This window comes from Microcebus murinus, chromosome 2, assembly GCF_040939455.1.
Source record: "Microcebus murinus isolate Inina chromosome 2, M.murinus_Inina_mat1.0, whole genome shotgun sequence".
Classification (NCBI taxonomy): Eukaryota; Metazoa; Chordata; class Mammalia; order Primates; family Cheirogaleidae; genus Microcebus; species Microcebus murinus.
In genome coordinates this window covers 59057465-59201643 of record NC_134105.1, presented here as the reverse complement: position 1 = coordinate 59201643, position 144179 = coordinate 59057465, and the positions used below count along the sequence as shown (strand labels likewise).

The window sequence follows — 144179 nt, the reverse complement described above, 5'->3', positions numbered from 1 at the left end:
TCATGCCTATGTGGTCTGTTTGCCAGTGTGGCTCAATGAAGGCTGTGAAGAATAGAGAGGATATAAATGATTCTACAGTGAGTAGGAGAATGAAGACATAACAGGAATATAGTAAGAGCATATTAAGAATGCTGGGTAGAGTTGAGGCCTCAGTTTAGGTTGGTGATCTGAAACTTATAATGCTAGTAATCTAGGTGGATGCTGTTATTGCAATTACTTCTAATATCCCTACCCCCACTACGGTACTGTAATATAGATTGGCTTTTGAGTTGATAGCTGGGGGATTTTATGGTAAACAAGGAGTCTGTGCCACTGTGGACTGTCAAATGGTAAATTCCTAATTTAGGGTATGTTCTCTGGAATATGCTTCTTATTATTTGGTCATGAAGAACAACATGGCCCCAGAAATGACTTGTTTAGAACCACCAACCGAAAATAGCAGCTAGGGAGGCAGCAGGAGGTTAGGTCCGGAGGTCATTGTCATGGGTAGCCTTCTTAGTTTCTTTTTTAAAGTTCAAAGTCATTAAAGGAATTCTTCAGCAGGAGCTCATCACGCTTTGTTCTGCAAGGATAATTATCATCAACAGTGATGGGAATTCTGTATTTGTCTTAAGAAATGAGCACAGCACTAGCTCCAGAACACAAGAGTTACGTCCCTGCATTTAAATGTTCTCCTAGGTTTAGAAGGGAGAATGAATACAGCAGGCATTAGCCAAACACTTACATAAATTCTTTCATTGTTTCTATACTTATTTATGTTTTTCTAACATTTAGGAATGCATAAAAATGTAAGCTATTGCTTACCAAAAACAGAATGACAGTCATGTTAAGCTTAGGATTTTACTTGTTTACTTTACATTTTAGTTATTTATCTATTCTCTCAGTGATTGTTGAGATAAGTGTTAGCCCCATTTTACAGGTGAGAAAAATTGAGAATGGAAGGGATTAGTTTTTCTAACACTTATACTGAGAAGAAACTGAGAATAAGATGGAATCAGAAGTTTTTCAACACTCAACACAGGTTCTCAACACTGAGCTAAGAACTGTGGGAGCACTTACAGAGAGGATTCCTTTTGGAAGGGGGGTACATGTCTATTACCACAGAATAATAAATTTATGATAATATGTTTAGAAATAGGCACATCACTGCTTCTCAGGCTCCCAACTAGAAAAAGTAAGTACGTCTGTCATACCAATGGCAGTATGTTTACCATGTAGGCCAAGACCTGTAATTTTCAGTGCCTGGGGCTAGAGTGTCCATGGAGGCCCACATACCATATATCTAAATATTTATGACAAGCTCTCAAACTGTTGAGTAAAATATGTACTATATTCCTATCTTGATAAATGTATCTTGATAATGATCTGTCAGGCTGGAATTGAATTTAGAATTCTCAGGCTCCTGAGAGTTCCATGCCAAAATTTGGGAGATAGGGAAAGCCAACCCTGGCCCATGGCTTGCCTCTTCTCTCTTCCCACGCCTGGCTCTGTCCCACCCTGCAAAGAGCCTAGCATAGATGTGCGTGAGCACCTCACCTCAAGCTCCATCCAAACTCCTCCTACCCCATATTCAGCCACCCCTTATCTATGCATTTGGTTTAGGGGTGCATATATTGATAGTCTGGCTTATACTTGGATTGATAGACACTTACATGGACCTTGCAAGTTGGTTTGGGGCATTTGACAGGGAATTCCAGGGTCCCATCTGGAGCACGGTCTAGAAGCAGAGGCTCAGTGACACATCCTCTCGGTTCTATGGAAGCTCCCCCTGTGAGGAGGGGAATGAACATGGGAGGGCCAAGGCAGGGTCCTCTAAAGCATGGGGCAAAGTGCGGGGATCCTCAGTGGTCAACTTGACTCTTGACTTCAGAGAGAAATTATAATACCAGCAGAGAGGTCCAGAATTTTCTAGATTCCCTAGACTCTGAGATCTTCTTGCAAATGCCTCTTCCTCATATAGTTATTGCTATCTGAGTAAATGACATCACCACCTTAGAGTTGTGCAGGTCAAAACCCCTTGTAGTCATCTTTGACTTCTCTCCTTCGCTCATAGGTCACATCCGGTCCCTCAGAGCAAACCTGTTAGCACTATCTCCAAAAGGCGCCCAGAATTTGACTTCTCTTCAGCACCTCCAATGTCCCACCCTGGTCCACCACCATCCCTCTCCCAGATTAACTCGTCTCTGTTTCCTGCTCCATGCCTCCTCTACTCACAACCTAGCAGCCTGAAGCATCAGTTTAAATCTTAAAGCAGATCATGTCACTCCTTTGCTCAAAACTTTTTAATGGCTTCCCGTCTCACTGGAGCAAAAGCCAAAGATTACAATGCCCCACACAAGCGAACCCCCTGTGAAACTTCTTATGCCATTCCCTGCTACTCTGCCTTTTGTTCACTCTGTCCCAGCCACACTGTCCACATTACTGTTCCTCAAATATGCCCAGCATTATATACCCCCAGGCGCTTGTCCTTTCTGCCTACAGTGCTTTGATACAAATATAAGCAATAAGTGATGAAAAAGGGACTATCTCCTCCTTTCAGGAATCTTTTCTTGGGAATTTCAAATGCCTTTTGCTTATACCCATTAGCTAAAATGTGTAAATTTGGGATTTCATTTTGTTTTATTAGAAAAGTTAACTAATTTTCACCATTCCATTTGTTAAATTAGTTTTTTGTTTTTATTATATATTAAAATCTCACATTTATTATGATCTGTGTTGGGACTTTCTATTCTGTTTCAATGGTACATTGATTTATTTTTATAGTAGCTCTTCACTAGTTTCCATTCTTATAACCTTATAATATGTGTTAATGTCTGGTCATTTAATCCCCCGTAGTATTATTCTTGCCTTCTTTGCTTATATTGAGTTGATTCTTCTTTCAGAAATATTTATTCAAACTCCTTCCATCCCATCCTCCAAACAGTCCATTGAGATTTTGGTAAGAATTATGTTAAGTCTACAAATTATTTTAGAAAGAATTGACATTGTTACAATATTCATCCTTCTACTCACCCACGTAATATGTCCCTCTGATTATTCAGATATTCTTTTATGTACTTCACTTCTATTTGCTTTGTATTGTTTGGGAAGTATCACATTGTGTTCTGTTAATAAAATACATTCTAAAATTCTTATCTTTTTCTGTTTTGTAACATGCTCTATAACATGTAAATACTATTCATTAAAGGCTTGAAAATTATCTGTGCCCAGTGCATTGTCTTCAGAAATATTTATGTAATATTTTATGATTTTAAAATTAATATATTTATGATAAACAATTTAATAAATCTAGAAAAGCATAAAGCAGAATAGTAATTTACCTTTTTAGTGATTCAGTTCACTTTTGGTATATATTTTCCTGGGCACACACACACATACACATACAAACACAAGGGTACCTTGTACATTGTTTTATAATTTAAATTCTTCACTTAATGAAAACTAAAAAAGTCTCATTTAATTATATATTCATTGAATAGCAGTTGAATATATTTTTGTTTTATTAGCTATATGCACTTCTTTTTTGATATGCCTGTTAATTTATGTTCTTGTCATATTTTCATTGAATTTTCACTTACTCGTTTTGTAATAGTTTCTTACAAAACTAATAATGTCATGTAGTTCATCTATATTTGAAATGAGGCATGTAGCTCAACCATATTTGAAATATTTCTTCCAATTTGTTATTCATGGCAATTTTTATAAGAAGCAGTTTTACAGAAATCAAATTATTCAATATTTTTGTATATATTTAGAAAAATCATGTCCATCTTAGTCAAATATATTCACTGATATATCCCTTATAGAACCTTTTAAAATTTATTTTCTGCATATAAATCTTTAATTTGTGGAAATTTTACAAGGATTTGTTTCTAAATATTTACAAAATGATTCTACTTATTATTTAATCATCAGCACACTGATTTGAAATGTCACCTTTATATTATAATACATTCTCATATATACTTGGTTCTAGTCTTGTACTTTTATTCTGTTTTATTGGTCAGTCCATTCTGATATCAGTTTTATACTATTTCAAATATTCTAACTTTTCAATATCTGGTGGGGATAGCATCCTTCTTATTTTTTTCCTCTTGGTTCTTCATGCATGTTTATGCTCCTGGATAACCTTTAGAATCATCGTTACAAAGTTCAGAAAGTACCATTAAGCTTTTATTTGTGGTTTCATAAAATGTATTGACTTGGATTTCTTATCATAGAATGTGGCATAATTTTCAATTTGGTCAATGTTGTGTTACTGCTTATTTGTTAATAGCAATAAAAACTCAGAATATTTTTTTCATTGATGTTCTACATATTTCTTATTTAGCTGGATACTTTTTCTTTCCCATTGCTTTTATTGTATTTATTTACTCCTATTTTATTGATTGAATATCAAAGTTTCTAAACTCATGCTTTTATGGTTGAATCACAAATTTGTTGATAATAAAATTTCTAACTTATTCAAAATAGGTAAGCACATTTGTCCATTTGCTTTATTATGTTTGATGTATAGAGATATGAAGGCAAAGTCTGGGGCCAGAATGCTTTTTATTTATTTTTTATAGATAAATTTATAAAAAATATAAATAAAAAAATTATAAATAAAAAATATTTTTTTATAAATAAATCTTTAGGTTTTACAAAGATATGACCAAGAATAGATATCTTTTAATTCATTTTAGGACATCACCATCACAGACCTGGATTGTTTATCAACTTGGGGAAGTGGTCATTTATCATGTCATGGTAACTGATTCTAATTCAGTTGTTCATGTTTCTTCTTATGGGACACCATGCTACCATATGTCAGATCACTAATCTTTTCCATCAGTCTGTTCTTTTCCTGTGCATGTTTGGAACGCCCCAGTTTGTCCTTTACGTTACTGATCTGATTCTCTGCATTGTTCTTCATTGTGCATTTATTGTACCTATTGTTGATTTTGGTTTTCTGTTTGCAATTATAATTTTAATATTTATAATATTTCTTAATTTATTACAGCCCTTTTAAAATCTTGCCTGTATTTTAACCAGCTTCCTTTTCATTTCATTCTGTTGATTTATTTTTGTTTTGTTCTGTTTTATGAAATCTTTAATATCATGAACTGAAAGTTCAATAGAAAACAATGAGGAGCTTTTAAATATTATATTTTGTGTAGTAAATAGAATGCAAACTATGCTTTCCACTTTATTTTCATTTAATTAATTTTGGAGGAGGGAGAGAATATTAATGTATTAACATGGAACAAAAGAGTACAGAGTGAAAAGTAAAATCTCCCAGCTCTCACTGTAAATATAACCAATGATCCTAGTTTTTTTAAATATTCCCACAAATGCTATATACACATACACACATATATATATAAAATAAATATATATACATATAGTATATAGGCACTTTCATACACATATGGGATAAATATATATATACACACTAAAATATTTTTTAAAAATAAAATGATTAATTTGATATGCCGTTTTTTCACTTGACTATATATCATGAATATTCTCCTATATCATTGCATTAGAAGTTTTGTAATTATTTTAATGTCTGAGTGATATTTCATTGTGTCAATGTACCATAATTTACTTCTCCATTTAGATTGATTTCAAGTTTTTTTCTTTTCTAAATAGTACTGATATGAGTAACTTTGTACATAAATCATTTTGCATATATGTGATCGTATCTGTAGAATAAATTCCTAGATGTGAAATTGCTGGCTCAAAAGATTTGTGTGTGATTTAAAAACTTTTATTAGAGACTGGCTACTGCCTTTTGCAAATGTTATACTAATTTAAACCAGTAACATATGTTGGTGACTATTTCTTCTCATCCTTACTCATAAATACCATCATCGATCTTTTCTATCTTTAAGAATATGAGGCAGGAGAATCCTTTGAACCCAGGAGTTCAAGGTTGCAGTGAGCTATGATCATGCCACTGCACTCTACTGAGGGTGACAGAGTGAGACTCTGTCTAAAAAAAAAAGAAGAAGAATATGGCAGGGGAACAGTGTTATTTTGTCGATGTTTTATTTTGTATTTAAATTCCTCTTTCTATTGCCATTGTGAGTAAGTCTTAAGACTTGATGAAATCTCATACAATAAGAAAAGTAGGGTGTAAAAATATAACCTGTGTGATTGGAAAATCAGTGTGAACTCATGTCTTAAGAAAAAGACACATTTTATCACCCCATTACTACTAAAAATGTCTCAATAGCAGCAGCCATGCTTTTTTCTATCACCAACTCTCATGTGTATTGTAACACCTACAGTTTGATCTCTTATACTATCCACCACTAAAAGAAGCTAAGACTCCCTAGATACCAGTGGTTGGAAAAACACAGGATGGGGCTGGAATATTTTCTTCTTGTTAGAAAACAAGTATGTATCCAATCATGCTGGAAGCAGTGTTGAAAATATGAAGAAGTTAGTGTGGAGGGCTCCTACTGGCCAATTTGAACATCAAAAAGAGAGTGATAGTTATGATTAATGAAAACAAGTAGAATCTAGGATTACACAAGCATTCATAGCAATACCAAAAAGAACCAAGTTAATAAAATAGTATAAAAAGGTAAATAATAAGAGAAGGGTGACTGTAAAAGATATGTTTAAATTTCATTTTAATATTTATATTAATACTTAAGTTATTATACATAAGTCTTTGACTTTTCTCTTAAATGTGTGTTGCTTGGGAAGCATTCATTCCAAGAAGCATGATAGTATAATGGTTGCAAAGGAGCCACAGACTATCTGAATTTGATCCCAGGTTCATCACTTACTAACCTTTCTGCACCCGCTTCTTCAATTATAAAATGATAATAGTAGTGCCTACTTCATAGGGTTGTTGTGAATTTAAATGAGTTAATACATACCAAGCACTTAGAACTGTACCTAGTACATTATAATCATGCTACTTTAAAAAAAAAATCTATCCATCTATCATCTATCTAAATGTCTATCCTTAAAGCAAAGAAGGGAAACTGCCACCAATGTCTATGTCAGTTTTAATCAAGCATATTGATTATAAGCATCAAACAGTAGTTCAGACAGGATTTCTGCCACTGTCAATAGAAAATGTCCTACTACTATAATTATAGACACCATAAATGAAGTATCCACAATGCCTAGAAGAGTGCTTGACAGCCAGCATGAAGCTATAAGTTGATGCCAAAATAGAATAAACTGAAAAAACTGGAAGTTAAAATTAGTATTAAAATTTGAAATATATTCCCCCAAATCCCATTACAAATAGTTAGCTTTGTTTATCTTTAATGAGTGTGACAGACTGCAATATGCCTTCCCTAATATTCCTTCTTATTAATAGTAATTTTATTAGTTTATCAATTAAGTTTTATTTGAGACACCAATACATCTAGCTATAAGATTACATTTATCAGCTTCTCTTGTAGACAGATATATGGATGTGCTCAAATTCTGTTTAGTCAAATCTAAATAAAAGTGTGGTGTGGGCCTTCTTGAAAGCCTCTTTAAAAGGAGGGCCCATGAATTTTTTTTTTATCCTTTCTTCCTGCTTCCTGGAATACACATATGATGGCGGGAGTTTAGGCAACACTTTGGACCCGGAGGCAACACACTGAAAATGACAGGGCAGAAAGACAGGAAGGAAGACATTATGGAGCTGCTGTATCAGTCCTAGACTGCTTGCCTATGTAATCTTTTTTTATCATAAGAAAGATATATGCTTCTGTCTTGTTGAAGCCACTGTTAGTTGGGAATTTTCTATTACATACAGCCAAATCTAATCTCAAAGAACAAACTATTATTCAAAACCTACTGTGTACAAAGTGCTGGACTAGATACTATGTAGGGTACAAAGTTGCTTAAGATGTTGATCTTTATCCTTCAGGATCTTATAATGTAATAAATATAAGTATATACACAAATAATTACAATACAATGTAGCTTGTATTACTTGCACATATGATTCAAATATTTTGTTTACTTTAGATAATCCTGTATAACTGGTTTCCAGTAAGCACATGGGAAATGATTGAGTGATACAGCTAGTAAGAAGCATACAGAATATTCAGATACTAAGGAAGATAGGTTTTATTTTCTCTCTCCCTCTCTCTCTCTCTCTCTTTCTCTCTCTCTCTCACACACACACACACACAAACACACACAAGCATGCACACACACACACTAATTCTCTCCTGAACCATATTGATGTAAATTATAGATATTTTGACAGGAAGATAGTGTTCTGATAACATACATCTATAAAATTATATTTCACATTTGACTCTAGCCTAGATTGCATAAGGACTGCATGCATTTAAATCAATTTAGCTTAGTATTTGAAGGTTTGGTGTTTCTACTTCATGATTAGGTGGGAACATGGCTTGTATATTCAATATGAAATTACTTCCTACAACTCATCACAGATGATAACATGAAAGGATCAAAAAGCAATTGATAAAGGTATACAAATTACATTGAAAACATACTCAGAGTTTTAAGAGATGTAAATAATCAATAAAATTTCAGAATAAGCTTCCACTAATGAAAGATGGCTTATGGATTTATGCCAAAACAAAATGTGTAAGTGATATGGTATGTTGCCTACTTTGATTTAAAAGTCCCATTTGAGAATGTCTTTAAAGAAATACAAATGGAAATATTTTTCTGAATCCATTTCAGGACTAGAACTGATGAATATGAGCATACTAATATGTGCAAGAATGGGTCACTTGTTTTACCTTCATTATGAATTTATGCTTATATACCTGGTATAAATCATTTGAAAATTCACTACAGGATGGATAAAATCTGATGGACACTCAATTGTTTAGCAGATTTAGGAAATGGTATTTCTTAGAGAAATAGAAACTAGATTAGAAACTAGATTTCTAAACTTAGAAACTAGAAACTTAGAAACTAGATTTCATTTTCATGTCCTGTCAGTGAAATTTAGATTAAAAAAAATATTTCAAGCTCTATTACCTTTACCTAAGCCCAAAGTGTCGATTTTATTTGCATTGTTCATAGCACCTTTTAAAGCTTTGTTGCTTAACTTCAAAACACCACCCTCAACTTTTCTATGTGCCTAAAAGACAAAGTCATACAGTCCAGAAATATCTCTTTTTCATGTTGCATACATAAGAAAAATTCAATGGGTGTTAATAATTAAGAGTTTGTATTGTGGGCCTTATGGTAGAATCTCATTGCCAAAGAAATACTTCTTAGAAAGCCAGCCTGGTGATGAAGTGGAAAAAACATGGGCTTTGAAGTGAAAAACAAAAAAACAAAATCAAAAAACAAACAAGACCCTGGAAGTTGGTTTCTATTTAAGTCTATTCATTATAACTGTGTGATCTTAGGTGGATTTTTAAACTTTTCTGAGTCTTAGCTTTACTAAGTTGTGAGGAAATATGCAGTGGTTGGAATGGTAGACATTGAAATCCAATTGATTAGATTATAATCTCCATTAACTGTGCCATTTTGGGCAAATTACTTAAACTCTCTTCATGGTTCATGTGTGAAGTGGGTACAAAAACAGTACTTGTTTCATAGAGTTGTCTAATGCATGAAAAGTATTTAGAACAATGCCTGTCATATAGCAATTTCTAAATATATGATAGCTATTATTATATTTATATAATCACTACCTCTTTATGATTTCTATTACTGTTTATAGAGGATAAAATAGTATGCACTTTATGGAGGATTAAGTTCAATGACCATTCATATAAACCATTCAAAATGGCACAGAGTAGATACTCAATAAATGTTAACTATTATCTGTAAAATAATTTGCAAATATTTTGTGAAGTGTAATTGGGATAATACATTTAAAGGCCAGCATAGAGAGAAGAACAGAAAAGATGCTCAATAAATGTTAGTGCCAACATGGAAATATTTTCTTTTCCCACAGACTTAACCATGAAAACTTATGAAAGATAAACATTAGAAGTGTGTTCCCACTTGTTAGAAATATTCCTTGTACCTTTGATGTAATGATATTTTAAAGCCAAATCAGCCTTTGTGAGGGTTAACATTAGAGGAAACCATCCTGATGTCAATTCAGATAGCTAAGGAATTACCTACCAACTAAGTAATAAAATTGATCCCCCCTTCTCATGCTCATGATTCTTTCAAATTCTCCTTCATTCTTCCATATCTGTGAGGGGCTTAAGGAGACCTCTCACTCTATCTCCCTTCCTGTGAAAGGCTAGCTTTCTTCGGGACATTCATCTTCCATATGAAACTGCTGATGCCGTTTGCGTCAGAAAGAACCTGATTTACCCCTTTGAACCTTCAGCAACCAAAATCACATCACTCCCGGGTACACCAGTACTCTGGAGGTACAATCACTATCCACCCATGCAACAAATGCCTCACCTGGTTTCTGCAAGCATTTAACAGGGAAAACCACACTTGGGACTGAGAGCACCGGGTTATAAGCCCCAGGGGATGGTGGGGTGGGAGGTCGGGGGGCCCTGGAAGAGTTCCAGACAATCCTTTTATTTTTTTATTTTCTTTGTGAAAAGCATGTACCTCCCAGTACCACAGCATCAGTGCTGCTGCCAGAAGTACTTAGGCACTAGCCTCATTTTGCGGGCTGAGGGTTATACTCCTCCATTTACAGTGATTATCGACATTCTTTACACCAAGCTGCCCTCAGAGAAGGGGACTTGGCAGGGCTCAGCAGCAATGTCAGCAACTTCTCAGTTGTTGTCTTTCAGTTTCAGAAATGGAAGGTTTCAGAGCCCAAAACTAGGGATGGTTTGTTCAACATCTGCTTCCCTCTAGATGGGGTGAGAGGTGGACTGGGAGAGGTCTTGGTGTTTGTGGTGACTGTTTCCATTGTTTGTCTTGGGCTCCCAGGGGGGCAGCAGGCTCTAATGGAAACAGCATTGGCTTTGGAATTAGTCACATCTGTGTTCACATCTCAGCTGTGTCACTTACATGTGTGTACTTGGGCAAATTAAGTTTTTCTGGGACTCATTTCAGTCATCAATAAAATGGGTTTCATGAATTCAGAACTGGCAGTGTTGGTGTGAGGATCAAATTACGTAATTATGGAAAGGCATCCAACAGATGTGCTTTTTTCCTTCAATCGTTGCTCAGCCATCATAGACACTTAAGACTCTGTTGGCCACCCGGACCATGATTTCCTTGCTACCAGAAGTGTCAGAAAGCTTGTATCTGCCTAAGAGCTGTAAGTGAAATAGGCAACTGATCATTATCCCAAATATACTCATTTTTAGATGTCACACCAACCTTAGTGACAACATAGTAGAGAGATATTACATAGTTGTTTTCAACTCCAAATCCTATCCTCTTCAATCCCCATCCCCTGCCATCTTCCCACCACTAGTGAAAGTTGATCTCGGCTGCTGTTGCTGGTATCGTCTCCATTCTATCCACCTTTGGCTATCATGCTCTGTAGCAGCTGTTGCTGCTGTCAGAGCCTGTCAGAAATGGTCAGTGCTGATGGCCCAGGTGCTGTGCCTTTCAGCTTTGCCCACAGCCTTTAGCATCACTGCTTCTCTCTTTTTGCTGCTGTCTTTATCTCAAGGTCTCCTGGCATTCCTGCCACCAGGATCTTCTCAGTCAGAAAAGCCTCTCTCCTTGCAGTGATTACAGGTCTAGCCCTAGCTGTAAGCTTTTGGGTTCTGCTGAGGATCTCGAAACACACAGGTTTAAAGAGGCTGGGCTGATGCTGCATGAGAGACACTGTCCAGGATCATATCATGCACATACTCAGTGTCGTTGAACAAGTCAGTGACCAAGAATTGGGCACAAACATCTCAAATTCAGCTTCCTTCTACTGAAACATCTTTATCCTAGTGTCAGTTCAGAGATCAGCTGAGTCTCCAAATATCTTCTCTGACTCCCGGGTATATAACTACCCCATCATGGGCATGAGGAAGTAAATAGCAAAGTCCTCATCCATGCAGCAACTTATCTTGAGTAGGGAACATTGATACTCTACCCTTGTAGTTTGATTTTCAGTGTAATTAATTATATAGCTACTAATGCCCTGTGTTGAGGAACAACTGGAATGAAGGCAAAAATAGAGTAACAGTTATCTTGAGAGATGATGGCGAGTCTCCAGGCAGGTGAATGCAGCTCCAAATCATGGAGGCTTAGTGCACACTGGAAAAACTGAGGTTATATACATCTAAGTGATAGCAATTAGTAACAGAAACAGTAAGAGCACTAGGCATACACTTGTTGATCTCTTTATAGAAGAGGAGTAAAGACTTTTTGAAGGATTGAACTCTGAGTAATTATAGACAGAGGAACTTACAAAGTTCTTTATTCTCTTTATTGTATGTATTCACGTGGTTACCCAGGAGAGCCACACTAGCATAGGCCTACAGAGATGCAACATGTAGAACAGAAGAAAATAGGGGATTTCACACCGAGATACCATATCAGCCACTTGGGGTTTGGAAATGTGGCTATAAGATTTATCATCAAAACTAGGGCTCTTTTGAGAATTAAAAGGGGAAATATTACAATGAAACTTTCCCAGGCACAAAATTATAACATATGATCACCCTAGGCATAGACTCTTGCCAATTGCTATTGAGATCTATAGATAGAAACACTGAATGCATGCCTGTACATGATTTAAAATTTATTGTGATTATTTATACTTATGTTCACTTTTGGTGAACTATATATTACAAATTCCATAGGAAGAATTTAAGTCATTTGAAATAATTTTTTTGTTGTTGTTATATATTTATGTGTTAAAAGAACTCCTTTTGGAATTGTGAAAGAGAACTACTTGCTCCTCCTTGAAATTTGTAGTCTCTATATTTATACCCAAAGAAAAATTAGCATTAATTTTATAATTTAAAATGCTAGTTCACTCCCAAGTTTATTATACTCTGTGCTCTGAAAACTGTGGAATATATACTGGGGACTGAATTGCTCATTGGAGTAAATATTAATATTTGTAACTATATAATTGACTTATATTCACTACTGAGATTTAATTCTTTTAGTGCTTCTTTCAATTGTAATAGATTTGAAAATAAAGTTTAATTTATTTACCTATTTTACATAATTCATACTATTTTGTGGTTAAAAGAAAGTACATTTATCTTTTTATCTGAACTAGAGATAGAATAAGTTTTACAGGTCAGGAGACTTTAAGACTGTAGCTTTAAGACAATTCTTACCTCTCTAAAGTAAGTCATTTGCTGTATGTATGTATAAAGTCATTTAACTTAGAAATATTACATGTGGTCTTAGCCAAAGGCCTGAGAAGTGATATGCAGAAAAAGCTGAATAAAGAGACATTAATTCTGACAGCATATTACAAAATAAAATTTTGCTCTTGATTTTAAAAGCCACTGCTTCTTAAATTACTCAGATGTCAAGTAAGTGCGTAAAATGTTCCAATTTACTTTATTTATTTTCTCATTTCAGTGAAGGATAGTTTTTCTGCCCATCCCTTTTCAAAATCAATCATGTATTTGAAAGAAGTAAAGATAAAACTTTATACAGCTCTCTAGGTACTTGTAGCCAACAGTATATGGCCTGCTTACCTCTACCCCTTCTTTATAAATTGAGGAAAGTCACTCTCTATACGCATCTATTACTGGCATCCTGCCATTCCTAATATTAAATAGATTACTTTACTCAGGGGGCATGTCCTTTTCTCTCTCCTTTCCAATCAGTGTCTGATTGGCTTCCCAGTAACCTTATTCTAGAATGTGTATAGCTAAAATGAAGGCCTACAATTTCCCTTTTCTAGCCAAATTTTATTTTTTAAAAAAACCCAGTTTTAGAAAAAGCTTACTTTCTTTCCTAAACAGAAGGATTAATGAGTACTCTTCTGGCAAAATAATGATCTCTTCTTTTTTATTTGTAATGTATTTGTGATTCAAGAGTTCCTACTTTTAGCATTCTCTGCTTGTAGCAGATTTTCTTATGTCACCTATAAGATGTTAGTGGCTGGTTGGCTTCTCTTTCCTTTTTGAGTTTTCAGAAGACCTGGAGAGATTATTGTAGTGTAGCAGTGAATGGAACAGCCATTCTTTGGTCTACCTGAAATTAAGAGTAAGTATATAAAATATTCCTATTTCTTCAGCAGGAAACGAAGATGGAGGGTTCTGTTTTTCACTTATCACTAGTCAAAAAGAATTACAATTCTCAGGAGCAAATTGAAAAGTTAGGGGGAAAATATTTTCAAGAGTACAAGTTCTCCAGGTGCTGAAGGGATTGAACACATCAGATCTGAGGGATGTATCAACATCGACATTTGTGAAAATGTGCATGAAGAAATACACATTGATTTTAAATGGCATGCCACAAAAGCCTAAAAAGTAACGCATGATTTTCCATCATCTAACTTAGATGGAAAAACATGTGTTTTGCTCGCAATTTTGTCTAAGGGAAATGTGAACTCCCAGCCAAATCCATTCACATGCAGACCCTTTTTCTGAGATTGCTTTCAAATGTAAGCATAACATATGTTGTTCTGTAGGAAAATAAATAAATAAAGTGAACTTTTACAATGTAAATTCCTAATATACAGGATTATGAGAAAGAGTCACGTGTTTAAAATAATGCGCAGATTTCCCTCAAGGTAGACTCACAGGGGCAGGGGTGACGGGTAGGGACTTTAACCCTTGCATATTTTACATTACCCTATGGTGCCTGCACATGTGCCAGAACAATTTTCCTGGGTCAAGACATAGGCAGTCAGGCTCAATAACCACATTAGGAAGAATAATAGGCCAATGGCACATGTGTTGACAGATATTCCTTAGCCAGTGAAAGGAGATAGAGAAAATTAGATGATGAATCTTAAGGACTGAAGCATACACTGTAGTTTTTCTAAATCACCAATTATTGTGTTCTTCCCAAGGTCACCAAATATGTGTTGGCTGCCTTTGGTGACACAGGAAAGTCCTTAGAGTCTATATGAATGAGCTCTGGAATTACTCCCATGATGAACTGCTAACCAATTTGTCTCCACTGGCGCTTGAATACAAAATTAGAAATGAAGGTCTTCTGGACTGCATCGTGGCCTGTGGAAGAGAACTGAATGATTTATTCTCACTCATTTTCTCCACTTTCCATGCTAAAATATTTTCACATGGTCAATAAATTATGGAGGATGACATTAACAAGATGAACTGTGGATGAAACTATGTAAGCCTGAATATTTATAAGAATGTGGAATTGATATTTTACTTTTTCTCCAACTAGCTCTGGACTTGTGGGATCTGTTAAATGAGGGCATCTAACTTACTTAATTCAGATTAATTTAGTAAGGAGTCTTGAAAACTGATGAATTATGGGTCATTAATAATGTAAAAAGAGGGTGCTTCATACTTAGGACATTTCAGTGAAAGAAGGTGACATGTATGGAATGAGTAAGATGAGGCACCACTCCTTTTTCGGGAAGCCTTTGGCATTGAAACACTGAACTTGATGATGACCTGGGGCGACACATGAGTTCTGATGTGCCAGTGATGTCTATTTGTCATCCAGAGGATCAGGTTAGCATTTGGCAGAAGTTGCTTAGGACCAGAGGAGAAGGCTGCTGTTGCAAGCTGTCCCAGAGCTGGAGGCATGTTCTAAGAATAAAGGAAAGGATGTTTAATTCAGGCATAGTCAGACATTAGAGAGAAGCTAAAATGTTCTACTTGGAGAAGGTTATATGACTCACTGCTGAGGGAAAAAAAAACACATATTTTGAAAAGTCAAAATACTACAAAGAGATTGTTAAGAAGTCATTTAGGCAGAAAGCGAGCAACAGTACTAGCAACTAACATTGTGACTTTACAATGTACTATACTTTGTACTCTACTTATTGTACCTTATTTCAATCTCAAGACTACATTTTGAGATAGGCATGTCTTAGGTTCTTTCTGATTTTTGGTTATGGACTCTGTCTTACATTTATAGCAATAATAAAAATATGCCTGAAGTCTCTGTAGGACACACGGCTCCATCCTAAGTCTTTGAGCAGGTGCCAGGCAGTGAAAAAAAAAAAATCAGAAGAAAAAATTTTGTTAAACACTTCATACTATACTGGTTTATACCTGAGTTTTGCGTAATCAATAATCTGAAATCTTCATGTGTTTTTCAGTCTTCAAGAGGATAATCTATTTCCTGGAATCCATTAGGATCTTGGGCTCTAAATATTTGACATTTTGTTCTTTAGATATCAACTTCCTGCACTCAAAGGTACTGATGTGACAAGCACTTGGAACATGTAGGATGCTAGTGACCCCAGTGGACATTGAAATGAGAGATGATGAAGCTTATTTTTAGCAGAGTATTTAGAGGGACCCCATGCGCTAATTTTCACTTAGGGCTGCTCATGTAACAGTTGAAGATGTGCTAATAGGGTACACTGCCAAGGTCTACGATTATTGTTATTTAGCACTTTATTTTAAGAGCTTTAAGCATCATCCAGAAATATTTATTAAGTGCATGTATGTGCACGGCTGGGATGTCTGAGTGCTGGACAAGCTTTGTAGATCTAATAAGTGAATAATTTCAGCCTTCAGCATATGAAGAGGAATGAGGGCCACTATTCCCCATGTCCCATTGAACAGAAAAGATTTGCTTAGTTCTTTCCACAAAAGGTATCAGAGTTTTAAAAAGTTGGAATTCAGCCTTTGCTACTCAAGTTACCCTCTCATATGCCACATATTAAATATACTAAATGGAGAAATGAAAAGTAACCTGGGTAGTTTAAAGAGTGTAGCAAGGTGGCCTGGATCAGTGTAGTGCAACCCCCCTCCCCTGCTCTATAAAAGTTGTTTGATGGCTTTTGTTGGGTTACATGAATACCTTTTTACTTTTCATTTCTTTACCTTATTGTGTGTAAAGTAGGACTTGGCTATTTTATGCCGCTGCCTTATCTGGATAGATCCTATTTTGATTTTTTTTTATCATAATAGGATAGAAATTTTAGGATATCCGAAGACAGACTGGTCAAAGGCTTTTATTGATCTTAATTCTTTGTCAGTTTTAATGTTCTGCAATATGTAGATGCAATCCATGTTTCTCCCAGTCCTCTGTAGAAATATGGAAATCCTCAATCATCAGAATGATCTGGAACTGCAGAGCTGGTCAAGTTCATGGCTGTTGAGGATGGGAATAAATACTTTTTTGCATTTGTATGCTAGCCACACTTCTGCAGGAATTATCAAATGACTTCTCCAAGAAGGGATAGGATGGTCTCATCATTTTATTACTTTTCCTAAGGAAAAATATAGAAGTCTATAGAGAAATTTGATTATAACTTCTTTTTGCCTTATTTGGACAAAGGAGAAGTTTCTTCCTCCTCTATCTATAGTTAAGAACATGTTATGAAACTGAATGTTTGTGTCCTCCAAATTCATCTTAAAATCCTAACCTGCAATGTGTTGGTATGAGGAGGTGGGACTTTGGAAGGTGATTAATTCTGAGGGTGGAGCTGTCATGAATGGATTTGTGCCCTTATAAAAGGGACCCCAGAGTACTCTTTCCACCATATGAGGATACAAACAGAAGTTACGATCTGCAAACTGGAAGGTCTTCACCAGAACCCAACCATGCTGGCACCCTGACCTCAGACTTCAACCTCCAGAACTATGAGAAATAAATGTTCCTTGTTTGAGCTAGCCAGTCTATGGTGTTCTGTTATAGCAGCCTGAACTAAAATAAATCATATTAATAAAAAAAATCCCCAGAATAACTTAAGAAAACAGAATTCATAAGCAAAGGGTTTTGAGCAGGGAATTTGCAGATATTGCTTCTTTTCTTCTAGGCAAGTAAGTATCATAACTTTAGGAAAAGGGTGCTATGAAATCAGCATTCCATGGAATATGTATTGCCATGAAAAGGAAAACTCATTACATAAGGGTTCCAGGGGTTTAAGGTTTCAGGTCTTCCATATACTTAGTCTCATAGGTGTCTTGGATAAAGTTCAGATGTGTTTTAATGTCCAACTACAATCAATAAAAAAATTGACCTTATTTTGACATTTGATTTCTTTATCTAATTAAATATTTAATTCCCCTTGAGTAGGGATTCTTAAAACAATTCTGAAAAAATATGTATTTATCCAACAATTAGTCATATGAACAAAAAATAAGCACAAGCATGCATTATTATTTTGCCCCACTCAACTGCTAATACTTAATACTACATAGAATAAAAACAAAAAGCCATGAATTAAAATAATTACATTGGAAAATAGTTGTGAAGATTAAATGAGATGTTTATATAATGCCTTACACAGTGCTTAGCATATGTAGATGCTTAAAAACATTTAATAGAATATTTTTTAAAAGGTATTAATCATCTATTAATATGTAGCAAAGAACATAACCTTTATGAATCATTACTTTGTCCAGTGTATCCATGAAGTATATATTACCTATTTGTTAGCCACCAACATCGCCTGCTCCTGACATCCGGCTGTCAACATCATCCTGGCTTGGTGATCCAGGATCACTTGACACAGACGATCCTCCTTCCATATATCGTCAGACTGCCGATAGTAACCTTAATGCTATGTCACAATGCCTATGTCATTCACCTCACTTCATTTCACCATGTAGGCATTTTATCATCTCACATCATCACAAGAAGGATGAGTACAGTATAATAAGATATTTTGAGAGAGAGAAGAGAGACAGAGACCACATTCATGTAACTTTTAGTACAAAACATTGTTATGATTGTTCCATTTTTATTATCATTTTTGTTGTTAATCTCTTACTGTGACTAATTTATAAGTTAAACTTTATCATTTTTAGGTACGTATATATAGGAAAAAACAGTATATGTAGGGTTCGATACTATCCACGGTTTCAGGCATCCACGGAAGGCTCTTTGCATGTATTCCCCTATGGTCGAGGGGGAACTACTGCACACTTATTTTGTGTATCAGTTGGGAAAAATTAAATTACTTTTGAGTGCTTGTTTTATTTTCCATGAAATAGAGATAATAATAATTAATTCATAGGGTCATAGTGAGCATTAAATTTGATAAAACATGTATATAAAAATGTTTTTTAAAATGTTAAGTGGTATACAATTCTAATTGAGTTATTTTAAGTGTTACTTACATAAGGATAGAAAATTTAAGCAGCACAGAAGGGTACAAAATAGGAAGTAAAAATCTACCCGCCACCCTCCATAATCCCAAAGGAAACCTCTCTTAACTCTAAATAAATATGTACTCATTTAATATTGTCTGACACATATATGGAGATAGGAGAAGAATGCTTTAGTTGATGGAAAATATACAGTTAGAATAAAAAATGTTATTTTATAAAAATAGGTTCTCACTTTAAAATTTTTTAGTATTATATATTATTGACTTTAAGAAGGAAAAAGTAAAACAGAAGGAACTGTGGGATGTCACATAAAAATTTTGTCATCATGAGAAAGATCTGTCTCTTTGAAAAAAAATTCTCATCATTTGATAGGAAAAATCATTGTTATGAATCATTAATGTATTTTTAAATGTTTTAATTTTAGACTATTTTGATTTAGTCTGACCTATACCACTCATTTCTTCTCACTATCTGTTTCCTTGTCCTTCAATTTTTCCTAGTTATGTTATTATTTGCATGTTATCAATGTTTATAATATTTACATAAAGTTGGCTTGATTTTCACTACAGTTGTTAGATGTTTGTTCTATATTTAAATAGATTCTTTGATCATCACTAAATATTTTATCCCAGCTTTTCCATGTCTGAATTCTTTATTTTGATCTGTTTCTTGGTTAGCTAAATTTAATTCTCAAATAATTTTTGCAAAAGAGTCATAATTCAAATGTTTTGTATGCTTGGTTTCCTTAATTTTCCCATGCCTCATATGCATAGATAGCTTCCCTCAATTATTCCAAATTCCCATGATAAATTACAAATCTCTCAAATCATTCCCCTTGTATTTACATAGATCTCCCTTCTGAAGTTCCATCTACTTTTCCCAATCTGGTTTTATTAATAACACCCTCCAGGCTTAGTACTCTCCAAAGCTGTTTTCTGAAAGTTCCCTTCATTTCTCTCTTGAGCAAGCACCACAAATTCTTGATTTTATGTCTTTTTTCTTGCTTTACTCCATTTGCTATAGCACATCCAAATACCTTTTTAAGATAAGATATGTGAGAAGTAAATTGTAATTCCAAGTGTTATTCTAATCTAATACTTGATATAGATTAGTCAGGTACAGAATTCTTGGTTGAAATTAATTTTTCTTCTGCTGTTTTGTGGTTTCATTGTGTTGGTTCTTTTGGACCTGAGTTAGTTCTGAATATTGTCCAATATTTTCTAGTATCTGGTGTTGCTGATAAGAATTCTGATGCCAGTCTCATTCTATAACTTTTGTAGTTTTCTTTTGTTTCTCCCTAGAAGTTTTCAGGATCTTTTATTTATTCTTGGTATTCTGAAATTTCACAGAATAATAAATGTCTTTTTTAAAAGATGTGTTATCCTGAATTATAAATAAACCTTTTATATGGAAAAAGGTTTGCCTTAAATGTTGGTATATTCTTTTGTATTAGTGTTTTGATTATTCCTTTCTTTGTGTCTTCTCTTTTTTTTATTTCTATGGCTCTTATTGAGAAATTGGACCTCATGGATTGATGCACATGACTTATGATTTTTCTATTTTTTCCTTTTCATTTTCATTCTTTTGAAGAGATATTCTCAAATTTATATTTTTTTAAAAAAGTTTTGGCAGTCATATTTAAATATTTTTCTAAGAGCTCTATTTCCCTTAGTTCCTTTATAATACCCTGTTTTTATCTAGAAAATACAATGTTTTCATATACCATTCTGAAATACTTAGAATTATGTTTCTCTTTTTAAAAAATTGTTATTTTTCCTTAAATATTAGTTTTCTCTAGAATTTTTTTTTTCTGTATGTGTATCTCGGTTTCTTTTTCATATGGCAAGAAATTTCCTTAAATATGTGGGGAGTCTTGATTAATTTTTGTTGTTTTTATTTTGAGACAAGATCTCCCTCTGTTGCTTAGACCAGGGTGCAGTGGCAACATCATAGTTCTCTGTAATCTCAAATTCCTAGACTCAAGAGATCTGCTTGCCTCAGTCTCCTGAGTAGCTGGGACTACAGGTGCATGCCACCATGTCCAACTAATTTTTAAATTTTTTTTTTAGAGACATGGTCTTGCTATATTGCTCAGGCTGATCTTGAACTCTTGGCCTCAAGCAGTCCTCCTGCCTCAACCTCCCAAAGGCATGAGCTACTATAACTGCCTGAAAAATTTGTTTGTATTTAAGAAGGAGGCAATAAAATGCTCTAGATTCAAGGACAGGGCTCATTAACTTTTGTACTTAATGTTAGTGGGTTAAAGGACTTGTCGTCACACTGAAGGACCTTCGACTGTCAGAAAGCAGAGGTTTTTGCATTGGAGCCATTCAGCTTCAGCAGTGAAAAATCCCACAAATCCTGGCCCTCTTGGGTATGGTGGAATGGGAAGAGAGATTTTTGGCTTCTGGGAGTTTTGTGCCATGGGGTAGAGGAGATTGAAGACACCATACACAGAATTTAAATATACACCCTTGTCTTCAGCTCCAAGTCCTGAGTCTCCTTAGAGTTCTGGAGGGAACATGCATTTGCTTTCTGGCTATATCCCTTTCTATGTGTGCTCTAGGCTTTATCTATAGTGCTGAATCAGATATTTTCTGTTTTCTAAAACTTTCTTTGACAACTTGCAGCTGTTAATGACTTTTTCCTATTCATTTGTCCTTGGAGGATTATATTGTTATATTTAAAAAATGTTTTACTGTCATTTTACCGGGGCCTCAAAGAATGAGGATATTAACATGTGGTGCCTCTACTGTATTGATCCAGAAGTCTGGATCATATGGGATCCATATTGGGATTCATCAATATGGATTGGGATTCAATCAATATGGGATTCATATTGTGGGCCTACTCTAGTCAATTAATTGTGGATACCTAGGGCATTGTGTTGAGAAAGAAGCTAAGACAGTGTTTGGGCTACATGACGGAGCACAGAAAGAGACAGAAGTGATACCTATGCGATGTAGTCTCTGTCCCTCTAATGCATCATGATGTGTACAAAACTGGAACACAAAATAAAATTTCTGTTCAAAATATGTGTAAAAAGAAAACTTGGAGCTGGAATAGATTGATAAAATAACAACTAAAATGTTCCAGGTGGATACAGAATCTCTAATTTAAAAATTTACACGTTTTCATTCTAGAGAGACAAAAGCTGAGTGGGTTTTTTAGCCATTGAAAACTTTATAGGTACCCTTGCAGTTGAGTTCATTTTAAGTTAGAGAATCTAGAGCAGGTGTTTGTCCCCAGAATTTATACAAGCTAAAGAAAATAAACAGACCCAAGAAAGGTTTAGATACACTTAATGATTGCAGATCTATAGCAGTGAATAATGGAAATTGGATATATTTACTGATTTATTTACTTCTGAGATAAAAAGAACTTGCCATTATTGAAAAGATACATTGGCACCACTGTCAACTTGATAGGTATGGGCTTAATCAACATGACATTCATTATGTAATAACTACCCAGAGATAGTAAACTTATCAATGCATTTTATACCTACGTAGAAAGTCATGCAAGCTTTGCAGTGATCTTAAGAAATTGTGTACTATAATCAAATGAGCACTGAAGTAAGAGTCAGCAGACCTACTTTCTAGTTTTGGCTAAGCATATAACTCCCTTTAAAGCCCTGAGCTAGTCATTTAGGCTTTCTCAGCAGAACTTCATCTTTAATTACTAGTGAAACTGTTAGACTTCTAAGACTCTGGTAGCCCTTATAGGAGAAACCACATATATCACCATTCTTGCTCCCCATGCTGCACAACTCATGGCTAAAAAGCCCAGATCACTGGCCGGGCGCTGTGGCTCACGCCTGTAATCCTAGCTCTTGGGAGGCCGAGGCGGGCGGATTGCTCAAGGTCAGGAGTTCAAAACCAGCCTGAGCAAGAGCGAGACCCCGTCTCTACTACAAATAGAAAGAAATTAATTGGCCAACTGATATATATATATAAAATTAGCCGGGCATGGTGGCACATGCCTGTAGTCCCAGCTACCCGGGAGGCTGAGGCAGAAGGATCACTCGAGCCCAGGAGTTTGAGGTTGCTGTGAGCTAGGCTGACGCCACGGCACTCACTCTAGCCTGGGCAACAAAGCGAGACTCTGTCTCAAAAAAAAAAAAAAAAAAAAAGCCCAGATCACATAGCATGATTGAATGTACTAGTTACATTTTCAAAAGTGACAAAATGTCCCAATATACTTAGTATAGTCACTTCTTGATTTTCCATGTTAACAGAAAAAAAAAAATGGAAAATAATTCTTTTAAACAGATCAGCTTTAAAAAATGTGCTTGGCTTGAGATAGCATCATGTTTAACACATTGATTGCCATACTAGAAAAAAATTTTTTTCCATGGGGCCACAGTGTTTTATTATGAAAACAGAATGAAAATTTTGAAAACAAAACAATCTTTTCTCACTTAATGAAAAATTTAATGAAAAACAAAATTTATTGACTTCTATTCATTTAATCCACATTTTTAGAATCAATTTATCAATATTAATTGTAACGATAAGAACATCAAAGCATAATATTTCTGAAACCAACTGCAGAGTTTTGCCCAGGTTTTGCTTCATGAGCCCCCAGGCTCAAAACTAGCATGAGTTAAACACAACTCACGTGGCAGCAAATGTGTTAATAATATTTTTACAAGAATTATTATTCCAAGTTATGTTTTACTTTGGCTAATATAAAAGTTGAAGATATTTCTTGAGGACACAACAATTTCATATTTGGAGAAAGCAGCCTTAGAATTGACTTGTATGAAACATTTTGTATTAATATTTGCTATTAATATTAATATTTGCTCCCCAGAAAAAATGATCTACAGCTATGTAAAATTAATAATAATGATACCTACACTGTACAGCAATTATGTGGTGGTTTGAAGAATGTTTTTAAAGGATGTGTGCAATTCTTGGATACACCTCCATCTAGAGGTGGAGTCTAACCAGAACACACTTTAAGAATCACCTTTTATTATTTATTCCCAAAATTTTTCTGGGAGAGCAAACTTATATTCCTGTTTCACAGATAAGGAAACTGAAACTCAGAGAAATTAAATGGATAAATACACTAAACTAGTTCAAGTTCCTCTTTTTGCCAATGTGGAACATGAGGACCAGAGAGGTGAGATGACTCATGAAAGTCATATAGCCTGTCAGTGGAAGCACTGAGACATTTTCCAGTCCTCTTTCCAGTAATTAGATATTTATATATGTATATCTCCTGCTCCATAACAACCAGACTTGCTTTTCATTCAAAAAAATAGAAATGGCCAGGATCACTTTCACATTCAGGTGGAATTGTATTTGCATCAGCAGAAATAGTGGAAAGGGCATAGGCCTTTTCAAATCAATTTTCTAGTTTTGTTCTTACAGTGAAGTTATTTGACTTCTCTGATCCACATTTCCATCATCTGTAAAAAAAAAGATGAAAGTGCTTACCTTAGAGTATTGTTAGGAAAACAATATAATGAATAAAAGTTGTCTGGCATAATGTAAGTACTAAATAAATGTATCTTATAGAAAGTATCTTGTAAAGTCACTTTTCATTATCATATTATAATTTTTATTTTTTTTCCAGAGGGCCTGAAATGATAAAAGCCATAATATTCTAGTATAATAATAATATCCACTGTGGTTTATCTCATTTAATCCTCACAGCACATGAGGTAGGTAATATTTTTCACATTTTTAGATGAGGAAACAGGCATGGAAGAGTGGTTAAGTAATGTGCTAGTGTTAGTTGGGATTTGAATCTTGGCAGAACAGGAGGGGAGAGAAAATATCTTTTAGGACCGTGGTTAAAAAAAGAATCTGTTAACTATTTGACTTCCCCTTAAGGCCCTAAAGGGGAATAAAATGAAGTGTAGTATGCTTGATAACAGCCAAATCTTCCACCAAGCCAGACCGTTTCCCAATCTTTCTGGAAAGTAAATCAGATTCTGTATAAATTGTATGTAATGTTAATGTTGCTTAAGAGAAGGTTTTTCTGGGATGTCTGGGATTCATTGTATAAGGTCTTCAGTGTAATTTTCATGCTCCAGATAAGGGCTCCTAATGTGAAACGTGTAAGCTCTAATGAAGCTATGAAGTGTATTTGAAAACTAAAGCCTAAGACACCACCATTAGGAACTATTTCAGGCTTAGAGTGAACCTGAGATGTCTGTTTGGATTGCACTATAATTTTTAGATTTATGATTTAAAAGTTTTTGGTAACTTGCTTTATTGTAATGTTACAGATAGATATCTAGCACATGTGTATTATATTACTTGTTTAAATCTTGTAGCTTTCACATTGTAGAAAGCCCTGCCATTGATCAATAGTCACCTTATTCTTTCATAAATAATGTAATAGAGTTATTACACTATTAGAAATTTCTAGTTTGTGAAAATATCTTGTAAAATTACATATGTCACAAAGTAATTCTAATAGTTTTAATCATTTCTCTTAGCAGCTCATTAAGGATTGTTCACAAGGGAAGAGTTTGGGGAAATACCTCAGATGTTAAAGCTCAAAGGCATATTGTAACTGCAGTTCTTGATTTGCTCAGAACTCATCAGACTGTTACAACAGTCAACTTGTGCTGTATACTTTTTCTCTTGCCTTTAATAAACTTCTCCCGACCCTTCCTTATCATTCCCTGCAGCTCACATTATTAAATGAGGATGCATTGGTTAACTAATAAAGTGACATGTATGCTTTTGATTCAAGGGAGAGAGGCTGATGATTGAGCACGTCTATGAATTAAGACCAGACTTTCACCTTGCTAAAAACAGCTGAAGCTTTGCGCAGTGGCAGTATCGTAGCCAATGAGGTTTATCCGAGGCGCGATTATTGCTAATTGAAAACTTTTCCCAATACCCCGCCATGACGACTTGCAATATAGTCGGCATTGGCAATTTTTGACGGTCCCCACGGGGACTGGATAAAAAAAAAAAAATAAAAACAGCTGACGCTTACGTATTATCTGAGGCTGCTGGGAAGCTAAGTGTCTACTCTAAAATTTTTCCTGGTTTTGATAGCCAAGATGGAGATGAATTTTACAGTTTTGACAACAGAAACCCATAGAAATGCTAGATAAAATAAATAAATACACAACCAAGCAAACAAGAAAAAGAACATGCATTTGATAAAATTAAGAATGAACAATAGCCATAATGATAATTATGTGAGCTCATGAAACCATGGACCAAGTGGACATAGCACCAAATAGAGGCATAAAATCTACTCATGAAAAAAAGTAAACCACACAAAGAAATAATGCATCAAAATGTAGACAAATAGCACAACAAAAAGGAGAATTTGCTCCCCAAAACCTGAAAAGTTAGAACTACTCAAAATATTCCATAAAATAAATATATTTGAAGTGATTAAAGAGATAAAAAAGGATATAGGGATTTTTTTTAAATGACATGACAAGATACTGTAAGAAAAGAATAATGATTATTTGAAAAAGAATATTTCAGAAATAAAAAATAGTAATTGAAATTTAAAAGTCAATGAACATCATGTGAGGCAAGCACTATCATTAATCTCTCAATTTAACCATTTAACAGATAAAGAAATTGCCACTGAGAAGATTAAATAATTTTCCCAATGTCACATAGTTTATAAATGGTGGAGCTGGACTTGAACCCAGGACTCAGACACCAAAGTTTATGCTTTTGACTATTATGGTATACTGCTTAACAAAAATCTTCAAGAGTATTACCGCCAGGATTTGACCTATTATCCTGGAGCCTGGAAGTGAAGAACGTCAAGAGAAACTGGAGATAGATGGGCCCAAGACAGCAGAACAGAGAGAAAGAGCGTCACCTTGGGAGTGAAAAGCCCCTCTGTCATCAGCGTAGTGGGACAAAGATGCAATAATTTTCTCATGGACCAGATAACAGGAGTATGGGAAAGTGGTGTTACAGAGTTTACTTTGACTTCTACTCCCTCACCCCAAGACACTGCGTGTTTAGGAGGTGTGATCTCGAATGAGTCAGTTGGCTGATACATGCCCAGAGGCAGGGGAATCATAAGCCAGCTAGCAAGCTGGTAAAGCATCGGAAGCATAGTAAAGCATAGTAAAGCATCAGGGAAGCTGTGATTGGAGGAACCCAGCAAGGATATCATTGCCAAACTCACAAATGCATCCCATAAGAGGAAGAATCAGCTTTGGAATACTGCCCACACAGATTATATCCCCATCACTCAATTTAAGAGCTCTCCTGTTGTTTACCTGTCCTCCCTCACTCCTCAGCTCCAGGTCTAATAGAACCCAGAGAAATCCTAAGAACAGGCACAGGGGGATGAATTACACAGGTGGAGAAAAGAGAGAAGGCAAGTGTTCCCTTCAGACATTCTGGATTTTCAGACCCAGAGTAATACTAAGCGGGGCTGGGAGCAGGATAAGGGGTGGCAGTAGTGATACGAACAAGAAGCAGTGCTTATAACATTTTTATTCCTGTAAAGAGACTATGGATATTCATAAACGGACTGGAGCACTTTTATTAATCTGAGCATAATGGAAAGATTTTGAAATCTGCCAAGATTTCACTATAGCAGCGAGGAAGAAATAGCTCACAGAGTAAATCTGAAGAGACATGGTGAAAAAGAAATTTTTGTTGTTTTGTTTTTGTTTTTCCTATTTGTATCCTATTGAGTTCAGGCCATTCAATGTCCAGGTTTCATATACGACTTGTCCAAGGTCATGTGGTGGTTAATTGGCAGAATGGAAATTAAAATTCAGGAACTGTTTACACTATATGGTAATGACTGTCTTTAAAAAGGAGAATATTTGGTACTTATTTGCATAATTAGAAAGCTTAGTTTCATCTCTGAGTAGTTTTTGGCCTAAAGGATAAAAACACATGCAAAAATGCTGGAGCCAAAAGAATGATGCTCTCTCCAAAAAGGACAACCCAAGTCTTGGCTGACCTGGGTTTGGAATTCCCCTGGACATGAGGCCGAGACCTTGAGAAGCCAGGATTTCCCCGGGGAAAAAATACTCACGGAGAGAGAGATGGTTTCCAAAGTAAAACCTAGAGAGAGAGTCCCCAAAGGACACTGGATCTTAGGTTTTTGGCAGAGAGGTGGTGGTTTCGCTAGTAGAGTGGGAACAAACCACTCCCACCCCTCACTCCCCAGCGTGCTTCCCTTCGTTTGCATGTATGCTCGCTGGTAGAATGTGTTCTCCACAATGACAACACACAGCATAGTGCTCACCGCTAAATAAAGGATGATCGTATCTTCCTGCCGAACACAGTGGGCTTTTCAAACAGATTATGAGGAGCCTGCATTTTGTCGATAAACCTCTAGTAATACCCAGAGGAAAACCAGAACACAGACGGGATTTGAAACTGTAGCCTGGCTAGTGACAGGATCCAGGCCTGGAGCATGGCTGTGGGGGGGCTGGTCGGGAAGGGGGAGGGGAAACCAGGTGCAGCACAGGAAGGGGATTTCGTGCAGAATCTGCTTTCAACTCATCAGTTGGAAACGTCACTCTTACTGGAAACCATGTTAATGAATGGCAATCAAAACATATGGGTTGTACTGTTTTATAATACAGTATTTGTTTCCTGGAGCTGCCGGCTCAACTATTTGTATGAAATTTGTGTTTTAATGTAATATGGCCTCAATATATAGTGAGGGTTTGGACATCAGCCATGAATTGGATGTGAATTTCCTACAGGAAATTTGCCATCCAAGCACTTTGCTCACTCGAAAGCTCTGAAAACCAGCTTTTTTTTCAGCTCCCTCCACGCAAACTTTCTGGAGCTCACTGGAAAACTCAATATTGACAGGAGGCTTTGAAGTTGGGTTTATTGTTCCTGTTTCCTTTTAAAGAAAAGTTACTTCGGGCTCACTTTTACAAAAAAAACTTTCAAGAAATTTTTATTTGCTATAGATGCTAGTAAGGTAAGAAAGAGAAAGTAAAACTGACAATATTAGATAGCGATTTTCTTTGTTTGCAATTTCAAAATATTCTTCAGGAACACATTGTCATTTTCCATTAATGGTAGCCTTATTATTGGAAAATAATTTGTTAGATGTTTGATGTTTAACTAAAAAAAGAAATAAAAGTTTTAAGTATAAATTATATTATGTATTTATTTTATATTTTTACATGTGTATTAAAAATACTTTTATATTTAAAAGTATTATATATATAAAATATGTACATGGCTGGTGCAGTGGCTCACACCTGTAATCTAGCACTTTGGGTGGCTGAGGTGGGAGGATTGCTTGAGTCCAGGAGTTTGAAATTGCAGTGAGCTATGATTGTGCCACTGTACTCCAGCCTGGGCAAGAAAGCGAAGTCCTATCTCCTAAAATATGTGCGTATATATATAAAATATATCTTATGTGTATATTTAATAAAATATTAAATGTGAAATTTGTTACTTTTCCTTCTCTTCCTCTCTCAGTAATTCTCTGAGGGTTTCTAGTATCAGTGGATTGGCCACCCCTTGGATCTAGATAAATAGGATTAAGTTGCATGATGATCTAAGAAAATATTAGATGAGAACATAATTATTTTAATATATTGGAAGATATAAAAATGCATACTCTTATACAGTTAGAACACTATTGTTCATTTAAATGTTTATACAATATGTGTTTCATTATGTTGGTGTCTGATGTCTATTGAAAACAAATACACCACTATCAAATAGTTCAGGAAGAAATAACACCAGTACAACACAAACTCTTTCAGTAGGCCAAAAAGGAAAGAATATTTTTCAACTTATGTGAGGCCCACATTACTTGAATTCCAAAAGCAGGCAAAGACATTAAAAGAAAAATATAATAGTTCCCTTTTATCCGTGCTTTCACTTTCCACAGTTTCAGTTACCCATGTCCAACCTCAGTCAACTGCAGTCCGAAAATAGATGAGCAGAGTACAATAAGATATTTTGAGACAGAGAGGGAAAGAGAGAGGAAGAGATGTCATATATGTATATCTTTTATTACAGCATATTGTAATTTTTTTCTATTTTATTATTAGTGCTATTAAACTCTTCCTGTGTCTAATTTATAAATTAAACTTTAAAAATTTGAAATTTAGGTTTAGGGTAAAGGGAGATTAAACAGACCCAGGCTTCTGGATTTCTACCCTGAGAGACGAATGTACTCGAGCTGACTGGACAGGATGTCTTGTGAAAGGACAGGATGCACATGCCATTCCTTACCTGTTACCTATGTCAATGGCCATATCTTGGGACCTCATGTTACCCCATAGTGCTTGCACCTGCAACTGGGAAGTGAATGATATATAGTGAAGCCTTCACGGTTGATTTTGAAATGGCCTGCTAGATTTAGGACCAGTGATGGAGAATATGCAATTGATGGTGTATGAATAGTTACTTCTCTTAAGGTTGACATAAAGTGTGTCCAGAAGTGAGCTCTGAAAAAGGATCACTGTAAGAAGAAATTGATGATTCTTGGAAATGCTATGCAGTACTCACTTGATTCCTCTGAGTTCTCTGCTTCCACCATTTTCTTCCCTGATAGTGAAAATGTGGAGTACATTAAAGTATTCCAGAGATGTTTGTGCCCCCCAGTCCACTACCCAGGCACAGCAGTAGCACCTAGGCCATCAGGGTTTGCAACCCCATGTAAGCCGAGGGTAGAGGAGGAAATTGAGGACGAAGGTGTTAGGACAGTGCCACTGCTGCAGATATTGAAATGGAGGCTCAGAAAAGTTACTTGCTTAGACTACTACAGCCTACAAACAACTGGCAACTGAGGAAACAACAACACTAAGGTTATCTATAAGCAAGGCACCCACCCAGAACCTAGATCACCATCAAAGCACCCATAAGCAAAACCTAAGATTCTTACCCCAAATATGCTACAGCCAAACCCTTATGAGTGAGGGGAAAAAAGGGAAGCCCATTTAAACAAAAAATCCAAAACTAAGAAGCAAGAGCTGCTCCAGATGAGAAGGAATCAGCAAAAGAACTTTGGAAGTATGAAAAATTGAAGCAAAAGGACACCCTAAAAAGGGAACACCAGCTTACTAGCAAAGGGTATCAACCAAACTGAAAATATCGAAATGACAGATAAAGAATTCCAAATATGGATTGTAAGGAAGCTCAATTAAATCCAAGAGAAAATGTAAAAGGAGCTCAAAGAAACCAGAAAAACATGAATGAAAAATTCACTAAAGAGATCAACATATTAACACAAAACCAAATAGAACTTCTGAAAATGAAAAATTCATTTAAGGAATTATAAAACACAGAGGAAAGTTTAAAGAATATACTAGACCAGGCAGAAAAAGAATCTCAGACCTTGAAGACAACTCTGTTGAGTTAATTCAGTCAGTCAAAATAAAGTACACAGAATTAAGAGGAATGAACAAAGTCTACAGGAAATAGGCTGTCAATGTTGCTGTCACTTCTTCCCAAACTGGTCTATAGATCAATGCAACCCCAGTCAAAATTCTAGCATCTTTGTTGTAGAAATTGGCTATTAATTTTAAAATTCATACAAAAATACAAAGAATTTAGGATACACAAAGCAGTTAAAAAATAAAAACAAAGTTCTATCTGATTTCACAAACTTGCTACAGCAGTGATAAACAGAATTTTCTGTGACAATGGATAAGTCCTATATTTGTCTGGTACCCTATATAGTATTAATAGAAGAGAAAGTGAAGAACATACAATTATTTCTTCATTTTTCACCTGAGAAACTGGATTATGATGTACTTTTTTCCTGTAAAAAAGTTGGAGAAAAAGAACTGTTTGGGGTGAATAGTCAAGGGTTCTGTTCGGACAGCCTCATTTTGAGATGCTTACTAGACATCAAAGTAAAAATTTGAATATTTCAGGAAAAGATTATGGTAGCTTGGACAGGGATGGTGATGGTGATAGCAGTGATGAACTTGTGAGACATAAACTAACTGGAGGCATTTTTAGAAGTTTACTAACCCTGGCAATCTATTGGGTGGGGAGTGAGGAATATTGAGATGCGTAGATGATACCAGTTTCTGGCTCGCACAACTGGATGGATGATGATGTTTTTCCATGGAAATGGACAGGATTTGAAGGAAGATCATGCATTCCATACTGAATATTTAAAGTGTAAAATACCCATTAGACATCCAGGATGTGATGTCAATCTGGCAGTTGTACAGGTGGCTCTGGAAATGTAGATTTGGGTATCACTGGTATGTGCAAGGTAATGGAAACCATGGTCCAAAAAGAAAATAATTGTCTAGGTGGTGGATATAGAGTTATAAGAAAAAGAGGCCTAAGACTGGGCCTGGAGAGATTCCAGTGCTAAAAGACCAGGTAAAGTATGCTGAGCCTGAGAAAGAGAATACTGAGAGGCCCAATGAGGTAATTTATGTGGAAAGTATTTTACAATTTGTAGAGGTCCAGGCACATGATAGTTTTAATAATTAAATTAAGCCTGTGCTTCTCAAATGTGCATATGAGTGCCCCTGGATGGAAGCTGATTGAATCAAGGAGCTCTTAAAGCCCCAGGATAAATAGTGATACATTTTGCTTGCACATGAACTTTACTCAAGGGTAAGCATTTTAAATATTATTTTTATACGGAAACAAACAGAGATCTATTATGGAGTAAAATGGAAAAATCAAGTCAACTTACAGAGTATAATATAAGAAAGACTTAAAAGAAATTTCATACTTGAGATAGGATACATCTAGTTATACCACTAAAAATTCCTTCCACCGCCTACCTGTTTCCTTACGTCTTGTGTTCACAAATAGTGTGCAGTTGGGGATGTTTGAAAAACACTGCATGGTTAGAGTCTTTCTGGTGATGAAAAACTCTTTTCTCACTTTCAACTCAACATGGTGGCAAACAATGGTACTTTGGAAAAGATACTGGTCCTTTTCATTTATAATTTTAAAAAGTAACTTTATAAAAACATTCAAACAATAGGTGGAAAAGTGCAAGGAGTAAAGCAAAAAAAAAAAATTCTTACCACTCATAAATCACCAAAGTTAATATTATACAAATATCATTTCTGACAATTCTCTTTGCAAGTATACCAATGGTAGGATAGACATTTAAAGGCAATTGTTTTAAGATGATACTATGAACCGAATTGTGTTCCATATGGTGAATGTGTATATGAAAATAGGGTCCGTAGGGGGTAGTGAGGGTGGGGCCCTAAACAGATAGGAATGTGGCCTTATGAGAAGAGAAAGAGATCTCTGTCTCTGTCGTTGTACCATGTGAGGACACAGTGAGAAGGTGACCATCTGGAAGCCTGAAAGAGAGGCCTCGACAGACTCCAACCACATGTGCTGTCTGATTTTAAAGTTCCCAGCCTCCAGAATTATGAGAAAATAAATTTCTGTTGTTTAAATCACCTAGTATATGGTATTTGTTATGTATGGCACCCCAAGGTAAGACAGATGAGATGATACTAAGAAAACTTTTAATTCAAAGTATAAATTTAATTTTATTGGAATTTAAGAAAAAAAAAGAAAGCAAAATGAGACAAAAAGAAATTATTGAAGGTTCCTAGAGGAGAAACTGCCTGTTTCTTGATACATACAGTTAAATTGTTTGTATTAATACAAACTTACACTCTCTTCACAAGGAAATAAGAATTCACGTTTTCAATATATCCTTGCCTAAAATGAATATGTCATTTAAAAAAATTTTGCACTTTTCTTCCCAGTGAAATATTGTGTTTTGTCTTAATTTGCATTTCTTTGATTCCTGGAGAGGCAATCATTTTTTTTTCATTTTGGGATAATTTATATTTTCTCTTTCAAATATTATGTGTCACTATATTTTCTCTGTTTTGTCATATTGAAATCTTAGAGATATGTAAACTAAACGAATCAAGAAATTAGAAAATCACTCTGGAGCAACCATAATGATAATGATTGTTGCAGACAAGAATCATCAGTGGATGCTACAGTTGCCCTTTACAGAAGGGAACTGTTTTGCCCAAAGCTATCCTCTGCCAAGTGATAGTCCCCATCCAAAAGCCATTAGAGTTTATATGGGACTGGATCCTGAGGTGTTGAATTAATCAGATAAAATATTACATTGGAAAAAGAGAGTTTATCAGTATGAGAGAGTTTCTCTAGGACACAGGATTTAAAGCCCTGGCAAGGGCTCCAGGAGAAAACACTAATGTGCTTCTAGAATGGGGCTGTTGAAAGCTTGGGGAAAAGTGACAGCCCACAGTAAATGAAGTAAAAGTGCAGAATTGCCATGGAAGATGGTGGAAGAAGGGATTTAAAGACTCAAAGAGATGAGCATGCTAGAATGCCAATTAACTATGTTCAGCTGGGGGACACTTTGTTTGTCAAAGCAATAAGTTATATGCTAGTGAATAAGGCATGAGGATCATTAGAAGATCAATAGTAGCAGAGCTGTTTCTGAACTAGGCTCCCTAGTAGAAATGGGGATAAAAAAAGATTCTGAAATAATAAAGACAATGTGGGAGCATGTAACCATCAGAAGGAAAATGAGCGGAATTATATTAGGGAGTACCAAGTTCAGAGTGACAGGGTCTAACCTTCATAGATCTGTAAAGTGTAGTGTTCCTGTGGGTGAGATAGATAGGTAGTCAGTAAGGGTATGCTTAAATTATTTAACCAAAAGAAATTGAGCATGGGTGATTAGAAGCCTGAGGGCTCTTGCCCCAATTAAAAAGTCATGATTTGAGGCCAGATGCGGTGACTGATGCCTGTAATCCCAGAACTTTGGGAGGCCAAGGAGGGAGGATTGCTTGAGGCCAGGAGTTCAAGACCAGCCTGGGCAACATTGCAAGATCCCATCTATAAAAATAGTAAAAAAAATTAGCTGGGTGTGGTAGTGAACACCCATAGTCCTAGTTACTTGGGACGCTGAAGCAGGAGGATCACTTGAGCCCAGGAGTTCTAGGTTGCAGTGAGTTATAACTGCACCACCACACTCCAGCTGGGTGACAGAGCAAGATACTATCTCTAAGGAAAAAAAAGTTAAAAAATAAAAATACAAAGTCGTGATTTGGACCTGAACCAAGTAATTTCAGAGAGAGGAAGAATGATGGGAGCTGAAGGAGAGAAATTTATCTTCTGAATGGTGGGATTGCAGATAACATCAGGGCATAGGACATGCTGTCAGCCTTGAATAGGAAGTTCTCTTCCCTCTGCTATGAAGAAAAGGGTCTCAAGAATAGATCCAGAAAAAAAAATAGAGAGAGACATTCTTAGTTGTTGCCCAAGGTTGGAAACTAAGGAAATTCACCATAGTGATTCTCTGTAAAGTAATAGGCAAGGTCATCTGTACATAGTAGATATTGAGATTTAAGGAGAAAAGAAGGGATTTTTAAAATTGGTACAAGGGAGATATTGTAGGACAACAATTTAAATGATTTAAAGCAGGATCTCACTGTGTGATCTTACAGAACATCCACATCAGAATCACCGGTGGGTATTTGCTGAAAAGAAGAGTCCCACTCCAAACCTATGTAATCAGAAAGAAGAGAGAAGAAATATGCATTTTGGTGTCCTGTTCAGAAGACTTTTATGACCACATTTTTCTTAAAATCAATCAAATTGAAGAAATTCTGAGTTTTACTAAGTATTCAGATGAAGTTAGGTAACTTAAATTTGTATATGAAACATTTGATTAATCTGACTTTTATATTAAGACCAAGGAATTAAAAAACTGTCTTTAATGGTCAATAAAACTAACCATTTTGACCTTAATGGTCAAAAAACTGACTAATGGTCAATAATAAAAATATAATTGATATTGTGATAAAGGCCAGTTAATGACTTGTGAGAAGGGGACAAAACAACGGAAGGATAAGAAGATAAAGAAGTTTAAGATAGGGTGGAAGAAGGAGAAAAACATTAACAAAAGAGAAATTTTGGATAAAGAAAAAGAGAGATAAAAAGGGGAAAGAATTGAAATCAGAAAGGGAAAAGAGGTACACAGTTACACAGGAAGAAATATTAAGGATTAAAAAATATGAGAAAGGGCTAAGTAGATTTGTGGAGTTACTATTAGCATAGCCTGCTTTCTAATTTAGCCTTCAAAATAAAATATAACATTATTGCCACCTTCTTTGCAATTCTGATTAGCAAATTGGCTACTCTTTTTCCCAATTAGGAATTTCAGCCAGCAATGTGTTGGCTAACCACAGGAGTTCCCAAAAGGAAGATGTTTTTCTGCAATGCTTTTTGCCACAGGATGGCAAAATTACACCCAGATCTGATTCTCCTGCAGATTTCCTATTCTGACTAGCTCCTAGGGCTCAATGAGCAAGGAAGACCAGAAAAATCCGACATGGGAGCTATGGACAGTTATCATGGTTGGTAACCTAACATACGAATCACCAGGTCAGTACTTTTTCTATTGGAAATCACTTGTTACCTAGGTAACCAATCAACTTTCTCTAATCTGGATGCTAGATCCCTAAATACATCATCACTCCTTATTTATATTTCTCTACAGAATATATTGAAACTAAAACTCTTCATTTTCCCCAGCACAGCACTCCTATGTTATATCGTCTAATGGTGATGCCTGTTGCAGAGAATTTAGTGCCTGCTTGACCAATGGTATGGAAACTTTCTTAGAAATTCCTAAGTGAGAATTTGAAGTGCAGAAGTGAAAGCAATGAGAAGAATTTGTTCTTCCAGGCATTAAAATTCAGATTCAGTATAAATAAAACTGTGTTTACATGATGAACATTGATGGAGCTGGGTGAGATTCAAAGAGGCATCTGTTGGAGGGGAAAGTGGAATTTCTTTAGCCAGAGTCAGAGTAGACCTGTGGCCTCTACGTATTTTGCCGTCCTTACCACACTTCATCTTCATGACCAGACAGCCATCCCTCCTTCCTCTCTTCCCTCCATCAAGATTCAGAGTATTCTCTCATGAATCTTCTTCTTGTCATTTTTATTGTTACCTGATTGGATGAAGATAAAGATGCTTCCAGTGGAATGGGGGCAGCTAATGTAGTTCTTTTTTCCCCAGAGACGGCCTACTTAACAGCTCCCGAGCAATGCACTTTGTTCAGCGTCTGGTTTTAGAGGAAAGAAATTCTATACTGTTACTATAACTTCATAGAAGATAACAGTGTTAAATAGAGCTAGATTGATTTTTAAGTGAGTCCTAATTATATATTGTTACTGTTTCTGAGGACAATTTGAAATTGTACCAATATTCCCATATCACATTTTATGCAAAAATAAAGTTTAAAAAATAACATGCGATCTTAAAATATACTCTTGCTTTGGCTTAGTAATTCTGATTCTAAATACCTGTCTAAAGAAAACAGGGATACCACTAATGACCAATTTACCAATCATTCTCTTTCTTCCCAGGCACATAGCTCACATAGGTCAGTCTCCTTTGCAGTTAGGTAGAGTCAGGTGACTGAGTTTTGGCTAATGAAATGGGGGAAAGGTGATGTATATCACTTTAAGACCTGGGCTATAAAGAAACCTTCCATTCAACCTTCCAGGCTCTCTCCCTTTCTCTATCTATGTCACTCACTGAGCGTTGCAGAGGATAAAGTCCTAGAATAGAAGATGGCTGACCCACATAAAGGAAAGTGCTTAGGTCTGGGACTAACTCCATGAAGGAGAGTTCCCTTGACAACCCACATTAGGCTGCATGATTGAGAATTCAGTTTTATTATGCCACTGACATTTTTCATTATTTTTTTTTACAGCATTTAGCCTACTTTCACAAATATACAGGCTATCAAGACTTTAGAAGATTGAGAAGGGAGTGCATAAGGATTAGAAAGTAGAAACAAAATGGTTAATGTTTGCTGATATGATAGTCTGTATAAAATGCCCAAGAGAACACCAAGTATTAGAAACAATAGCAGAGTTTAGTTGTATTTCTGAAAACAAGATAAATATTCAAAATAAACATTCAAAATTGATTTATGCAAAATCTATACTCAAGCATCAGAATAAAAAATTATATTATAAAAAAGGTACTGTTTATAATACCAATAAAACCTATATGGTACTAAAGAATAAATCTATTAATAATAAAAGATGGGAAATATTTAAATGGAGAAAAATTAGAAAAGATGACCTGAACAAATATATAAAGAAATGTATCAAAAGGAGTTTGTTTATGGGATTATGGAGATGGGCAAGTCCCGGGATCTGCAGGGCAGTCGGCAGGCTGGAGACCCAGGAGAGCTGATGGTTTAGTGCTAGTCCAAAGTCTGGAAAGTTTGAGATCTAGGAAGAGCTAATGTTTCAGTTCAAGTCTGAAGGCAGGAAAAAAAGCCAATGTCCCACTTTGAAGGCAGTCAGCAAAGAAACAATTCTCTCTTACCTGAGAGAAGGTGTCAGTCTTTCTATTCTCTTCAGGCCTTCACATGATTGGATGATATCCACCCAAATTAGGAAGGGAAGGGTAATTTGCTTTATTCAGTCCACCAATTTAAATGCTAATCGTATCCAAAAACTCTCACAAAAACATCCAGAATAATATTTCACCAAATATCTGAGCACCGTATGGCCAAGTCAAGTTGACACACAAAATTAACCATTACAACAAGTTTATGGATAGGAAGTTAATATTACAAAAATAGTGATTCTTACCAAGTTGGTTGGAATTGAATACAATTCTAATCAAAGTTCCATTTTTCACAAGATTTGGAAATTCATTCTAAACTTCAATTAAAAGAGTACATAGCCAACAGTAACCAAAAAAATTTTAAAAAGAAAAACAGTAAGAGAGAGTTATTTTTTACATTTATCTGTGTTAGTTTTCTATGGATGCTGTAACAAATTACCACAAAGTTTGTGGATTAAAATAATACAGATATATTACTTTAGAGTTCTGTAGATTAGAATTCTAACACAGTTTTTACTGGGTTAAAAATTAAGGTGTCATAAAGGCTGTATTCATTCCTTGAGGCTCTAGGTGAGCTATTTCCTTTCAGCTTCTAGAGGGTGCCAGCATTCCTAGCTCAAGCCTCCTTCCTTCATCTTCAAGGCCAACAACCTTGCATGTTTGTTTGTTTTTTCCATTCTTCTGCAGTTGCATCTCCTTCTAACTCTGACTTCAGCTGGTAAAGGTTCTCTTCTTTTAAGGACTCACAGGTTAGCTTGGGTCCACCCAGGTAACCCAGGATAATCTCCCCATCTCAAGTTCCTTAATTTAATCACGTCTGCTTCAAAATTTCTTTTGCCTTGAAAAGTAACATAGTCACAGGCTCCAAGGATTAGAATGTGGACATCATTGAGGAGCCATTTTTCTGCTTACCAAAACCATTTATCAGACTTAAAATAATAGTGTAAATAAACAGTGTGGTATTAGTGTAAGACTGTAAAAATAGAGATCTAGAAAGAACAATCATGTGTATTAGGGAATTTGGCCTATGAGAAAGGAGACTTGCAAATAATAGGGTGAAGCATAAATTATTCAATACCTGACATGGTGATAAGATAAAAACAGGTCCCTTATTATGCAAAAAATAAATTTAAAAATAATATGAAAAGGGAAACTATAATCTCTTAAAAGAAAATGTTAGCAAATACCTCTATGACTGCAGTCCCCAACACCTGAGCCATGGATGAGTGCCAGTCCATGGCCTGTTAGGAACCAGGCTGCACAGCAGGAGGTGAGTGGCAGGCAAACCAGTGAAAATTCATCTGTATTTACAGCCACTTCCCATCGCTCACATTACCATATAAGCTCTGCCTCCTGTCAGATCAGCAGGGCATTAGATTCTCATAGGAGCACGAACCCTACTGTAAACTGCTCACGTGAGGGACCTACGTTGCGAGCTCGTTATGAGACTCTAATGCCTGATGATCTGGGGTGGAGCTGAGGCAGTGATGCTAGTGCAGCAGAGTGGCTGCAAATACAGATTATTATTAGCAGAGAGATTGGACTGCATGATAAATGTGGTGCGCTTGAATCATCCCCAAACCATCCCTCCCCCACCCCTGGTCAGTGGAAAAATTGTTTCCATGAAATCGATCCCTGGTGCCAAAAAGGTTGAGGACCACTGCTCTATGACATTATTTAAAGAAGCATTTCTTTAAAGCCTTCAAAAGGCAAAAATCATAAAGGAAAAGATCAATAAATGTGAGCATTTTAAAATGAAAGCAATTTCTTGAAAAAGATATCACAAAGTGAAAAGACTGACTTAGACAGTAATATTTTGCAACTATATCATAAAAACCAATAAAAAAGAAGACATACAAACAAAAAGAAAAATGAGCAAAGGATATGAACAAGAAATTCACAAGAGTGTAGTCAATAAAATATAAAATATGCTCATATTGTTCCTAGAGAAACTGAAATTAAAACCTCAATGAGATATAATTTCATAATCTCATTAAGTTGACAAAAATTAACTAGCGGGAATATATCAACTGTTAGTGACAACATAAGGAAAAAGCAATTCTTATTTATTGCTAATGGTATCTTAGAAGGGAATTTGGAAACACGTAATTAGGTTGAAGATGATCATTCCATAGGATCTAGCAATTCGACTCCTAGATTTTTCGTCCAGAAAATCTCTCTTCTATGAGCTAAAGGCTGTATGTACAAAAATGTTTGTTTCAGCATTGTTTGTAACAGCAAGAAACAAAAACAAACAAAAAATTCTGCCATCCTATTAAACGAGGTCGATCTAGCAGCAACTGAGGACTTGGACTGCAGCTTCAGGAGGGGAATGGGCCATGCACATTACAGCGATAAAGGAATGCTGTACTGCTGTCAAAACCACATCTATCAACATGCATAAATCTTAAAAACATGTTAATTAGAAAATTGCAAAAGGACAAAAGGATATAGTATGAAAATTGTTAAAAGAAAGGATAATGCATAGTGCTCAGGAACACATACTTACGTAGTAAAATACAAACATACGCACAAGAATGATACAAAACAACTTCAGGTAAGTTTTCACTTCTGAGGACAGCTGAGGGGGAAAGGATGGCAGGATGAAGCTATAGCTACATAACATTTTGCATCTATAAAAGAGGGAGATATCAAGGATATAATGAAAAATGTTAACATCTGCTTAATCTTGGTGGTGGAAAACAAAGGTTTGTTATATTCTGTACTTTTCTGAATTTTTTCTATTTCAAATGAAATGTTTTATAATTTTTTTAAAAGGAAAGAAAAGCAGAGGTGGACAAGAGACGAGAGAAAGGCCAAGCAGTGAAAGTAAGGATTTTCCTTGAACTGAAAATCATCCAGTACTTTTGTCAACAGGTATTTATTACAGATTTGCTGTGTGACTTATCTTTGTATTAAGAATCTTAACAAAATCCAATATTTGAAAGCTGTGCCAGTAATAATTATACTGGTGTTATTTTATAGTGGAATACTGTGCCTTATGACTTCAACCAGCTGAAGTCAAACCCAGTAGGGATGCTTTATTTTGTGTAATACAGGCACATCCAAGTCTTTAGTGATTGTTAGATTGTCCCTGTGTAATTGGATGGCTGCTGAATCTTTTAAGGACATACCTCTGCTCATTCACTCAGCTCCTTCCTCATCATTCAGTGAAAACTAAACCATCTGTTGTAATAAATATAAGGCTTCCTGCTCTCAATTCTGTCTTCTGATCCCCCTACTAAATGCTGGTTGTCACTTTTAATTTAGAAAAACATCATTATACTCCCCAATTCCTCCTTTAGAATTTTCCTGTGAGGATCTCAAAGCCCTTCATCCACTCAAGGGAGGCATTGCAGTTTGTCCAGGGCACTCAGCTGTGGTATTAGCCCCATTTTATAGACTGGATAAGCAGAGATTTCAAAAAGTTTCGACACTTTCTAACTAGCACTTTGAAAGTTAGTTAGAGGCAGTCACGAAGCAAAGTATGAGTTGCTACTCTGAGACCTAAAATGTCAACACCGGGCAGTGCTCCGTGGAAAAAGTTTTAGAAAAATGTTCGCAGCATTAACATCCAACCTGACAGACTCTGTGTCAGCTACAGCTGACAGGTTTTCAGCACTTTTCCACTTAGAGGATGTGGGTGGTCTCCAGGCTCAGAGGCTGGCAGAGCTGGCTAGTGAATTGGATGGGACCTAAGGAGGAGAGAGGTGCTTGGGGAAGAGAGGGCTGTGGGTGGTGGGCTGGAGCGAGGGGAGGCTTTTGCCAATGAAACTGGACAGGAGAGCGGAAAACCTGGACTGTGGGAAGGAAAGCACAAAACTGGCTATGAGTTAATTAAAAGAGCTGGGATTTAGAGTTGTAATATAAAAGGCAGAAAAATCCTTATTTGTAAATAGGAAATGGGAAGTTTCACCTTAGTAACCATAAAACAAAGAGTTTAAATGTGAGCTAATTGGTTCTCTTAACATACGTCTCATCCTTCCTTTCTTTTTTTCTCCTCTCCCTTTCTTTCCTCTTTTTTTTTCAGAATTCTCTCTAATATCCATCAAAGATGGTCCACGGGATATTGTTAAGAGACAGCTCAGCCGTTTGACCCTCTGGGATCCTGAACCATGAGATGCTCTTGTCAAGTGGTCCAGAAACCCCAAATAACATGATTCACCCCACTCAATTAAGAAATTTAACTTTTCATTTTCCACTCTGTTAAAAAGAAAATAAACCTCTTAGCAATCTGGGACATACCCAGGTCTTGAGCACCAATCCATTGTTTTTAAGAAAACAGTCTTTGTATCATGTTTAGGTGTTAGCCTAACAAAAATTAATTAGGATACATTAGAGAACAAGACAATTCATGCCTAAACTGTGCAAGCACAAACTTCTGATTTGTTGACAAAACGAATTTTTCATTCCAGATGACCAGAGGCCACTCTTGTTATTTGAAGACTATATCGATCTGGCTTGTACTCTAAATACGGCCACTCAAGAGAAACCTTATGAGGTTCTGGCTCGCCCTCTTTATTGACAGATTCAGATCTCAACTCTATCAGGCATATATCTTAAGTCTCTTTGTTAGGGACCAGCAATAAATTACTTGAGGTCAAGTTCTGTTTATATAGTAGACTGTTCCGAGAGAATTACCTTCTTGACTTAATAGCTTCCTTTTGGGTGACATTTCTCCCTGAAAGAAGACAAATTGTCTAAGGTCAGCTTGCAGATCAGCTCCGAGTGTAGGAGGAAATTGTAGCGGATCAGCCAAATTGCACCAGCTCTACCAACCAGCATCAGGCAGCACGCCGCCAGTCAGAGGCCCGTCCTGAGGGACTGTGGCCAGCGGTCCCTGCAAGAGTTCTCAAATCTTTCTCTTTGGGCCGCTCTTGACTTTTATTTCCTCAACGCTCCCCCGCCACCCCCCATCCCCCATCCCCCAAACTCCTCTATCAACTCTTAGTTCAGTGCTGAGTTGCTTTAAAAGTTTCTTTATTTCCTGCCATCTACTAAGGCTGATTTGAGAGTCTGAACGGAAAGAGAGGGTAAGGCTCTGAGTCCACTTGAGCTTGAATCTGTTCAGTTTTGCCCACTGGAGTGATGGGGTAAACCCTGTCATTTTTGCCAAGGGGAAAACTTTAGAAATTAGAAGTAGACTCAAAGTAATAGATTTGGGAGTACTGAAAACAGAATAATTTATTCTTAAAGGTAAATGTCTTCCAAATGAAGAAATTCAAAAAGACAACTTCTTCATTACATATTCACCTACAGCGGAACTGGTAGATTTGCCATTTTTAATCCTCCTTTAAAGGAAAAACAGAGAAAGAGAGAAAAATAGAAATACAAGTCTCTTTTTAATTAAGCATTTTATCCTTTGAAGTTATTCTGATTTTTTTCAAATTGATGATGTAATTTATGTAAATAATCATCTATCTATGAAAGGAGTGTGTCTGTCAAAAGCTGAAATAAAAAACATCCGTCATTTTGAAGTGATTAACATTCTCCAGATGTTTAAATCATCAGATTTCAGGAGTTTCTCTTTGTTGTGATAATGATATAGTATCCAGAACAAGAATGTTTACTTTTTTGTATGGGTCAAACGCAGATTTTTCACAATCCTATTAAGGCATGCAGTTCATTGTAATTGTATGTGCAGATGAAAGCATATTCAGTTATTATTATTCCCCTTAATTGTAAACTGCTGCTGGTAATTTTACTGTAAAGCTCAAACAAAAGGAGTGTACTTGAAAGGACCACCACTGCCCACTTATGTAATCAATTTATATATGTCAAGTTTGTACTGGGATGGTTATCCCCTTCTGTTACCAGACATGTGACATGCTACCACCCTGCAGCTCCAGGCCATGCACGCATGCCTCTGGCTCCCTTTGCAGGCGGCTTGGAAATACAGTACATGTCGGTGATAATGTTAAATGACAGTTCCAAACCATTTCCCTTAGGCCTGTTTGACCCTTAGGTTCAAGGTAAAACGGGAATGGTTCCGCTTACCTTCAAGGCCTGAGAATCCTCTCCACTGGCGGATTTAACTTGGACTCATGGTGAAGCTCCCTGGAGGTCCAGTGACCCTTGTTAGGGGACCTATTGAAACATTAATGACATGTAGGCACTTCATTCATAAAGTCGGGGCCAACTCCTGTCTAGCATTACCCTCCACACACCCCTGCCGGCTTCAGATCTGAAATGCTTGTAGGGATTTATTAAAACCATTTGACTAGGGCACAAACTGACTACACGCTTATTATGTGCTACCTCAATGCAGACGAGGCTGAGAGGGAGGTCTCAAATCCCCATGTGCCCAGAGCAGTATTGTAGAACTGTATTAATTAGGAACAAGAGATACAGAATAATTTCTCAAGAGCTGTTCATTAATAATAATGTCTCTGGCCTTTTCTGGTCTATTGATCCCCTGACATATACGTTCAGGAATTTAAGACGGTTTTATTCCATCAATGGCCACATGATTCCTCTCTCTTGAACATGCCAACAGAGGGAGGAAATGTCTTCCTTTAGTGTTCTTATGAGAAATCAAAGCACTACAATGGTTAGATAATGATGAGTCAGACATAGAATACCTTCTTTCTTACTAGACTGAAGCCTTGGTAATAGGCTAATAATTAATAGTTACCATCTGCTATTCCTTGTGCCCAAGTTTCAAATCATTCTTCATTTGTGTTTGAACACACACATTCCTTTTAATCATTCCATGGCCATTTAAGTACTTTGATAATCCTTGGGTCCCTAAAATGTTTCCAAATCATCCCCATCTGACATGGGCCCTTGAATTAGAACTTTATTAAAGAGGAAGTGTGTGTAATAAGTGACAAAAGCACCGGGCAGGGAATTGGGTAACTTGGGCTGTCTTCCTTGTTATGTCCAAGCATCAAAGCAGGCGCCTAAGCCAGTCCATTGGCTCAGTCCATTAGCATTCTTGTTCCTATCTTTTCTGAACAAATGTAATGGCCTCTTCTGTCAAAATAATTGAACCCCTCATTTAATGTAACGTAACCCTCATTTTTCCTCAGTTTAGAAGAATATTGAGTCTGGGATTATCGTGGGACCTGAACATCATTCTTTTTCTAAATTAGAGAAAAATATTTGCTTCTAGATTTTTATACAACATTTCAATTTTGTTTCTACTGGATATACAAAGAGTCCAGACTGTCTTGGGTAAAATAAAAAATGTGCAGAGAAATCTAGAGAGAGCAATATCGTTTCCTATTCATCATCATCATCATCATCATCACCATCACTATCACAGCTACTCTTTACTTAACATTGATAGAGCACATTTTAACTGTTCATATCAAATTAAAATGAGAATATTATTTAGAAATTAAAAATTGGAACAGATAGGGTAAATGACTTACCCGAGGTCTTATATTTGTTCACTCATTTATTGTGCATCTATTAATACCTTGCTGGGCACTGTACTTTATATTGATAATAGAGCAGGAATAAGACAAGCTCTCTTATCCTAGGAAAGGGGCAGAGCCAAGACTAGAAACTTACGGGCAAGAAAAACTGCTTCTTCCTTTACTTTCTAATTTTTTCCTCTCACACCTGAATCCACTGTTTTTAGCATAAAAAGAATTTTCTGTTGTAATCCATTTGATTTTGACAACCTCATGGAGCAAATGGTGGCCACACTTCTCTGGGAAGGATAGTTAATGGCTGTGGAGGAGAAGAAAGAGCATACAGTTTGTTTTTTCAAATTATTACCCCTTCGCATAATGATAATTGTCTTTACTGAGATCCAAAACTAATGTCTTTGCTGAAAAACCAAATCCTGTTATTGCCAGAACAGCATTTTTTTTTTGATAAGCCAAAATTCCTGGTCCAATTTTAGGCTTTTGGGGAATTTTGTGGTTATCTTAAAGATATCTAAAAAGGCTAATAGTAAATCTTTCTTCTTGAGCACTTCCTCATCAACAAGCTAACATCATGGACCAAGGATGCCAAAGAGCTTCAAAGTTCATACATATGTGAAGTTGGTCAAACAATGGGGAGAGCATCACCAGGACATTCTCAGGACTGACCAATCTTTCTAGATCTCTAGCAAGTAATTTAGCGAGAGACTGAGACAAACTTCCTTATTTTTATAAGGAAGTTTTTATAATATAGTACCATATTAAATAAATATCTTAATGAAGTCTGTAGGTGTTCAGTGTGAGTGACTATGGCCTGTTGGCAGAATCAAAATAATATTTTCAGTGATATGTTATGCAAAGAAATTTAACAAAATCCTCTTTCCCTTTTCCTCTCTCTCCCTCTCCCCCCTTTCTCTCCATCTCTCTCTTTCCCTTCCTTCTTCTCTCCTCCTTTCTCATTTTCCCTCCCACCATTTGTTTTCCTTAGTATATTGGTCATGAAGACTCACTGCTTCTCCCTTCTTATTCTATATTAGATCTAATTGTTTCCACAGGTATTATCATATCTAGACCCTAGCAAATATGTCTTAGCTCTTGACTTTAAGTTTGTTTTTTCATTCCCCTGAATCACTGACAGATTAATCTTCTTCATATTCCATTTTCATATTAGTAAATAATCACTACTTAGTATAAAATCCAAACTCCTTTGGATTTTTTTGATCATTTACAAAGATTTCTTTTTATCACCTCACCCTTTCATAACCCATTTCTGGGTAAGTATATTATGTAAGTATATTACATAACATTTTACTGTTAACAGTGTACCTTCACGTCTAATAATAGTCTATGAGAGACTAATAAAAATCTTATATAAAGCTCAGAGAGGTTAAACTACTTATCCAATGTCGTACTTGTATTGAAAGAGAGTGCTTAAGCTTAAACCTTGGCCATTTGCATCCAAATCCTAGATCCAGGGGTTGGCAAACTATGGCTTGAGGGCCTCATGTGACCTGCTGCCCATATTTTTAATAAAAGTTTTATTGGAACATAGCTGTGACCATTTGCTTTTCCACAATGGCGGAGTTGAATAGTTGCAGTAGACACTGGATAACCCACAAAGCAAAAATATATTTACTACTGGCCCTTTATAGAAAAAGATTGCTAACCCTTGGTCTAATGTATCAGAATCTGATCTTTAAAATAATAAAGTACCCCAAACTCACCCTTTAAAAATTATAAAAGTAATACATGTTTATTGTAAGAACTTGGCAAAATATCAAAAAGTTCCAATACCCACCCCATTTGTCCTTCCTTTTGCCTCATTAAACAGTTGGATCTTAGAGCCAGTAGGTAGGGCGGAGCCTGGGTGGGTGAGGAGTCACAGTAGCCCAGAGCAGGAGCTGTTCTTACCCATTCCTCTTGGAGTCCTAGAGGGATTAGGAGGGCATATTCACAGGAGGACTGTCCTGCATGGGGAGTCAGAGCCCGAGCAGGGTAAAGAAGGCATTCCTGTGGCTGGGAAGCCTGACATGTCTCACAGAGCTCCCGTGGGGTGAGGAGGGCTGCCCTGGGGAGTCAGACACTGAGTAGGAGAGGAGATTGCTATATACAAGGGCATTTTAGTCAAATAAGTAAATATGTCAAGAATAATGGGAGCTAGGTTTCTCATTGTCAGGGAAGGCATTTGCAAATATGAAAAGGGAGAAAACTAGAAAGAAGCTGTGACATTGGCTTGGAATTAAAGACACTGGTGTAAAATCATAGATTTCAATAACCATTGATAGATATACAAATAAATACAGAGGTAAATATGTATACAAGTATGAATATTCCCCAGCTGTGTATACTGTGAGGGCCTAAGAACTGTGGCAAGCCAGTAACAATTCATACATATAGCTCTAAAATCTTGGCTTTAAATACCATCCCGAAATAAAAGAAATCAGGACTCCTTGGAGAGATGACTCATTCCAGGACTGGGGCAAGGAAAGTAGAAGATGAGCCCAGAATATCTTGTTGTGACAAAGCAAAGAAGTACTTAACGAATGACGGGGGCTTGTCAAAGACACACAGAAACCGACTTGAATAAAGAAGTAACAAACTGAGCATCAAAATAATGTTATTAATAGATTATAACAAAACAAAATAAGAAACTATATGTCCATAGTGATATAAATTAGTAAATTAAAGTTTGATGAGAAATGGGATGTTTGCATAGTGTCAAAGTATCTCCCTATAGAAATGCTTCTTAACTGTTATATAAACAAGAAAGAGTAACTTTACATGAAGAAGCCTGGAAGAACAACTTTAATAAAGTGATCCAAGTAAACATCATCTATAATGCTGACAAATCAAACTCATGGGCAACATGATAGGATACAATGAGAAGAGTGCATCATTACTTCTCGTGATATTCCTGCCACGGGTGCATGGCCAGAATCTAATCATGAGGGAGTACAGACAGATATCAGTTGAGGTGTGTGTCTGTAAAATTACGTGCTTGTAAATTTAAAAAGTGTCGACATCATGAAAGTCAAAGAAAGCCTGAGGAGCTATAGGCACTATTCCAGAATAAAGGAGACTAAAAGGGACACGAGAACTAAATACAATATGTAATCCAGACCTGGATTTATTTTGTTATAATATGCATGGTGGGGGGACATTTAGTGCAAATTAAATGGGATTGAGGATTAGATAGTAGTAATGTATCAATATCATTTTCATGATTTTGATAGCCTTCTTGTGGTTAGGCACATAAATGTCCTCCTTTGTAGGAAATACACACTAGACCATTCAGAGGTATTAGGGGATAATGTGCTGGCAACTGACTTTCAAATGGTTCAGGAAATAAAAGTTCTTTATACTACACTTACAACTTTTCTGTAACTTTGAGACTGTTTCAAAATTTTTACAAAAGCCTTTTTTTTAAGTTAAAAGAGAACAAAAGTCGCTAGTGAATTTCCTGTCGTTTTTGTTTTTTGCAATTTTCTGTGACAATATCATTTTTTGATATATACATTCTCTTTATATATAATGATGTTAACTGTTTTTTCCTTTCATATGTGTGTGTGTGTATATATATATATATATATAGTAGATATCTTCTTTTCTGCTTATATTGATGTTTCTGTTTTCATTATTCTTAGGAAGCAAAAACCTCCTCAATTGTGATTCGTCTTTAAACTTTTCTGTATTGCCAAATGTATTTATTTTATTTAGAGTTAAGTTTAGGAAAGCCTTTACCACCTGAAGTTCAAATAAATATCCATCTATTTATGTCTATTATTTCTAAAAACGTGATTTAGTCAGGAATTATTTAAGTGTACATGTGAAGCAAGAACATAACTAACTTTTCCCCAAAAATAGCAACTGTAAAGATCCATTGTGAGTCACAGTGGGCAACAACATCACAAACAGTAAACTCTGCTTAGTTAAGGAGGAGCAATTGTCTACCTCCAGAAATAGAATTTGACTCTATAATCTGGGGGGCCCAATCTGATGCAAAGAAGCTTTCTACCTAGTGGCACTTGTGGTTTTTCTATTGTTTTTAGTTTTTATCTTGAAGAAATAAAAATCCATGCTTTTTTGCAGTACAGCAAAACCTATATTAATAAAATTGCAATAGTTTACATTTTCAAAAATAATACATCTATTCAATAAAATATCTGTAGTATTAAAGGGAAATGTCTCTTGGTTAACTGGAGTATATTGAAAAATCAGTGATTTGTTTTCTAACTTACATCTAAATGAGGTTTAGATGAATCCAAGTTTAGCCTGAGAGAACTTAAGACAAGAATAATTAAGATTAACCCTTTTGAGTGTAGCTGGCACCTTGTTTTCTTTCTCAAATTTAGTTTTTATTTTTATCAAAATATGTTCATAGATTAAAGAGTCAAACACTAACACTAATAATAACAAGTGTGGTAGCCTTCAGTGCTTTTTGCCAAACATTTCCTGCACTCTCTTCACTTTTGAGTGCGTGGTAGGATTGTATGTTTTTGGTTCCCTTAAATTTAGGTGGAGCTAATGAGTTGTGAGTGGAAATGGGTGTGGGGTGTGTCATTTCCAGGCTGGAACATTTAATTACTAACATGAGACTCTCCAGAACTATTTTTTTTCACTCTGGTACAGTAACTGGCAACATTCAAGATGGTAACTGCTCCATCAGGCTGGGTCTATGGGACTATAAGGAACAGACACTGCTGCTATTGGTAGTGGACTTTTAATGTGAGCAAGAAATAAATATTGGTGCTTTAAGTCACCAAGATTTTGGGAGTTTTGTTGCTGCAGCATAACCTAGTCTATCCTGATTAATATAATGATAGTAATGTACTGATTATTATTTTATATTATTTATCATGGATATTTTATGTTTATTTGTTATCATTTTATTATTTTATGTTAGCTTATATTACTTACTAGTTTATCATTATAATTATTTTAATAGCAAACATATTGTTCTTATTATGTGCCAGGTACTATTCTAGTGCTTTACATATATTAACTCATTTAATGTTAATAATTATCCACCGAAGTAGTACCATTATTATCCCTACTTTACACATGGCAAAACTGAGGAACACAGAGTCTAAGTAACTGGTTCAAGTAAGTGGTGGAACTGAATTTAGAACCCAGGCAGTTGTTTTCGGAGTCTAGCATTCTAACCACTGAGGCAGTGATATAAGACTTCATTAGTTGGCTCACGCCTGTAATCCTAGCTCTTGGGAGGCCGAGGCGGGCGGATTGCTCAAGGTCAGGAGTTCAAAACCAGCCTGAGCAAGAGCGAGACCCCGTCTCTACTATAAATAGAAAGAAATTAATTGGCCAACTGATATATATATAAAAAAAAAAAATTAGCCGGGCATGGTGGCGCATGCCTGTAGTCCCAGCTACCCGGGAGGCTGAGGCAGAAGGATCGCTTGAGCCCAGGAGTTTGAGGTTGCTGTGAGCTGGGCTGACGCCACGGCACTCACTCTAGCCTGGGCAACAAAGCGAGACTCTGTCTCAAAAAAAAAAAAAAAAAAAAAAAAAAAAGACTTCATTAGTTTTCCTTTGCTGCATCTCAAATTACCAAAGCTTGGTGGCTTAAACTAACAATCATTTGTTATCTCACAGTTTCTGTGGATCAAGTGTACAGGCCTTGCTTAGCTGGGTTCTCCAGAGCCTTAGCATCTCAGCAGACAGCAATAATAGGGTTGGGCTGGAAGCTTGAATGAGGAAGAATTCACTTCCAGGCTTTTTGAGGTTGTTGGCAAAATTTATTTCCTTGCAACTGTATGACTGAGGAATTTGGCTTTTTGTTGCCTGTTGGCTGGTGGCTACCCACAGTTCCGGGAGACCACCTGCAGTTCCTAGTCATGTCACCCTTTCCATAGGCAGTTTAAGGCTAATAGGAAAGTCTCTTTAGTACATGCTAGCAAGATGAAGCCATGAATATATATAATATACTTATAAATTAATATCTATATCTGTATATTTCATACTGTAATCATAGTAGTGTCAACTTGTTACCTTTACCAGATTACTTAAACTATTTCTGGTAGTGACATCCCATTACCTTTGCCATATTCTGTTGGTTAAAAGCAAGTCAACACCCACACTCGAGGGGAAGGGATTATACACGGTGTCAACCATTGGGAGTGGCCATCCTAGAGTCTGTCCATTATAGGTAGCAAAAGGGGAATGGAAATGGAAGGGCAAATGGAAAATATCCACCATATTTTCCAAATAATAAATGCATAGGATCCTATAAAAAGGGAAAAGACATTCAAAGAATGAAAAGGGCTCTTGGATATTAAAAATATGATTGAGACTTTTTTTCTGCAAGTATATTTTTATTTTCCAAAGCCCTTTTTTGCTTTGTTTAATGTCCCTTCTTTTTAAAGAATTCTTGTGTATGCATTATGGCTGCAATATCTCCTTTTGTTTCAGAGAATTTTGGTAATTGTTGTATTTTTCAATATTTTTCTTTCCTGCATAGATTTGCTTCTTTTAAGTGTCGTTTATCTTTTGTTTGTTTAGGTCTCAATGTTTCATATTAGGTGCTTGCCTCAAAGGCCTAGTGGTTAATAATAATTTGCTTGTATTAATATTTACAGATATGGAATTAAAAAGCTGAGTGGCAGCTCTGTGGCTGTTGGTAGGGTTTGTCCACTGGATTCTTCTCTGAAAGGTGAACTCATTGAGCCCTTTCACGTACCCTCTATTGTTAGCATTTTGAGGTGCATTCTCTTGCACTGGTCAGCTCCCATAGAAAAGACTCTTACAGTCATGTGTTTGGAGGCATATGACTGGCTGTCAGCATTTGGGGAACTGCAAGGTGGGAAAAGTCTAGAAACCTCAAGCTTAAGTGAATAAATACATACTTAGTTCCTCAATTATACCTGGTGCCCCCCCAGTTCAGGAAATAAACTTCTAGTCCTTCAGCTAAATTGAGTGGAGGGGGGAATCTGATGGACTAAGTGCCTCCAATGACATCCCCCAGTTTTTAGCCCCACCTTTATCTCTACTTTCATAGAAACCTAGTGCTACCAGTTCCCGAGACTCTTTGCATTCCTGGATGTAATCAGTGTTGCCTCTCAGCTTTTCCCACTGACAGTATAAAATGCTGTTTTCTCAAGTCTGCAAGGTCAATTGCCACTCATCCTCATGCTTTCCAGCTTCCAAAGTTGCTGCTGCCTCCTATCTCATTCTCTCTGTTTTTGTGATTTATGTCTATTTAAAAAATTAATGGGTTTCAGAGAAGAATTGAAGACAAATGTTCAATCCACCATTTTTAACTTGAAGTGATGGCTTGCAATTTCTATCATTGATTTCATGCAATATCACATTTCATGTTCTGCCATATTTCTGCCAATTTTGGTTTTTTTTCCTTCTCTAGGACATGACAAAATGTTACACTGAGGCATCACTCTCCTCCCCACCTCACCCTCCACCTGAACCCAGCTTCTAACACATTCTAAAGAGCCATACTTGTTGGTTTTGCACTTTTCCCCCAAGGGACATACTGTCCTCTCCTTGTCTAACAAAGGACTAGGGTATCTGTACCTGTGTATCAGGTACTCTATTACACTCAAGACAACTAGCCCCTGAAAGGAAGGTTTAGATATACATGCAAATATGGAGAAATGGCAAAAGCAAAAAATCTGCTTATTTAGGGTCAGAAGAAATCACTTTGAGTCCTGGGTCTACGGCTTACTTGTTACATGACTTGTCTGAGCCTAATGTTCTGATTCTTAAAAGAGATACTACTTATTTTCCAAGGTTGTGAAAGTGCAAAAGATAATTAACACTTGCAAAGTTTATATAATAGCACAGATAGTTTCCTAGTTTAAGGTAGTAGATTGAAACTCAGACAAATGTGTCCCTTAAGAAAAAAAAAAACATTTTTGAAACCAAATATGAAAGTAGCCAATAAACTTCAAAATCCAGCAACCATGAATAAGAACTGAAGAGTCTGAAAAGTCATGGATCCCAAACAAGCACCCTCCACCTCCTACCTTACCCAAAGACTAGTCTGATAAACCAACTGAAATGAGCCAAAGCCTGAGAATGTTTTCCATACAGGAATACCATAATCTGCCCCCACCTCCAACTAATTGGGGTGAACCTGAATGGGAGGCATTTAACAAGATCTCAGAAAGAAGCTAATGCCTAAATATGACAGAAGAGGGGAAGAGATAAGAGGGCAGTAGAGGGGAGGGGAGGAGAGGAAAACAGAGGGGAGGGCAGAGAGGTTAGGAGGTTCTTATGGTCTGAATGTTTGTGTTTCCCCCAAATTCACATTAAAATTTAATCACCAATGAGGTAAGGGCCTTGGGAGGTGATGAGTTTATGAAAGCAGAACCCTCATGAGATTAGTGCCCTTATAAAAGAGGCCCCAGAAAGCTGGGACCTCTTGCCCATTCTACCATGTGAGGACACAGAGAGAAATTGCCCTCTATGAACCAGACAGTGAACTCTCACCAGACACCAAATCTGTTTGCACCTGGATCTTGGACTTCCTAGTCTCCAGAACTGTGAGAAATAAGTTTCTATTTTTTATAATCTACCTATTTTGTTATAACAGCCTAAATGGACTAAGACAAAGGTTATTAGCCAGGTACAGTGGCATGTACCTTTAGTGCCAGCTACTCGGGGAGGCTGAGGTGGAGGATAGCTTGGGCCCAGGAGTTCCAGGGCAGCCTGGGCAAGATAACAAGACTCTGTCTCAATGAATAAATTGGTAAATACATACACAAGTGAAAAAGAAATGTTAAAAGATAAAAGAAAAGACAAGGGTTATTACAGAAAATCTAGACAAGAGATTTTAGTGGCTTAGACCAGGATGGTGGACGATAGCAGTGGTAGTTATGAAAGATGATTAGATTCTGGACATGATTTGAAGGTACAGCCTAAAAGATTAGATTTGGATATGAGAGAAATAATGGAGTCACAGAAGATCACAAGTTTTTGGCCTGGAGAATTGAAAGCATAGAATTACCATTAATTGAGATAGGGAAGATTCTAAGACAGTAGGTTTAGGAAGGAGTGTGGGAGAAATATGGAGCTAGTTTTGAACATGTTATGTCTGAAACATCTATTGGACATTCAAGTATAGGTCATTCAAGTCACATAAGCAATTGGATATGTAAATGAGAAGTTCTGAGAAATCTGGACTAGAGATATAAATTTGGGAAGTGTCAGAATGTGTGTGTACGTATGTGTGTGTGTATGTGAGAGATAGAGATAGAGATAGAGAGAGAGAGAGAGAGAGAGAGAGAGAGAGGGCTGTGTGAGTTTGTCATGAATTAGAAGGATGAGAGAAAAGAGAGATACTAAATACCTAAGGAAACACATAATTAAAACATCATTATGAAATCAAGTGATAAATTAGGATAATGAAAACCAAATTAGTCAATGCTGAAAATTAAATTGCTAACATAATGAAATTGTTTAAGATTATAAAAAAATACAGATAAAAAAGAGATTAAAACAATTAGGAGGTGCTAATAGATATGCAAGACAGAGAAAGAAAATCCAACATATGTATAATCAATTTCTTTACCAGTAGAGAGCGCAAGTAGAATCAAGTTAGCAATGTAGAAAGTATAAAAACGTTTGTTGAATAAACTAACATGAATGAAGTTTATTTATTTGGATGAATGGAGATTTTATATCTTACTTGCTAGTTTGGGTAGTATACATAATTAGCACTTCTAATGGAGAGTTTTCACTTATTTAAAGGACTACTTTTATGTCAATATTCTGGAGGGCAAAATTTGTCATAGGTAATTAATACAGTAGAATCTGGTTGTTGGTGTTTTTTTTTTTTTTCCTGGTTGTTTGAGAGTTCTCCATAGCCCAATTAAGAACTTAGTTACTAATGTCCATGTCATAAATACTTGAGACTAATAATGCCCTAGCATTTCTTTTTTTCACCAGTGATGTACTGTGCTTACCCAGATTCAGTTTTTTTGTTCCCAAACTGATCATGAGAGCTATACAATTGTAATAGTCATTTAACTTCATTGAATATTACATAAATCTATGAAATATGGAAGTGAAAAGGACATGATTTTTTTCTCAAAACCAAGTTGGGGAAATTTCTGATTAAGTTGCAGAAAGTTGGAAGATACCATTGCTCTCAACATAATTACCAAAACAAGCTAGATAAGATTTAAAATCATTGTAGAGCTGAGAATACAAAGAAACCTAAATTAACCATATTCCAGAAAATGTCATGTCCTTCATAGGGAGAAGAGACACATGGTTGCTGCTCTCATTCCTATTACGACAGCAGCAGGAGGAAGGATTCGACAGAAATAGGGATAAGGAGAGAAACATCTAATTTTTAAAGAACTTTTAATGGCTGAAATTGAGCAGATAGGACAGATTAGAATTCCAAGGAGCATCAGCCATAGACAGGTCTACATTTACCCACCAATTCTTTTGTAAGGTTCTCACTTAGGGCCCTATTTTCTTTGTAGACTGGGATCAAATTTTATTTCAGCGTTTCACATGGATATACCCAGTTGTTTCAATATCATTCACTGATTAGACCATTTCTTCCCTGTTGTTTCAGAATGACATTTTCATTTCTTATAAGCTCAACTTCTGTGTATACACAGATCTGTTGCTGCAGTTGCTGCTTTCTTCTATTGATCGATTCTTTATTCTTTATTATTCTTTTATTCAAAATGTCTGGATTAAGATAAAATATTATAAGGTGCAAACAGAAGCAGGAAAATATGCTCAAGAGAAGAAGCAATCAGTAAAAGCAGATTCAGAAATGTCCCACTTGTTGGACTTACCTTCCAAGGATTTTTAAAAAATAATGAAACAAATGCTAAAAGATGTAATGGAAATGGTGGAAAACATTCATGAAGACATGAGAATTTTAAGCAAAGACATGGAAACTATCAAATGGAATCAAACTGGGATAGAGGAGCAAATCTGAGTGCTGCATGGGTGCTTGGCTCTTAGATCTCCACCCAGACAATCTCCATGGAGAGAGGGCAATGAGTTGAAAGAGAAGAAGGAGAAGGAGGTGGAGGTCAGGAAATGGAAGGAGAAGGGAAACAGAAAGGGGAGGAAGAGAAGGAAGAAGAGAAAGACCAGATAAGAGGAGGAGGAAGAAGAGGAGGAAGAGGAAGAAAGCACTATTTCATTAAAAGCTCTAACACATTGGGGCAAGGACAAATCTGAAAATGCATCAAATAGAGTGCAATGCAAATACCTGAAGATGTGTGTCCCTTTACCATGCTTCTTTGGCCCATGGAGAGATTCAGTGCATAGGAGATAGCCAGCACCTGGCAGAGCAATGGTAGAGCGAGGAGGGAACATCAGGTTCCTGAAAGGAGGCAGTGGTAGTTTCTGAGAGCAACGTGATGTTTGGTATACACTATAGTACCTAACAAGCAGAAGTGAAGGTTACTAAGTGTGCTAGCACCCCAATGGGAATAGTAGTACAGTTAATATCTCAAGATAGCTCACTCAGTTTAGACATATCTTCTGGAGACTCCCAGGAACATGTACTGAGGACTGAAAAGGTCCCTGAGGTCTTGCCTAGAGGTTTTGCCTTGAGGGCAAAAACAAAGACACCTAACACCTGGGTTATTACTGTTAATATTATTCCAGCTATATAATAGGCTGATGAGGCTGGCTTAAACTCAGATTTTGATAACTGAGATTTATTTCCCTTCTTCCAGAACTTTCATGATAGAGAAGAGTGGCTTATTTCCTTCCTGTGTGTAAAGTTGCTCAGTTGATATAACACAGCGCTTAAGGAATCAAAGAATATTTACCTTGTGTTAGAAAGTCTTATTGATCTAAACTAAGGTAGTGTTCTATTATACTAATGGTTCCATTTGTTCCTGAGAGAAATCAATGGACTTTTTCCTCCTATTTGGCATTCTTTTCCTCCCAGAGTTCAGCTTATTATGTGCAGCTATGCCTTTTCTATCTTCATTTATAAGAACTACTAGGAACTGCTTTATTTACCTGACATTTATTTAGACATTTTTTTGTTTTCAACTTACTTGGTTTTATTTCTGATGAAACTTGACTATACTTAATAGGTTTGTCTATTTCAATTAATGACTTAGTACTGCATTTTAACTTCACAAGGTTGATTATAATCAACAGCTTTAAGGTCACCATACTTCAGCTTAGTTGCAGCATATTGATTCGAACAAATGATGCAATTCTGACCAAAAAAAGAGGATTAAGTGTGTCCTTGAGACTGCGTTATATTCTTAGCCAAACCTTGATTGAAAGTTACTTTTTAGAAAAAGTAATCCAGGTGACTCATAGTACCAGGTCAAGTGTAAAAATAATATAGGGCCAGGCATGGCAGTTCATGCCTGTAATCCTAGCACGTTGGGAGGCAGAGGCTGGAAGATCACTTGAGGCCAGGAGTTTGAGACCAGTCTGAGCAGCACAGCAAGACCCCATCTCTTGTGAAAAAAAAATAGCTGGGCATGGTGGTGCACACCTATAGTCCTAGCTACTTGGGAATCTGAGGCAGGAAGATCCCTTGAGCCTAAGAGTTCAAGGATTTGGTGAGCCAGTGAGCTACAATCATGTTACTGTATTTCAGCCTGGGCAACAGAGTGGCACTCTGTCTTAAAAAAAAAATATATATATATATATATACACACACACACACACACACACACATATGGAGAGAGACAGAGAGAGAGAGAGAATGAGAATGATTTCTTTCTACTCGTATACAATAGAATTTGATGGAGACTTTCAGGTCATACAACATTTGCCATTTTTAACATTATTTGCAACAGGATTTGTATCCATAAGATAAAATATAACAGTGGTAATTACTGAATTCTTACTTATATCCAGTTTTTGTAAAAACAAAAGGACAAACCAAAACACTCAAGCTTACTTAGTCAAATAAGTGTATTCCTTAATATTTTGTGCAATTATATGTGCTTTTGGGGTATTGGTGGCTAATACCATACCATTCATAGTGGTACAAAGGTGGAAAACAAGTGAGAGGCATCTAGGACAACACAACTGCATTATGGGTGTATCTTGTTTGTAATATACAACAAATGCCAGATGTAAACGTGAACTCACAAAGTAAACCCATTAAGAGCTAATAATTTAATTTTCAAAAGGATTCACTGCTGAGTGCTTTTAAATTGTAGGCTCTAAAAAGTAGTAAAATGCTTGCCACTTTTATTGCTAAAAGCAAAATACATGTACCGCTGGTACATTAAGACTGAGTCATGAATCTTACAAATACGTTCTAGGTCTTCTTTATAGGAAGGCTCCCCCACCCCCAACCTCCACCAAAGCATTTTAAAACAAATGTACTTATTACTAACATTTTGTCCATATTTCTACCAAATTTGTCTGATTAGCTTGACATTCAGCAATGGCTGTAAAGTTGCTGCTGCTACTAATGACTTTTGTGGGTATACCTGAGAAGGCATTTTATGAATAACGTACTGCAGTGGACCTGGGAGGGCAAAGCTCAGGGTCTCCTGCCTGAGAATAAGCTTTTTTGCATCCTGATTTTTCTTCAGTCAATGACTGTTACTCAGAGGTAGAAGCACTAAGAATAGCATTTTGTAGTTTCAGGTTTATTTACATATGCACTGTTTAAAACAATTTGTGATCTGGGCAAAGCTCATTTTTGAGATTCTGCTACCCTAACTAAGAAAAGATTCAAATGATGAACATAAAGTTAGAAATGAAGAGTTAAAAAATAAAACAAAACAACAACAAAAAACTTATTCTAATGAAAACTTCTAGATTATTTTAAAAGAAATGTAATAGCAAAATGATTTCTTCTTTTTCTCACACTGACCCAAGTATAATTATTGATTTTGTTTTTCGCCTTTTATTTCTCTCTCTTTCTCTCTCTGGCTCTTTCTTCAAACAATTATAAGTGAAACTGATGGAATATTGTGCTCCATTAAGAATTCAAAAGAGGGCCGGTGGCGGTGGCTCATGCCTGTAATCCTAGCACTCTGGGAGGCCAAGGCGGGTGGATTGCTCAAGGTCAGGAGTTCAAAACCAGCCTGAGCAAGAGCGAGACCTCGTCTCTACTATAAACAGAAAGAAATTAATTGGCCAACTAATATATATAGAAAAAATTAGCCGGGCATGGTGGCGCATGCCTGTAGTCCTAGCTACTTGGGAGGCTGAGGCAGCAGGATTGCTCGAGCCCAGGAGTTTGAGGTTGCTGTGAGCTAGGCTGATGCCATGGCACTCATTCTAGCCTGGGTAACAAAGTGAGACTCTGCCTCAAAAAAAAAAAAAAAAAAAAAAAAAAGAATTCAAAAGAGATTTGTTCAAAATTAAAAACTTTTATGCTTTGGAGATACCATCAAGAAAGTGAAAAATCAGCTCACAGACTGGGACAAAATATTTGCAAGTTATATATCCAGTAAGGGACTCACATCCAGAATATACAAAGAACTCTCACAACTCATGAATAAGAAAAACCCCAACTAAAATTGGGCAAATGATTTCAATAGAGAATTATTCAAAGAAATACACAGATGGCCAATGAGAACATGAAACAATTGTCTGATTATTAGTTATTGGAAAATACAAATCAAAACCACTAGATCAATTATTTACCCACTAAAATGGCTATAATAAAAAAGATGAACAATAACAAGTATTGGTAAGGATGTGGTGAAACTGGAACTCTTATTCATTGCTGGTGGGAATGTATAATGATGTAGCCATTTTTGTAAAATAGGTTAGCAATTTTTTAAAAAGTAATACATAGGTTCAATAATTCTACTGTTAGGTATCTAACCCCCAAAATGAAAACATTAAGTCCACTCACAGACTTGTACAGGACTGTTTCTAACAGTATCAATAGCAATATCCAAAAAGCAGAAAACAATGTCATGTCCAAATGTTTATCATTGGATGAATGGATAAAATGTGATGCATGGACAATGGAATCCTATTCATCAACAAAAGGAAAAAAAAAGACTGTACATGCTATAGTATGGATGAACTTTCATACCTCAAAAAAATCTCAGTGAAGAGTTTATTTCGTGGAAGTTATTTGGGTATTTTGATTTAGGGGAGCAGGAACAGATGAAGGGTGATAGAGCACAGGCTCTCCCATGTGCATTATTATTGGATGGCGACAGACAGGATCAAAAGAAAGTGCCCAGGATGATCAGCTAATTCCACCTCTGAAACTTCAGTTTCTTCGGGGATTCTTTAATAAGTTTCAAGGAGTAAGACATGCTGAACTTAACTCCTCACAAAAATATTTCTTCCTATTGAAAAGAACAGATCTTCTTAAATTACAGGAGGTATTAAGTAATTTTTAAACCTGATAAAGTAAGATTCCAATTTCAAGAACTTTTAATAGCTTCTTCTCATAGACTTTAAATTTGGTGAAAAACTCACAAAATGCCCTCCAAGACAAAGCAAACAAAAAAGCCCTTGTTTCTGGATTATTTCCCAGAGAACAAAGACTATGCTAGTGTTAAAGCTAAATGTGCCTCTGTCAGATGTCTCTGTCCCAGCTTTGTACCCCTACGCCTGTTTTTTTTTTTTTCTGAAAAGATAAAGAAATGAAAAATATGCTCTAACAAGGTTCAAGTCTCTTTCCTAACTTATTTATCGAGTGTTGAAGTCCAAGTTCCAACACGATTGTTATTTGGAGTAAAAAACTTATCTCTGAACTTCCAAAATAGGCACATTAAGCCACATGTACATTGGCTACCTGCTCCCATCCCCCCTCCCTCCCCCGACTTTTATTTTAAAGATACCTTTTGCATGATGGAGGCTAAAAGGTGGCAGCTGTGCCAAAGTAGTGGACCCTAAATCGCTGAGCAAAAATGAGAGAGGGGAGGCTCTGATTGCTCACAGTACAGGAGTGAATATGCGCTCTCAACCACAAATCAAGCAAGCTGAAAAAAAAAAAAAAAAAGACCCAATCAAGGCAGTAATGGCCTCCACTTCACAATCAGACAAGTGCTTCTTACTTGAAAAATCCTACCATTTATAGCTGATTGCTAACCCTGGCCTCATTTCTAATCTAAAGGGCGAGTAATAATTTGGAAAAGGAATTATAACAACTTCCCAACAATTTAGCAAATTGTTATTATTTCAGGGGGAGGGGAGGGTGGAAAGGAGTTGCTTTTGTAACACATTTCTCTTGTGGACTACCATTTTCATGGCATCAAATCCCATTGCTCCCATGGTAAAATAGCAACTAATATATATTGGAAATATTTTTTTAAAAAAATAATAAAAAATACAATAAAGAGAGAAAGGCGATACTGTGTGCCTTATCACGTTTCAATATGGTCAAAGTTATGGGCCTCCAAAGAATAAAAGGGGAAGAAAAGCTGTGAATTCTTTTGCACGCATTTACCTATAATATTCCCAAATAAGTGTGGGTGATTATCCTTGGCCTTGAGTATCACCCTTTGGAAAGAATGACCTTTCAGAGAATTTGACTTCATAAAAAACACAATACCTTTAAATGCTCCACTGGGTTTTCCTTTCAGTGTTGATGAATTTGTTCAGTAAAGTTTCTCTTACTAGAAATATTGCAATATGTAGGCATCTTTTACATTGTTATTTTTTATCTTCTACATTAGAATGTGCGTGTATATATATATATATATATATAGAGAGAGAGAGAGAGAGAGAGAGAGAACGCTAATCATTTCATTAACATTTTAATCCATAGAATGAATAACCTTTAACATAGGTACTGTGTTGGACATTAATGTAATTGTTTTCCACTGAGAAAGACACATACATGTGTATATAATATTCTCTTTACAAAGCAACTAAGCATGCATATCAAATATAATATTGTATGAAAAAGAAAATTGGCTGATTAGAGTAGGGGACAGAGAGATATATTGAATCACAGACCTAGGAAAGATAATAGAGGCCACCCTATTCAGGCTTAATTATTAATATTATACAAATGAGGAAACAGAAGCCAGGAGAGAGTATTAATTTCCTAAAGGTCACACAACTAACAAATGACAGAGATAAAATTAAAACTCGGGTGCCCTTACTTCCACTTCTATACCTTTTGCATTGTGTCCTGCTCCTTTAACATCATTTTTCCAAATGGCTTTAAATTATGCATTTTTAGGAATGTGCCACACCAGCCTCATGTAGTACAGTTATAAATGATTTTTGGTAATAGGATCTGCTTGACATCAACATGCAACTTTAAACCTAAAGTGTGAGCAATAATATTGTTTCTCCATGTTTCACGGCTTTCTATTATCTTTAAGATAAAACTTTTCTATAGTTTAGAACCCATTTGGCCTTAGGTTTGAGAATATTAAAATGTCATCTATTGAAAATATACCTCATTTGCTTTTATTTTCCAAATTAAGGCCAGTTACTTAAAACAGAATAGACAATTAGTAACAGAACCAAAACGCAAATTGTCCTTTCATTTCTTTTTTTCAGGTAGGGAATTAACAATAGAATTCTGTGGGCAGAAGATAGATAGGCCTCTGAAACCAAAGCTGTACCCGGGGCAGTTGTCATATCTGGAAATCAGGCCACAATGCTAAGTTAGAAAAAGGGAAAGTCTCTATCATTTGCATCAATGTAAGTTTAATGAACATTTTTATCATTTATTCATTTTTAGTACACAATATAACTCCTTTTGGTATTTTCCATATGTTAGGAAATGCTAGGTATAGGAAATGTATCTAGTTTTTGAATCAAAGGAAATATTTTGATTTTAGATTGAAAACATTAAACATAATACACTATGCTTTCTGAAGCACAACAGATTTTAAGCAGATCTAAAAAAATTGGATTAAAAAAACAAATATAACTATCTTTATTTATGCGTGTAACTAGAGTAAGAAGGCTAAATTTTTCAGATACCCAGAAATGATTTATAGCTAGCAATTACCTACTCCATTCAATATAAACAGGATCATAATTCATATTGCATGATCTAGAGTACATTCAAAAATACATAATGCTATTCTGAAAAACATGTTTCTCCTTATATCATCTCTCATGTTCAGCACCACAGCCTTAAAGTGAATTTTTTAAAAATAAGTAATTTATGTTATTATGTCTCAGAGAAGAAGAAGGAAGTACTTTTAGGAAGGAGCTTGAAATTTTAGAAACTTTTAAGAGTAGAAAATTGGAGATATTGTAATGGAGAGTATTCATTTTGTTATGGGAAGAACAAAGCTTTCTTTTAATGGATGCATACTTCACAGCAGTTTGAAAATTAGAGAAATATAAGAGTTTCAGCTTGAAGAAAGGGCCAAGCAAACCCCAAAGCTGACAAAATATTAAGTGGCAACTATAGGCAAAGCATGAGGTGAAGCATTATGCCCTCAGGAGTGAAGCCTGAACGTTGTAATAGAATTAACAAAAAATGAACTTCAGATAAGAAACTCAAAGCACACTTTTGTTTTACATTTTGAAAATTAGACAACGTAATGGAATATACTCACAGCTCAACTAGAAAAAAAAAAAAATTAGAAATCCGAGCCCAGGAAAATGATTTTCCAGGATAGCACTTTTCTAGGAAATGTCATATTCTTAAACTTCTCTTTTATTAAAACTAAACATCATACATTGTTGCCACAAACTAAAATGACCCCTAGCGTTTGGAAATAGATTCCTTGCAGTGAATCACAGGCACCAAATATCATTGATAAATACAGGAATGTCAGCACACTCATTTTATCACTTCCTGTAACACAATAGGCTGCATTAGTCAACACAAAAAGACACAATCAAAGTGTATGATAAAGGAAATCGCCTTTCTCGTGTTCATTAAATAAAAGAATATATAATCCTCAGATCCACTCAAGTGATTTTAGATTTTTGTCATCCAAAAAGGGCTTTTCTTTCATTACACAATACATGTTTATAGCAATGAGTTATAGCAGATGTGGTACGAGGAGAAAAAAGGCAGGATATTTTAATAAAAATTCTGGTAGCATCGTCAAGGACGATCAATGTGCGGAAGAATTTCAAGGCGAGTTTTTTGAGTGGTAAAATTACCTCTATATGGGAAATCGTAGTTTTTATGGACTAAATGGAAAAGTACTCAAGCTGTTTTAGCTGTGCAAATCATTAGATATATTACAAGGAAACTCTAAAACTTAAAAGTATTTAAAAGCACTTGTATCATTAAACCTACACAAATGAATTCTGCGGTAGCCACTTAATGTTTATGTCTTGAAGAACAAATTTTGGGGGAGAATATAATATTAAGGAATAGAGTTCTCACAGTGTATCAAAGAAGTGCCACATATACATTGTAAAGAAATCTCTTTACTAAGAAAAACACTACTGAAAGAGTGTTGCTTTATGATACAATAATAACTAAACAATTTTATGATCTTTTTAATATTTGTGGCAAATAAATAAAACTATTAAATACCAGTCACCGTAGTGTAGAGAAGCAATGGGGATTAAAACAAAAATTAACTAAAAACCTCCATTGATTATAATTAATGCATAATGAAACATTAAAGTACAAAGTACAGGCATATGTTTTAAGATTTTCATAAATTACCAATCATAAAGATTGATATTTATGTTGAAAATAAGAAGTTTTATTTGCACTGCATTATGTATAAATGAAAAATAGAAAAAAATGAAAGAACTAATAAAATATAGATTTATGATATAGGTTAAAAATGAAAACTACTAACATCGAAGCATAATGTAATTAATTTCAGAAAAAATACTACATACATATGCATATTTAAAATATACACAACTACTTTCAATATATGCTCTGAATTCTGCTCTGAGCCTAATTTGAAAGCTTTCTGGAAGAAAAAACATACCACGCTTCCTGTGTGCTTATTGCTACCAGAGTAATTATCTAAGAAGAATATGCCATGATGATAAACTTCATTACTCAATAACATTAGTAAACATTAAAATATTTAAAGAATACTGTGCTGCATTATGGCTTATTCTATTTAAATCTCACAATTACAGCAGTCTTTTCTACTTGTATTTCTCTATGGAATGAATTGCTAGAATTTGATAATCTGCTGCTAATGCAAGCTGATATTACAGTCATATGACCTAATTAAACATCAGGATTCATATTTTAAATATATAATTACCAGAGTGTCAGTTTTAAAAATGTAATTACTAGTTTGTACTTTAATAGCAAAAATTGGTGTTCGTGTCAACAGACTATAGAAAGTTTTCTGGAAAATGTTTTTCTTCTCTGATTGTAAAGAAACAATAAAAAATCTCAGTGTTGAAACCCATATTAATATTTATTTTCACGGAATAAATTCCCTTGTCTTTTATCATTGTGAAAATTTCCACAATTATACCATGTGTAATTTTTTACTGTTGCTTGGAATCCATTCATCTTTTCTTATAGAAGCATATTTTCATTTTTGGCATTTGAGAAATTCACATACAATGCTAGCGTGACATGTAACTGAAGCAACAAATTTCCATTATTTTAAAACAAAATAGACTAAAGATGTGGGGCTTTGGGGAAGAATTTTTCATTTCTGAATTGCACAAAATCATTCATAATTACCTCTTAGTGATTTCAATATCACAAATCCCTTCTGATTAGCCCTCTTAAAAAAGGAGACAAACCCTGCTTCAGAATTGTTTGGCCCTGTTGGAAGCCCTGTCTTAGAGAACGACAGATTATGTAATTAAATTGAATCGTGTATTTTCCATAGAAAGAAGGCATGATACTGGAAATGATGCAAGCTATATGCTCATTTCTATATTTAGACTGCTCAGTGTAGACAGGGCAGCAGGCCACTGACCCACCGACCAAGTTAAAGGATCATATGTAGCTTTTCAATTTAAAAAATATGGAAAGGCAGAAAAAAGTAGTGTTACAGAAATGGCTGTTGAAATGTAACCCTTTTAAAGAACAATTCTTCATCCATTGAGTGAAAGAATGTCCCCACAAATAGTATTTTCCTATTTAGGGACTGATTTACTTGCAGTGCAGTATAGAAAAGTCTGGGGAAACAGTTTAAGTTTAGGATCCAAAAAGGAGATCCAGGCAAGAAAGCAAAATCGTTAAGTTCACGGAGGAACACATTCCAAATACCTCCTTAAGTTTGTAAGTGAAAATACAAATGTGATATTTAAGAAAAATGCTCTTTTGTCTTTTAAATGAAAAGTGTAAACTAGAGATGACAAGGATAAACCAGATGTTACTGTGACTATATCTCACACACAATAGCAGTAGGAAGGAAACAAATCACTAAAGAGTTCCCAGCATTTGATTATCATTATTTTTGTTTTAAGGCCAACATTTCTTACCAGCCTTTACATCTAGATTTTCTTAATTTATTTCTACTTTTCTACCACCAAACCTTAATTGTAGCCTTAAGTGCTCGGCTATGCTGTATTTTGAACTCCTCAGCACTGCACTCTAAATTGAAAGTGTACTATTTACATTTCAGCTACATAATCACAAAGAAAATCAGTGTCACAAAGTCCCTCAAAATCAAGGAGTTGAAAATAATCCATCAATGATGGCACAAAACCTAAAATAAGTTGTCATCAGGAACCATCAATCTTAGAATGATTGTTTTAAAGTAACAGAAATGGATCATTTATGGACTTTGTGATTAAATGTAGATAGTTAAATTTTGTAGCTATTTGCTATCTAAGGATTGAACATTATAGCTAACATAAAGAATAGAAACAACTGCATGAGGAATAGGAACATTAAGAGTACAAAAGGAAACAATTTGACATGGAAATTTATAATCCGGATAAATTTAACTATACTTACCCAATCTTTTTCTAGGACACGTGTAAATTTAATACATATATACTGAGAAAGCAATTTCCTTATAGGCTTATACACAAATAAATATATAAATTCATCCTTTGAATTTGTATAAAATGATATTGGTTATGAATCCTTACATATGTCCTTGCTATGTGAAATATATTTAAAGATGTGAAGATGATCTTACAATTCTAACTAAATGCATATTTTAGACTCAGACTAAAAACTTGAAGTAAATTTTGCTCCCAATATTTCTTTCATTTTACTCTTCGGATATAATTTTAATGGTGTCCTTTAATAACAAAGGTGAAAACTTCTGGATAAATAGCTTTTGCTATTAAAATACTGCATGACTAAAATATCATTTGACATTAGATAATCTAATTTATTATAAGGGTAAGTGTAAGTTGTGTTTTCTGAATATTATTTCTTCTTAAAAATAAAACCGTCAAAAATATTCTAGAATTGGTCATATAAAGAAAATAAACCAAAGCCCCCACTCAGTCTTAAAAGATGCTCAAACTGCTCTGCTGTGTCCACTGTGTGTAGTACTCTGCCACCTGGTGGCGAATTGTGAAAAATCAGACAATGTGTTTGGGCATTACATTTCCTCTCCTCTTTACCCTCCCTTTTATAGAACTGATGACTTAAACTTCAATTTGATAATATGCCTGTTGCTGTGGAAAACACTGGGTAGTTTATGTGACTTACTCATTTGCTTTTGCCTCATTTCAAAGCATTGGTAAAAGTTAGCCTCAAAGATTAACAGGAGGTTTGAATAAGTTACTGGCAATTGTTAAGTAGAATGAAATTAGCCAAAATTTCTTAAATCTCTGCATAGTGCTTTTCTCCAGGGAGTTAAGAACAGTTTATTTAAGTCTTAACATGTTACAGAGCTATTTTCCGTAGGGATAGGTATTAAGTCATGAAAATTTGAGGAATAAAAGAATTCATTAAATGAATATAATGAGACAGCATTCAGTGTATTAATATAAACATTCCTGCTGCTACATTGCAGAGAAATGAACTTGGTTGACAGTTTTAGACGTCATTTCTGTCAACATATCTCGTGGATGATATAAACTATAAGATCCAGCCTTTGAATAATGATCATTTACTGATTATTATATACTGATGAACTATTCCATAATTACAGAAGGAGAAGGAGAAAAAGAAGAGAAAAAAAAGAAGTAGAGAAAAGAAAAGAAAGAAGAAAGAAAGAAAGATTGGTCTCATGAACACACCTAGTGTTCAGAACTTAGTTTCTAAATGCTAATTCCCACAAAAAGGAACTGGGGCTCTTTTTGGCTGATTCTGTGGCTGGGGACAGTGAATGTGTCCTCAGCCTAGAACATCTTTTTTGTGCAAGATAATAAGGAAATGCTCAAAAACTGATGGAGACATGTCAAACACAGGGGCCAACTTGAAGGGACTTCCACTGGCCAAATATGGAACAATATAAGTATTAAAATAAATAATGATAGCAATCGATTATAACCCATTGAATAAAAGGATCCATGAGTTCATATGATTTGTGTGTGTGTACGTGTATGGGGTGAAGGTGAACTTTTCCTTTGAAGCTGGATACCCACTAAAAAAAAATGTAGAAGGAATAATGGAGATAGTGAATCACCATTTTGCAATCATAATAATAATTTATTCAGACAAGAATGATCAACATATGCTAAAACTAGTGGGTAAAAATTTGATGAGGAATAGTTTATTTATATATGTTCGAAGTGTAACATTCCACAAATTTCTTGTTAATTCCAAAAGGAAAACTTACTGTTAGGGTGGAGAAACCTAGCAGACACCACAGTGACTAAGTGATCAAAGTTAACATTACCAACAATGGTACGATCTGAAGTTATGTGGCTCTTGAAGTGGTACACTGACAAGAACACATCATTTATGTACTGTTCTTTCCCAAAATGTATAACCTGAATCTAAATTATAAATGAATATGAGAAAAATATAAATTGATGGCCATTAAAAAAATCTTCCTGTATTCTTTAAGACTGTCAATGTTATTAAAGACAAAGGGTTTTTAACTAATTATTAATGAATAAACAAGACTAAAGAAAATGAAACTAAAGGCAATTCAATTTATCCCATAAATAATATCATTGGGACAATTGATGATATTTGAATAAGGTTTTTAGTTTATATAATGATGTTGTATGACTTAAATCTCTCAATTTTTATAATTGTGCTGAGATTATATGAGACTGTCCTTGTTCCAATCAAATATAATTGAAATACTTAAGAGTAAAAAGACATATTTTCAACTTATTCTTAAAAGTTTATATATTTATATGAGATTATACATATATACTGTATATGATAAATAGATATATATTTACATAAGAGAGAGAGATGTGTGGTCAGTCTGAGTAAAGTATACAGGGTTTTTTTTGTACTATTATAACTTTTTTTTAGATTTGAAATTATTTCAAAATAAAAAAGGTTTTCAAAAGGCTTGGTGTAAAGAAAAAGACAGGACCTATCACTTTTAGTCACAAGGCATATTTTAGAATGCTAGGGTCTGAAAATTTGGATTTTTTTTTTTCAGATATAAAGCATAATATTATGCACATAGTGACCTCATTTTGACCTTCATTTTTTTTACTTCAGTGCTTTAATTTTATCAATCGTATTACTAAGATTCTTCCAATAAATGTACAGTAATAGAATTTAGTTAGAAATTTTGTCATTTGTCTATAAAACAATAAATAATACTCCTGAACTCTCACACATATAATTGATTTATAAATAAAAATGGTTTTGGAAGTACTTGTTGAAAACCAACAATGTATTATAAGATAGTGGAGATAGAAAAATGATGGAAATACAGCTTTCTCCCTCAGTTATTTAGAGTTTACTAGGGTGTTGGTGATGAATGTATGTGGATGTATATAATTAATAAATATCAAGTTACTCTGTGGTTTGCGTGGATATAGAAGTCTAAATAAAATGCTATGGATATATAGTGATAGAAAAGTGCTGTGAGAAAACAGGAATGGAGGATGTTAATTTTAAAATAGATTATTAGGGAAGTTTCTCAAAAGGGGCAACATTTGAGCTGGGTCTTGATTGATGAATTTAAAGAGTATCAAAGATTGTAGGTAAGTGCCAATACAAACAAAGTCTGTAATGATGTTACTGGAAGGAAATCTCCATGAAGGTAGAAACTTTGTCCTGTTCTATGTGGTTGACACATAGAAGGGCTCAATAAATATTGTCAAATAAATGCAATTGTTTAATGCATGTATAAATGTCAGGTAAACAATTTGATCATTGAGAAAGAGTTCACTCTCCTTTTGCATGGCTTGTATTTGGTGGTGGTAGGGACTTTCTTTTTAATTATCCTTGGATTAAGTAAAAAAGGTAGGTCATTTCTATGACACAGATGTGTGAAAAGTTTGTGTTAACAAAATTTACAGAAATATCTGGAAAAGGGTACATAGAAAGCATTCTTGGAACCTTTAAATAATCTGCCTCTGATTTGAAAATGAATGAAACAAAATTTATAGAAATAATAAAATACAGTCTTTGAAATATAAAACTCAAAGGGCTACCTAGACAATAGATTAGACACAGCTTAAGAGGGAGTTAACTGAAAGATAACCTGAGTAAATGACATAGAATGAAGGAAATAAAAATAAAGAGAAAGAAATAAAGGACATTGAAACTGGAAAGTAAGAGGTCAAATTGTCCTTGTTTGCATATGATAATGATCTTATATCTGGAGAGACCTAAAGACTCCACAAAAATTATTAGAACTGATAAACAAGTTCTGGAGAGCTGCAGGATACAAAATCAACATATTAATACAAAAATCAGTAGGATTTCTATATGCCAACAGTAAACAATCTGAAAAAGAAAACAAGAAAGTTATCTATTTACAATAATTGGAAATAAAATATCTAAGAATAAACTTAACCAAAGAGGTTAAAGATCTCAATAATGAAAACTATGAGACATTGTTGAAAGAAATTGAAGAGGACAAAAAAAATGGAAAGATATTCCATGTCCATGGATTAGAAGAATCAGTATTGTTAAAATGTCCATACTACTCAAAGACATCTAAGATTCAATGCAGTCCTCATCAAAATACCAAGAACATTCTTCACAGAAACATAAAAACTAATCCTAAAATTTGTATGTAACCACAAAAGACCCAGAATAACCGAAGTCATCCTTAGCAAAAAGAACAAAATGGGAAGAATCACATTACCTGACTTCAAATTATATTACAGAGCTGTAGTAACCAAAACAACATGGTACTAAAATAAAAAGAGACAAATAGAACAATGGAACAGAATAGAGAACCCAGAAGTAAATCCACACATCTGTAGTGACCTTATATTTAACAAAGTTGCCAAGAATATACAGTGGGGGAAGGACAGTCTCTTCAATAAATGGTGCTGGGAAAACTGGATATCCATATGCAGAAGAATGAAACTACACCCTTATCTCTTGTCATTTACAAAAATCAAATCAAATGGATTCCATACTTAAACCTAAGACCTGAAACTATGAAATTACTAAAAGAAAACATTGGGGAAAGGCTTTAGGACATTGGTCTAAGCAAGGACTACTTGAGTAATACCTCTAAAGCACAAGCAACCAAAGCACAATTGGACAAATAAGACCACATTTAGCTAAAAAGCTTCTGTACAGCAAAGGAAACAATCAACAAAAGGAAGGAGCAACCCACAGAATGGGATAAAATATTTTCGAACTACCGCCATCAGGCAAAGTATTAATAACTACAAATATAAGGAGCTCCAACAACTCAATAGGAAAAAAAATCAAATAATCCAATTAAAAATGGGCAAAAGACCTGAATAGACATTTCTCAAACGAAGACATACAAATGGCCAACGGGTATTTGAAACAATTGTTATCATTGGTCATCAGAGAAATGCAAATCAAAACTACAATGAGATATCATCTCACCACAGTTAAAAAGGCTTTTATCAAAAAGACAGGAAATAACAAATGCTGGCAAGGATGTACAGAAAGGAGAACCCTCATACACTGTTGGCAGGAATGTAAATTAGTGCAACCACTATGGAGACCGGTATGAGGTTCTTCAGAAAATTAAAAATAGAACAGCCATGTGATCCAGAAATCCCACTGCTGAGTATATACCCAAAGGAGGAGAATTCAGTATATCAAGAAGATATCTGCACTCCCATCTTTATTTCAGCACTTTTCACAATAGCCAAGATTTGGAATCAACCTCAGTGTTAACCAATGGATAAACTGTGGTGCATATACACAATAGAATACTATATAGCCACAAAAAGAATGAAATCCTGTCATTTGCAACAACATAGATGGAAATGGAGAACATTATGTTAAATGAAATAAGCCAAGCACAGAAAGGCAAATCTTGCATGTTCTAACTTGTATGTCCGAGCTAAACATTAAAACAATCGATCTCATGGAAACAGAGAGTAGAATGATTATTACCAGAGGCTGGGAAGGGAACCAGGGAGGGAAGGATAAAGTAGGAATGGTTAATGGTGCAAAACTATAGTTAGATAGATAGAATGAACAATATTTGATAACACAATGAAGTGACTATAATGAACAATAAGTTAGGGTATACTTTAAAATAACTAAAAGAGTAGAATCGGAATATTCCTAACATAAAGAAATGATAAATGCTTGAGATGATGGATACCCCAATTACCCTTATTTGATTAGTTCACATTGTATGCCTGTATCAAAACATCACATGTACCCTATAAAGATATACAACTATTATGTACCCATAATATTAATAATAATAATAACGATAAATGAAGAGAAGATGGGAAAGGGGAATGAAAATGTTAACCAATATGGAGAATAAATCCATTAAGAGATCCAATGTCTGAGTAGTAGACTAATAGTAGTTTCAGAAGGAAAGAACAGAAATGAGGAGCGATAAGGAGAGGCATAAACTATGGACTTTAAAAATATTATATCAATATCAGACCATCAATTGTAACAAAAGTACCGCACTAATGTAAGATAATAGGGGGGTAGATGAAGGGAGTATATGGGAACCATCTGAACTTTTTCCTTTCAATTTTTCTGTAAACCTAAAACTGCTCTAAAAAATCTATTAAAATAAATGAACAAATAAAATATGCAATGAGTTATAATTATACTTCAAATTGAACCATATTCAAGACAAAAACAAAAAGGGCTGAGAAATATATGCTTAGCAAGAATAGAATGCATAAAAATCCAGGACATTTGGCTGGGTGCTCATACCTGTAATGTCAGCACTTTGGGAGGCTTAGGTGGGAGGATCACTTGAGGCCCAGAGTTTGAGGCCAGCCTTGGCAACACAGCAAGACACTGTCACTAAAATAAGTAAGTCAGTAAATAAAATAAATAAATAAATAAATAAATAAATAAATAAATAAATAAATAAATAAAATTAGCCTATAGTCTTAGCTACTCTGGAGGCTGGGGCAAGAGGATCACTTGAGCCCAGGAGTTGGAGGCTACAGTGAGCTATGATTGAGCCACTACACTCTAGCCTGGGCAAGGGAGGGAGACCTTGTCTCAATCAATCAATAAATCAATCCAGGACATTAAAATATTATTGGGTTTTAAAACATTAGCATTTATAGATATTAAAATCCTATGGTATTAAGTAAACCTGCATGTTGAAAGCAGCATGAAAGAGCACAGAAATGAGAAGCTTGAGGGATTATAGTCCGTTTTTATAGACCCAAATCCTAACCAAAAAATACCTATTATTACACACCCTATATGGGAGTGTTAGATTTACTTCCCCACCACCAATCAAAGCCAGTTCAAGGCCCCATCCATAAGGATGAAAGTAATGCTATTTTTCAGGGTTCTTCAACACTTAAACCAGGAAATTATAAAAGTTCTTTCAAAATGGGGAAAGCACTTGTTTTCATAACATGGTGCTCATCACTGCCTTTGGTCACATTTGAAATCAGGCGACTCTGAAAAGAGGCTCCACTTTAAGTTTAGCCACTGAAATCTTTGACTTGGCTTCCAAAACATTCACGAGGAGCGCTCAGTCCTTGCAGGGCTCCAGACAGCCATCCATGGTCCTGCCACCGGAGGGCTCCACGTGTGAGCAGGTGCAAAACCTGTCACCTCACAGAACCTGCAGCACTCTGCCTCTTTCCTTATGGGGGTGGTGGGAGAGTTAACAAACAGGCGAGCCAGAAGGCACCCATTCCCCTTCCGCGCAGGGCTCGCTTCACGGGAGTGAGACCTGCGCAGTTGCACCCTGCCCCTGCACTTGATTTGATGCGCCGCTGCTGCAATCTTGTAATTCTTGAACATTTTTTAAGGGGCCCCACGTTTTCTTTTCGCACTGTCCTTATTAGTCTGTTCTGTTTTAATCTCTTATTTATTATGTAATACACTAACATAATAATATAGTTTGACTCTCCACAAAGTTTTACCCATGGGTTGCCTACGGTGCTGTTCTCAGGGACCAAGCAAAGAAGTGTAAACGATTGAAGCAGGTGCGTCAGGGAGCCAGCAGGGGGTGCTGCGTCTGCGGTGAATGGAGGAAAACAAGCCTCGTCCAAAAGGAGCAACCAGTACTTGTCTGGGTGAGTGTTCTCATGAGGACTGTGGGCCAATTGTAGCTAGATCTTTCCATTTTAAAACAACCACCAAAACCCACTAGAGATGTACTTTTTATTTTCAAATATGAAATCATCATGCTTTAAAATGTTGACTTAAGTAGGGAAAATATCCTGTGTTGACTTCCAGGCTTTAGGGTTGCAAAACCTTCAGCAACCTGAAGCAAGAGCAGCATAGCACAAAATCTGGGAGGTGGACAGCATTAAAAGAAAGGATCTCTAGCTATCTGGATGAGGCTGCAAAGGTGTCCTCAACAATACACCAACAATTTGATATTATCAATTTAAAAAATAAATTAGACTTCTGATTCTGGGAAGATGGAATAGACATACTTTTCCCTATTCCTTCCACTAAGTGCAATTGAAAACTTTGGACAGTACATATAAAACAAACATGACTCTGAAAGGGAGAGAAAGTGGACCAGCTAGGCATCTTGGGTTAAAAGTGGAATGGATGAGATGGCTACAGTGAGGAGAGAAATGCAAAATGAGGGCCAAAGAAAGAAATTTGGGGATGCCTCCAGAGTTATTACTCTTTGATTTACAATGAGAACAACATAGGAGCTTTTTAAAAAATAATCCAATCCTTAGTATCCCTCCATGGAGATTCATGGGTGCTTTCTATATTTTTTCAAGGCTCTACAGATAATTCTATGGTGCAATATATGTTGAAAACAGCTAAATCACTGGAGGGAAAAAGAACTAAGAAGGATTTGCCATAAACAGGGAAGTGATTCAGAAGATAGCATTCAGGAAGCTAAGGAAGCGGCAGATTCATGGATGTGAGAGTGGCCAACAGCACCAAATTCTGTAGGACAGTAAAGAGATTGAGGACTCAAAGGAAGTTCTTTCTTGAATAATGAAACAAAGACTGCATTTGAAGGCTTCTTAAATGTTGTGGGAATACTAAAATAAATTAGGTCTGTATATATCAGTATCTTATTTTATAGGCCAATAAGGGAGCAGTTCAGGGCAATGATAGTAAAAAGGAGTAAAGAAAGAACCTTACACTAACTTTAGAACTGCCTAGACACCATCCCTGATGACTTTATTAAGAGGACAATAGATGTCTATGAAGTCAACCTATTTTAAAAATGATAGTACAAAATGCTGTCAGAAGGCAAATATCTAGGGTGCAAATCTAAATAAATTTATATAAAGTTAAGACTTAGATAAATTATAAAAATATTAGGAAATGCCCAAATTAAAAAACTCAAAGTTTACTACCTTATATAATTTTTCTTATTTCACATTCTGATATCTTTAATCTTACAATTTATTAGTTCTATGACAAACTGGTAATTTCCCTTTAAGTGTATAATTTTTATGATTTGCTACATTCTAAAAATATAGTATGAAATCTTCCTCATTTTATAACGAAAATAAATATTAACATATATGCATAATGGTCTATTAGTAAATGCTTTCATATTTTTATCATTTTTTCATATTGTTATTTATATTTTTGATACAGTCAACATTCCTATGGTATAAATAAGGCAGGTATTAGAATTACTATTATATAGGAGAGGTAATGAAAGCCCTTGCAAATTAAGTGATTTGCTCAAGGACCTCCAACTTCTGTGTAGCAGAACGGAAACTCAAGGCTTCTGATCTTTGCAATTTTCCATAGCACATTTGTTCTGTATATTAGGATGCCTGTGTCTTACTTATCATTTCTTTTTTAAGAGACAGATTTCACTATGTTGCCCAGGCTGAATTCAAACTCCTATGCTCGAGCAATCCTCCTACCTCAGCTTCCCAAGGAGCTGGGACTACAGGCAAACACCATCATGCCCTTAGTTACCATTTCTGATGGGGGCTTAGTAAAAAATTATGCCCATGTGTTTCACAGAGGGTGTGCCAGTGGCAAGCTCTGCTTTGTGAGAAATAATGGGGAGAGAAGGTTCAAGTGTTTTGTCCTGAACAAAAAGGGTATCAGTTGTTTTATTCACAAAGTGAAAAGAGAGGAAAAAACTTGTCACTGGACTCCATGGCAACAGAAGCAAACTCTGATGATCCTTCCTATAAAGGCTAGAGGTTTCAAAGTTAAAAATAAAAAAAATATCAGTAGATTTTTTTACTCAAATGTCCCTGATGTTAAGGGTCTCTTGACAGGGTATTATTATACTTAGTTTTCCTGTTTTACAGAAGAACTTAAAACAAAAAAAAAAAGAGGCTTAAAAAAACAACAATTTTACTTTTGCGATAAATCTCTATGTAACTTAAAAAGGCAGCATTTAATGAACAAACATTATACAAAGCTATTTTTAAAAGCCATCTATGTTTATAAGATGGGTTTCTCTAAAATATAGAGAAATTAAATCTTGCTTTTTGGAATAGCTAATACATTCAACAAAGTAAAATACTCTTATAAAGAGCAGCTTTATAAAATCTATTAGAAACATTATTCTACCAAGACACTACAGAATCAAATCTTAGTAATCTTCAGGAAAGATGGCAACATTGATTCCTGGATTGTCATCATCATCATTTTCAAGTTCTTCATTATATTTTTCTGTAATAGATTTTCCATGTGCCTTTTCTGGGTTTCTTTTTTTCTTATGAGTATATAAAGGGTTATTTTTCTCTTTGATCTTGGGATGTGAATTACTAATAGCTTCTCTTTCCAAAGCATGCTGTAGACAGTTGTAAAACCTGTAAAGAAATAATAACCACTGTTATATCTGTGTTCCAAAACTGAATGACTGAAATACACCAGAATTTATAAATTATGTAAATTTGACAATGTCTCATATTGCCCTTATAAATACAAAATATATCAAAGAAATAGTATGCCTCTTACCTTTCTCATTATTTAGTTAGGAAAAGAAATGTGTTTTCAGTTCAAGAACAGTCCTGAAAATTGAATTGGAATCACCTCTTGACAATATCTAACCTACCTCAATTTCCATCCCAAATGTAGGGGTTAAATATAAGATGGTTAAAAAGAATGGAAATTATTATTCTTTATAAAAATACCATAAAATGTATTAGAGGCTCATTTTAGAGAATTGGGAAAATATATTAAGTTACAAATACAGATCACCTCCAAATAATAACTACTCTCAATATTTTTACTTCTTTCCAGTTTACTAATGTAGTCTGAATTAACATATTTATACATGCACAAATATACCTATTTTTACCCAGAATATTACATACAAAGTTTTACATTTTTCACATTTATTTAATATTTATTAAGAACATTTTCTATATCATCAAATGAACTACAAAATAATTATTTTTGATGGTAGTATAACACTATGTCATCTAGATTGGCCTTTATTTATTTTCAAATTTTCCCTAATAAAAACAACACGATAAACATTTTTAAAAATGATGTGATTTTTCATTTCTTTAGGATAAACACCTAGAAATGTAATCATATAGTTAAAGTGTATAAACATTTTAAAGCTCTTGATAAACACTGCCTGTTTTCCAGAATGGATGTTTAAAAAAATATGCTTCTAATTGAAGCACTTGAGAGAGACCATTCACCCACGCATTACGTATTACCATCAAAACACATGTACTTTGATGGGTAAAATGGCATCCCATTATTTTAATTTTTACTTCTTTGTTTGCAAGGGAAATTGAATGTTTTTCATTTGTTTATTAGCTATTTAAAATTTTCTAAAATGTAAATTGTTCTTTTCCCTTATTCATTTTTCTATTGGAGTTTTCATTTTAGCTAATTCCAATTAATTCCACTGAGTCTTGATTTCTTTATTTATAAAACTGCAGATTATTATTTGGTACCTAGTGGGATTGTCACAGTGTTACATATATGTAAGTACCTAGCACAGTGCCTGGCACAGAGTTAGTTCTCAGTAACAACCATTTTTAGAAATATAGACTTCATGACACCAAGGACCTTATATATTTGCCTCATTATATTCTCAACATGTAGTACAGTGCTTGCAAACTCAGTAAAAGTATGTTGAATAAATAGTAATAACTACTGAATAAAAAAAGTAACTATGGATGTATTTTCTGAGTTCCTAAATTAGAATGATATGGAAATTGAGAACTCCCTTGCCATTGTAGAGATCTCATCTTGTTTTTACATCTTATTATCTTGCGAGACTATGACAGGAAGTTTTTTACATCTATAGAATAGATTGCTATTTGAACCAATTTTCATCTTTCTTAATTGAATCAACAGGCTAACTTTCACTTGGAAAGGCTCTAAAACTCTAAAACCCCAAATATTCCACAGAACTCTAATGTACACACAACATGATTACTGCATATCCTGGCCATATTTCAAGAACTTATATACTTACCACTATATATCTTGATATCTGGTACTGTGCTTAGCATAAAATAGACGCTTAATAAATATTTCTTCAATGAATAAATCAATCAATCTCAAAGAGAGAGGCACAGTAAAAGGAAAAAGACTGACAAACATTGTCATATAACTTTTTGGGCCTTGTTCCATGGTAACCACCTTTTCATTTAATGCACCCTTTACATCCTTACTTGACTGGACTCCTGCTTCCTCACAGACACCATCTCCCCTCATTCCTTTCAAGTGGAGACTACTTATTCTTTCCATATCCTGTGACCACTGAGATGAGAGATGAGGTCAGAAATCAAATAGCTCATCAACACTTTGCCAGACTAAATTCCTTTGTTTGTCCTCATGTCATCTACCAATATTCTGTTTGGTACTTTACACTGATGAAAACTTCTACACTTCACTTGCTTGATTTTTCTTTCTAGTCACCTTAGGTAACTTTAGTGGCTGGTTTTCTTCCTATCTTCCCCAGAGCCTATTTAGAATGCCCTAGATTTATGTCTCCTAACATAAATCTGAGCATGCCACAAGATAGTATGGATCACCCTTATCTGATTGTAAGCTGCCTATGATACACAATCTCATCTTAAACCATTCTTTACCCACCCTGCACTTTAGGCTTAGGTAACCAAGTCTTTTTTCTGAATTATACTTTATTCCTAGAATATGAAAGATAAGATTAAATTGCTCTTTTATGATCACTGAGAATTAACAGCTTGTGAAAAATGTCTTGTCAATCACATAAAAAAGTAATTAAAGAGGAACAAATGCCCTACTTTACTGTTAAAAACCCTAAGAATTCAAAGCTACATTCTTAAGGTACTAAAAAACAACTGGTAAAATGAAACAAAGATCCTTTCTTGATGAAAGTCAAGAATAAAAACATCAAATACAAGTTTTCCCTTCCCTTTTTAGGGAATTTTAAAAGTCCTTTGAGAAACTGTCATAGTAAATGAGAAATTTGTTTTCCGATTATGTTCTCTCTCATACTATGACCCTTACACAGCATTCTAATGCCTGATTCTCTAAGTGTATTTTCTCAGCTCTCATAGGCAACAAAAAGAGCTCTGAGTATTAAAACAATGTATGCTCAGGCTACTGTTTTATCTCGACCTTGAAAAAAATAAAATTGTCTTCAGTTTTTCTACCTCTGTAGTCAAGATTATCATGCCATAGAACAACTTGTACTTAGTTCTGTTCATGAGATAGAACTTTTCAGGCCATCCCTGAGAAAATGAATTCTTGTTTTTAAAGGTTAGAGAATCACTTGCAATAAAAAGTTGGAATTTCTTTGACTTCTGAAGCAGGAGCATAGAATTGAAGGCATTGAGGTACAATTTCATACCCTTTCAGGAGTCCATCATTCACAAATATCAAAGAAAGCTATTCTGACATATTACATATTTGTATTTTAACTGATTAAGCTGTAGCATTTTAATTAAAAACATGTATGTGACAGGGCCGGTGCCAGGCACTGGAAACACAGGTAAGAGTTGTACTCTATGATCTGTGCCTTCTAGGAGCTCATGGTTTAATAGGAGCTGCAGAACTGTAAAGCCAAGCCACATTTAATATGCCAAGAAAAAGACAAGATAAATTAGGAGCACAGTGGGAGCACATTGCTCCAACTGAGATCATGACTTGCTCTTTGGAAAAAGATTCAATGCCTGGGCTGAACTGCAAGGAAGAATGAGAGCTGGCTATGTGATGAGGGAGGAATTAGGAGGGGAAAAAATGAAGGAGAGAGGATATCCAATTAGATACTATCAGAAAATAAAATACATGCTTTTACGTTATATTATTTACTTCTTTGATCTTAAATATATAGGGAAACGTCAGTGATTTATTTAGCTGCTTTAGTCCCATTTTTAGAAATGATAAGATTAGCAACTGTGGGGAGTCTAAGGCATCTGTTATTCTTTAGTCTTCCCTTTCCAATGTGTGGCCATGTCCAGTGCATATTCGGTACTGTCACTCCTGCTCATCTTGTTACTCAGGGTCCTGTTATTTCTTTCCTAGCTTGTGTAGCAAGGGCCTCCTCCTGCTCATCCCATCTCTGAGCCATTTTACACATCTTCCAGAATAATCACCCTAATGCTTTGAAGGCTTAAAAGTAGCACTATTTATTTAAAATGCCAGTCAACTAAATTTAGCAAACATTTATGAACCATTACTATCACGCCAGACACTCAGAATATAAGGATGAATAAAAAACTGTCTCTGCCTTTGGGAACTCCAATATAATATGTTAACTTTCAAGCTCCTTTATCTTTAATGATTAATTCAATAAATAATTATTGGGCTTCTACTATGTGTTATATGGATAACAGATATTTCTAGTGCATATGTATATGTGAGTTAGGTTGGGAGAAAAAATAGAATAGTAGTTACCAGGGACTGGACGTATAGAGAATGGGGAGTTATTGTTTAATGGGTACACAGTTTTAGTTTGGGATGACGAAAAGTTTTAGAGATGGATAGTGGTGATAGTTGCATAATAGTGTGAACGTACTTTAATGCCACTTGTTAAAATGGTAAATTTCATGTTATGTGTATTTTACCACCATAAAAAAAGTGAAGAAAAAAAAAAAAGAAAATCAACCAGTGGAAGTAGTTCCAATTACTTTTTCTTTCAAATTTGCTTCATTATTATCAACAATACATAAATATGTTCAGCCCTTTTATTCTACATTTTGTTTAAAATTTTATTGTTGGTGAAAAAAAGAGTATGGCTAATTTTACTCTACTCACAGCCAAATGGTGGTTTCATCTAACTTATGTCCTGGCCTCTTATTAAAAGATACAAAGATAGCCTCCTTTTATAGTTAGTAAATAGGTCTCCAAACTTCATATTTTTCAAATGGAAATCATTATGCATGGAATTATTTAATGGTGTCTGGTGTTAGTCCCTGTCTCTTCCAGTCTCCAGATCAGCTGGCCGTGTCTTGTACAGACCTCCAAACAATAGTTACCCAACTGTCCCTGTTAAATCAGCCTCTTCTCACTAAGCGGGCTTGAAAATTGTTTTTCATAAACAAAACCTTTTTTCTATTAAAAACATTTTGCCTTTGATTTTTAAGTTTCCAGAATACATCTTGTTGTTGAAATGTTACTCATTAGGATTTTTTGAGTTTTAAAAATTCTCTTACTACAGATACTTGAATTGTGAAACTCTGGTCCCATGACAAACCAATTTTAGTACTCAATGCCTGATTGCATAACTCATCATCCCCAGTGTTTATTTTTTCTCTTTTCAATCTCAGAAGAGTAACTCTTTCTTTGCATTTGGTTGAAGGTACAGCTGTTCCCAAAGGAGCTCCCTGATTTGTTCACACTTTCTGAATTCACAAGCAATCTTCTAATCAGTATCTTAAGACATTTTTTACTCTTCTTTAATTTTTCCCTGATTTTATATGATGAGCATGGCTCTTGATGGCAGCATGCACATTATAATCTCAAAACATATTTTTGAGTCAATGGATTTAAAGCATAATTTGATTGTATAGTTGGTGAACGTGGCTCAATTACCTTCACCAGGTGTACAGCTAGTTGATCTTGAGTTATATTTATAAGCTTGTTAAAATTCAAGTAAGGAAACTGAGAAAACTGATTGGCTACCTCCTATGTTTTAGCAAACAGTCTCACTGGATTTCTATCTAACAAACATAGTAAACTTTTAGAATGGTATCAATAAGTACCTACATATAGTTCAAACTTTGAAGTCTGATGGAGTGGCTAGGTGCTCATTAGTTGCTTACTTGAAATTATTACTTTATTTATAATACTTGCTCAAAGCATTTTGTGCCCAGGTTTTTGTGGTCAGTTTTTCTCTACTACATTTGACTAGAAAATTATGCTCTAATACCTTAAGACATCCATTGTATGTAATGAATTAACTCTGTAATGTATCTAAATGGTACACATTATATACTATCATTGGGAGAATTAAGAAAATAGCCACTCAAATAACTTTGGGAATTCTATGGTTCAAAAGAAGAATTCTGTGGTTCAAATGTTAGTTGAGAAAGCCTGGATAGTATTGATATGATTATAGGTTTACTCTCCATGAATCAAAGAAGGAGGAGAGGGCTATCCTATCCTGAGAGTCTATGATATGACAGGGTCAGGGCCAGTCATTTTTCAGGGCCAGTCATATATTCTATCTAATGAATATATGAATCTAATCATTATTCTTTAAGATAGGTATTTCCCTCAAGTTAGAGATAAGAAAAATAAAGCTAAGAGAGGTGAGCAACTTGGTTGAACCAGGTTGAGTAACTAGGTAGAAATAGGATTTAGACCCAGTTCTGCCTTTGGAGCCTAGTTCTACCTCTTTCCACCATGCTATACTGCTACCATGGGCAGTTCCGGCCTTGGCTGTTTCAAAAACGGTTTTAAGTATTAAAGAATTTTTAAACAGGCAAGTTAAGAAATAGGATTCCTTTTCACCTTTATGATCATGATTCAGAGTATAATGTGAAGAATGGCTTAGCAGAGAGACATACTAGAAGCCTCCTACTAGGAGATTAGCTAATGAGGCTAGGGTAATGGAAAGTAACAGTTAAGGATGGAAAGAGAATGATTGAAAAGATACTTAGGCAGTGGTTGATACTTGGCTGTGAGGTGGCCAAGGGGGTAGAGAGAAGGAAAAAAGGAAATTATAAATGACACCAAATTAGCCATTACTCCTTGAATAACTCAGAACTGTATATTTTGTTGATGGTAGGTCAGTGGTGTTATCTTCATAAACTCTGTTCTTGGGTAAAAGTTGAAAAAGAAAGTAATATAAGAGTTTCATTTGCCAGGAAGTGAAGTCTAAGGACAAGAGAACTATAAAGATGTGAACTGATAGTCACACCTTCCTACTTTGAACATTATGGCAATTCTAGATCTAATCATGACAAGAGTTGGCATTGAACTAGCCTAGCCAAAGGTGTAAAGCATTTATCAGACAAAGGAGACTCTAGGTAATCTCTGGTAGGTCAGACCTAGGGGCGGTATGTACTCTTCCCTGGCTGCCTTCCACTGATCAGTTATGGTTCCTGTGGCTCCTGGGATCCTTCCTGAACAATTATGTTTCTCTCCTTTATGCCTGTTTCTGGTGGTCACATGTCCCATTGCCCCCCTATTCCTCCCCCTATGCTCCATTTATGCCCATCCCAGGCTGGCCTACTCTCATGTATTACTTTGATCATCTTTTTATTATCCATGATAAGGAACAAGTTGATAAGCAGTTGGCATTATGAACTGAAGATAGTATGTATTAATATTTTCAAGGATGATCTAGGCATGTAAGAATAAACTAGAAATATCCAATTAATATACCTTCCAATTCTTTTCTTGTTTTCCTCCATTTTTTGATTTGCCACATTTAACAGGAAGTCAATATATTCCTCTGTCACCATCAGTTTTCCCTTATGGCTTAATGGAACTTCTAAGCCATGAGTACTTCGGACAGCCTACAAGGAAAAAACAATTTAGACATGAAGGCTTATATAATAGAGACACTGAAAATAACTGAAGAAAAGTGCCAGGCAGGGCTGTGTTTGAACACAGTTTAGTTCCATTACAGCATTTAAAGTTTATGTTTTGATATAATTTAACTGGACACAATTGAATCAAAAGAGATTAAATAGATTTTCCCATCACATATAGTCATTTCTAAAGAAAGGCATTCTATACACTGTTTTTCAGAGAAGCAGATAATATCAAAGAATCCAATAACTTTTAACAATTTCAATCTTGCTATAGCTTAGAAAGCTTTAATACACAATTTAAAGAAAATAAATAAATGAAACCTCAACAGAAACCTCAAGGGAAAATCAAAAGAAACTGGATGCCAAAGAGTCCCTTCATGTTGCTTGAGCCAAGTATGGTCATAAGAGTAAACCATGCCCCCCCCCCCCCAGTCACACACAGTGGCTGCTTCTCAATGCTTCAGGGTTGACAAACTTAGCAACCCTGTTGATGAAATAGTCAACATGTTCCAAGTAGATCCAACCAAACTGGACAGAGGTTAAGAACAATAAAAACTCTACAAAAACTACTATGAGGAATAAAAATTCATTCAATAAACCTTTACTGAGCATCTGTAATGTTTTAGGCCCCCTGTAAGGTGTAAAGATACAGAATAAATGTAACGTGGTCCCTGACTTTAAGAGCTCACACTTCAGAATGAGAAATACACAGGTGAACAAAAAATTACAACACGATATAGGTGTTAGAAGAAACACACATATACAAAATACTAAGAAAATGTGTCAGAAGAACAACTAACTGAGTCTGAAGAGTTTCAATTGGGAAAGGAAGCATTTGAGTTGAGATTTTAAAAGACAAGTGTGAGTTCACCAAACATAAAAACAGGGAGGGGAGCATTCTGGCCAGAGGAATAACTTATCTACAGGCATGGAGACATGAAAGAGCATGATACATTTGGGAAACAACTAATAGTTCTATTTGGCTGGTCTATGAGTATGCAAGTGGGAGATGAACATATATGAGTAGATACAGAATAATATGGGATAAAGCCTTGAATATAAGAATATTTGTAGACTCTGATTTTTTAAAGGGGGATTCTGACAGTATTGGTTGGAGGGACTCAAAAAGAAGACCTCCAGCAGGAACCCAGTCAGAAGACAATTGTAAAGACTGAGCTGAGGGAGGATGACAGCTGAAGTTGGGGCAGTGGCAGAGGGTCTGGGGTAGAGGCAGGTATGAGAAGTGAAAGGCAGAAAGACGGGACCTGTAAGAAAGTGAATATGGAAGACAAAGGAGAGGAAGGTGAAAGAATGGCTCTCTTCCCACTTGGGCTACCAGATAGAGTATGGAGTAAGACGGGAGTACAAACCAGCATGACGGGCTTTGACTTTCTATTTGACATGCTTTACAGGTGTCTTCTTTCATAATCCACCTCAATTTGGGAAATAGGCTATTTGTTAAAAATAGAAAATAGGAGAGTTCAGGGAGCTAGAATAGAGGGTAATCTGAAATAGTTCAAAAACATACAATACATGTTATGCCAAACAGTACAAATACTACAAGAGATCCGAATAGGACATCAATAACTAGGAGTTAGTTTGTCCAGAACTTAGAAAGAATGTGGGACTTATGAAGGGCCTAAAAGATCATTTAGTCCTGGGGTTATCGAATTTTTTCTGTAAAAGGACAGATAAATATTTTTGACTTTGCTGGCCATACAGTATCTGTCACAACTACTCAATTTTGCCATTGTCTCACAAAGGCAACCATAGACAATAATTAATCGAATAAGTGTAGGGGATCTGGTCTAGTGTGGGCTGGACTTGGCTCTAGGACAGTAGTTTGCTGGACCCCTGATATGGCTGAGAAAATTCAGACCCTAAGGGATTTAAGGAGCTTGCCCAAGTTTATACAGCACAGCTGTGATCCAGCCAGCATCATCACAGAGGACTTTAGACTCCCTTTTTGTGACTCTTTCCACTACATCATGGTGCTTATTAAATTGGGCCTTGACTAATTAGGGTGAGGAGGGCACAGAGTCGAGAATCAGGTTAAAAGTAAGTAGGAAAGAGAATTATAAAATAAGACGGCAAAGGTAAATCCAAACTCTGGACTTTGCCTTGCAGGAAAGATTAAGTCACTGAAGGTTTTTGAGTAAGGGGATGGCAGGAAGCCTTGAGTAGGGAGACACTAAAGCAGGAGTCTAATTTGAAGTCTAATTAGGTTATTCAATAACTCTAGATCACTTCACACTCAAAGAACTGTTTTTTGCCAAAAGGTATCTTACCAACATAGTCTTTCCTCTCTTTCCCACCGTTATGCCAGAGTTCCTGAAACCGGAATCTACTGCCACCGAATGCTGTAAGAAAATACAACTTACATATTGATACTCTGCTAATCAGATCATCTGTTTAGCTCCACAAACTGCAGAAACATACATAAAGACAAACCTATTAAGGTTTTTGGCTCGCCAACATGGATTACGTTAAAAGGAGCTTTGATCAAATTCCTACTAGAAATACTGAAATATTAACTAAGGAAGTGTCACTGAGAAAGAGTAAAACTAGAATTCAATAATGAACAGAAATATTTGGCAAGTCATTATTTCCATAAAGCAGAATATAACAAAAAAAGTCATTCTGGTAACTATGCTATATGAAAGTAAACAAAACAAACAAAATCTCTTCTTTAAATGAGTGAAATGTTTTTTCTAAATAAGAACAAAGATTATTTCAGTGTCTTTTCTATCTCTAAAAAAAAAAACTCTCTTGAAATAATATGAGAAAAGCATATAAAGCACAAACATTCTGATCTTATTGGAGTGACTTTGTTATTTGTTTTATCAGCCTCTAAATGTCAGAGAGCTCTGGGGACCAGATGTGGGTCCCTTTTTTTCTCTAGCTCAGTAGTTCTTAAGCAGGAATAATTTTGAGCCTCAGGAGCCATTTGGCAATGTCTGCGGACATTTTTGATTGTCAGGTTTCACAAGTGGGGGGTAGAGTAGGGGGTACCTCTAGCAAATAATGGGGAGAGGCCAGGGATGCTGCCTAAACATCCTTCAGTGCGCAGGACAGCCCCTGCACAAAGAATTATTTGGCCCAAAATGTCAACAGTGCTGAGGTTAAGAAACCTTGCTCTAAGTACATGCTCTTCTTTTGAGATTCTATCCAGTTCCCTGGTTTAAATACCACATATATGTTGATGAATTCCATTTCCAGTTCAGACCTCTACCCTGAAATTGACTCTATATAAACTGATTCTTTTACAAATCTATTTCTCTCAGATCCAGTGCTTCTAATTTCAGTAAATGATACCACCACCCATCCAACTGCCCAAACTTGATGCTTTCTATTCCTTCATCCCTACACCCAGTTCCTATTGATTTTACTTCCAAAATATACCTCAAATTCAACTAGCTCTTGCCATATCCACTACCCACTCTAGTTCAAATCTCTATCACTTCTCTCCTTGACTTCTGGAGGAGTCTCCCAATTAGTCAGCTTTCACTCTTGCCCCTTCCAAATCATTCTTATAGATCAGCCAGGGAAAGACTCCAAAATCTTAACCATGACTTACAATGTTCTATTTGACCTGGCCCCTGCCTTCTTCAATAACCTCAACTGGCTTCTCTTCTGTTTTTTGAATACTCCAAACCTTTCCTGCATCAATTTTTCTTTTACTATTCTTCTGCCTGGATTGCTCTTTCCAAGTCTGGTTTCTTGTCATTCATCTTGTTTCCATTGAATGCTATCTCCTCAAAAGGGCCTGCCCTAATCGCCCTCTTTAAATGCACCCCTCTCCTGACACTCTAGCAGAGTGCCCTGCTTATCTCCTTCACAGCACTTCTCACAATGAGAAATTTTGCTTGTCTACCTACTTATTGTCTGTTTCCCTCCCTTAGAATAAAAAATACTCTCTTTAGGGGAGGGATATTATCTGTGTTTGTCTACGTTTCCCTAATACCTAGCATATTTGCTTGGCACACTCAAAAACAGTTATGAATGAGTTTCTCAGTTTCTCTAATTTCACTGCAATTAGCTCCCTGAAATGTTAAACTTCCATGGAGACTTTGGCCCACAGATGAGCATGGCTGAGCTAAATCAGGATTAGCATGGAGAACAAGACAAGGGTATAGAAATAGGAGAGAGTTAAAGGTTTCAGCAGCCTCAGTAATGTGATATGGTATAATGAGAGACTAAAATAAGGTTAGATCAAAGTTCAGGGTTGAAGCAGGGACCAAAGCTGGGAACCACTGAATTCTTAAACACCATGTTTTGAAGGATATCTCTAAATCCTTGTGTTCCTTGGGCCCTCTCCCCTTTCCCTTTTGTACTTTACTCACATGGGATTTAATCTAGGCTCATGGTTTTAAATACTAATTGTGTAATGGTGTCTCCTCAATGTTTATCTTCAGTCCAGAGAGCTCCCCTGAGTTTCAGACTTCTGCCCAATGCCTATATGAAATTTTCATTTAGGTGTTACTATGGACTGAATTGTGTGTACAGGACTTCAAAAGTCACATGCTGACATTCTAAACCCCAATGTCACTATATTTGGAGATGGGGCCTTCAAGGTGGTAATTAAAGTTAAATGAGGTCATAAGGGTAGGACCCTAAAACAACAGGATTGGTGTCCTTATAAGAAGTGGAAGAGACACAGGTGATGTGCATACACAGAGGAAAAGGCATGAGAGGAAACAGGCAGAAGGTGTCTGTCTATAAGCCAAGGACAGAGGCCTCAGGAGAAACCAACCCCGCTGGCACCTAGATCTTGGACTTCCCACCTCCAGAATCAGTAAAAAATAAATTTCTGCTGTTTAAGCCATACAGTTTGTGGTATTTTGTTATGGTAACCCTAGCAGACTAAAACAGGTGTATTAAAGACATTTCACACTTAACATGTGACTCAAATTCTTGATTTCCATCCCTTCAACTTTGGTACTCACCATCTGAGTGACGGATACTACCAGACATCCAGGGTCTCAAGCCAGACCTAAGGAGTTATCCTTAATTTCTTTTTCCCCTCCTACCTTTGGCTGTCCTTCCCCAGTCAACCTTATAAGGTTGATTGAAATGCTAAAATATATTTGAATCTATTCCCTTCTCACCTTCAGTGCAATCACATTAGGCAAAGCCACTACCATTTCCTAGTTAGATCACTGCCAACTACTCCTAACTGATCTTCCACCTACTGCACTCCTGTCACTATGCTGGAGCAGAACTGTGTTTTTCAGAGCGCAAACCTATGAAGCTACCCTTTGCTTATAACCATCCCTTCAATACCTTCTCCTTGCACTCAGAAAGCAATCCAAATCTTTATCCTACAAGGCCCTAACTGATCTGGCCCCAGCCTCCCTCTCTCACCTTTTCTCTTTCCACTCTTCACTCTAGATCAGTGGTCCATATCTTTTTGGCACCAGGGACCAGCTTCATGGAAGACAATCCTTCCACGGACAGGCAGGGGGTAGGATCCCGGGATGACCCAAGTGCACCATATTCATTGTGCAGTCAATCCTCTCCGCCAATGACAATCTGTACTTGCAGCCGCTCCCCAGCGCCTGCACCACCGCCCCAGTTGCACCCAAATCATCAGGCACCAGACTCTCACACGCAGCATGCAACCTAGATCCCTCGCATGCGCAGTCCACAGTAGGGTCCATGCTTCTATGAGAGTCCAATGCCACTGCTCCTCAGACAGGAGGCGAAGCCCACACAGTGATGCAAACACAGATGAAGCCTTGCTTGCCCGCCCCCCAACAGGCCACCAACTGGCACTGGTCTGCAGCCATGGGTGGGGACCACGGCTATAGATTCCCTGCTCTTCTTTCCATTCTGTGAATACATCAAGTCTCTTTCTTCCATCAGAAACTCTGTATATACTTTTCTATCTGCCTGGAATGTTCATTTTCCCAGTTACACACCCAGCACTTTCTGTTCCTTTAACTTTTAGCTTATGGAAACCTCTTCAGAGAAGTCTGTCCTAAAGTGGGCTACCCTTCACACTATTCTATCAGCCTGTTTTATTCTTTTCTAGAACATTTTGCAACTTGAGGTTATTTTCTTTATTTGCCTGTTCACTTGTTTGTCCTTGCTCTCTCTCAAACCATGAGAGAAACACCAAGATAGTCTCTAATCTTGTTCATCACTGTACCCTAGTACCTGACACTTTGGGACTCAATGCATTTTTATTGAACAAATGCTTATAATGCAATTTAATTTGATATATAAACATATAAAAGGTATACAAATGAACAAGGCAACAGAGAATTAAGACTAAAAAGATGATTAGCTAATACTCATTTAAATGATGAGAAAAATGAAGTATTCTTTAAAACACTTAATTTTACATGTAGTTCCATGGTATTTTTTCTAAAAGCTCAGCAAGAAAAAACAGAATACTCAAGTAAAATTTATAAATAGAAAAGTTAAGAAAGAAAACTGGAACCACAATTTGGGAGTTGTACTTTGCTAATAATACTTATTAGCAAAATACTTACTAGTACTTAGTACTCCTTTTTCCTAATACTAAAAATAAATAGAGTAATCTATTTATTTAAGTAATTAAGTACAAACTAGTTGAATAAACTAATATATCATTAATTTTAATAGGTTGAAAGCTTAAAATCAAGTCTACCCACATACCTATAAATTCAGGTATAATTACAAAATTTTACCAGTATCTGTGCATCCTGCAACTGTCGACACTGCACATGAAGAACAAATGGTTCAAATTTCAAAACTGCATCACCATTTGCTTTCTTCAGAGCCACAATCTAAATAAACAAAGTGATAATATCAGATACAACTGTAAGATCCTGTCCTTTGGAGACCCTTTACCACATACATAACTTCAGTTTTTCTTAGAAACTTTCAGACTCTGCAATAACTTTCCCCTCTGCTTTCTTGGCCCTCTTTTCACCCAGAACTTATTAATTTTCTTGTTTTCTTAAAAGACTCCGATTTCCACTTCTCCCATAAACGTTCTATATCATTTTTTCCAACTATAATTGTACCATGAAAAAATTAACTAATACTCTATTTAATTCCGTAACAGACTTTTCATTAAGGGATGTGGTATATAAAAACTATACTAGGAGGACTGTTTAAATTCTTTGTCGTTAGACTGAAATAGAGACACGTGTAATGTGACAGAAGGGTCCGAGTGCAGCCTGACATCTTGTTTCCAGGAAGGCTCCTGTCCCGAGCACCAGTGCTTACCAGGAGCCCTGGAAAGCTCAGAAATCACACTGCATGCAAAGAGTTCAAAGCACACCAGAATATTCCCATTCCCTCTGTGTTGGGCACACATTAACTTTCCTTGGAACTGCTTAGCCATGTGTGAGTCCTTGAGCATGTCTCCAGCTTTCTGTATTTCATACCCCATGGAGCAATGGTTGGGGTCCTTCTATTGCAGAACAAAGTGGGGTGCATGCAGCCACACTGCCCTTGTCAGCTGCAGAATGGACCTGAACCATGGGGACTGACACATTGCAAAGGGCCGGATCTTGTGTATAGTCTCCCTCCTCTTGCTGTAAATAAACATTACACTACTTGAGCCTAGTGTGCATATTATCTGTTCTTAGCAACCTTGAGTCATGTACTGGTTTCTTCCCTGAATGGCACTTACCTGTCTTTTGACCTTGGCTGAACTCATGTTATATAGTTTATTCTGTAGCAGTCTGACCACCTAGTGAAACGTGTCTGAGCTAGAATTTATACAAGACAGTTATTATTTCTGTCTGCCCAGCATCCCTGGGCAGCATCCTCCCTCCTTCACACCATCTGATACTGGCAGGACTATTAATCGTGATGCTGTCACTCATCACTCTCCCTATCAGAATATCAGAGGTGCCAAGTGCCTATCTATATTTGATCACAAATATTACCCCATTCCAATGGCAAAAATAATTGACCTAAGAAGGATAGTACCTAAGCCAAGCAGGACAACTCAGAGTCCTTCTCTAGGACTGATGAATGAATCTTCGGAAAAGGAAATCTTTTCCTGCTGGGGTTGCTGGCAGCTATCATTCCTGCCACAAAGAAGATCATCTGTAGCAGAAAATAGGAGCAAACTGCAGAGATCCAGTACCCAAAGATGGAGATAGAGTGAGTACTCTGAAGACAACATTTGAGCACCTGAATCAGCAATGCCTGATTCTAGCTCCACCCTGTCCTTTCTAAATGAACTGTCATTTCTGCTTAAGACAGAATTGAATTTCTACATTCACTAGGGAGGAAAAGTCCCTGGCTAATACAAACTTGCATGAATTCCATCTAAATGCTTTAATTTAGGAAACTAAATCGCCCAGCACAGATATGAAGATTTTCAAGAAGCAATCCAGGTAAGTAATGTGTAATTTATTTACATCAGTAAAGCTGGTAACACATAGATAGTGCTAATCCCCTTCTCCTTTTATAATTTGTTCCAGGTTACAGGGTTATCAAATGCAGAATTGAAATTCAAAATTTGGATCCAGTATGTGCCCAACGTCCATGAACTTTCTGCTATGTCCAAGAAGATGTGTTTTGTTGAGCAGCAGTAAGTAATGTTTATATACATATTTATATTTCCACACTTTTATCTCCTACAACCCAAAAAGCCACAGTAATGAAAACTCTCTAGGTTTTATAATCTTCAGCCATTTTAATTATTCATATAAATCACCTTGAATTTTCTGTTCTTTTCATATGTGCTGAAAGTAACTGTGAATTTAAAAGTTTATTTCTAAATTTATATATAAAAACTTACCACATCATCTTTTACACAAGGTTTGTGTGTAACCAGTAGCCAGCAACAGTTTTGTTTCTGAACCTCAAAACCATTTATACCCTAAAATAACAAATAACATAATTCAATTTAATCATATAATATTTACAAAAATAATATGTAAATGTACAGCATATTGTGGGCTTTCTTTAATAATATCAAAGTGTGATTTTAAGTATTACTGAAAACAATTCAATGTTTTTGGGTAAAGTTAACCCAAAACAAAAATGAATCCAAATAACTTGAGATAGAAAACAAATGGTGTGAAAGGTAAAGGTACTTAAATATTTTCTGAAATATGGTCATGATTTTGTGAGAAGGGATTACTATAAGTGGTAATAGTAGCAGCACTGAAGTTGTTCTCTAGCAGTTTTATTTGGCTAGCACATTATTAAAAAAAAACAATTCTAATTTCTTTTGTAGGACAGCACTTCCCCAATCCCACACAAGATCTACCACTCTTTATTGCTACCTGTGTTCTTTACTCCTTTAAAATAATACCTCTCTCTTCCCTATGGGCATAAATTTGTGACCTCTGGATAAGACTTTATGCAGTCCTAAAGGGTGGAGTGAGGACTAAAAGATCAAAGTTTCAAGAAAGCAAACATTTTAGCATTGACTTAAACTGGACAAGTGTTGATTTGCAAAGTTTGATTAAGTACTTTGGGTATACACAGAGTACCATCAAGGACACTGGAAATAGGATGCAGGAAACCACATGGACAGAAATCACTATACTTCTATAAAGTAATTATTTATACAGTGGGTCCAAAGGAGACTCTGCTGCTGTCTTGCTTTAAAGCCAGGAAAAGCTGTGCATGTCCTGAATAACTTGTGTTTTTATTATAAGACTTTGAGGACATATATCTGATCTTGGGCTGGCTGCTCTAAATCTCAAAGCCAAATGTGTAGCCCACCTCTAACAAGTTTATGGGATCTAATAATATGGTTTGGGAACTAATGCCATCAATAACTTCATCATATCTATATTCCCTTTCTCCAGATTTTCCCACTTTTTATTTTTTCCTGTGTTGCCTTTTTGTAGGTTGCTCCAAGTCCATACCGAAATTAAGGCAGAGTAAAAATAAATACAAGGTATAAGATAATAAGTACAATGGAAAGTGGTTCAGAGAAAGTCCTAACCCAGTTCAGAAGTAGTCATTACTTCCAAGTGGGTAGTATGTGCTTATGTGCATGGGTTTGTGTTCAGGTGGGAGAGGAGAGCTTGGGGAATCCTGTCTCAGATAGGCAGAGATGGAGGAAACATTTCAGGGTGAAAAAATACATGAGCAAAACCAAGTAAATACAAGATGAAAAAGAGAATAGTTCAGTTTTGGTAACTAGCTAAAGATGAAGAGAAGTATTGCAAAAGAGGGTTGAAAAGTATACTAGAGTAGGGGTTTGGATTTTCTGATGTAGAAAAATGTTTAATGAAAGGTTTCAGTATAGGTAAGTGACAAAAATTTAGAAAGATGAGTCTGTTAACAGTGTGTAACATGGTTTGGAGACAAGAGATTGGTAATTAAGTGACCAATTAGGAAACCGCTGCAAAAATCCAGGTGAGATATGGTAGTGGAAATGGGGCAAGCGAGAGTGTGTGGGCAAAGGTGCCAGTATTCAGAGGGTAATGTAAGCAATAACAAAATGAACAGGCCCTGCAAATGATCAGTCGATAATGGACTTAAACAACGATCCTAGGAATGTGCTGTCTTTCCATGCTCTGAATCCAATACTATTACTAAAATCAATACTCAGCCAACATTTAGAGCACACTTAACATGGGCCATTTAACACTAACGATGTTAAATGTTTCAAATAAATTATCCCATTTCATCCACACAAAATCTTTATGAAGCAGATACTCTTTATTATCCTCAGTTCATGGAACAGGAAGGGGCTGAGTTTAGATAACTATCCTAAGTTCACATAACCAATAATGCTGATAACTGATTTTAAACCTAGTAGTATTACTCCAAAGTCTGAGGGCTTGACCATGATATCATCATACTAGAGTAGCCCCCCTTATGCTCATGGGATATGGTCCAAGACCCCCCAATGGACACTTGAAACTTTGGATGTACTAATTTCTTTTTCCTTCTTCACAATTTCATGTATAGAAGATTCGTTCTTACTGTATATCTTAGCAACCTCAGCACATAATTTCTTTGTGTTTCCTTATTAAGTCAAGAACTTTCACCTTTTCATTTAAAGGAATCACTATATGGCTTCTCTTTGTCATACTCGAATTGCCAGCTTACTACTCTTGCAATTTGGGGCTATTATTTGGTAAAATAAAGGTTACTTGAACCCAAATACTGTGATACCTTGACAGTAGGTCTGACATCTGACATGGCTACTAAGTGACAAAGGGGTAGAGGGAGTGTAGACAGCCTGGATACTCAAGACAAACGGATGATTCATGTCCAGGGCCAGAAGGAGCAGGATAGCACTAGATTTTATCACGTTACTCAGAATGTTGCATAATTTAAAACTTATGAATTGTTTATTTCTGGAACTTCCCATATAACATTTTCATACTGCTGTTTGTTTGACCTTGGGTAACTGAAACTAGGAAAAAAGGGGTACTGCTTGTACGGATGCTCCTCAACTTATGATGGGGCCACATGCAGACAAATTCATCGTAAGTCGAAAATACCATCTCAAAATGCACGTATTACCCCGATAAACCCATCATAAAGTTGAAAAATCATAAGCCTAGCCAGCATAGTTACATACTATTGTACTTACCACTATGTAAAAGCTACCAGAGCTGTAATAATGGTGTGGTCCACTAGGAGGCAGTGAACTCCTTAGCACCAGTGATGTTCAATCAAGCAATCACAATGATTTGGTAGACACGCTAGGGTAGAAAATCTTTAACTTCCCTTAGTCATAAAATCCGATTGTCTAACCCTTGCCACACAAGGTAGTTCTCAGGCCAGCAGTCTCAACATGACGTGGGGACATGTTTGAAATACAAAGTCAGGCCCCACTCTAGACCTGCAGAATCAGAATCTAAAACATTGTAAAATATCCCCAGGTGAACAGACAGGTTAAACTTTTAGAAACACCAGTTTCATTCCGCCTCTAAATTTCATATATATCGAAACAGACCACCCACTAGAGTGGACAAATGGGCTGTACTGGGTACTGCACTGAGTGGGCACACGGATCTTAAAGTTTGGACTAGAGGGAGGCGCTGGAAGTGCATAAAGGGGTCTCACCCCGTCTAGGAGGAGGATGCGGCCAGCGCAGGAGCTGGTGGTGAAAAACTGTTCTTGCGCGTTCAGGACCTGCACAAGCTCTACCACATCCTCGTCCACACTGCCCTTCCGGCTTAGGTCCGCTTTGCTCAGACTCTGCGCCTTCCATCTCCCGAACTCTGCGCTGCGATCCATAGATGAGGGATTTAGGGTCTGCATTCTCTACCTTCACGTCAGCCTCGCTTCTCCCTGGGGGCAGCCATGTTGGAGCGGGCGGCGGCCGAAGAGGCCCAAACTTGCTCGTCGTTCCGAGCTCGAGAGATAATCGTGCCCCCTCTTAGGGGCGGGGAGAGGCGCGAGGGCGAGGCGGAGCCTGCTAAAGTTGGAGGCTGCCTAGCTAGCTGGTCGCCTGGGGAATCTTAAGGAGTTCTTGCAAATTTTGCTTCCCGTTCCAAAGCACGGTAAGTGGTTTTAAAAGAGCTCCTTAGTTGTTCGGGGAGCGAATCTCCCCGCTGCTCTTCCAAGTGGAACCGAGCTTGGTGTGGGCTGCACTCCTTTCCTGCCCACAACCGGCGCGTAAGGAGTTCGCGACCGCAGCCGTTGCCCTCTGGGGGCTGCAGTTCCCTTCTGTAAAACACCTGGAGAATTTCACCTGTTGGTCCTCGGCTCCTAGTCCTGGTTTCCAGTGGGATCTGCGCTTGGGCCCGTGGGCACCCCCCGCCCGCCACCCGCTAGGTTTTCCCCGCGGCCAGCGCTCCAGACTGCCGGGCCTGTCCACGGCCCAGCTGAGGGAGATTTCTCCCCTTAGGTTCCTGCACCTGCAGGTGTCTCAGACTCTTTCCGCCCGGCCTTCCTCCAGGTTCGCCATCACGGTAGTAGTCTTATTTTTGGAGAGAAATGTATAGTTTTGTTGACCCTGTGGCCCCCAATCTAGAAAATGAAAAAAAAAAACAAAAAAAAAACAACAACCAAAAATTACAAAAGACCCTGTTAACATATCAGTGGGTGTTTACAGAGTTTCTAGAGGAGACTCAGTTACTAAGGCTAAAGTTTGGACAACTTGTCCACAGCTAAGGGAAAATGAATGTGCACTGAGATTCAGACCAGGGAAGTAACCTGACAAGGCCACACAGGCAGGAAAAGGCTTCTCTTTGCCCACTTATACATTTTTTTCTTTTTTTGCATACCCAGGTTAATAAGAATAAACCATATGCTTACATGAGTCATTCTTGATTAACAGCAGCACATTTTGTAATGATTGATTCTCTTGCCAAGTTTTCATTAAAAGATTTTGTTTTTGCCAGAAATTCTTAATTAATTTTGCTTATGCTCTTATAATGTGCTTTTGCCCTGGCTCTGTGAATTGATCCGTTCATTCTATGTTAAAATATACTTCTAACATTTTCTCCATCCCTTTAATTTTCATTTAAATCAAATGGACTCAGGCATACCCTGGGAAAGAGATAGATGACCGAGGAAGAATTTTAGATTTTGTATTTCTTGGATTTATAAAGTATAGTTTATAATATTTCGCCAGTATTTCAGAGATAAAAGGTAAAACCAAAAATTAACCCAACATACTCTAAATAATTTTTAAAAGTTTTATATATGATATAAACGTTTTAAGGTAGAAAGGCTTGTTTAAAGCACAGTTTAATTAAAACATACAAGCAATGGACAGGCCTACCTTGTCCTTTGTGAGACCACAAATGATTTAGTCTGAATATCATTGAGCTTACTGTTATAATAGGCTTGCTGTGAAGGACTCTGCCTCTGTTGTTGCAGCTAATCTCCAGAAGGATCCTATGCTAGGGAGTGCCATCCCCATTTTATAGATAAGAAAAGTATTAATTTTCCATCCAAGTTGCTACAAAAGAAAAAAAAAAGAAAAGTATTTTCCTAATAGAATCATGTTCTTCTTTGTAGTTCTACTACATTCTTTGACTTATGGGCATTTGAGAAATTTCAAACTCTTAGCAGATGCTTTTATCATAAAATATATGATTCTACCTGCAGGTTAGTTCGATTTTACATTTCTAGCCCAATCTGTCTCACTGTCATTATTATAAAGTTTATTTCTAAGAAAGTAAGGGTTCTCTCTGCCAGCATTTCGAAGGATGAAATAAAAAGGATTGTGCAGTAAATTTAAACATTTTTTTAAAAAAAATCAACTAACAACATTGAAGTATATGATCTGGGCTCTAGCTTAGCTTCTGTGTGACCCTTAATTGCATGTGATGTTTTAAGATGGATGGTAATTTTATTTTTTACTTCTGCATAAAATAACAGTTTTAATAACTGTTGCTTTTTACCTGGTGTGAAAGTGAAGGTGAAAGACTCATGGTTTTTAGAAGAAATCAGGTATTACAGGGGTTTAAGAATTATATATATATATATTTATTTTTTTTTTGAGACAGAGTCTCACTTTGTTGCTCAGGCTAGAGTGAGTGCCGTGGCGTCAGCCTAGCTCACAGCAACCTCAAACTCCTAAGCTCAAGCAATCCTGCTGCCTCAGCCTCCCAGGAAGCTGGGACTAAAGGCATGCACCACTATGCCAGGCTAATTTTTTCTATATATATTAGTTGGCCAATTAATTTCTTTCTATTTATAGTAGAGACGAGGTCTCGCTCTTGCTCAGGTTGGTCTCGAACTCCTGACCTCAATCAATCCGCCTCCGCCTCCCAGAGTGCTAGGATTACAGGCGTGAGCCACCATGCCAGGCCTAAGAATTATCTTAATTGCTATTAGTATGCCACATTATTTTATTCTTTTTATAATTCCCTTTGACATAGCACTTGGTGTTGTGAAACAGATGATGATCCTGTGGGTAGTTGAGTTCAAAGGTCATAAGTGCAGATTGGAGCCTTATCAATCAGAATGGGAAAGCTCAGTGGGAAATAAGATCAACAGCATCAAAGTAGAAGATAGTGCTGTCAAGGTCATGCCCCTTCTCTTTACCAGTTGGGTAGTAAAATGTGGTAGAACTGGTAAGGCAAGTGGTCTTCCAAATCCAGTATTAAAGTTGAGACTCCTTCATTCTCCCAACTTAGTCAATGCCAAGCTGTAGGGGAAAAATATATGTGTTAGATATAGGATACAGGATACAGATCCTATTTTAGAATAATTTTGCTTTTATTATTGCTCCAGTTTTTTGAAGATTATAGTGATGTCTATTGGTGGAAAGATAGGTGCCAGTGTTTGAAAGAAAGAAATAAGTAGGAAATAAGTAGATATTGAAAATGGAAAAAGAGCTAAACATCTTACACTGTGTGTGTGTGAGAGTGAGAACTGGGGGTGGGAGGGGTGGGGAATTTTTTCTTTGCCCTTTATGTACTCTGGGTTTGGCCCAGTGCCTCAGATACAGTTAATGTTCAGAAAATACATATTGAATGAATAACAACCAATGTTTGGTGTTAATGTTTTGTTTAAATGATTATCTGGACTGATTTCTTTCAGGGTTATAGAAGATGGTTATAGAATTATAGAATGAAATATATTTTTATGAATAAGAAATTGAAAAGAAGAACAGAAGGGAAGAAATAATGCTGTCTACTACATACAGTTGCCAAGTTCTGTGCTTAATGTTTGCCGTGCCTCCAGTAACTCTGAGTGAGAGCCCAGTTGTCAGATGAGGAAACAGGCTCTAAAATTGACTGCCTTGCCCAAGATTATGTGATAGAGCTGGTATTCATAGCTAGAGCTGTCATACTCCAAAGCCCACACTCTTTCCATAACACCATGGTGAAAACAAACAGGAAAAAAGCAAAAAGCTGTGTTCTTATTTCCACCATGGAAACCTCTGATCTGGGCAACTTTTTCTTTTTCAATTTTCTTTATACTTGTACTTTCTCGTCTAAGAAATTCCCAGCTTGGGTAAAGACCTGAATAGAAGTACAGTGCTGGATAGGACTGGGCTGCCTTTTCCTGGTCTGTCACTCTGACAGACAGATCATCTCCCCCTCAGAGACTGCCTACCTGTTGGTTTATGCCCTCACCTGCTTCTGCCCCCTTTTGTTTTCCTGAGCACTACCCTTCTGGATGTATCATTGCTAAAACAACCTTTGGAATTGTCACTTTCTTCTTTGTGCTAGGCACTGTATTCAATCATTTTAATGTTAAGAGTTTTAAAATGACATAAACTTTTGATTAATTATATCAAGAACTTTCCATTGATAACACTACCAAAATGCTTTTGATTTCTCCCCTGTAAATTGAATGACATTTTATAGCTGGTATGGGCTGTGTTCTGGGTAGTCCTGTGCTAAGCTCTGATACAGTAAAAGCTTGAATTCTTTTATCTCCAGTGCTGATTTCTGAAACTCTATATGTTTAAAGTGCTCATGGTTGAGGAAGATGTTTTACATGGTGGCAATGTAACGATATTTGATTTGGTTAATTTCAATAAATTATAGTAACTTACAAATAAAATTATGGGGATATAGTCAAAACCCTCTTATTAAATATTTACAGGTACAAAAGCCTTTCCAAAGTTGTATAATTTTATATACAAATGTTCTTTGCCCTTTTTTAGAGTTTATTTTAACTCTTGGGTTTTCTCTTCAGTTTAATATTAACCGTGGTAGGACAGAAAGTCTAACTGAGCCCTTCTAATTGATAAAAGATTGCATACTGAGCAGTGTTTTCAGTTTTTAATGTTGTTCTCCTTTTATTAAAATGAATGAACTGCATAAAGCCAAGTGTTTCAACATCGATAAGCCCAAAACTTAATGCTGAAAGGAAAAAGCAAATTACAGAATTAAGTACAGTATAATCCAACGTAAATAAAGTTTGAACGTATACAAAACAATAGCACATATTGTTTACTGATGTGTACACATGTAGTAGTGATATAAAATGCTTGGGAATGATGAACACTGCATTTGTGGTTATAGTCACCTCTTAAAAGGGTGGGCCAGAAATGAGTTTGGGCATGGGTGGAAGAGGCTTCAATTAAATCTAGAAAGTTTTAGATTTTTATAGTGTTAAGATTTATTAAAACTATGTGTCAGGTAAATATGTTTATATTTCTCTATACTTGGAATATGTTTGGAATATTTCATAATCTAACAAAAGGAGATCTTTTCATCTAATGTTAGTAAAAATTAGCTTCTAAAATTTCCAAGATGTTGCAACCCAAGCTTACACAAAAGAAAACCTTAGATACGGTACCATGCTATGTCTGTCCAGATGTTTTTGTTTCCATGTTTGATTCCCTTGTTGAAGGCACTGAATCCCTATAGGATGTAGTTTGAAGTATGAAAGGTCCTTAAACATGAAATGCAGTCAGTAGTAAGCTCATTATTTAAATTGTTATTTGAAAAATTATTTGATCTGCTTCCTCCAGGAGTAAAAACATACTAATAGCCTGGATATATGACAATACATTACTTTTTTTTTTTTTCTTAGTTTCTAGATCACCGTGATGACTCCACAGAAGTTGATGAGAGCTGTTAGAGTTTTTCAATTTGGTGGACCAGAAGTGCTGAAACTCCAGTCAGATGTTGCAGTACCCATTCCAAAAGACTCTGAGGTGGAAATAATTTACTTTACTTAGGCCATAATTACACCGAGAGTGAGTCTTTCACACATCATTAATGTTCCAAATAAATAGACTCACAATGATTTTTAAAGACATTGAATTAGGGCAAAATTTACAGTATTTATTTGTATGAATTATGACAAATAACATAAATCTGATAATTAGTGAAGTAAACATATGAAAAGCAATACCCTCTGGTTATAAGGAAATTTTTGAAGTAGAGAATCATCTATGTAGTGCAATAATTGGATTTTTCTGAATGGAGTCATAGTCATTTTTAATAAGTTACTCTATTATAAACTTTCAGGATTTTTATTTTGTGCATGGTGGGAAAGCAAATTTCTGCATTCATACTTTTTTATGTATGAGAATTTAAGTATAGAGTTTAATCATCTCCAATAACTTTAACAATATACTTTTGATTTAAAATTATGCATTTTTATTTACTGTACCTTCTATGGCTCCCAAGTCTAATTTCCTTAGCAAGCATTATGAGAGTTTTTACAATTTGGCTATAACCTATCTTTACAGATTTATTTCTTATCACTTCTTCTCAGTATAGAGATATAGTGCTGTAAAAACATCAAACCTTATCCATTTTTCCCCAAGAGGCCCTTTCATTCCTCTGTCTTTGTACATACTATTTCTTTTACCTGAAATATCCCTTTTCTCCCATTCCTAAAGAATTATTACTCATCTTTTAAAGCCTAGCTCCAATACCACTTGTAAGGCCTTCCCTTACTCTTGTACCAGAGGTAATCATTGTGTATTAATTAAGATAAAGTCAGCACCAGTAATAGATGTAACCTTAAAATCACAATGCTTCAACAATAGAAAATTATTTCTCATTCACTAAATTCAAAACTTCTAAAATGTTGGTAGGTAGCTGTCCTTCAGCAGTGACTTAGCCATGCATCATGTGGCTCTACTACCTTCAACCCCTGTCTTCCAAGGTCTCCATGAAAGAGGAAAAGCACGATGTGGATTTCCTAGGAAGGTTTCTATGGGCCAGGCCTGCAAGTGGCTGCCATCACTTTTGCTCACATTCCATGGCTAGAACTCAGTTATTTGGCTACTCCTAACTATGAAGGAGGCCAGGAGATACTTCTCTTCCTGTGTACCCAGGAGGAGGGGAAGTGGGTTTGATAAACACACAGAGGTCTCTGTCACATGTCCCTTAAGTATTTCTTCCACTATTTTCCCAGAATGTTTTTAATATAGCACATAAGCCATTCTGTCTTATTTATGTAGATATTGGTTTGCAAAACTACAGTGTGAGCTTGTTGAAGGCAAGGACTTATTTGTTTTGTTTTTTCTCCATTTTCATAGCTCCCATAATCGGCACCCTACTGGCACTGAACGATTGCCTAACTGCTCTGTGCGAACTAAAATACGTTGTCATCACAGGTTCTAATCAAGGTCCATGCGTGTGGTGTCAACCCCGTGGAGACATACATTCGCTCTGGTACTTACAGTAGAAAACCAGCCTTACCCTATACTCCTGGCTCAGATGTGGCTGGAGTGATAGAAGCTGTTGGAGATAATGTATCTGCTTTCAAGGTATTACATTTTTATTTATTTCTATTTCGGCTTAATATTTTACTTGAAATATTTGAACATAGCTTTAAAATGTCTCTGTATTTAAGGTTTTAAAGGGACCTACTACACAGTTTCTACCACTTGGGGGACTCCTCTAGTCAAAAAAGAAATTACTTTTTTCCAGAGGCCTTATTTGTTTGCATCGTTGGGAAGAGATGCTGGGTAATTTTTGTGTCTTCATGTCCCCACAGAATGAACTGTGATCTTTTTGATTTAATAGAACCATATATGGTAAGAAAACAAACAAATTATACTACTTCCTAACTCTTGATAATATATTAGCCAACATAATTTTTAATTCCTTTTATTAATTTAGCTTCATAAAATAAAGGGGAAATTAATCCTTTTGAGGCATAAGTAAAATATGAAAAAAATGCAAGGTCACTTACAGTTTCGGAGCTCTGACTCAGACCAAGGTCAATGAAAGTGTTATGATCAGGGCTTTTGTTATCTATATGCCAAGAGACATAAAACACACAGTATATTCATAGTATGCTCATGTCCTAGCATCTTTCCTCATAATAACTTGACCTGCTCAACTTTGGCAGCGCACTTGCCAAAATTGGGTTCAGTCAGAGAAGATTAACGTGCCCCTGTGAAGGAAGATGGGCAGATTCATACGGCTTTCCACTCCTCAGCCTGTGGCAACCTGGCTTCTGCCCCCAATCTCTCCACTGAAAGGATTCTTGCTAATGTCACTAATGGCCTCTATACTGCTGGAGTTAATGGGCCCTTTTATGTCATTATCTTTCTTGACTTCTCTGTGACATTTGACACTCTCAGCCACTTAACTTTTTCTTAAAAGAAAAAACAACTTTTTCTTCAGCTTCTGTGACATCTTCTCCCCTTCCTCTCTGGGCATCGGGTTTCAACACTCTTTTCCTGTGGATGTTCCTCAAGTGTTGGTGTCACTCAGGGCTCTTAGTCCCTAGTTAGACCTCTGCTTTCTATACTCTGTACCCTTTTCATGCACTCCCTTAGTTTCCATCATCACATGTGCTAGCTTAGAATTTTCCGCCAAGCTCTGGATCTGTGATAGCCAAAACAGTAGTCTCTGGCCACATGTGGCAATTTAAAATTTAAATTAACTCAAATTTAAATTGAAAATTTAGTTCCTGAGTTGCAATCACATTTGCCTAGTTGCCCTCTGCCTCTAGTGCCTGCCCTGCTGGACAGAACATTTGCATTATCACAGAGAGTTCTGTGGAAGAGCACTAGACCCACATGGTCAACCTCCAGGAACCTCTTAGTCAGTGTGTCTAAAACTGAGCTTATCCCTTCTTGCTGTAGACCCATTTCTCTCTTGTGTGACTGTTTTGGTGACTTGGGTTTGAGGCTTATCTCCTCACTCTCCCTTACTAGAACTGTTTTCTTTCTCCTCTTTCCATAACCACTGATAGTTTAGTTCGGGTGATCTTACCTACTTGACTTAACTATTAATACACCCCTGACCTGGATTTCTATAATAGATATGTTAGGTTTTCTTCTGAAACTTGTCAGTTCTTGGCGCATTCATGGCTGAAGAAAGACCAGACACACTGAAGTTAGGCAACCACGAAATGAGGTTTATTGAGGAGAGAAAGATAGGATTATGGGGCAAGAGCAAGATATAGGTTTATAGAGCATGGTACATATACCACAGATGACAACTGGACCCATTTGTCACAGCAGGGCAAGCAAAAGGAAGGGCAAGGAGAGAGAACTGGGATATGGTCTGCATCTTATAGTGCCTGGATAGGGAACCCCGTTGTGGTTCAGAGGTCACCATGGAACTACTTTAATTGGACAATTGGGAGTCACATGACCTGAGCCACATGTGGGTTCTAGGTCACTTTCCAGACTTTAGGGTACCTATGCTGCTTGGCCTGTGGACTAGAGAGTCCTCTGCATGCCTTTGCAGCTGGCACGCCAAGTTCTGATTGGCAGATTCCTAGCGTAGTCCCTCCTCCCCCAGGTAGGGAGAATTAGGGTGGGGCAGGACCAAGATGGGGGTGACAGCACCCACTTTTGTCCCCAGGAGACCCGGAATCCCTCACTATCTACCTAACAGATACTTAACTTACTACCCTCTTTCCTTACCCCTGGAATCCATCCTTACTTTAGAATCATTTTCTAGAATGTAATTCTGACTGTTTTACACTTCTGTTTTAATTCTTATATTAGTTCCTTGTAGCTTTCATGGAAACCTTTCAAATTCCTTATTGTTATGAAAGAATATTTCATACTCTCTCCTGACTGTCTTTCCATTTTTATCTTCTGCTCCTTCTCACCTTGCAGTTTTTCTTTAGGAATGAACTGTTTGTCTTTCCTTGCACATCCCATGCTCTCTCTTATCTCTGTCTTTGTTCATAGTGGTTCATCTGCTTGGTAGAATTAACCTGAAGCTCTTAAACATGGATTCAAGGAATTTCACACTTCAGCTTTGATTTATTTCCATTTTGTCTCCTGAAACGATTACATACCATACATTAGACTACTTATTCATTGCATTTCAAATAAATGCTGATAATTTCTCAGCATTTATTCCTGCCCTTATTCCTTTGCTGACCTTGTTTCCTTCACCCAGTTCTAGTTTTTCAAAATCCTGTGCTATCCTTCAAGACCTACTTCAAATACAAGCTTCCCAATGAAGCTATCTTAATTTACTCAACTCAGAAGTAATTCCTTTCTTTTTCTTGTACCTGTCTTTGATGGCTCACCCTGTTTGCGTTGCTTTATAATTATTTCTGTCCTTTTCTTCTCTCTCCTAAAGTTTAGGATGCTTGAAATTAAAGACAGTGTCTTGCTATTAATCTTCCTCACAGAACTCAAAGTAATTCTTTCCATATAGTGGATTCTTAGTAAATGTTTGAGTTATATTGAAATCAATTCAACATATTCTTTAAATTGTAAAAACAAGATTAATCTTAACCTAGTCATATTTGACCTTTTGTAGGCAACACTATGAAGTGGTGATGCTTGTCTTTGACTCTTAGATGTCTTTTGAAATCTTTTTTGTCTCTATCCTACTGCACAGTGCTGTTACATTTTGAGATTTCTTTATTATAGGACTAATTAAAATACACTAAGCAGTCATTGCCTTAATATTTTGCCTATTCCAGGGAATATTTACTTCTTTTCAAGAATAAGTTAGGGCAGGCAGCTGCAGTGGGCAGTCTAGTTTTCGCTAGCATGCAAATCATGCATTAGACCTAAGATGCCTGGCAAGTGTATACCTCAACCTCAGTCATGCATCTGATTCTCAGTAGCCACAGTCTAGTAGACATTTCGTGAGAGTTTAATGTGTTCCTGGTGCTGCCATCTTTGAGGAAGCCTGTCCTGGCGTATCCCGCCGCCGTCAGGATCCTGGCCTGGGTTCTTACTTTTGGGTGTGTATGTGAAAAATGCCGACAATGCAGGGGTGGGGAAATCCATAGAAAGGATTTACAAACAGGTGTTTGGTATGTGGAGGAAACATTTTATTTGTCCTCCCTAGTATTGGGGGCAAAAAGTAATAGTTTGTATTGAGTGCCATTTACTGACTGCTTCATCCTAGAAAATTACTGAACTTTTTTGTCCCTCAATTTCCTCATCTGTGTAGTGGGATTAATCTAAAGTGTAGATAATAAAAGTGCCCCTCTCATATGCTGTTGTGTAGACCAAATTAGATAATACTCTAGAGATATTTAATGCAGTGCCTGGCATAGTAAGCTATCAATAAAAGTGAGTTATCAGCATTATTATTATGCCATCTGGAGGGTTCTCTTATTTTTCCTGTTTAATTTTTCTTACCATTGATTCCCATTAATAAAACATCTAAAAATGTTCAGTATTTTAAAATTATTTTTATGAGACCCTAAGATGTAGAATGTAGTATGTAAATGCTTATTTCTTATTATAAAGGTTGCGTTAGAAAGGATTGCACCGATTTTGATGTAATTTTTAAGCCCCTATGCATTTATTAATTTATCTCTTCCTCTAGAAAGGTGACAGAGTTTTCACTACCGGCACGATCTCTGGGGGCTATGCAGAGTATGCTCTTGCAGCAGATCACACAGTTTACAAACTGCCTGAAAAACTGGACTTTAAACAAGGAGCTGCCATCGGTATCCCATATTTTAGTGCTTATCGAGCTCTGATCCACAGGTAAAATAACACATTCTGTCAGGTTTATAGCCAACACCAAAGAAGGTCTTAATTGCCTTCCTCTCTGCCATCATCCATTCATCTGTCTGTTATTTTTGGTTACTGGTTACTTACCATTAAACATTTATGAAGTGGAAACTGTGCTAATTTGGAGGATCATAGTAATCACTGAGGGTACAAAGAAAAGCAAACACCGTCTTCAAGATGCTCCCAGTCTGTTAAGGGAAATAGAAATAGGAGTAATAATATATACAGAGTATGTGGAAAGTACAGTGGCAGAGATATGCATAGGGATTTATGGGATCACAAGGGTTGTACCTGTGGTGATCAGGTATAAGACCTGGATTGTTCTAAAGCCATGGTTCAAAAATCTTATTACCCGTTAGAATCATCTGGGCAGCAAGTTAAAAGTACAATGTGAGGTCCTGCTCCCAGGCCCACTGGCATATGACATCATGACTGGCATCTGACAATCTATAATTGTATTTTAGTCAAATCCACAAAGCATTTGAAAAGGATTAGAGGGAATTCCCCTGGGGAAGGATACCTGGGAGGGGAGAGGACATTCTAGATAATGGGAAGGGCATGGCATATGGGGAAAAACAGCATGGTGTGTGGGGATTGTTATAGCAATTTGGTTTTGTTGGATAGAAGATTTTGTGGCAAAGAACAAGGTTGGACCATAGTAATCTCTTAATAAATGTTAGCTGTCATCATCAAATAGGTAGGATTAAGGTTGTACAAAGCTAGATTATAGAGCTCACGCATTGTAAGGGGTTGGGGATCATGAAATATATTTTTCAGAAGAGTGCTATTGTCACATTTGTGTTTTATTGAGATCACTTATCTGCTGTGTGAAGAGTAGATTTGAGGACAGGAATGGGGAGAGAGAGAGGAGCGTCTTAGAGCAGTCTCTGGTAGATAAAACACTCATGGGCCAGAGCAAGGGTCATAATAGCAGAAGTGGAGAAGAAAGGTCAGCCGTTAATATTTAGTGTGAGTAAAGTGGGGAGTATTTGGTGATTGTTTGTAGGTAGAGACTGAGTGAGGAGAGTTTGAGAGTACTTATGGCTTTCTAGCTTGAGTCCTGTTTAACTATGACAAAGAAAAGGGGGAGAGAGTTTCAAAGGGAAACTGTATTTAGTTTTGGACTAGAAATTGTGAGAAAGAAGTCTAGTAGCCTGCTGGATAAAAGAATCTGAAGCTTGAAGGCCAGAGATTTAAGTTTGGGGATATCAGCATGTAGGTGAGAGTTTACAAGATGAAAAGTGATTGAAATCCCTGTGGGAGTGAGAAGAGTGCTGAAATGAGAATAGAACCCTAGTGAACATCAGCATTTAAGAGTGTGGTCAGAGGAAGGGGATGAAGTCCTAAGAGAACCAGAGGAGTGGATCCCAAGGTCAGGAGTGTCTAGAGGTTATGGTATCCATTAAGGTCCATTAAGTGTGTGGGCTTTGAAAACAGAAAGACCTGGGCTACACTAATGTCTTCACCTAGTACTAGCCATATGACCTTGGTCAAGTTACTTCTCCATCTTAGCTGCAGTTTACTGATTTGAAAACCTTAGATAATAACAGCACCTACCTCCTAAGGGTGTGGTAAGAATTACGTGAGGCACTGTTTATAAAGTTCTTAGTATGGCAGAGGCACAGAGTACGTGTTCAATCAGTGGAGGTAGTGTTAGGAGAAGTGGTGGATATTGGTACTAAGGAGGGAGGCCAGTTGTCAAATGCAGAAGTAAAGTCCGTTCAGAAAAAATAACAGTTGGGATTAGCAATTACTAGATCATTGGTGACTTTATTCAGCTCCTTTTCAGTAGGGTGGTGGGACAGAGGCTTAATTGAGCAGATTGTGAAAGGAACAGGAAATCAGTTCCTTGAATGGAGACTACTCTTTTAAAAAATGGAGGAGACAGGAAGGAGAGAGTAGAAGGTTACTTGAGAAGAGTATGGGGGGAAAAAAGGAGTTTTTAAGGATAGATAAGACTTGGACATGTTTGTAGCTAAGAAAGGATCTAGCAGAGAGGGAGGAGTGGCAGGTAAAACAGGATCCCTCATAAGGCAAGATGGAAAGGATTTAGGACGTGAATTATGGTTGGCTTCCAGTATCTAAAGGACAGCTCATCCATAAAACCTAGAAGGGATAAAGATGGCATAATTACAAAGTCTGTGGGTACAGAGGTGGCATATTGAGGGAGCTTTTATGTGATTACTTCACTTTTAATAATTAAGTAGGAGGCAAAGTGATCTTTCAATTATCAGAATTGAAATGACTTCAAAATGAATGGTCCTGTGATTTTCTTCTATAGTATTTAGCCACTTGGATAAAATATCAAAGAAGGTAGATTTTAACATTAATCCAGGGCCGGAATATTGATGGCAAAATGGAATCATTCAGAAGAAATGAGAGCACTGAAGAGAGAGAGAGTACAAATGGACAGAAATGGAACAGTTTGTGATGTTGAAAGGTTTTAAGAGAATATGGGTTTACAGATTTAGGATAGGAAATTACTGTCATAAATATTGGTTATTGGTGTCTGATATTTCTCAGGTGGAATGGTTGCTGATGTTTTATACCAAATCTAGCCTTAGGAGAGAGTGACTAGAGTGGAGGAGAATCCAGAAATTGTGATGTGATGCAAGATTTTCTTCCTGGCAAATGTTGAATCTCCTAGATTGGAGCTGGATTTGGGGTGGAAGAGAAAGCCTGTGTGCCAGGTACTAGAGTTTTCAGTGACTAGGAGACAGTAGGATACAGCTGAGCCCCTGCTGTGACCCCCAGAGGAAGATGACTGTGTTAGTCAGGGTTCTCCAGAGAAATAGAACCAACAGCCTGTGTTCCTGTGTGTGTGTGTGTGTGTGTGTGTGTGTGTGTGTGTGTACACACCTGTATAGATAGATTCCTTTAAATCAGTCAACCAATCTGTGCACACACATGCACACACAGACTGATTGATTTTCAGGAATTGGCTCATGAAACTGTGGAGGCTTGACAAGTCTAAAATCTGATGGGGTAAGTCAGCAGGCTGGAGACACAAGCAGGAGTTGCAGGTAAGCCCAAAGATAGTCTGCTGGCAGAATTGCCTCTTGCTTAGGGGAGGTCAGTCTTTGTTCTGCGCAGGCCTTCAACTGATTGGATGAGGCCCACCCACAGTCTAGAGGGTAATCTGCTTTACTCAAAATCTACCAATTTAAATGTTAATATCATTCAAAAAATACCATCACAGAAATGTCCAGAATGATGTGTGACCAACTATCAGGTACGTTTACCCATTCGAGTTGACACATAAATTAACCATCATGATGACTCTGTGCAAGGACAGAAGGATTATAGTAGTGGGGATTCAGGCGAGGGTTTGCCTGGAGTTCTTCACTCACCCCAGGCCTGGGGATTTAGGAGAATGTGTTCTTAGTGTTTGAGGGGTTGTTTATAAGACTTTTTTAAAAAAAAATCATCGGGAAATATTTCATGTCTCATAGTTTAACGTTAATAATCCTATTCCCTTAACATTCATATTTTACTTTTTAAAATGTCAAAGTGTTTTGGTAATAGTTATCTCAGTTTATCATTCAAACCCTCAGCTTAACTCATTTTCCTCAATCCCCTTAACTCCAAGCAAGTGTTAGAGAGAGAAAGCTTCATTTATTGCTCGCTATTGTCGTGTGTCAGCTGTTGGCACACAGCCATGAGCAGGGCTCCAGGTTACTGTGTTCTTATTGCCGTATTGAATGTAGTGTCTCTGCAGTGCGGCCACGCGGCATGGCCCTAGGAAGTAAGAGAGCCTCCCTGAGAATCAGATTGGGATCACGCAGCATCTGCTGGCTTGTGACATCAGCACTTGTCCATCTGGAATAGCAAAGCACCTCCCATTGTCTTGCTGCATGTTCCTTGTTTTCAGAATATAATAGAAAAGTGGTAGTGTGAACTGGAAGTAAAAAGAATGTGTCATTTCACCAGAGGATTTGGACATTTTGGGGAGTGACATGGGAACCTTTGTGACAGGAGTGATTGTATTTCTTACTCTTCTACCATTGCTGACTCAGCATTCCTTTCTACAATGGGAGCTTAGAAGCTGGTGCAGTGTAATGTTCAAAGGCCCATAGAGAAGTAAAAATATTTTTTTTTTTTTTACCCCTGGTAAAATGTAGTCTAGCTGCTGTGTTTGCTTGGGCATTACTCCGGACCACCGAATAAAGACTGAGCTGTAATAAACCTGCTTTGAGACACTTTCTGTGTGAACGAGAGACTCCAGTTCCTCTAGGCTCAGCAGTTTCACTTAACTTACCTGCCAGGACTGCAGCCTCTCAGAAGTAGCACCACGTTGTGATTCCAGCATCCAGCACAGTCCTGGCACACAAAGACTCCCAGTAAACATTTTTTGAAGAGATCAATGAATTTAAGGTTTTCTTTCATCTGAGGCTCTGAAGAGTCATTGTTTGATCCTGTGGAGCTTGGAGAATATTTTGGGCTGTATATCAGGATGCATTTGCTCTTTGGGCAAATGTTAACTGGAGTAAGGGCAGAAATTCCTTAAAGATAATGAAAAACACTTGAGCTTAAGAAGCTTCAAAAAAATAAGGTGATGGAACCTTTGCTTTCTTTTGCAGTGCCCGTGCAAAAGCTGGAGAAACTGTTCTGGTTCATGGGGCTAGTGGAGGAGTAAGTATTTTTTTAAATTTATTTTTAAGAGAGCTTGGGTTTATGAGTTTCACAGTGTAGTTATTTAAGACATTTTTAAAAGCCAAATTAAATACAATCAATAAAGCCAATACAATAAAGCCAAATAAATACAGTCAAGGGTGCTTTTGTTCCTCTATGTAATAAAACTTTTAAAAATTTGATCTTCTGAAGGTGATTCTTTGTCATTAGTTTAGCATTTCTTGGTGAATGAATTCAATAGAATACCCCATCAAGAATGTATGTACTGGGTTTTCTACCTGTATTGGGTGTGGAATAAGATAAACTGGCCTTTGTTTTTGCCTTCTAGTAGCATATATTATAAGAATATTTATTTAGAATTTTAGACATTTCTTTAAGGTTGATATTAATTCCATATTCCCTTAGATAAGGAAACTAAGGCTCATTAAAGCTTTACCTGTGTTGTCCCAGACAGAACTGCAAAGCCACACTGTGAATTCTCGGTCATTTCTATCTCCCTTCCACTGCTTGCCTGCTGCGCTTTGATGACATTCATAGAGTGCACAGTATACAGCTGTGTCCTTAACACCACAGCCCATGGCTTAAAATGCTAATGGGGTGGGGGTAAGACTCAGAATTTATAAAATAAGCCCTTCAGTGAAATCGCCCAATGCAGGGCTGTCAGAAACCTCTTCAAGAAACTGGCTGCCAATCTGTCTCTGAGGAGCTTAGAGGAAAAGTTAGAGCTCTGCGGTTGGAATTTAACAAGAAATCCACATGACCTCTATCCTGCAAGGAGAGGCTTTAGAAATTTTGGAGACAAGATTTCGAATTTTAAAAATAAAGGGCCTGGGGCTAGATGCTTACCTTGAGGAAGCTGGTTAACCCCTTCAGAGTGCTGTGGAGTAGATTGAAAGAAATAACCTATTATTTGGCACATTATGTCTTGAATAATGAATGATATCCTGAAAATGTGAATTTACCTCTAAGAGTGGCCAGGAAATACAGAGAATTCAGTCCATTTTGTCTCTTTGTTTCTTTAGATAAATGAATCCCCAAGGTTTCATACCTAGCTTCCTACATACTTCAAATAGATAATTCTAAAGGATTTCACAGATCAGACTATTTCAAAACACTAAGATTGTCTTTATGGGGCTTGAGAAAATATGACAGATACCTTGTCTGAAACTCCCTTTGTTTAATTTCACTAGAAAGGCTATTTTTGGGTTAAATTAAATTTAACCCTAAATAACCACAGGGTCGGTCAGACACATGCATTTATTTAAATTGCCCTAGCCTTCAGAGAGCTAACCTTGTGCTCTGTATAGAAGGGAACATTTTTAGTAGGGAGAGGAGAGGAGAGTTTAAAGAAAATCTCTTTGTATTCCTTTTACCCTCTTGTAAAAAGCCTAGTCGCTTCACCATGATTTTTTTTTTAAAGGTAAAATCCACACTGTTCTCTGAGCTGGCTGAGTTTGTTAAATCCTCAGCTGGCAGGGATAGGCTGGCAACCTGGTGTGTGAAGCGCTTCTGATCCTCCCTACCCTATCAGAGGGAAACAGAGTACGGGGCTTTGCCTTGCTTCTGTTTGTACTTTCTGTCCTCATTTAATTCAGATTCCTTTGGGATTATGTTGTGTATTTAAAATGGTGTGGATTTATGAATACAGCTATTATCCAGATATTTTGATGGGAAGTGCCCTATTTTAGCGTTAGCAAAATAAGGACACATAAGAGTCCATAATCTATTGAAGGAGGATTGCTGGTGTAATTGTTGACAAGAATAGAATAAACAGTGCCTTTAAAAGAGGCTGTCCTTTTAAAGTAGTTAGAGCATAAGGAGATATATTTATTTTAATACATTAAATCTTTACTTTAAAATGTGGTTTTATTAGAGGTATGCTTTTTTTAAAAATTTGAAAATTAAAGCAGATAATCAATTATGCTCCCCCATAGCATGTTGTATTTTATCTAATCGGATGTCTCTGTCCTTCGTCACAATGAATTCCATGTACTTGTTTGTTTGCTTTGGTTAAGTCAGACAAATCCCTGCCATAACTGTACTGAGTTCAGGCTCATCATTATATGTCATGCAATGTTTAAGGTATGTTTCATGCCTGGGAGTCTGTGATTTTGCTACAATTTCAATTAGTTTCTATCATCATTTTTTCATTTAATTCTTTTCTATCTCACCCAACCCAGTCTTTCTTCTAACTCACAGGTTATCAATAGAGAGTGATTTTGCATCATTCCTCTTTCCCTTTGGCAATGTTTAGAGACACTTTGGGGCGTCACAACTGGGAAAGGGCATCTTGTGGGTAGCATCTTGTGGGTAGACATCTTGTGGCTAGCATCTTGTGGGTAGACATTTTCCAATGCACAGCCTAGTCCCCCAGAGAATTACCTGGCCCAGAATGCCAAGAGTACCAAGTTTGAGAAACTCTGGTCTAAATATATGTGGCACTTACCTGTACCATTCATTTGGCATGTAATCACACACATCTTTTCTAGTATTGCTATTTAAATATTTGCTCTTTTATCTACATTCCTAAATTACTTTTATTTTGCTTTTGTACTAATAAGCATATTTATGTGGTATTCTAATTCTAGTGATTTCCTCCAATCCCATGGCTTTAAATGCTATGTGTAAGATAATGAATCTCAATTTTATATTTCCAACTCTGAACTCATTTGAGTCCATAACCATATTTAACAGATTACTCCCCATCTGCATCTTGCGAGCACAGTGTGGTTCAGCATGTTCCAAGTGAATTCTTTTTTTTTTTCTTCTTTTTTTTTTATTTCAGCATATTATGGGGATACAAATGTTAAGATTATGTATATTGCCCTTGCCCCCCCTTCGAGTTAGAGCTTCAAGCGTGTCCATCCCCCAGATGGTGCACATCGCACTCATTATGTACCTATATACCCATCCCCTCCTCCCACCTGCCCGACACCCAATAGATGTTATTCCTATTTGTCCACTTAGATGTTGATCAGTGAAACCAATTTGCTGGTGAGTACATGCGGTGCTTATTTTTCCATTCTTGGGATATTTCACTTAGTAGAATGGGTTCCAGCTCTATCCAGGAAAATACAAGAGGTGCTATATCACCGTTGTTTCTTAAAGCTGAATAGTACTCCATGGTATACATCTACCACATTTTATTAATCCATTCATGTATTGATGGGCACTTCGGTTGTTTCCACATCTTTGCAGTTGTGATGCTATAAACATTCGAGTGCAGGTGTCTTTCTCATAGAGTGACTTTTGTTCTTTAGGCAGAAAAAACAAAATGGGAGGTATCAATTTATCAGACTTCAAACTATACTACAAGGCTATAGTAATTAAAACAGCTTGTAGCTGGGCGCGGTGGCTCACGCCTGTAATCCTAGCACTCTGGGAGGCTGAGGCGGGCGGATTGCTCGAGGTCAGGAGTTCGAAACCAGCCTGAGCAAGAGCGAGACCCCGTCTCTACTATAAATAGAAAGAAATTAATTGGCCAACTAATATATATATAAAATTAGCCGGGCATGGTGGCGCATGCCTGTAGTCCCAGCTACTCGGGAGGCTGAGGCAGAAGGATTGCTTGAGCCCAGGAGTTTGAGGTTGCTGTGAGCTAGGCTGACGCCACGGCACTCACTCTAGCCTGGTCAATAAGCGAGACTCTGTCTCAAAAAAAAAAAAAAAAAAAACAGCTTGTGACTAGCACAAGAACAGGGACATTGACAAGTGGAACAGAACAGAGAACCCAGATATAAAACCATCTTCATATAGCCATCTAATCTTTGACAAAGCAGACAAAAACATACACTGGGAAAAGAATCCTTATTCAATAAATGGTGCTAGGAAAACTGGATAGCCATATGTAGAAGACTGAAACAGGATCCACACCTTTGAAGTCTCACAAAAATCAACTCACACTGGGTAAAGACTTAAACCTAAGATGTGAAACTAATAGAACTTTAGAGGAAAATGTTGGGAATACATTTCTAGACATTGGCCTAGGCAAAGAATTTATGAAGAAGACCCCAAAGGCAATCACAGCAGCAACAAAAATAAATAAGTGGGACATGATCAAATTAAAAAGCTTCTGCACAGCCAAAGAAACTGTCATGAGAGCAAACAGACAACCTACAGAATGGGAGAAAATTTTCTCAAGCTACAGATCCAATAAAGGGCTGGTAACTAGAATCTGTTTAGAACTCAGGAAAATCAGCAAGGAAAAATCAACCCTATCAAAGAGTGGACAAAGGGCATGAGCAGAAACTTTCCAAAAGAAGACAGAATAATGGCCAACAAACATGAAAAAATGCTCAACATCTCTAATCATCAGGGAAATGCAAATCAAAACCACAATGAGATATCACTTAACTCCAGTGAGAATGGCATTTATTAACAAGTCCCCAAACAATAAATGTTAGCGTGGATGTGGAGAGATAGGAACACTCCTACGTTGCTGTTGGGACTGCAAAGTAGTTCAACCTCTTTGGAAAGCCTTATGGAGATACCTTAAAGTGATACAAGTGAATCTACCATTTGATCCAGCAATCTCATTACTGGCATCTACCCAAGTGAATTCTTGACAATTTTGCAAACTCGATGGTGTCCAGTCTTCCTCTCAGTTATCTACCCAGTTAATCTGGCCAAAGACCTAGAGAACATGTTGATTTTTCCCACTTCCCACATTTAGTCAGTACACTTCTATATCTGAATTTGTTTTTGTCCATCTTTCCAATACCAGCATCTTAGTCCAAGCCAATTTCATTTCTTATTTGGACTATTATACCAGATAACGACTGATATTCCTACTCCCATTTTTCTCTCCATCTTCTTTGTACCTCCCATATAATTGGAGTGACCTTTCTAAAGCCTAAATCAATCAGATCATTCTCCTCTTAAGCTCTCCACTAGTTTTGCATGGTTTTAAGTATTATCAAAAGCCTTTACCTTCACGTTCCATGTCCTGTATGACTCGACCTCTCTGGCCTTGTCTTCCACTCTCTCGCATGTGTCCTGTACCTGAGCCATGCTGATCCTCTTTCTGTCCTTTGAATACTCCCAAGTGCTTTCCCACTTCACCAGCTTAGCTGTGGCCACGCACTGTGCCTATAGCATCCTCTACACAGCTGCACAGACCTTCACGTGGCTTGTGCTTTACTTCCTGCAGGTCTCGTTTCTTCAGAGGAGTCTTTCCTGATGACCTAATAGCCCGTCTCTCTCTTTTTCTAACCCAATAGCCAGTATTATTTTTGTCTTATTATTTTCTGAATTAATTTTACTACTTTATTTGTTCATGTGTTTATTACCTTCCCCCTCCTTAAGTGCAAGTTTCTTGCATTAAGTGCCAAGTCTAGCACATAGTAAACACTCAATAAAAATTCAGAATATGGATGAATTTAATTAATTTGCCTATATATCTGTCTCTTCAATGGTAGAAGCCTTAACATTTGTTATTTAGTGTTTTATAGGTACATGTTAAAGTATGGAGTCAGTGAGCATGTTCTGATCATCTGCTTTAAACCCCGTACCTTCTGCACAAAGCAGATGCTAAGCAAACATTTTGAGCCAGTGTTTAAAAACTCAAGTTCTGCAGTCTGATTTGGTCTAGCTCCTGTTTCCATCTTTGTATGTGACTTGGGGAAGTTATGTTTTGAAGTTTTGGCTTCCTCATCTGTAGAATAGGGACAATAATAGTATCTATTTTATAAGGTCACTTAAAGCAGTGTGTAGAAAGTATTTAGTATGGTACTTAGAACATTTTAAGTGCTTGATAAAAATTAGCTATTTTTCTTATTTATTTACACTCTAAGTTCCTTAAGGATAGGGTAGGCCCTATAAGAATGTTAATTTCATTGTATATATTTAATAAGTGTTTGCAGGAATGCAGAGAATATGTAACTACTGGGTTATATTCATATTTTTCAGGTTGGAATAGCAACATGCCAAATTGCGAGAGCTTATGGCTTAAAGGTTTTGGGTACAGCTAGTACTGAAGAGGGACAAAAGATTGTTTTGCAAAATGGAGCCCATGAAGTGTTTAACCACAAAGAAGTTAATTATGTTGATAAAATTAAGGTAAAGTTTTCAACAATTTTACTAAAGTCAAACTTTGTTTCTTGGAGATTTACATGATTTTTTTATAAGTTCTTTTACCAACTACTCTCTTAATGTTGTTTGCTTCCTTTTTTTAAATGCTTGTATATATTTTTATGTCTATGTGTGTTTAAAAGTTTTAATTCATTTAAAAAGCAGAGATGTCTAATTTTTAAACCTTCACTATCATTTCTTTGTGTGTATTAAATAAAATATAGCCTCTCTAGAGTCTTATAGCTATAAAAATTGGTGATTTTTAATACCAGTCACATTTTAGGTAAACCTACAGCTTTGCATTTATAGCCATGAGGTATTCTTAATATAATTTCTACTGATGTGAACTTTCCATGGAAGGTGAGGTATCCACAGATTACAATTGGATCTGTTTAGCCCAAGGAATAAAGTTTATTTGTTAATTATATCCATAGTGGTGAGGTGGTATTTAGTTGTTGCATATAATAGAATTCAAGCGGATTCTGAAGTTCCCCATTTGTACTATAGAAGCAGTTTATTAAACACTGATTGCTTTGCTAATCTTAAACCACTTCCTCTCACTAGAAAGAATTAGAGTTTCCCAGGTACTATGTAAACTAGGTCATTACTAAATAAACTAGGTCATTTTTCCTAGAGGAAAAATACGAGTGAGAATTTATTACCATTAAAATCGTCTTGCCAAAAAACTGAAGGAAAGTACTTTGTTATATGTCCAGGGAACCTCAGACACAGTACTCACTCCTGATACTATTATCCAGGAATATTACAAAGATGAAAAATTGCAAATTAAGTTTAGAGTATGGTTTTTGTTTACCCACAGTCTAATATTAAGGCCTTGAGATCTTGTAGCTTCCGTCCCTTTCGCTGATCCCTTCTGCTTAGGTCTCTCCCATTCTCAGGAACATTCCGTTAACCTTTAGCTCATCCCTTTTCTCTCTTCCTTTTACCACCAAGCTTCTTGAAAAAGTACTGAGTACTTACGCTTTTCCTTCCTTACCTCCCACTGCAGTTGTGCTTACATCCCGCCTACCTAAACTGCTTCTCAGAGGTCACACATAAGCTCCTAATTGTCAGTCTGCAGTCTTCTCTCCGTCCTCATCCTCATCGATTTTTCAGGAGCGTGTGACTCTGACCACATCTCCTTGAAACTTGTTCTCTTCTCACATCCCGGACTGTTCACTTGCAGTCTCCTTCCTCCTCATATTGTTTAATATTGACGTACCTTAGGTTTTCTCCCCTTGGTCGTTCATCTTCCCTGGTGCTAGACTTCCATCCTGGTCAGTCTCACACACTCCCACAAGCTTCAGTTATTACCTGTGTGCTATTGATTTCCAACACTGTCTTTGGCCTCGATTCCTTCATGTCATCAGCCTGAGAGACATTGCCACTCATCTGTTCACCTACAACAGAAACCCTCATTTCATTTTTAATTCCTGTCTTTTCATCACCATTCTGTCTTCCACCCAGCATGTTGGTCACCCCATTCTATCAGTGCCAGCTGTAACATACCTGTCAAATGCACCTCTTTTTCTCCATTCCTTTCACAACTATGACTGAATTTAGGCCTGAGTTTCTCCCACCTTAACAATCATTGATAACCTGGCTAATATCCCTTTCTATCTTTTCTACTGTGTGCAGAGTTATTTGGTCCCCACATACCACTTAAAAAAAAAAAATCTCCGGAAGTGATTAAAATGAAAGCTCTGTGAGGAGAGGAATTTTTGCCTGTTTTACTCACTACTGCACTGGCAGTACCTAAAACAGTGCCTGGCACAAGAATTAACAACTGCCACAAAAAAAAAAAAAAAAAAAAAAGGTCCAAATCCTTTAATGTTACATTCACTGTATTTTCACAATCTGTACCAGCTCACAATCTCCTTTCACCAACCCCTTCCCCTCCACTCCAGCTCTGCTCACGTTCTAGTCCTCGTGTTCTCCATCCCTGACATATTCGCTTTTCTGTTTCTTTGGTCCAGACTGACTCTGCCTTATGTCTCGCTTCCCCTTGCTCATCTTCCTTTCTTTTTGCCATTAATCATCCCTCAGGGCCCAGGTTATCACCTCTGTAGAACTTTCTCTGACCAGTGCTGGCAATCAGACTTTAACTTTTTTCCCCTAGATGGTTTATTTCTGTTAATGCACTTAGCCCACTACATTATAGCTATAACTGTAGTATCTTCCATCTTTCTCCCTAGCTTTGTTTTGATTCCAGTGTCCATCTTGCATTCCCAGTACCTAGCACAATCCCTGGCACAGGTGTTCATTTTTCTGGTTAAAATAAAATGAATATAATGTAGATTCATTTTTATATATGTCTTTCTTAAGAGCAAGTTTTAGATGTTGGGAACCAATGTCCAAGAGCCTAAAAGAAAAGAACTGGTGTGTCAGGCAGATTGTAAACCATATAGAGCAAAACTTAATCCCCCCACCCCAAAATAACCCCTGCCAAACCAAACAGCAATGATTTTTTTTTAAATTTTTATTTCAAAATGTTAAGGGGGTACAAGTGTTTCTGTTACATGGATGGATTGTATAATGCTTTCTTTTGCTTTTTGTTTCTTTAATAAAAATGGGAGCCCCCTGGGAGTTTTGGATTTTCGATTTGTTGTTTGTTTCTTTATGAAGGTTCATTTTGAAGATAGAAAATTTTCAGCTAAAGGAAAAATATTTTATACTCTGTTGAGTCTAGCACCTGAAAATTCCAAACAAGTTTTATTTCATTACAACAATTTATTTAGGACAAATATTTATCATTTTAGATGTTATGGCTGGTATCTTAGAATTACATCACCATTATATAATTAGGTGATTTTAAAATTTGTATTGTTAATCTTAAAAATGTAGCATTTTATATGTCATTTAAAACACATTTCTGTAATATGTGGTACATATAAGAGCTATTTTATAGTTTTTTACTTGTTGTCTTACTCTACATTCTCTTTTATTATGTAGAAATCTGTTGGTGAGAAAGGAATTGATGTGATTATTGAAATGTTAGCTAACGTAAATCTTAACAAGGATTTGAATCTTCTGTCATATGGAGGACGAGTAATAGTAAGTATTTTTCTTTCTTTCTTTTTTTTTTTTTACTTCTTTAAAGTTTTATCACAATTTAACACTGTTTTGCAGCAATCTTTAACTGTAGCCCTAGTGTTGTTTTTCATAATAGGTTGTTGGCAACAGAGGAACTATTGAAATAAACCCACGGGACACCATGGTAAAGGAGTGCAGTATAATTGGAGTTACTTTGTTTGCCACAACCAAGGTAGGAAAAGATGTCTGATTTGGGTAACTAAAACATTGGTACAATTTACCTAGTGAGGTAGGCTGAAAGTTTATGTAGATGTTAAACTTAGTTATATGACTAGAGGACTTGGTAAGGATTAGTCACCAGAAGGATAACTAGAGCAGCAGTATAACTTATTATCCAAGTCAGGACACTTGTGAGAGAAAGGGGATACTGTTATATTCATAATTATTTTAGGAAATAGGTATTTATAAACTAACACTGTCCCAGGCAAATATGATTTATGGTTACCTTAAGGAGAACTAGCTCTGGACAAGTCATACATTCTGACAAAAGGGTCACATTTGTAAGAGACTCTTTATGGGATAACTCATAAATTCCGAAGTTTTTTAATGCTTCTGAAAATTAAGTCATATGATCCACTATAAAAAAAAAATCTTTTCTTTTCCTCAGGAGGAATTTCAGCAGTTTGCAGCAGCCCTTCAAGCTGGAATGGAAGTTGGTTGGTTGAAACCTGTAATAGGTCCTCAGTATCCGTTGGAGAAGGTAGCGCAGGCTCATGAAAATATCATTCACAGCAGTGGGGCTGCTGGGAAAATGATTCTTCTCCTATGATGATTCATTCTTACATGGATTTCCTATGTAATTAGAGCTTATCTTTCCCCCAGTTTTATTTACACTATCTTTTCTTTAACATTTATTTGAGTTAGTGAGTTTCTTATGTGAAAAAACAAGATTTTTCTTTAGAGAGCAGAGGCAGTGGAGTAAAATTTATTTGCTAGCTGGAAGTATTGTTTTATGCTTTCTATCTCAAAGTCATTATAGTAGGAAATAGCATGTTAGTGGTCATTTGACATTGGGGTGCATTGCAGAAATTCTTAACTGATACTTGATTGATTCCATACCTTTGACTGAAACATGCTAATTCAAAGTAAGACTGATCAATTTCTATGGATTTTCAAACTTACTTATCTTTATGAAGGTTCTTTAGTCTCTGATTAGCCATGGCTGTGTTGGACTTCAGAGATTGTTCTGGACTAAAAAAGACCCCTTTTTAAAACTAATTTCATCTAGATCTATAAGTCTCTTAGAAGGGCAAGAATAAACAATGTCCAGGGAAATTTGTTAGTTTTCCCAATATTTACCAAAATATTAGAATAGTCACTGCATTTTTAGTTGATTGCGAATGACACTCATATGTCCTGTAAGGACAGCAGTCTTATTTTTGGTATAATATGATACTAGGCACATAATCTATAAATAGATAATACTTTTTGATTGATAAGATTTTCAGAGTAGATTTAGTGTTATCTGTTTGTGTGATGGGGATCATATATTTAAATTAATAAGCTCACAAATTTGACACATTAAAAGTGGTTTGCTTTTGTTTTCATATCATGGTAACCTGCAATAAATTCTGAAGAAAATCAAAACCTGTGTTTATCTAATTTGTATGGTACTTGCCTCACATCATTTCTGCATAGCTCCTAATAGTTACTTACCAACAGTGTTCTGTGCTGAAAGTCATTATCTAAACTAAATACAGGGATGAGCTCTTAGAAATCTTGCCGTCAATGTTATATTCAAGGAAATAAGGTTTGGTTATTTGTTGTTTTTGTTTTTCTTCATATGAAAGCATCCTCTTGTGTTTTGTTACATTATATGGTTAATTGTTTTAACCTGATTTGTTCTGTTGAATTACAGTTTCTGGTTCGAATGTGGTATCCTGCTTCAATAGTGAACAGAAAATAGTCCTAATTTCTAAAATCTTTCAATTGAAGGATATCTTTCAGTCTTGGCTTCTGGTTGTATGTGTCATGGCTGAAGTGTTTTTGCTATTGGAATTTTTCAAGTTTATTCACTATTTCTTTTACAGGTTAACTGTCCTGTAAAATAACATTTTTGAAAAAAGTGTTAAAGCAGTGTCGTCTATTGGCTAGCATTTTATGTGCATCCTAAATGGAGGATCCCTTCTCATGCATAAAGATAAAGGAATAGTTATTCTGTAAAAGTTTAATCTGTTTACACATTTGCCTTGTCCATAGAATGAGCTAAAGCAAACAGATGACTTAGCACTTCACAATCTATTGATATAGTTCAGTTAATTTGAAGTCAAAGCTAGTCAAACTGTATGTTTTAACTACCATATTTATGATTATGTAGCATTTGATATGTTCTTTCCAGAATCTCCTTGTAATTCTAGTTCTAGACTTGTCCTTTCAACTAACTACATTTATTACTTGCGTGGTGCCTTAGGGCTACTACACAGTCACTAGTGCCTGTCCCGGAAGTAATATAGAGAGCAACCTATAGAATAAACAAGCACTATTTAACCCCTCAACCTTCTGGATTTCTCTTCCTGTTCGCTTTGACTTCTGTGACTAAGAGTCATATGAATGTGTTAGAGACCAAATCGCTCAGCCACCCTGAGCCCCAGATGGGGAAACAACACACCAAAGGTCACGTGACTACAAGATTCAAATTCAGCTGACTGTTTTTTAGTGAGCTGTTGGTAAAAAACTAAAAACTCCTGAATTTTAATTTCTAGGCCTTTGGGTTTCCTTGCTCACTGTATTTCTGGCTTTTATAGGAGTTGAGTCATTTGCTTTCTAGCTTAGTTTTGCCTGGGATCCCTCGTTCCTGGCCCTATTAATCCTCCCTGCCTCAGTTGTCACCTATCTCGTGATTTGACAGTACTTCATGAAGGGGATTGTTCTGTTCACCCATTAGTTCAACAAATATTGAATACCTAAACAGTCTGAGAAGCACCTTCCTGGAATTTGAGGATACAAAGATACATAAGACATAATCCACATCCTTGAGCATATAGTTAAGTAGGGACGAGACCCAAGTAAAATATTTTAGAATATAAGGAAGTGTATCAGAGTTCTCCAGAGAAGCAGAATCAATAGGAAATACATATATTAAGAGATTTATTTGAATGAATTTACTCATGTTAATTGTGGGGCTGGCAAGTCAAAATTTGTAGGGCAAGCCAGCAGGCTGGAAATACAGATAGGGTTTCTATTGTTGCAGTTTTGAGGCAGAATTCTTTCTCTGCAAACTTCAGAGTTTGCTCTTAAGGCTTTCCAACTGATTGGATGAGGCCCACCCGCATTATTGAGGGAGATTGTCTTTACTTAAAGTCAATTGAAAATGTTATATTAACACATACATAGAACATGATGACTTTGTGTTGACCACATAAAACTAACCATCCCAAAGGGTGACATGAAGACACAAAAGAGAGGCACTTAATATAGCTTGGGATTTGCAAGTGTGCATTTAATACTTTTGATGTATTAGCTCTTTCCATCCTTAGTAGCTTTGGCCACAGAGGTAAAAACAAACAAACAAAAAACGTGGATACTTCTGAAAGGGAAAAAAAAAAATCAGGTAGCATTTTATAATGTTCTTAACTCATCTTTATTGAGGCAAGAAATGATACACTTCCACAATTCACAGTGTGCAAAGAGCTTTTTTCTGCACAATTCCCAAGAATGGCAAAATCTGTTGGGTCAATTTGACCTCACTCTTTCAGCCTCCTCAACCACATCTCACAAACAGAAAAACACCTCAGCTCAATCCTTAATCATCTCTTTCTAGTACTAATGTCATTTAAAAATTATCCTATGACAATTTTACAAATACATAGGGTTCTTATTGTGGGAACTCCCTACATCCAAGGAAAGGGCCTAGGAAGTGTGACATAATAGAAAGAAACCTAGGTTTACTTTTATTTTTGTCGACCCCTAAGTCATTCATGGGGACAGTCGATATATGTACTTTAAGAATGAATCTAACATTGATCTCAAAACTATCGCATGATACAGATGCGCTAAACATAACCACAGATTAACAGTGTCTGATTTATTCATTTCCAACTTCATGTGAAAATATTCACAAAGACTGCAACAGTACGAGAAACTAAAGAGGAAATCTTGTGCCAAAATCCATTTGGAATTTCTATCGTCATTGTCCATCATTTGATTCATTGAACCAGAGTAGGTAGGGAAAAACCTCAACTCAGTCACTGCCTCTAACTTGGAACACAGGAACTACACTGCCTGGAAAACCAAGCCCTTTTTTGCCCAGAAATCATCTGAACCAGCTAGAGTTGAGGTCTGTGAGATACTATCACCCCACAGTATCCTTCGGCTCCTTGCATTTACATGCATTTTAGAGACTACAGGTTTCAATTTTTAGTACTGCTGCAGATTAAGGAGGGAGGGGGACTCTTGCACCCTTGGATATACAGTTGCCAGAGAGAAAGCCTTGCAAATGGGTGGAGAGTGGAGGGTCCCTGGGTTGTTGCATATGCAGGAGAGTATACAACATTTGCACGAAGAACATTCATCTGACTCTAGCAAAGCCAGATAATCTAAGAATTGGAGCAGAAGATTCCCATGCCTTAGTCTAGCAGGCACTGGAATTGACACAAGGTATTTAAGAGGCCACCTCACTTCAGGTATTGATCTGAAAGGAACTGAGCTCCCTTATGGGCAGGGAGGAGGGCCACAGGCATATGAAACTCTCTGGTAAGAGTTATTAAGAGGATGGGTTATGTAGGAGAAAGACCTGGCTTTCAATCCTAGGTCTGTTACTGAGCAGCTGTGGCATCCTGGGCAAATTAATCTTTTGGAACCTCAGTTTTCTCATATGTAAGGTGGAGACAGATAGGTAAGAATGGTAAGAAATAAGATAACAACTGTGTTGTACTGAGCACTCTGTCTTGCACAAAGAAGTGTTTAAATAATCTTTCACTTTTTATTTCAAAATACTAAGGGGCTACAAATGTTTTTGATACGTGGATAATTTTTATAAAGCTTGGGTCAGGGCCATTAGTATGCCCATCACCCAAATAGTGCTCATTGTACTCGTCAGGTAGCTTTTACCCCTCTGCTCCTCCCCCTCCCCCCTTCTTGATTTCCAGTGACTTTTACTTCCCTCTGTGCTCATGTGTACCCATCAATTAGTTCCAATTTATTAGAGAGTACATATGGCATTCACATATGGCATTTGTTTTTCTATTCCTGAGATAATTCACTTAGGATAATGGTCTCCAGTTCCATCCATATTGCTGCAAAGGACATTAATTCATTTCTTTGTATGGCTGAGTAATACTCCACGGTATACATATAGCACATTTGGTTAATCCACTCATGAATTGAAGAGCATTTAGATTGATTACACATTTTTGTGATTGTGAATTGTGCTTTAATAAACATTCAAGTTCAGGTGTCTTTTTGATAAAATGACTTCTTTTCCTTTGGGTAGATACCCAGTAGTAGGATTACTGGACCATATGGTAGGTCTACTTTTAGTTCATGAAGAATCTCCATACTATTTTCTATAGAGGTTCTACTAGTTTGCAGTCCCTCCTCAGTGTATAAGCATTCCTTTCTCTCTGCATTCATGCCAGCATCTATTGTTTTTTGACTTTTTAATAATACCCATTCTGACAGGGGTAAGGTAATATCTTACTGTGGTTTAAATGGCATTTCCATGATGATTAATGATATTGAGAATTTTTTCATATGATTATTGGACATTTGTATATCTTCTTTGGAAAAACTGTTCATGTCTTTTGCCCACTTTTTAATGGAGTTGTTTGTTCTTTTCTTGCTGATTTGTTTGAATTCTGTGTAGATTATGGATAGTAGCCCTTTATGGGATGTATAGTTTGTAAATATTTTCTCCCCATTCTATAGGTTGTCTGTTTGCTCTGTTGATTATTTCCTTTGCTATACAGAAGCTTTTTAATTTAATTAAGATCCATTTATTTTGTTGTTACTGTGATTGCCATTGAGTCTTCGTCATAAATTCTTTGCCTACATTGATGTCTAGAAGAGTTTTTCCTACATTTTCTTCTAGAATTTTTATGGTTTCATGCCTTAAGTCTTTTATCCATCTTGAATTAATTTTTTTTGAGTGGTGAGAGATAGGGGTCCTGCTTCATTCTTCTGCATGTGGCTATCCAATTCTACCAGCACCATTTATTGAATAGGGCTTCTTTCCCCCAGTGTATATTGTCTGCTTTGTCAAAGATCAGTTGGTTGTAGATAGCTGGTTTTATATCTGAGTTCTCTGTTGTGTTCCCTTCGTCTATATCTCTATTTTTGTACCAATATCATGCTGTTTGTTACTATTGTCTTGTAGTATAGTTTGAATTCTGGTAATGTGATAACTCCAGTTTTTTTTTTTTGTTTGTTTGTTTTTTTTTGCTTAAGATTGCGTTGGCTATTTGGGCTCTTTTTTTGTTCCAGACAAAGCATAGAATTATTTTTTTCTAGATTTGTGAAATATGACATTGGTATTTTAGTGGGGATTGCATTGAATCTTTAAATCACTTTATGGACAGTATGGACATTTATGGCAGTATGGACATTTTAACAATGTTGATTCTACTGATCCATGAGCATGAGATATTTTTCCATTTGTTTGTGACATCTGCAATTTCTCTCATTATTGTTTTATAGTTCTCCTTATAGAGATCTTTCACCTCCTTGGTTAAGTATATTCCTAAGTATTTTATTTTCTTTGTAACTATTATACATGCTGTAGAGTCTTTGATTTGACTCTCAGCTTGACTGTTATCGGTATATAGAAATGCTACTAATTTGTGTACATTGATTTTGTTACTTGAGACTTTGCTGAATTTATTCATCAATTCCAGGGAGCTTTTTGGTGGAGTCTTTGGAATTTTCTAGGTACAAGATCATGTCATCAGTGAAAAGCAATAGTTTGACCTCCTTTATCCCAATTTGGATGCCTCTTATACCTTTCTCTGGCTAGGACTTCCAGGACTATAAATAGATAATCTTTCATTTTTATTAGCTAAAGAGAAAGTAAATTGATATAAAGGTGAAGAATGAAAAGGGAGCATCCTGAATTATGCAAAAAGAAAAAAAAAAAAGGAACTCCAAATGCACATTCCCATAGGAGGTGCAAATGAGCACAATTGACCATACAGAAAATGTACTTGATCATGTGGACAAATTTATAGCTCTTCAAAAATGTAGAGAAAAAAAGAGTGAAAAAAATATGATTGAACATAAAAAGCCACCAAATACAACTGCTGAATTATAAGCATGCCCAAAAAGTTCCCCAGAAAAATGAAAGAGGTCATAATTAATGACCTAAACCAAAAAACTTAAGTTTATTCACTGATAGTGTTCATTATGTCTATGCAGAATTAATGAAGACTACTGATAATAAGACGTATCCTTTAAAATGTTTAAATTTCACATAAATATATTTTAAAAGGAGCATGCAGAAGAATTGCTATTTACAGTTATATTACTCAAAACCTGGAAAATGTAAGAGAACAAATGGAAAAACTTCATGAGTTCAGAACGGTGGCTAATTGCATAATAAATATATAAAAATTAATAAAAATCAGTAATGATCAGTTAGAAGATATAATAGAAGAAGGTCTCTTTCACAATTGTATTACTACTACTATTATTAATTCAAAAAGCAGTGGTCCATAAGTGACCAAATTTATAAGAAACATATAGGGCCTTTAAAAGGGGGAAACTATAAAACTTTCCTAGGGGACATAAAGGAATACTCAAAGAAAAGATTCTTGGTCAGGTTCATGTAATGATTCCCCTTTATACTCTAGAAATTGCAAGTAATGCATACCAAAATCTCAATGGAATTTTTTAGAAACTCTACAAAATATTTCCAAAGGATATTTTAGGCTCAGGTGGAAGGCAAATAGCCAGAAAAATTCAGAAAAGAAAGTGAATTGAAAACAGTTGGAGCAGATATGAACACTTTTTTTCCCAAATTAAAGTTACTGGAGTCATATTTACCCAAGAATAATTAGATCAGTGGAACACGATAGAGTCTAGAAATCTCACTTTTGTGGATGATAAAAATAGCTTTTCAGTGAGGAAAGAGGTTATTCAATAGGAGAACTGGATATCCATTTGGAAATAAAAATAAAGCTAGTGTCTGACTTCACTTCTAACATTAAAAACTTTTAGATGATTAAAAAAGTTTAAATATAATGAATATAATGAAATTACATAAAACAAAGACATACTGTTAGAATATTCTTATAGTCTTGAGAGGCAAAAACCTCTTCTACCATTACTCAAAAGCCCAAACTGTAAAAGAACAAGCAAAGTAGGAAAAGTAGAAAAAAGATCTACAATAACAGATAAAGATATTAATCTTAAAAAATTCTCCAATGAAGAATGTCTCACAAAAGAAATGGACATGAGTGTATAATTCATACAATAAATTCATATAATAAATACAATTCATACAATATTCATACAATAAATACATATAACCAGCAAACTTAAGGAAAGAGTTGTTCTACCTCATTAGTGGGAGTATAAAATTGCTTCTGTCCTGGAAGGCAGATAGTAATGTCTTTAAACTTAAAAATGTGGATTTTTTTTTTTTATCCATTACATCCACTAAAGAAATGTATCCTAAAGAGACAGACATGTCTGTAAAGACATGTGCCAAAATTATTGTCATTGCAGCATTTCTTATCATAGTAAAATATTGAAAACATCCTAAATTTCTATCAACTAAGTGATTAAAATGCCAATACATCCATATAGTGCAATGCAATGTAGCTATTACACTGATAAAGTAGATCCAGAGTTCCCAACTTGGGAAAATGTTCAACGCATAGTAAGTATTAAGGATATTAAGTTTAAAAAGCATATATAGGATGTGTATAATTCTACTTCTATATAATTGTGTTTACTATGCGTTTCAAGGTATGCCTGGTGCATAGTTACCAAAATGTTTTGTCTTAGAGCTGGGATTACATATATTTTTCCCTAACACTTTTACTTTTCAAACATTTTCAAATATTATTTTTTAATAAAATTTATTTCTGACAAGTCAGTAGCTAAATTCTATTTAAGAGGAATACTTTCTGAAATAAATATTAATAGAATCTAAATAACTTAATATCAAAAATTAAATGACTCTAAATCTCTAAATACATATATTTATCTTATCTCAAGTTCTCTGTAATTTTATGTTTGTGCATTCATAATTATAATTATCCCTTGGTATATGCAGAGGATTGAATCCAGAAGCCTCTAAGTATATTAAAATCTGCACAAACTAGTCAGCCCTCTGAATATGCACATTTCACATCCCACAAATACTGCATTTTTGATCTGCCTTTGGTTGAAAAAAATCCACATATAAGTGGACCCACATAGTTCAAACCTGTGTTGTCTGAAGGTCAACTGTACTTCATACCTGTGCTGGTAATTCATTGTTTCTTCTTAAAACATGCTCTTAAAAAAATGATATTGTATTTGTGTTAAATTTGCAATAAGTAGGTCATATTTATTTTTACTCTTGTTTTCAAAATAATGAATTGTCCTTTGAAAATATGCCATTTTATTTTGAAAAGATAAAGTGTCCTTCAGGTGATGAGATCTCTCTAGTCTTGGGGGAAAAACTTTTGTGTTTATATTTCTGGAAATGAACTATCAGACTTAACTCGTAGTTAATACAAAACGCAAGATGAACTTGGGTTTATCAATTGGTTTTGGATGTTTGTTTTGATGGTAGCATCACACTTGAAATCCAGTTGTAAGCATCACCTCTAATCAAAGCACTTTTAGTAGGTGTGACAAATACCTTTTTAACAAAATAGTGCCCATGTATTATTTGGTGAAATATTATTTTGCTTAGGAATTAACACTGTAATTCTGTGTCAGTTTATCCATGTAATTTGAGTTTTACATGTCTTGCTGTTTCTTTCATCTTAGAGTAGCTTTTGAGTTTATTAGCTGGTTTCACTTAGTCTTGTTTATAGGCCTATCACTATAGCTTCTGAGTGCTTCTCAGATTATGTTCCTTTTTATGTCTATCAAACTACATTTCCACATAAACGAAAGCTCTTAAGTTGCTGGAATTCTTTGCCTCTTTATTGTCAGCCTGCTGGTTAACCAAATGAGGAACACTATTTTCCAGGGTTTTGTTCTACCCAGTGGTAGGCAATTTATCTGGATTTTTTTTTTTTTTTACCACGAAGAAAATAATAACCCTATTCACACTTACACATTTATTTGCATCCTTTTGTCCTATTCTCCTGCTTCATTGGGAGTGATGGCTCTTCTTACTAAGCACAATTTCTCCGATTTCTCATTGCTCTGGCCTCTTCGTGAACTCTGCTACATCATTTACCCCCTGAATCCTGTATCTTCATCCCCTTCCTAAAAATACAAACATCTCATTTCTTTCCCACACTGACTTCCAGAACATCACTCTCTTGGTACCCTTGGACCCTTCTCAGTTTCATTTGTAAACATCTCTTCTTCCACTCACCTTTTAAATGTTGGGTGTGATTTGCTTTCTGACTTTTTTCCTCTCTGCGTTTTCCCTGGCTGGCATCCGAACCCAGCCTTCAGTGTCATCTGGGCCATCTGGGTATTGACAACACTCACACCTTCGTCTCTAGTCTGTTCTGTATCCTTATGTTCCTATATTAGACTGACAGCTGATCATCACTCAGATGTTACACAAACTTCTCAAAATCAGTATGTCCCACATCAAATTCTCCCCAGTAACAAACCTGTTCCTCTTCCTGGATTTCTTATATCACTGCTTGAAAACAACTCGTACCAAGTTAGCCAAGCCCACCAGTCATTCTCAATCCATCCCTCTCCTGAGTCCCTAGTCAGACAATAGAAAGGCAGTAGCACATGGGTTGTTGGAGAAGCAGAGGAGCGAGACTTAGCAGCCATGAGACCAGGAAAGTAGACTTGGTCTAGATAGCCCTGGGCCCCCCAGAAATACCTGGGGAAGATTTTAAAGGGAACTATATGCCCTGAACCAGACACTGGGGTCACTGAAATAATAGAATTTCCATTATTACTATTGATGTTATCTCATTTGTCCCATCACCTAACCCCCAGGTGGTGAGGACTAGGAAAATTTGGGTTGCAAACTTTTCTAAAGTGATTAGAGAGGGAAGAATCAGCTTCCAGAACAGAGGTACTTAAAAAAGCATTGTCCTAGTTCATTTGGGCTGCTATAACAAAATACCTTAGACTGGGTGGCTTATGAACAACCGAAATTTATTGCTTACAGTGTTGGAGGCTGAGAATTCCAAGATAAAGGTGTCATCAGATTCAGTGACTGTTGAGGACATGCTTTCTGATTCATAGATGGCATTTCTTGCGGTGTCCTCACATAGTGGAAGGGGAGAGCTAGCTCTCCAGATACTCATGACCTAATCACCTCCCAAAGGCCCCATCTCCTAGTAGCATTACCTTGCTACTAGGCGCTTGTTCTTAGGAATTTTGGGGGACATAAACAGACCACCCTCATTTTACTTATACCTGCTCTTTGACCTCATTCAATCCCTCCCTTCCTTCTATCCCTCATTGCTGCTCAGTCCAGACTAGAAAGTCAGCAGCACATGGGTTCCTTAACCAGTCCTCGCATCCCACCAACACTAGGTTGGTCACTAGAATACCCTCAATTATCTTGAATCACCATCCTTCTACAAAAGCCACTCGTTGAAATCTAACCCTGGATGAAATCCATAATCTACCTCCAACTTCCAGATTTTTCACCACTTCATACACCCAAGCTCTAGTCCATCCAGTGGAGCACGTGGTACTCGTCTGCTTCCCCAGTTTGCTCTTCAAATTCAGCATTCCCCTGCCTCCACTTCTGTTCATGCCATTTATTCCCAGTTTATTACCCTTCCTCCAAGTAAATGTGAAAATTGATCATTTGATTAATTGTAAGATGGTCTGTATATATTTTTGTGTGTAGTGTTTAGAATGTGCGATGGTATCTTTCCTCTTGGAAGGTGAGTGGAACGTGGGAGCAGCTGTGCATCGGCTGTCACTCAAACCATGAGCAGGAGCGCATTGCTATGAAACACACAGTGGGAAAGGAGATGGAATGGGGGAAGCTCAGGATACTAATCAGGAGGAGTGAATCTTTTCATTTTTTAGTTGAACTCTATTGCAGTAAGAACTTAAGCAACGTGAGGTGAGGAATAAGACCTAGCATGTGTTAATAGAGGGCACTCAAAAGTTTGATGAGTGGAAGATTGAAATGATGGGTTAGGTTTCTCTACCTCTAAAATTTTCTCTCTCAGCTTTAACATGCGTGTGTATCTATACATATATGTATTAATATTTATGTATATTTAATTTGATTTAAATTGCATCACAAAAGAACACATAGAAATAGGTATACATGTTTGTACATTAACTGTAAAGTAGAAATTTGACATTTGGATCAAGTATGAAGAGGTTGGCTTTGTGTGCTATCAAAGCTCAGCTTTGGGTACGTGCTATCTTACTTCAAAGAAAACCTTACTTTTGATGGTTAAGAAAAAAGTGAAATTTTTCAAAAAAAAGTAAAACCAATCCATTAAAATTTATTTTCCTTTATTATTCTGTTTGGGTAAAACAAGTTATCTACCTCTCCTAACCTTATTCAATTTTTACCTTTAAAACTTTTGACAATCTAATTCTTAAACTTATATTCTAAATACTATAAGTGCATAATGTAGGTAGGTCAGTATTAATTTTTAAAATGTCGATTCAACTTAGTAGAATAAAAGCAACTGGTGTGCTTCAGTAATAACTTCCACTTGTTTTAACTTGTTATATTAAAGCTTGCAATTCTATTTAATTGGCATGTAATTTAATTGCCACATAAGTTATTTAATTATATACTATAAATGGAAAATGTTGTTTGTAGGCAATCATATCTCTTTTGTTGAAATCTAGAATACTACATCTTCCTCAGTCTTGTGTTTATGTGTAATTCTTTCATGCTGATTATTTGCATTACATAATTGAGTTATATCATATATTAACTGATTTTGTCATTGTTTATAATGTATGTATGCATTTGTATTTTTTGTTATATTTTAATGACTAATTCAGAGAGCCAATTTAATCTACTTTATTAATAAATAGAAAGGCATAAAAGACCTGTTTCTTTCTTTATGGAAATTATAATATCACAATAATTCACACATACTATTTGTTCAGGCCAGCATGGCTTACCCTCCATTCTTTGCCTAATTCCATCATATTACTTTTGAAGGTTTACCTTAGGTGTTACTTCTACTAGGGAGGCTTTTCTAAATTCACTAATGGTTACATGGTTTTTCCTCTATGTTCCTTTAAGTACCATATCAATAAAAGGTCAGACAGAACTAGGGTATGTATAGTCTTTACCTTTCACTAGTGTGGCAACCTTGGGCCTTGGAAAGCCTCAGATTTCTTGGTTATAAATTATGGATAATAGTTATTTGATTGTTAGGAAGGATATTAGATAAACTTTATTATGCTTTTGCACAATGCTTGGCACATAGAAAACCTTTGCAAAATTTAGCCTTTTTCTATTAAGTGTTCATCAAATAAAGATGAATAAATGAATGGATTACAATTTTCTGTTGGTTTGTCTAACTCCCACTCTCTGTTCCTTTATTTAGGGATGGGTCTGTAGTCTTTTGTGAAAACTTCTAGCTTTCCAATCTGACTAAAACCTTTCATAAATACTTATATAAATGTTACTAACTTAACAAATATTTATCGAATACCTCGAAGTCAGGCATTGTTCTGCAAGCAGGTTATACTTCAGTGATGAAGTCTCTGGTTTCATGGACTTTGCATTTCAGTGGCAAGAGACTGATGATAAGCAAATAGACAGGTAGGCACAATGTCCAGTGATGATAAGAGCAATACAGAAACATAAAAATGAGGAAGGGACAAGAGAATGTTGGGAGCAGTTGCTCTTTTACGCAGCATAGTTAGTGAAGTCTTCCCATGAAGTTAATATTTGAGCAGGAGCCTCAAGGAGATGAGGGGTCAGTCTTGTGGATAGATATTTGGATGCAGAGCTTTCCAGGCAGAGGGAAGAGCAAGTGCAAAAGCCCCAGGGAAGGAACTTGGTGGTTGTGTTTCAGGAAGGGCAGGGAGCTGGTGTCACCGGGGTGGAGTGAGGGCGGCAGGGTGTAGCAGAACCCAGCGAGGTAGCAGGGAGCCTTGTGCATCAGTGGAAATATCTCAGACTTTAGTCAGAGTTAGATGGAAAGTATATGCATTAGGGTTTGCATACAGAAATAAAAAGATTCTGTTCTTTCAAGCAGAATGTGGTTTATACAGGGAGTGTGTGATTGAACTTCACTGGAAGGGTCTAGGCTAGGTCTCCGGGAAGCACTCCTAGAACAAGCCTTTAAAGTAGCCTGAAGGTGGGGAGTTAGGAGGCCCCCTTAGCTGAAGTTCAGGGACTAGAAATCACCAGCGACACCACATCCAGTTCTCACCAATCACAGAGTTAGTGACTGGACATCGTAGCACTGAGGCAAGAAAACCCGTCTCCACCACTCAGCAGCCAGGGCCAAATTGTTTCCTACGTGCCAAGCATCCTGCAAAGGCAGGAAGATGGCCCCCTTTATTTTTGTCTTTTAAATCTTGGTTGGGTGTCTGCAATTGGGAAAAGTTAATTTCATCATAAAACTTGGCTTTCTGGTGTTTGCTGTACAGGAAGGCAGACCAGGAGGCTCCAGTAAATGCTGACAACCCATCACTGGCAGTTCACTCTGCCATTGGCAGCCACAGGAGGTATTGGGGAAACACATGATCTGAGTTGGGTTTTAACAAGACCATTCTGGCTGCTGTGTAGAAAACAGACAATGGAAGACCATTCAGGAAGCCACTGCAATAACTCAGTGAGAAATGATGGTATTTTGGTATAATCTTGTGTGTAGAAGAAATGTTTTAATCTAGCCCAACTCATTCATTGAGCAGATGTCATTCATCTTTTCATTCAACGGTTTATGCATTTTATAATAAAATATATTACATCTGTAGCTCTTGAAGAAATATGTCTGTGTGATCTTATTCAAACTGACTAAATACTTCTGTAAAACCAATAGTGAAATTTATATGGCCATATGAATCAAAGCTTAATTTTCAACCTTCCCAACGTTGGGAATGTCTACATATCATATATGTAGATATACACACATATGCATGGGTATATGTATATATTATGTACATATATGTGATATATATATATACTTATGTACTTTAATAAATGGGACTATCTCTTCCTGGAAACTGGGGGATTTATATTAATATTTTTATCTTTTATGGTAGCTGGTGCATACACTCAGTAAATATTTGTTGAATAAATGAATATAAGCGCATGCCCTTGTCTGATACTCAGTTGACAAAATGTATTACTTAGAGTTATTTTGACAGCAAGGGAAATCATGATCTCTTTTTCATTATATTTAATTTCTCAACTTATAAATTATAGCTGTTTATTTAAAAATGTTAAGCTTTCATTTAAAAATACAGTTATGGTGATCCAAATTTCTCAAGGACCTTCGTGTGTTTTTTATCGGGGCACTTAAACACTGTTCATACAAATTGGTGTCTCTGGGCCCTTGTTTCCAAATTGCACTCATTAAGTGTTATTTTTGGGTGAGATCAATATTTTTTGAAAGTCTCCAAATTTAGTTTATAAAATTGTGTGCTTGAATTTGTGGAGCAATTATGCTTTCATATGAAATATTTTAACTCTTTCCTAAGACCACATACAAAGAAAAGAAGGATGTCTAGGTTAAAAGCCTAGACGTTCTCTCTTTGTTTAAGGAAAAGAAATGCTCCTTTTATTTGTAACGATATAAACATACAGATTCTTTTCAAAATCCTTCTTTCTTAGAGTCCACTTCCAAACATGCTCTAATAATGGCTGATGCTCTTTCCTTAAGAAATTTCTCCTCGGCACTTTTCCACATTCCCTGCCCTAGTTTAGGTGCTCACCTGTCTAGATCTTTCTCAGCAGCGTCCCGTTTACCTTCCTGACCTCAACTAGTCTCCCTCCCTTCCTTCACACTGAGGTCAGAGCGATTTTTTTAAAAATCCGATCACATCACTGTCGTGCATGTTTACATCTTCCAATGGGTCCCTGGAACCTGGAACTTAGAACCTGAAATAGCATCTGGTCAGTAAACAAACCCTCTGAGCCTCTCAGTCTTAAGCACATGCTGGTTTTTGTTTCCAATGTGTGGCACCTTCCCCTTGGCACACCCCACTTCCTACCTTGTTGCTTCACAAATGCACTCAGCCTTCAAGACTTCAGCATCACCTCCTCTGTGAGGCCATCCCTGATCTGTGAGAAGAAATCATCTCTTTGGGTCTGTTAGTTAGTACCTTATGTGTACCCAACCCAACATGACAACCTTGATTATAAAAAATGAGCTCTCTATACGTAGGCGTGTAGAGATATTTCTTCCCCAGAAATCTGTGAGATTCTTAAACATAAGGATCATACCTTCCCTTATCAGTAGTTCTCGTGCCTGTCACAGAGCTGAGACATACCAGGTATTTACAAAAGATAGGCTTGTAGGAATAAAATCTATCCAAGAGATCCATTGTTTCAATTTGTTTTTGCTATTGTTGACAAAATGCAGTCTGTTTCTTACCAGAAGGTGTCGCACTGGCGCTATGTTTTTAGCACAGTTTTTGGCTTTTCAGCTTAGCTGTAACATATTAATTGGGCTGTTATGGGAAGGAGATGATAATTTAGGCACTGTTTACAGAATAAAGCTGATTTAACCTTCAGTTTCTCTGTGAACATTTTTTTTTTCAAACGTAGTGTTCCAATTGAAATTGCCAAAGTAAAAGGAAGACTTCAAATTTAAAAAACGATTAGAGTGAAATAAAAATTCAAGATAGGGCATCAAGTTAAGAACACAGGAAAAATGTGAAGCACAAAATCAACACCTCAGAATAGTAATGGCACAATAATAGCTATAGCCACACAACTGTTTCTTTCCATTTCACAAGCAAAACACAAATTGTGTTTGGTATTTGAGCAAGAGCACTCAAAGGAAATTCAATTCAAGGCCCAGAATGAAATGTGCCTTGTTTGTAGGATTTCTTTAACTTTGGAGAGCTCAAAGCCTACATAAAGAACTTTTAATCACGGAGCTGTGAATATTAGACATGTAGCACTTTTACAATCTGAGAATCAGGGAAAACCAAGAAACAAATGGAAAAGGAAACAGTAAGACATGACTAATCTCTGAAGGTGTGAGATAAATAGTGAAGATAATTCTTTAAATAATGAAGGTAGTGATTAGGTACACTTTACTGAATACTTGCCGCTCAGGGTAGTAAAGGAGAAAGAAAGTTTTGGAGTGAGAAGATCCCAGTTAGGGATTCTAAATGGTACTAGTTGTGTGACCTAGGGCTATATTGATCTGATCTCTCAGATCATGCATATTTTCAAACATAAAGCCCATCTCCAAAGGGTGTCATGAAGATCAAATAAGATAATGCATGTAAACATGCTTCACGCTTTTAAAAAATGCTTTATTAGCATAAAGCACTATTAGAAGAGTGAAGGTGACATTTATTGAGCATCTATCCTGTGGCAAGTGCATGGCCAGGCACTTTATATAAAATCAGGTACAACTGTCTTCCAGTGGGAGAGATTCTCTCCAGGGTCTCCTACTCAATGGACTGCAGCCACAGCTCTCTCCTCCTCGTGTCCCTTTTTTTCCTTAGCCCTGTCACCACGTCCTAATAAATATCTCAGAAGTATAAAAATGATAGATATTATTGCCCGGCCCTAAACACTGAAGGATCTCAATGAGGGGGTGAGCTTTATCAGAACTGGTAATTTACAGCTTACAGATGCCTTGTGGTAGGGATGAGATAGAATTAGTGCTTCTAAGGCAGTTGGCAACTCTGGATATATTTGCCAACAAATTCCTGGTGGAAGCTTTCTTTTGAAGATGTAAAAGAATTTCTCATCAGATCAAGATCACATATACCTCTTAGACCTTTTCATGTGGATGGATGAGACTTTTTTTTTCCCCTTAAGTTCAAAGATTTCTTCCATTGCAGAGTAAAACTAGTTTTGGAAGATGACACTTTGAGATAGCAGGAATATCCTTACCCCAGGTGAGCTCTCAATAAATGTTTACTGAACAAATTAAACCATATACCTGGCAATACTAGCAATCTATATTTTTAAGGTTATTGATTTAAATATATGTACAGAATTATAACTTATTTAGTGGTTTGTGATTTCCACAACAGAAATAATCAGATTTGGACAGGAAAATATATTATCTTGTATGTATATATATTTTGCATTGGAGTCAAGAGTATTATTCTAATGAACTTAATATGGGCTGGGTGAAAAAAAGTAGGGCCCCCCCCCAAAAAAAAATAGTGAAAGAGAGAAAGGAAGCTCCAAGATTTTGTTCAGAAAGTGCATGTCCTCAATTATAACATTTTCTTCTTTTATTCATCTTTGTTTTTTAGATAAATTATACTTGAGGTATTTGCTGCTAAAAGATACCGAGTAGTGCAGGAAATTAAACTTTTCATCCTAAAAAATTTGCAGAGGTTTGGATCAGTATCACACAAACATTGTTAAGATATTATTAGTAGCAATCTTTGCAATGGATTATAACTTCCATGGATTTTCTTGTGCATTTCTGCAAAACTTCATTATTTCCATGGCTGTTGAACTGAAACTATTTCCAGTTACTAAAAAGGCAGGTCACATATTATGTCAATTGCTGATTAGTAGCTCTATTCCTCGACAAGGTTACTACTACTGCCATTTGATGTCTTGAACCAAGTGGAATTAATGTTATTCCAGGAGGTGATGGTAATGAACTAAATTTCACATCCACAAAGGACACTGGACAGCAAGGCAGCCTTGCACTTTGGTCATTATCTGTAATCAGATGCCTTATCACCACAAATCCTGTCTGTCAATTTTCCCCAAATAAGCTGGATTTATTAATATGGATTGTTACTCCTTGTTCCAATAATGAGCTCCACTACTGGTGGTTGCTCAAAGAACCACAGAAAAGCAAAGCAGAGGACCTGTCATTAGATAGCAGACTACATAGGCAGCAGGAATTGGATATGGCTTTTAACTCCATGCCATTGATGGTAATTTTTGGTTGCTTGCCTGCTTTGCCTGGGGCAACTAAAAACATCACCTTAGTTTTATTCAGGCTAATTGTCAGCCTGTGCAGTAGTGCCAAATTTGAGAAATGATTGACACCTGGATATGTATTCTCAGATGTATGAACCTCCAGTTCATAGTCATTAGCACTCAGTCACTCAGGGCTGGTCTGCCCCAAAGACATTAGTGGAGGCCAGTGATCTTCTGAGTCCAAAGAGCTCTGAAGGGGAACAGAGCACATTCCCACCCAGGTGTTCACAATTCTTCTTGCATCACTGACCATCCCTGCAAAGGAGAAGCTGGATGGCTAGGGGCTATTGATGACCTTGTTTGATACCCATTTGTGTGTGGTGGCGGTTCAGGCTGGATGCCATCTGTCCTGACTTGGCCAGCCGTATCGTTGTGTAGCTGTCTCTCCATGTTGATGGATTTCTCTGAATAGCTGAGTGTGTCCAGTGCTAGCTAAGTACATAAAAAAACAATGTCTACACCCTGATATTGCTCATCACACTTATCACTCTAGAAAATAGTAAAGACCGTCTCACTGTGACTTGTCTATAATTTCAGGAAACACATACTATAACAAGGAGAAAGAAAAAAAATATATATTACATCCATCAACTATAAAATTGAAACCTATCTCAAACTCTATCTTTTCTCTGTTTGTTCTTTTTAAACACATTCCCCACACGGCGAAACAGGATTGTCCTGCGCCTGTCACTTTTTTTGGTGTTTCTAGTGCTCAGTTGTGAAGTCAAACTTGTATTAAAATTAAAATCCATGTGGATAAGCTGTTGTTAAAGGTTGCATCTAAAAACAGGGCTGATGTCAAATATGCTATGTATCGAAGGGTTATCGTGTTAGGAAAAGACACTTGAAATGATATAGTAGATATGACTTTTTCCTCAGTCTGAGAAAAAAATATTCAACGGATTCCTGAGGGTGTTCTGGCTGTCATCCCCACTTTTTAACTTTGCTATGTTTCCTTAGGTCTCTCTGCTCCTTCCTCAGAATGGCTTTCTCTTCAAACATGGCCTTGCAAGTTTTCATTTATTGTTTTAAAATATTCTACTCCTGACTTACAGGGTCTGGTGTTGCCAGAGAGAGGACCCAGTGACCTTCCCAAGTTTGAGTTATTCATTCCAGAGAGGAACACCCAGGAGCTCCAGCAGGACAATGCAGAGTGGCCTCTGGCCCTTCACACCCTGCAGAGAGCAATCTCGTGTGCTTGGGAGTCTCCCTCATTGAGCCTCCTTTAGGTCTTCCCGCCAGTGGAGTTGTTCCTACTCTTCTTTTTCTTCACTTGCCCAACAGATACCTGCTGGCTCATGTGGAGAAAATAAATGTGTGCCTGGGCTCCCTACCTGCCCTTCCCTGAAGGAAAGCCTTCCTCTCCAGAGACAGCAGAGTCCCACTCAGCAGTCATAAACGGGAAGCCAATGGGCAGAGTTCTGACCACAGATATTTTTTGTTTGGCCTGCATAGTGTTCTATAAGGTAGAAAATTCACCCAAACCATCTGACTTTTCAGCTTCTTTGGAAACATTGGAAGATGTGGCAACCCTAGAAGGCATTTCTAGAAGGCAACAAATAGCTGAGCCCAGGAACAGCCAACTTTTAACCCTGCCACACTATAGGACTGCTACTCCCCACTATCTTATGCTTTTCTTCCTCCTGTGGATTTTGGACTCCTGGTTTAAGGGCATAAGGAGGAAGAAAAACATTCTAGATCAGACCTCTCTTTCACAGTGGACATGGCAGAACTCATCAATATACAGAGCAGAATTAGATTCTTTGTTTCTACTGCCACTCCCTGTGTGATTCTTAGGTCTTCCAGGAATAAAAAATAAAGCCAATCCTTTAATGAAACAGACTTTTTGTGGCCGTTTGCTTAGCTAAGTAAGACCTGATGGAAACTTTGAAACATGCACATACAAGGGTTGGAATGTGCTAGAGCACATTACATAAGCCCCAACATCCTTCCAGGAGGGAGGTGATGGTAGTTCCTTCTTCCAGGACTGATGCAGGTTCATAGGGGATTGTCACAATTTTAATACCATCATACAAACACAGAGTTGGTTTCCTAGAAGAAGCTTTATAATCCATTTAGTTCAATAAAACTCTGTGCAAGGATCTCCTACAGAATGTTTCTGATTCCCTTTCTGATCACTTCTAGAGATAAAGAGTTTCTCTGCCACAAATATTATCCATCTCATTTTTGGACATGTCCTCTATAAAATGGGTATAAAGTGTGGGCTCTTTCTCATAGAGTTGTTGAGATAAAGTTTCTAATTGTTGTTTGGTTCTAAAAGTTCTTTCTTTTGCTAAGCAAAAAATCATCTCATAACTCCTCATTATATCCCATGGAGCTTCTCAGTCTCTTCCCTCCTCTACATACATTTTTTTCAAATATTTGATAACACAGATACTTTCCATAGTCTGATCATGTTTAGTTTTCACATCACTGGTGATTTTGATGGTTTTTCCCATGAAATGGTTTTCAGAGTGCTCAACATTTTAATAAGCTTATATTTCGTATTGCATTTTGAAAGGCAGCTCTTTTATTTTTAGAGTGTTGAATGTCATACCTAGAAGTTAAACAAGCCTCTTCTATTTAATTTCAGTAGAGGTCCTCTAGGCGGAGAATAAAATAATATGTGCCAATTAGGCTGCTGACTTGCACAGCCATGGGGGGCACCATTCTCATCACGGTCCATGTAGACAGTCCACTCTGAAGCTGTGCCTGCAGTGCCCAGCCTGCTTGACCCTCCACGCAAGTCCCTGACATGTCCTACAGAGAAATGCCAGACACACACACAAGATACGCACTAGCGGGGACTTGCCCATTACCCACTTCAGGGTATATGAAAGAAGACAAGGAGTTCATTGCAAGGAGGAGGACACTGGTGGTGTGGATTTCACTGAGGAGAGCTATAAGTGGGTTGATTTCTCTCTGTCCCCACATTCACTTGCCACGCATGAGAGGGAATGTCCTGCCCCACCTTAAACCAATTGAGGAGGGTTTTCAGAACAAAACTCAGAACACGGGTCTTGTCTTCCAATTTGGAGAATGAGATAGAACTCTGTC

The 144179-nt window shown here is 36.5% G+C and overlaps 2 protein-coding genes, 1 long non-coding RNA gene and 1 other non-coding gene across 6 annotated transcripts; 2 read left to right on the top strand and 2 right to left on the bottom strand.

Moving 5' to 3' along the window:
* Positions 1–13828: 13828 nt before the first annotated feature.
* Positions 13829–18508, bottom strand: LOC105883965 (uncharacterized). Its single transcript, XR_001159999.3, has 4 exons — positions 18371–18508; positions 15328–15572; positions 14815–15020; positions 13829–14030 (listed from the first exon to the last, which is right to left on the bottom strand). It is a non-coding gene; the product is annotated as an uncharacterized LOC105883965 (long non-coding RNA).
* A 7333-nt stretch (positions 18509–25841) lies between these two features.
* On the top strand, positions 25842–25982 carry LOC142869651 (U4 spliceosomal RNA). Its single transcript, XR_012918231.1, has one exon. It is a non-coding gene; the product is annotated as a U4 spliceosomal RNA (small nuclear RNA).
* A 51359-nt stretch (positions 25983–77341) lies between these two features.
* TYW3 (tRNA-yW synthesizing protein 3 homolog) lies at positions 77342–97188 on the bottom strand. 2 transcript variants are annotated; one of them, XM_012787647.3, is made up of 6 exons: positions 96901–97188; positions 93659–93739; positions 91584–91682; positions 87198–87269; positions 84758–84891; positions 77342–77784 (listed from the first exon to the last, which is right to left on the bottom strand). In XM_012787647.3, exons 1-6 carry the CDS (start codon positions 97096–97098, stop codon positions 77565–77567), a joined length of 804 nt encoding a protein of 267 aa, XP_012643101.2. In that variant the 5' UTR covers positions 97099–97188; the 3' UTR covers positions 77342–77564. The 2 variants fall into 2 exon arrangements, with proteins under 2 accessions (XP_012643101.2, XP_075855510.1); XM_075999395.1 differs by lacking the exon at positions 91584–91682.
* A 17-nt stretch (positions 97189–97205) lies between these two features.
* Positions 97206–128303, top strand: CRYZ (crystallin zeta). Of its 2 annotated transcripts, XM_075999387.1 has the most exons (9): positions 97206–97340; positions 102286–102409; positions 103826–103978; positions 107979–108142; positions 112750–112801; positions 118709–118858; positions 121823–121924; positions 122040–122135; positions 122571–128297. In XM_075999387.1, exons 2-9 carry the CDS (start codon positions 102302–102304, stop codon positions 122730–122732), a joined length of 987 nt encoding a protein of 328 aa, XP_075855502.1. In that variant the 5' UTR covers positions 97206–97340; positions 102286–102301; the 3' UTR covers positions 122733–128297. The 2 variants fall into 2 exon arrangements, with proteins under 2 accessions (XP_075855502.1, XP_075855505.1); XM_075999390.1 differs by lacking the exons at positions 97206–97340; positions 107979–108142 and having other exon boundaries at positions 103748–103978; positions 122571–128303.
* Positions 128304–144179: the final 15876 nt, after the last annotated feature.

Bases quoted from the DNA above. Each gene is read 5' to 3' on its own strand.
- TYW3 (XM_012787647.3), bottom strand. From the start codon at position 97,098: ATGCAGACCCTAAATCCCTCATCTATGGATCGCAGCGCAGAGTTCGGG. The intron at 93,740-96,900 runs GTGAGACCCCTT...TTGTTATTTTAG, and splicing joins GCATCCTCCTCCTAGACGGG to GGTATAAATGGTTTTGAGGT. The intron at 77,785-84,757 runs GTATATTAATTG...ATTTCTTTACAG, and splicing joins AACAAGAAAAGAATTGGAAG to GTTTTACAACTGTCTACAGC.
- CRYZ (XM_075999387.1), top strand. From the start codon at position 102,302: ATGACTCCACAGAAGTTGATGAGAGCTGTTAGAGTTTTTCAATTTGGT. The intron at 103,979-107,978 runs GTATTACATTTT...CTCTTCCTCTAG, and splicing joins ATAATGTATCTGCTTTCAAG to AAAGGTGACAGAGTTTTCAC. The intron at 121,925-122,039 runs GTAAGTATTTTT...TTTTCATAATAG, and splicing joins CATATGGAGGACGAGTAATA to GTTGTTGGCAACAGAGGAAC.